Genomic DNA, 131,975 nt, shown 5'->3' with positions numbered 1-131,975 from the left:
GCATTATCTTATATAGAGAAAACCCTAAAGAATCCATTGGGAAACTATGAGAAATAATTAGCAACTACAGTAAAGCTGCAGGGTACAAAATCAACTTACAGGGGCTGGCCCGGTGGCACAGTACTTAAGTTCGTACCTTTTGCTTCAGCAGCCCGGGTTTCACCAGTTGGGCTCTGAGTGCGGACCTATGCACCACTAGTCAAGCCATGCTGTGGCAGGCATCCCACATATAAAGCAGAGGAAGATCGGCATGGATGTTAGCTCAGGGCCAGTCTCCCTCAGCAAAAAGAGGAGGATTGGCAGCAGATGTTAGCTCAGAGCTAATCTTCCTCAAAAAAAAAAAATCAACTTACAAAACTCAGTTGCATTTCTATACTCTAATAAAGAACTTACAGAAAGAGAACTCAAGAATACAATTCCATTCACAATTGCAACAAAAAGAATAAAATATCAGGGAATAAATTTAACCAAGGAGGTGAAGGACTTAGATAATGAAAACTACAAGACATTATTGAAAGAAATAGATGATGACGTAAAGAGATTCCGTGCACATGGATTGGAAGAATAAACATAGTTATGAGTGATGTCCGCAGCATGGCAGAGTGAACTTGCCCGGGACTCTCTCTCCTCCAACATACAACAAAAAGTAGCAACCATATTCCAACAGAAAATACCCTTACAGCACAAAAGTCCTTGGAGAGACACACAGCCACATGATGGAGGGCGGAGAGGCTGGAGCCCCCCTTGGAGGAGCTGGAACGGGGTAAGAGAGAACTTTGTTCCCTCCCCTAAAGACTGGGATCACTGCCATGGGTTAGGGAAGGAGTCGGGGAGGGGTTGCGTGTCCACAGGATCACCCACAACTCCCTAGGGCCCTTGCACCCTAGAGGGAAGTCCTCTAACAGGCAAAAGCTTTCATGTGGGATTACCTCATCAAGCCAAGACCCCAGGAGACCAGATAGCAAGAGCTGATTGGGAAACTGGGGACTGCCACGCTAGAGAAAATGCCCGCTCCACCCTCACTGGGCTGTGCCATCTCAGCTGAAGGCAGAGAGCTCAGAATATGCGACTCTCGACCCCCACCCAGTGGCGATAGGCTGTAATTGCAACCAAATAATAGAATGAGAAAGTCCCTACCTTCCAACATCAGGCACTACATCAAATTTCCACACCAGAGAGAAAACGATGAAGTACCCAGAATTCAGTCCTGAGGAGAGAGAACTATGTAAACTAAACAACAATGAATTCAAAATAGCTATCAAAAAACTCAGTGGGGTAAAAGAGAATATAGAGAAATAATTCAACAAGTTCAGGAGCTACTTCACAAAAGAGATTGAAACTATAAAGAAGAGTCAATCAGAAATATTAGACATGAAAGACACAATGAAAGAGATAAAACAAAATACAGATTCCCTGAATGCTCGTGTGAACACCATAGAGGAGCGAATCAGCATAATCGAAGATAGACATGTTGAATTGCTCCACACAGAGGAGGAGATAGAACTGAGACCCAAAAGAAATGAAGAAAATCTCCAAGAAATATCCAACTCAATGAGGAAATGCGACATAAGAATTATAGGTATTTAAGAGGGAGAATGGAGCAGAAAGCATGTTCAAAGAAATAATAGCAGAGTACTTCCCAAATCTAGGGAATGAAAGGGAAATGTGTGTGGAGGAAGCTTCCAGATTGACTAGATTTGTCAATGTAAAAAGACCTACTGCAAGGCATACAGTAGTAAAACTGGCAAAAATGAATGACAAAGAATACTCAGGGCAGCAAGGCAGAAGAAAATAACCTACAAAGGAAGCCCATCAGACTCCCAGCAGATTGCTCTGCAGAAACCTTACAGGCTAGGAGAGAATGGAATGACATATTCAAAACTTTAAAAGATAAAAATCTTCAGCCAAGAATACTCTATCCAGCAAAAATATCCTTCAGATATGAGGGAGAAATTAAATTTTTCCCAAACAGACAAAAGCTAAGGGACTTTGTCGCCATGAGACCCCCCACTACAAGAAATCCTCAAGAAGGCCCTCATGCCTGAAAAAAAGGAAAAAAGGGAGAAAGGGGTCACAAAACACAGAGGAAGGAGACAAATAGGTAGACAGAATCAGAATAAGATAGCAAATATTCAATGATAGCATTAGGCTAAAGGGAAGGAAAACACCAAAAACAAAGACAATCTTGTCACTTTAACCACAAACTCACAACACAAGTTGGAATAAGATATGAAAAAATAACTTAGGAGGGGAAAAGGAAAGGGACTGAATCAGTTTAGACTAAGGAAATAAGAGGCCATCAGAAAATGGACTATGTTATGCACGAGATTCTCAATAGAGACTTCAAGGTAGCCACTAAACTGAAAAGCAGGACAGAGACACAAAAAATAAATAAGGAAAAAACAAAGAAACACATCATTAAAAAACTACATAATTCAATGGGTAGAACAAAACACACAGGATGAGAAACAAAGGAAATGCAGGAAAACCAGAAAATGAGTGATATAATGACAGCATTAAGCCCTCATACATCAATAATCACCCTCAATGTAAAGGAATTGAATTCTTCAATTAAAAGACACAGAGTGGCAAGATGGATTAAAGAACAAGATCCAACAATTTGTTGCCTCCAGGAAACACATCTCAGCTCCAATGACAAACACAGGTTCAGAGTGAAGGGGTGGAAGACAATACTCCAAGCTAATGGCAAACAAAAGAAAGCAGATGTTGCAATACTTATATCAGACAAAGTAGATTTCAAGATAAGGAAGGTAAAGAGAGACAAAGAGGGGCAATATATAATGACCAAAGGGACACTCCATCAAGAAGAAATAATGCTTATAAATATCTATGCACCCAACACAGGAGCACCAAAGTTCATAAAGCAACTATTAACAAACCTAAAAGAAGACACTAAAAATAACACAATAATAGTAGGGGACCTCAACACCCCACTCACATCATTGGACAGATCATCCAGACAGAAAATCAACAAGGAAACAGTGGAATTAAACGAAAAGCTAAACCAGTTGGACTTAATGGACATATACAGAACATTCCATCCAAAAACAGCAGAATACACTTACTTCTCCAGCGCACATGGAACATTCTCAAGGATAGAGGATATGCTGGGAAACAAGGGAAGCCTCTACAAGTTTAAAAAATTGAAATAATAACAAGCATCTTCTCCGATCGTAATGCTATAAAGCTAGAAATTAACTGCAAGAAAAAAGCTGAGAAAGGCACAAGGATGTGGAGACTAAACAATATGCTATTGAACAAGCAATGGATCATTGAAGAAATTAAAGGAAAAATCAAAAAATATCTGGAGACAAATGAAAATGATAACACGCCATACCAACTCATATGGGATGCATCAAAAGCTGTATTAAGAGGAAAATTCATCGTAATACAGGCACACCTTAACAAACAAGAAAAATCCCAAATAAGCAATCTCAAATTACACCTAACTGAATTAGAGAAAGAAGAACAAACAAAGCCCAAAGTCAGCAGAAGGAGAGATGATAAAAATAAGAGCAGAAATAAATGCTATTGAAACCAAAAAGGCAGTAGAAAGGATCAATGAAACAAAGAGCTGGTCCTTTGAGAAGATAAATAAAATTGACAAACCCCTAGCCAGACTTACAAAGAAAAAAGAGAGAAAGCTCAAATAAAATCAGAAATGAAAGAGAAGAAATAACAACAGACTCCACAGAAATACAACAGATTATAAGAGAATACTATGAAAAACTATATGCCAACAAAATGGATAACCAAGAGGAAATGGATAAATTCTTGGACTCTTACAATCTCCCAAAGCTGAGTCAAGAAGAAACAGACAATCTGAACAGACCAATCACAAGGAAAGAGACTGAAACAGCAATCAAAAGCATCCCAAAGAATAAAATCCCAGGACCAGATGGCTTTCCTGGGGAATTCTACCAAACTTTCAGAGAGGATTTAATACCTATCCTTTTCAAGCTATTCCAAAAAATTAGGGAGGATGGAACACTTCCTAACACATTCTACGAGGCCAACATCACGCTGATACCAAAGCCTGACAAGGACAGTGCGAAAAAGGAGAACTATAGGCCAATACCACTGATGAACATAGAGGCAAAAATTCTCAACAAAATTTTGGCAACCCGAATTCACCAATTCATCAAAAGGATCATACAGCATGATCAAGTGCGATTCATACCAGGGACACAGGGATGGTTCAACATCCACAAATCAATCAATGTGATACACCACATCAACAAATTGAGGAATAAAAACCACATGATCATCTCAATAGATGCAGAGAAAGCATTTGACAAGATCCAACAGCCATTTATGATAAAAAATCTTAAGAAATGAGGATATACGGAAATTACCTCAATAAAGGCCATATATGACAAACCCACAGCCAACATCCTACTCAATGGGCAAAAACTGAGCGCCATCCCCCTGAGAACCGGAATGAGACAAGGATGCCCTCTATCACCACACTTATTCTACATAGTACTGGAGGTTTTGGCCAGAGCAATTAGGCAAGAGAAAGGAATAAAAGGAATCCAAGTAGGGAGTGAAGAAGTGACACTCTCGCTGTTTGCAGATGACATGATCTTATATATAGAAAACCCAAAAAAATCCATTGGAAAACTAATAGAAATAATTAACAACTACAGTAAAGTTGCAGGGTACAGAATCAACTTACAAAAATCAGTTGCTTTTCTATACTCCAATAGTGAACTTACAGAAAGAGAACTCAAGAATATAATTCCATTTGCAATCACTACTAAAAAGATAAAGTACCTAGCAATAAATTTAACCAAGGAAGTGAAGGACTTATACAATGAAAACTATAAGACATTACTGAAAGAAATTGATAATGACTTAAAGAGATGGAAAAAGATTCCTTGCTTGTGGTTTGAAAGAATAAACATAGTTAAAATGTCCATACTACCCAAAGCAATCTACAGCTTTAATGCAATCCCTATCAGAATCCCAATGACATTCTTCACAGAAATAGAGCAAAGAATCCTAAAATTCATATGGGGCAACTAAAGACCCCAAATTAATAAGACAATCCTGAGGAAAAAGAACAAAGCTGGAGGTGTCAAAATCCCTGACTTCAAAATGTACTACAAAGCCATAGTGACCAAAACAGCATGGTACTGGTACAGGCACACAGATCAATGGAACACAACTGAAAGCCCAGAAATAAAACCACACATCTACAGACAGCTAATCTTTGACAAAGGTGCCAGGAACATACAATGGAGAAAAGATAGTCTCTTCAATAATGGTGTTGGGAAAACTGGACAGCCACATGCAAAAGAATGAAAGTAGACCGCTATCTCATGCCATACACAAAAATAAACTCAAAATGGATCAAAGACTTGAAGATAAGTCCTTAAACCATAAAATTCCGGGAAGATAATATAGGTGGTACACTTTTTGACATCAAACTTAAAAGGATCTTTTCAAATACCATGTCCTCTCAGACAAGGGAAACAAAAGAAAAAGTAAACAAGTGGGACTTCATCAGACTAAAGAGCTTCTGCAAGGCAAAACAAACTAGAATCAAAACCAAAAGACAACCCATCAACTGGGAGAAAATATTTGCAAATCATATATCTGACAAGGGGTTAATCTCCATAATATATAAGGAACTCACACAACTGAACAACAAAAAAACAAACAGCCCAATCAAAAGATGGGCAGAGGATATGAACAGACATTTTTCCAAAGAAGATATACAGACAGCCAATAAATACATGAAAAGATGTTCAACATCACTAATCATCATGGAAATGCAAATCAAAACTATACCAAGATACCACCTTATGCCTGTTGAAATGATTATAATCACTAAGACTAAAAATAACAAATGTTGGAGAGGGTGTGGAGAGAAGGGAGCCTTCATACACTGCTAGTGGGAATGCAAACTGGTACAGCCACTATGGAAAACAGTATGGAGATTCCTCAAAAAACTAAAAATAGAAATACCATATGACCCAGCTATCCCACTACTGGGTATCTATCCAAAGAACTTGAAATCAACAATCCAAAGTAACATATGCACCCCTATGTTCATTGCAGCACTATTCTCAATAGCCAAGACATGGAAACAACCCAAGTGCCCATCAACTAATGATTTAATAAAGAAGATGTGGTATGTATATATATATATATACAGTGGAATACAATTAAGCCATAAAAAAGACAAAATCATCCCACTTGCAACAACATGGATGGACCTGGAGGATATTATGCTAAGCGAAATAAGGCAGACTGAGAAAGGCAAACACCATATGATTTCACTCATATGTGGAATATAAATAAACACATGGACAAAGAGAACAGTTCAGTGGTTACCAGGGGAATGAGGGTGAGTGGTGGGCACAGGGGGTGAAGGAGAGCACTTATGTGGTGACAGTCAAGAAACAATGTACAACTGAAATTTCACATTGATGTAAACTATTATGAACTCAGTAAGAAAAAATCAACTGTATTTCAATCGAAAAAGGAAATTAAGAAAAATCCATTTACAATAGCATGAAAAAGAATATAATACTTAGAAATAAATTTTTTAAAGTAGTACAAAAAATACTTTGAAAACTACAAACCATTGTTGAAAGAATTTAATAAAGATCTAAATAAATAGGAAAACATCCCATGTTCATAGATCAGAAGACATGACATTGTTCATGGAATACCACCCAAAATGATCTACAGATTCAATACATTTCCTACCAAAATCCCCCTGCCTCCTTTATAGAAATTGGCAAGCTCTTTTATGCATTCATATGAAATTGTAAGGGAGCCAGGGTAGCTAAACTAATCTTGATAAAGAAAAAGGAGGAGACTTCACATTTCCTTTTTTTAAAACTTACTACTAATCAATAGTAGTCAAGACAGCATGGTACTGACACAAAGACAGACATACATCTCAATGGAATAGAATTGAGATTTCAGAAATAAACCCATACATCTATGGTCAACTGATTTTGAAACAGTGCCAATAATGGGAGAAGAATATCATTTTTATGAATTGTTGCTGGGACAACTGCATATAGGCATATGCAAAAGAATGAATACACTATATATAAAAATTTACCAGAATGGATCAAAGACCTAAATATAAGAGGTAAAATTATGAAATTCTTAGAAAAAAACATAGGGAAAAATATTCATGCCCTTGGATTTGGCAAAGAATCCTTAGATATGAAACCAAAATAAAAAATAGCAAAAGAAAAAATAGATAACTTGGACTTCAACAAAATTAATAACTTTTGTGCTTCAAAGGACAGCGTAAAAAAACTGAAAACATCAATTGGAACTCTTGTGCACTTTTTTTTGTTTGAGGAAGATTAGCCCTGAGCTAACATCTGCTGCCAATCCTCCTCTTTTTTCTGAGGAAGACTTGCCCTGAGCTAACATCCGTGCCCACCTTCCTCTACTGTATATGTGGGACACCTACCACAGCATGACTTGCCAAGCAGTGCCATGTCCGCACCCAGGATCCGAACCGGTGAACCCCAGACTGCCGAAGTGGAATGTGCGAACCTAACCGCTGCACCACCAGGCCAGCCCCTCTTGTGCATTCTTGATGGAAATGTAAAATGTTGCAGCTGGAATGGAAAACAGTATGATTGTTCCTCAAAAAAATTATAAACAGACTAACTATATGATCCAGCAATTCCATTTCTGGATGTATATGCAAAAGAATTAATGCAGTGACTTGAACAGATTTTCATACACCCATATTCTTAGGAGCATTATTCTCAATAGCCAAAAGGTGGAAGCAATCTTAGTGACCCTAAATGGAGGAATGGATCAATAAAATGTGATATATACATACAATTAAATATTATCCAGCTTTACACAATGCTCTTAAAGATACTCAACAAAATGAAGACATGGCAAAAGTCAAGAAAATGATGTATGAACGAAATGGAAATATGAAAAAAGAGATAGAAAACATAGAAATCAAAAAGAAATTCTGGAGGTGAAAAGTACATTAACTGAAATGAAAAAATTCACTAGAGGGATTCAAAGGCAGATTTGAGCAGACAGAAGAAAGAATTAGTGAACTTGAAGATAGGACCATGGAAATTACTGAGTCTCAGGAACAGAAAGAAAAAAGATTGAAGAAAAGTGAACAAAGCATAAGGAACCTGTGGGAGACCATCAAGGGGACCAACATACACATTTTGGAAGTCCCAGAGAAGGAAAAGAGAGAGACAAAGGGAGAGAAAATATTTGAAGAAATAATGGTTGAAAACTTACCAAGTTTGATGAAACACATGAATATAAACATCCAAGAAGCTCAACAAACATCAAGTAGGGTAAACTCAAAGAGACCCACACCAAAACACATTACAATCCAACTGTCAACAGCCAACAAGAAAGAGAGAATCTTGAAAGCAGCAAGAGAAAAACAACTCATCACACACAAAGGATCATCAATAAGCTAGTGAGCAAATTGCTCATCAGAAACGATGGGAGCCAGAAGTCAGTGGGCTGATATAGTCAAAGTGCTAAAAGAAAAAAAAACCTAAAAAATTGTCAACCAAGAATCCTATATTGGGCAAAACTGTCCTTCAAAAGTGAGGGAGAGGGGCCAGCTGGTGGCATAGTGGTTAAGTTTGCACACTCCACTTCAGTAGCCCCGGGTTCACAGGTTTGGATCCTGGGTGTGGACCTACACAGTGCTCAGAAAACCATGCTGTGGTGGTGTCCCACATACAAAATAGAGGAAGATTGGCACAGACGTTAGTTCAGCCACAATCTCTCTCAAGCAAAAAGAGGAAGATTGGCAACAGATATTAGCTTAGGGGCAATCTTCCTCACCAAAAAAAAAAAAAAAAAAGTGAGGGAGAAATTAAGACATTCTCAGGCAAATAAAAGCTGAGGGGTTTGTTGCCACTAGACCTACCCTGCAAGAAATGCTAAAAAGAACCCTACAGGTTTCGGGCTGGCCCTGTGGCCCAGTCGTTAAGTTTGCGCACTCTGCTGCAGCAGCCCTGGGTTTCACCAGTTCAGATCCTGGGCGTGGACATGGCACCGCTCTTCAGGCCATGTTGAGGCGGCATCCCACATGCCACAACTAGAAGGACCCACAACTAAAAATATACAACTATGTACTAGGGGGCTTTGGGGAGAAAAAGGAAAAATTAAAAAATCTTAAAAAAGAATCCTACAGGTTGAAATGAAAGGACACTAGAACATAAAGCGACACAAAGAAATAAAGGTCTCAGTAAATGTAAATGCACAATTATAAAAGCTAGTATTATAACAATCTGTAACTAGACTTTTTATTTTCTACATGACTTATGAGACTAATTTTTTTTAATTATTAGTGTAAAAGCTAGTAGTGTAACTTTTGTTTTTAACTCCACATGTTGTTTTCTACATAATTTAAGGGACTGATGCATTTTTTTAAATTATTAGTTTATATTTTGGGACACAAAATGTATAAGGCTGTAATTTGGGGACAGCAACAACTGAAAGGAGTGAGGATGGAGATTTTGAGGAAAGGAGTTTTTGTATATTATTAAACTGGTATAAATTCAAATTAGAGTATTATAACTTTAGGATTTTAAATGTCATCTCCGTGGTAATCACAGTGAAAATAGCTATAGAATATACACAAAAGGCAATGAGATAGGGACTTCAACTTTACTACCAAAAATAACAACACAAAGGAAGACAGTAATGCAGTAAATGCAGGACAAAAAAGCTGTAAGGCATATAGAAGTCAAATAGCAAAATGACAGAAGTAAGTCCCTCTTCATCAGTAAACCTTACAAAGTAAGGAAATTCTGACGTATCTACAGTGGATGAACCTTGAGGATATTGGCTAAGTGAAATAAGCCAGTCACAAAAGGACAAAGACTGTATGATTCCGCTTATAGGCGGTATCTAGAGTAGTCAGAACCGGAGAGACAGAAAGTAGAATAGGGCTCACGAGGGTGGAGGAAGAGGGAGATGGGGTTTACTGTTTGATGGATGCGGAGTTCCAGACTTGCGAGATGAAGAGCTCTGTGGATGGACAGGTAGTGGTGGCTGCACAGCAATGTAAATGGACACAATACTGTACACTTAAAAATGGTTAAGACTGTAAATTTTATACACATATTTTGCCACAATACAGTTTTAAAAAGAACAAGTCAGTTATTGAGATTTGCTACAACATGGCTATCCCTTAAAATATTTATAAGTGACTTACGTTAATCACAAAGACCACGTATTATATAACCCATTCACATGAAAGTCCGGAATAGGGAAATCTGTAGAAACAAAGTAGATTAGTGATTGCCTGGGCGGGAGCTGGGAGGAGGAGGATGGAAGCTAGCAGAGTGATAGCTAAATGGGAGAGAAGTTTCTTTTGAGGTGATGGAAATGTTCTAGAATTGCCTGTGGTGATGATTGCATGTATCTGTAAATGTACTGCAACCATTGAATTGTAAACTTTAAAGGGGTCCATCGTGTAACGTGCATTGTATCTCAGTAAAGCTGTTCAAATAAATAAATAAATGCAATAGGAGTTTTGATACATCTGTTAAGCATATTAAGAGTTTCCAGGTACATCCCAAATTTACATAGCCTTTTATTATTTTTTTATATCAGTAAAAATAAGAATCCAGTTGCCTTGGGGCTATCATAGCTTTTTGTTTTTAATTGAGGTTATGATAGTTTCCATCATAGCTGTTTTTGCATTTCACAGTTCTCTTAGGGAAACATTCAAAAACTGATGTAAAATAAATTTCCATCCAGTGTAAAATGTACACCTAAGAGTTTTACTGAACACATCTGGTCGCTTGTGGTTGGCTTGAGAAGAGTCCTGCTCTCGAGGGCTGTGTGTTCAAATTTCTCACCAGAGCCAAGCTCTCTCAAGACCGTGGGATCTTTCTGGAAAGTACCAAGTGTGTGGGAGTGGGGAAGGGACGGGTGGAAGGCTCAAGCTGTCGAGAGTCAAGGATGAAAACGGAGCCAGGCTCTTTATTACGTATGGTGAGGTCATTGATCAGTGTCATTGTAAACAAGGGTCACGGTTCCATGAGCGGCCTCGCAGCGTGATCCCAAGACCCTGACCCCGGTCCGGCCTGACCTGGACGCTCCTCTTGCTCTGGACAAGGGCTTAGTTCTATCTGGAAACTGACTCCGGAATTCCCTGTACACACTTGTCCCCCGAGTTCAGAAAGAGCTGCAGGGTCCAACCAGGTGTCGAGACCCAGTTCCGTTTACATGCGACTGCCGCTGGCGGGGACAGATTCACGACGGGGGCGGGGCCTTGCGAACTGTCCAATCAGGGGCGCTGCTGAGGTAGGTGGGTGGAGCGACGCATGAGCTGCCTGCACGTCTCTGCTCGCTCCGGGCTGCTTCGGCCTCCCGACTGCCAGGTGACGGTCTGGCGGCTCTCCCTCTGCCCCGCTCGCGCTGCCACCGGCGCCGCCGCGGGAGCCAAAGAGACGACGCCGGGGACGCCGGAAGCCGGGAAATGGTGAGCGTGCGGCCCCGGGGTGAGGACGCGGGAGGAGCGGCTGGTGGAAAGCGGCGGGGCGGGCCCGGCCTCCCGCGGTCCCCTCCGGGGTCTGCAGCCCCGAGTCCGCGGTGGCGCCGCTCGGCCCTCAGGCCCCTCCGGCCGTAGCGTGGGGGCGGGGCTGGCAGCCGGGCCCCGGGCGTCCTGTGGTCCCTGCGCGCGGCGACTTGGGCCGGAGCGTCTCTGGGCCGCTGTGCGCCCGCAGCCCCGCGTGTCCCAGACGGTGCGGGGCCCGCGGGAGGGCCCGCAGGACAGTCGGGCCTCGGTCTCCGGGGTCCGTGCCCGGAGGGGCTGCGGTCTGTGGGTCCCCAGGGCCTCCTTTCTCCTCGGAGGGGACCTGTTTTCTCCTGAGTTTTACAAATGTCTGGGGAGCAGGATCTCAAATCCACTACCCTGTCCCCCCAGGTCTTCCAGGACCGACAGTAAATCCCTGAATTTCCAGATCCCTCCCGCACTCCCCTCCCCGATTCACAGCATCGTTATCAACTATTCGTTCTCTGTGGTGCGTTTCAAGCAGACGCAGTATTTTGTTCATCATTTTTCCACAGAGCCATGAATGGCTCTTTTTAAATATTTGTTTTGTGTGTGTGGATATTTTACACGAGAGAAAAGCAGCCTATAACTGCCTGGAACCACGTTGTATGAAATCCTCGTGCGTCTCCCCCAGGATCTTCCTGGGCACAGACATCCTGTGGGAAATCCTCTGGGTGCAGGTTCCTCTTGAGAAATTTTCCTGGGTGATCTGTCCTGTCAGCACTGTCCCCACCTGGTTTGTCAGCCTGAAAAGATTTGTTCACTTCTTTGAGCCTGTTTTTCAATAAATGTAAAATTTGGTCCATCAATAGAGTTTGAAAGACAGTATAAAATATTTTCAAAGACGCAGAAAGAGGTGAATTTCAGAGAAAGTAAAATATTCCAGTATTACTTTGCATTTGTTAAAAATCTTTTCCTTTTTTTCCATCCCTGAGCTTGTGTAGTTCTTTTCTGAGGTTTGTTCTTTCCTGAGCTTGTGTAGTTCGTTTCTGAGGTCTGTTCTTTGCTTTTGGATGTTTTCAAGTGAAACTCTGGGGCTTGGACTTACAACACCTAGAATTGTTCAAATATGATAAATTGTTTGCAAAACAACTTCTTGCCATGGAAATAGTAATTAACTGACATCTTCATTTTGTGAAAGAACAGATGTTTGTGAGTTTTCTGGTTGAACTAGAAAAGGTGCCTTACGATTTTCTTCCATGCTTTCCACATAAAAACTGGGTTTGAGTGAATTTGCTGGTTCTTCAAACACTGGGTTTGTGTATTTAAAATATCAGATCGTGGGGTGGGCCGGGTGGTGCACCTGTTAAGTTCACACGTTCTACTTCGGCGGCCGGGGGTTCGCTGGTTCGGATCCTGGTGCGGACATGGCACCGCTTGGCAAGCCATACTGTGGTAGGCGTCCCACGTATAAAGTAGAGGAAGGTGGGCACGGATGTTAGCTCAGGGCCAATCAGCAGAAGGAGGATTGGCAGCAGTTAGCTCAGGGCTAATATTCCTAAAAAAGTAAATAAATAAATAAAAATTAAAAAAAATTAAATATCAGATCACCTCCAGTGAGGAGCAGAGCCTGAGGGCAGTGAGTCTAAGCTAAGGCCCCCTTGAGCCTGCAGAGGGAAGGCCTTGAAGGCCCAGTTGTCCTTCCTGGGGAGCCTCCCCTGCAGGTGTCCTACTGCTCACACCCCCATGGAAGGAGCCTTTATCCTGAGAGGAGCTGCAGAGCCCTGGACAGCTGGGGGTGCACGTGCTCATGGGGTGGGGAGTCACGCCCTTTCTGAGCTTGTCGCTGTGGTTCCCTTGGGCTTGTTTCTAGACATAACTGGAGTTTTGCATGCACAGTGTAGGTGCACTCAGAGAGTAATACGTTTACACTGAGAAAGTCTGTGAGAGTCAGGAGCTCTGTGTCCTGGATTAGGGCCCATTAATCTGGGGGTCCATTTGGGTCAGAACCTTAAACTGGATCCAGCCAAGTTTCCTCACCGTGAGAATGGAGCCTGAGAGAGGGAGCATGTACACTGTTCCCTGGGGAGAGGAGGGTGTGTGGGGCTCCCAGAGCTCCTTCCTGTGGCTACTCAGGTGCCCTCCCCTCACTTCTTGGGGAGAGTCTGGACCCTGAGCTTAGGAAGGTGTTTAGCTTTCTAAATGTGGTTTTTCCTTCCTAACTCTGGGGAAACAGGCTGCTTGTCTGATCTGATTCGAATATTCATGTTTTTTTCCTTTGGATTCCTTGACCAATTGAATACAGGGGCCCTGTCACTGTAGTTTCCCTTAGCATTTTGTAATTTTATTCCCCATGTGAGGATGTAACATTTTTAGTTTCTTCTGCTTTCAAAATGTTACGTTGATTGAGGGATATGATGTGAGTAAGGCAAGAAAATTGTGGAACCAAATAGAATTTTGGTTACATTGAGGCACGAGAACCTCACGATGTGAGATGGGTGTTTTTAAGTTCTCAGGTGAATTTTCTTTTTTGGTGAGGAAGACTGGCCCTGAGCTAATATCTGTTGCCATTCTTCCTCTTTTTGGTGAGGAAGATTGGCCCTGAGCTAACATCTTTGCCCATCTTCCTCTATTTTGTATGTGGGATGCTGCCACGTCATGGCTTGATGAGCGGTGTGCAGGTCCACACCTGGGATCCTGCGAACCCTGGGCCACCAAAGCGGAGTGCACAAACTTAACTAGTACGCCACTAGGCGGCCCCACGTTTTCCAGTTTTTGATCATTTTGTGTGTGTCCATGTCCCTAGGGAACTTTGACATTTAAAAGGCTGTACTATTCCTAAGGCAAATGAATTCCTATTTTAATGGATGTGAGGAATGTAGTTGAATTTTTATCTTAATTAATATGAGGAAAATTACTCATATTATGTAAATCTTTGAGAATTCTACTACATTTAAGTGGTCCTTAGTTTTTAGGGAGAGATGCTTTTCCTTAGGGGAATGCCGATGGGGGAAGATACACCTTCTCTTTAAGGGCATCGTTCTTGTCTTTGAGGCATTGTGAATGTTTAAAGCAGATGTACAGTGCATGCTCAACAGGCCACGTCAGGCCCTCTTGGAAAAACAAGGTCAGGCCGAATTAGTTTTTAACCAAATGGCTTCCTCAGATACCCCAATATATGCTATTGCTTGTCATTTATTTATCACTTTGGGGGACAAAAAGGATCTATCAGGGGATTACTTCATTGGTGCTGACCAGAAAATTCCAGACTGACCAGTTAAGACTGCGTTCCTGGGGGAGGTTGAAGCCGAAGCTAGGTGAGGTGTTAAGTCTTGGTGGGCTTAGGTCAGGTGACTCCATGTGCAGCCTGTCATTTCTTTTTAACAGTGGCAGGCCCAAGGAGAAGAGAGCGAGAGCATGAGCAGACCAGGGGCCTCTGCCTTTATTGGGGTCCAAGGGTGGGGTGGCTAGGGTTTCACGGGTTCACTCTTTAATGGCAAACTTATAGGAACAGGAATAAAAGCGCAGGATGGGAAAAGCAGGGTCACTCAAGTCGTTGGTTATCTAGGTCACCCAGGGCTTTCTAAATAGGGAGCTTCTTGGGTGGGGCAGCATGGCTCTTTATCTGGCAGTGTAGCTGCCAGCGGATGTCTTTGAAACAGGTGCCTCCACAGTCAAAAGCTTAATGTCAGGCACTTACATTACAATCAAAAAGTGCCGTATTGTCAGGCACTTACGCTGCACACCGTGCCATGCAGGGCCACCTGGGAAAGACACCAGGGTTGTCAGGAGGCAGAAGACCCCGTTGGATAGTGTTTAGGCTACAGACTTTATTGGGGTTTCTCCAGGACAGGCAAAGCACAGCTGAGCGAGCAGTTTAGGACTGGCTGTTTGAATAATTTTGGTGGGCTTTGGGCTATAGGGGTGATCCCTAGTTGCCTGGCTCCTGGCCCTGAGACTATTAAGGAGGGAGGTTATTGCTCCCCGGGGGTGCACAGCCAGAGAAAGGAGGGTGAGGTCCGCTCTGGGCTCTGGATTGGTTTGTTTGCATGTTAAAGACGTGTGCCCAGCTGGGCCCTTTGCTGTCTCTAAAAATCAGCTCCCCCAGGGAAGGGCAGTCTCTCCCCAGCCAGAAAGGTTTTTTAAGATGTCATAACATTACAATATACAGAAAATTAAAAATATTTACAGTACAATCAGTCCTCTGATGTTTTGTCATCATATTAAGGAAAGATTTGGGTGATTATAGTGGAGATTTCTAGAGAGTTAGGCGTAAGTTTCCCTGAACAGCATAGAAAATATTTTATTATGAGAATAAAGGAGGAAGACAAGTAGAAATACAAGGAGTCTGCAGGCCAGCCCGTAGCTAAGCTCCCCATTATATGGCATTAGCCAAAATCAATCTGAAATTCTGGGCGTCTCTAACATTATCTTGGTGGAGTTGTGAAGTGTGTTGGGATGTACTCAGGTCAAGGTGGCGGTTCTGTTGTGGGAGGGTATGAAATGATAAGTTAGTAAAGTATGTGTGATACCAGCTCAACACAAGGTTGACATAAGGGAAGCCATATTGTAGAAAAGAAACCATATTGTAACTTTGAATGACCTGTGACTGACTAACCCAGCTGGAGTTGCACCCTCCAGGAGATCCACCTGCTCTGTAGATTTTATGACCCCAACTTGTGTATGTACCTCCCAGCTGCAATAAGACAGGAACTTTGTTCTTTGAGTTCCTTAGGAATGTGCTGACCCCAAACAGAGAGTCTATGCTGACAGCCATCATCAATGGAGACTGGAAGACTCCATAACATCAGAGGGTCAACATTCCTAACCCCTCCCCTATAACCCACTGGCCTATATAACTGCTTCAAGATTCTGTGTCCCCTTAACATGGTTCTTTAGGATGCTAGTCCACCATCTTCTGATTTGCCAGCTTCTCTCTTAATAAATGCCCTTTCTCTGCCACCATCTTGCCTCTTGAAGATTGGCTTTTGTCTTGCAGCAAGCAGATCATGCCCCTTTGCTCGGTAACATCTGTAAAGATGAGTGGTGTTTGAGTGTAATTAAAGGGAAGGAGTGGTCATGGCAGTCATGGTGGAAAGCAGGAAGAGATGGGAGAAGGCACTGGGGAGTGAGTGGTCCTCTTACCAGGAGTCAAGGAGTTGACTGATAAGAGGCAGGTGCCTCCTGGGGCTTATGAGTTGTTAGAATGGTGCAGACAGTAGTAAGCTCTGCCAGATTTCCCTTTAGGCCTGGGATTGTAGGGGTGTCCATTTTAGCAGAGAGCCAGGAATATACCAAGATCATGGGCTAAGCAGACAACGAGCTCAGAAACATAGAATCCCTATATTAAAGGAAGAGAAGCAATAGTCCTGTGTCCACTTCATGCCGTAGGAGAGGCAGTCCATAAGGTCACTGGGGAGGAGGTTTTAGTATTAAGATGAAGTTGTCTCCAGCACAGGTGGTGAAGACATCTCCAAAGGTGAACCTTGGGCTGAGGTGATGTCGTCTGAGGCGACGTCCTCTCCAGCAGTTACTTCCTGGGCTGGGGTGATGTCATCTGGGATGTGGGACTGGAGTATCCCTTCCAAGTGGGTACCTACCCCAGTAGATTTGGGTCTTGGTGTTTGCCATGTTTGGTTGAAACCATGGCTTACTTGCAGGCTTTTTGGCCTTCAGACTGTAAACCAGTGAAAGCACCCAGACCAGGAGTAGTTAGTCAGCAGAATGGTATGCAGCTGCACCTGACGGGGCTTCTTGTTTTGTTGTGAAGTCTAGGCTCAGATGGTTCCTGTATCAAAGGAATAACTGTCTGACCCGTGGACAGTTTATGGTGGATGGGTCCCAGGAGAGAGTGAGCCCTGGATCTGACCTCTAGCCTTATGGGATGGGGGCAAGACTGAAAACTTGGAAAGATGGGTTAAGGCCAGGTAGAGAAGGTCTAGCTCTGGGTTATTTAGTTTGCTTATCAAAGGCTTGCTTCAAGTTGGACCCTTTGCTATCTCAAGAACTGGCGAGCCCAGGCAGGGGCAGTCTCCCCAGCCAAAAAGATTTTCTAAGCTGTCAAACATCATAATATACAGAAATTCAAAAATATTTACAAAAACAAAACCATTATACAAAACCTCTTTAGTGAAGGGGTAATTCTCCTCAGTGCTTCTCCTTTGAACAGCTGGATTTGGCCTCTTCTTAAGTCTGGAAGAATGAACGACACCTCACAGTGGATTGCCACAACCTGGAGGCTGTGGTCACACCAAATAAGCCCCGTACCCAGTCCCCAACATCATGGAAATTACTGACTCCACCCAATCAGCAACTGGTAAACACTCTGCCTCTGCTCTCACAGATTCGGCTAAGTCTGTTCTGTCCAGTCCTGTGTCCACAGCCTCTCAGCTGCATTGGGCATTCCCCTCTGAAGGGACGTGGTGCCCCTTTACTGGGTTACCCTCAGGGAACCTCACCACCATTGCCAGTGCACACAGCCTCTGCAGGCAGGGTCTGAACTGCATTGCCCTTGCTCCAGGAGCACAGGGATGACATTACATTAACGACATCCTCTTCTGAGGAAGTTCATTTCATATTCAGGACATACAAGTATTGAACAGAGGAGCTCACAAAAAGCAGATGGGCCATAACCCACACATAAAGGGAGATGCCTGACACCTTGGTTAATTTCCTCAAACTTATTTGATAAACAAGGGGCCACTCTGTCCCTGACACCATGAAGAAATAGCTATTGTCCCTCTCAGCACCCACAAGGTTGGCTAGATTATTTTGGTCTTCTGGAGATAACATATTCCTTGCTTTTACTTAAGCCCATTTATGCTGTTACTTGCAAATTGGCCCACCTTGAAGGCACTCCTATCACAGAAGGCTCTAGACTGTGTTTAAATTGCATCCAACAGGGACTCTGGCTAGCGCCCTCGGTGTCTCCTTCAGTATAGAGGCCTCAGACCTTCCAGCGTGCCTCCTGGAGTTCCCATGATGGCCTTAAGTTGTCCGTGGGCTTCTGATGCAAGACCCTGCCCTCCTCAGCCCACACTATATGTCATTAGAGCTGCAATTACCACCAAGTACTGGGCTCTCCTGTAAATAGGGGTTCTCCTGGGCCCTGAGCATGTCACCCTCCCCCCAGCTGCCCATTATGACTCAGGACCTGGAAACAGCACCCCAGGAGCTCAGCACGGCTACCAAGACCTTGCAGTCATTGCTAGATTCTGTGGTAAGACTTGGAGCCAAACCTGCACCCTCCAGCATATCCCACCTGCAGGAGGAGGTGGCCTCTCCTCCCCCCAGTCCCCTGCCAAATGCCATGGTGCTAAAGGAGGTCACTCCTCTCCCAGACCCCTTGGCTCCCTGAGGAGTCCCTTGGGTTTAACTGAGTGAGCAGCAATGGAGAGTTCATGGACTTCAGGTGACATCGTCACAATCTTACATGATGGAGCTCAGGACAAGTCATTGCTTTTCATCCCTTAATCGGGGACATCCTTGATGAAGGATGGGACCCAGGTTGGACAACTGACCAAACATCAGGCAGTCATCTGAGCTATGACCAACAGTTAGCTCCATCTGTACATGGAAAACTGGACATCCACATGCAAAAAAAAAAAAAAAAAAAAAAAAGAATCTAGACATAGACCTTACACATTTCACAAAAATCAACTCATCTGTACATATCTTAGAGAAAGACTCTTAGGTCTGTCTCTGAGAGTTCCCCTTTGTGGTAAAAGGACTCTGAGAATCTCTTGCCTGACAGGTACCCAAGATAGAAATAAAAGGAACACTTATCTCCACATATGCTAAATCCACAGTACAAGGCCTCACCAGGACACTCCTTATCCAAGTCAAACTTGCAGCCACTACTGTTAGGAACCAAGGCACTCTTTCCCTTCTCAGTTATATGGTGCTGGGCTCGTGTCATCAAATGGATGTACCATGGATTGCTTATCCATTCGCCTATTGGAGGATATCTTGGTTAACTAGGTTTTGGCAATTATTGATAAAACCCCTGTAAACATGCAGCTTTTTGTGTGAATATAAGCTTTCAACTTATTTGGGTAAAGAGTGTGATTGCTAGATTTTGTGGTAAGAGTACGTTTAGTTTTTTTAAAAAACTACCTGGCTTCCAAAGAAGGCACAGCATTCTCCATTCCCACCAGCAGTTATTGAGGATTCCTCTTGCTCCAGATCATTGCCATCGTTTGATGTTCTTAGTGTTTTGAAATTTTAGCTATTCCACTAAGAGTGTAGTGGTTACCTCCTTGTTTTATTTGCAATTCCCTGATGACCTATTATGATGAGCATCTTTTCATGTGCTTATTTCCCATCTGTATATTTCCTTTGGCAAGTTGCGTGTTCACATCTTTAGCTCATTTTTACTTAGGTTCTTCTTATTGTTGAGTTTTAAGAGTTTTCTCCCAGGCTACAGTTTGTCTTTTCAATCTCTCTACACTGTCTTCTGCAGAGCAGCAATTTTTTGTTTCAGTGAAGTCAAACTTACCATTCTTTTCTTTCATGAATCTTGCTTTTCGTATTGTATCTAGATTTCCTCCTATGTTATTTCCTAGAAGTTTGATAGTTTTGTATTACATTTTAGATCTATGTTCCATTTTGAGTTAATTTTTGTGAAATGTGTAAGGTCTATGTCTAGATTGTTTTTGTTTTTTGGCATGTGGATGTCCAGTTTTCCAGCACTATTTGTTGAAAAGACTCTTTTTCTCCATTGAATTGCCTTTGGTCCTTTGTCAGAGATCAGTTGACTAAATTTCTGTGGCTCTATGGGAAATCATTGACTTCTGTATATTACCATTGTATCTTTCAACCTGTCTATACTTTTATTAGTTCTAGGAATTTTCTTTGTGTGGGTTCTTTGAAATTTTCTTCATAGACAATCATCATATGCAGTAAAGACAGTTTTATTTCTTACTTTCCATTATGTATACTGTTTCTTTCTTTTTCTTGTCTTATTTAATTAACTATGACTTTTTGTACTAGGAATTGATCTCACAGGAAAATATCTAGTTTTTCATCACTAAGTATGATTTTAGCTGCAGATTTCTTGTAGATGTTCTTTCCCAAGAAGAGGAGGTTCCCTTCTTTTCTTAGTATCATAAATGGATGTTGGGTTTGGTCAAATGCTTTTTCATTTTCATTTACGGGCATACCTTGGAGATATTGTGCGTTCAGTTCCAGACCACTGCAATAAAGCAAGTGACATGAATTTTTTGGTCTCCCAGTGCATATAAAAGTTGTGTTTATACTATGTTGCAGTCTTTTAAGTGTGCAGTAGCATTATGTCTAAAAAATAACGTATATACCTTAATTAAAAAATTTTTTGTTGCTAAAACGTGCCGACCATCATCTGAGCCTTCACTGAGTCATAATCTTTGATGGAGGGTCTTGTAAAAAGTGCAAAATATGTGAAGCAGATTAAAGTGAGGTACGCCTGTACCCTCCTTTGATTTCTGGGATTAATAATTTCTGTCTTCCCTCTTTTTTTCTTGCTTTTCTTGGTTATCTTGATGTTTATCAATTTTATTAATCTTTTCAAAGAACCAGCTTTTGGTTTTGTTAATTTTCTCTATTGATTTCCCACAATTGCATTGATTTCTAATTTTTATTATTTCTTTTCTTGTACTTTGGGTTTAATTCACTTTTCCTTTTGTAATTTCCTAAGGTAGATATTTACATATTGATTATCAGTCTTTCTTCTTTTCTTTTGTATGCATTCAGTAGTATAAATTTCCCTCTGGACGCTGTTCTTGCTGTATCCCACAAACTCTGATAAATTGTATTTTCACTTCAAAATAATTTTTTATTGCTCTTAAGACTTCTTTTATTCATGTATTATTTAGAAGTGTGGTGTTTAATCTCCAATATTTGGAGGTTTCCCAACTTCTGTTATTGATTTCTAGATTAATACCATTTTGCTCTGAGAGTATATTTTTTATGATTTCTATACTTTCAAATCTGTTAAGGTGTGTTTTAGGTACCAGAATGTTTCCTGTGACCTGGAGAAGAATGTGTGTTCTGCTGCTGTTACATGAAGTATTTCAAATGGATTTCAGTTAAATCTAGTTGTTTGGTGATGCTATTCAATTCAAATATGTCCTTCCTGATTTTCTGCCTGCTGGAACTCTTATTAATTCCTAACAGGGAGGTGTCGAAGTCACCAATTATGATAGTGGGTTCATATATTTCTCCCTTAGTCATATCAATTTTGCCTCATGGATTTTGCCACACTGTTGTTATGTACATACACATGAAGAATTGCTGTGTCTTCTTGGACTCTTCACCCCTCATCATTATTGTAATGTCGCTCTTTATCCCTGCAAGTTTTCCTTGCTCTGAAGTCTGCTTTGTCTGAAGTTAATATAGCGATGCCAGCTTTCCTTTGTTTAGTGTTAGCATGGTATGTCTTTCTCCATCCTTTTGTCTGTGTGTTTATATTTAAAGTGTGTTTCTTGTGAATAACATATAATTAGATATCTTTTTATCTGCTGTGACAGTTTCTTTCACTTGTATTTAGAGCATTGACTTTTAAAGTGATTATTGATATAGTTGGATTAATAGCTCCCATAATTTTTTGTTTTTTCTATTTGTTGCCCTTGTTCTTTGTTTCTTTTTTGTCTTCTACCTTTTGTCTGCCTTTTCTGGCTTTAATTGAGCATTTTGCCTGATTCCATTTTTCTCCTTTCTTAGTATATCAGTTACACATTTTTAAAACTTTTTGAGTGGTTGCCCTTGATTTTTCAGTAGATGTTTACTACTAACCTGAGTCCTCTCTCAGGTAGCACTGTACCACTTCACTGGATGTGCAGGTACCTCATAACAAAGCGTTGCAATTTCTCCTTTCCTGTCCCTTGTAACATTGCCGTCGTTCATTTCACTTATCCAAAAGTTATAATTACTGAATTATGTTGTTACTATTATTATTTTGAACAAACTGTTACATGTCAGGTTAATTAAGAAGAAGAAGAACAAGTGATTTTATTTTACCATCATGCATTCCTTCTGTAGTGCTGTACCTTTTCTTACCATTTTCTTCCTTTCTCATGAATTTCTTTAAACATTTCTTGCAGAGCAGGGTACCATGACAGATTCTCTCCATTTTTGTTTGTCTCAGAAAATCTTTATTTCTCCATCAGTTTTGAAGGCTAATTTTTGCTCAATACAGGATTTTAGTTGGGTGGCTTTTTTTCTTTCAACACTTTATTTCACAAAGCTCCCTTCTTGCATGCGTGGTTTATGAAAAGAGGCCCAATTTAATTCTTATCCTTGTTGCTCTATAAATAAGATGTTTTTCTTCTCTGGCTTCTTTCACTATATTTTTTGTCTTAGATTTTTCTCCATTTTGAATATGATAAACATGGTTGTGCATTTCTTGGTATTTATCCTTCTTAGTGTTCTCTCAGCTTCTTGAATCTGTGCTTTTGGTGTATTTCATTAATTTTAGGAAAATCTCAGTCACTATTGCTTGACTCATTTTTTTTTCCTGTTCCTTCCTTTTTTACTTATTCTTTAGGTATTCCCATTATGTATATGTTATGCTTTTTGTAATTGTCCCACAGTTCTTAGATATTCTGTTTTGTCATTTTTGTTCTTTTTTTTAGTCTGTGCATTTCAGATTGGAAGGTTCTGTTGATACTTCTTTAAGCTCCCTGATTCTTTTCTCAGGCGTTTCCAGTGCATTGTTGCGCCCCTCAAAGTCATTCTTCATTTCTGTTACAATGTTTTTCTTTCATTCCTTTATGATTTTTTTCTTAGTGTTCCATCTCTGCTTACATTACCCATCTCTTCCTGCGTGTTGTCCACTCTTTCCATTAGAGCCCTTAGCATATCAATCATGGTTACTTTCAGTGTCTGGTCTGGTAATTCTTAGCATGTGTTGGTGTCATCCATCTCTACATCTTGCCTGGGGTTCATCTGCCTCTGCTAAGTGACCATAATGGTTATAGAAAAGATAACATGGTATATACATTGCAGTACTTTGTTTAATTGTTTGGTTGGTAGGACTTGCAGGTCTCTACATAGCAATATATGCCACCCTTGGTTATTTCTAAAGGTGCTTGTGATGATGTAACCAATTCTTTCCAAATGGACACTTGGCTTGTTACCAATTTTTGCTGCCAAAACTGTGAATTAAAACTCAGACTGCCATGTTATGGGGCAAACAAAGATATACAAATCATGTTCTTCTCCAAATTTAGTTAATTCTTTAAATTTTTATCACCAAGTATATTCAGAAAAGAATGTAGAAAATAGTTTTTGACAGTATTTAATAATAACTGTAGGGGCCGGCTCCATGGCTGAGTGGTTAAGTTCACGTGCTCTGCTTCAGCAGCCCAGGGTTTCACCGATTCGGATCCTGGGCGCGAACATGGCACTGCTCATCAGGCCACGGTGAGGTGGCATCCAACATGCCACAACAAGAAGGACCCACAACTAAAATATACAGCTATATACTGGGGGTATCTGGGGAGAAAAAAAGCAGGAAAAAAAAAAAGATTGGCAATGGTTGTTAGTTCAGGTGCCAATCTTTAAAAAAGAAAAAATAATAATAATAACTATAAATATCCTTGGAATAGTTATCAAAATTCATAAGCGAGAGGCTGGCCCCCTGGCAGAGTGGTTAAAGTTACACGCTCTCCACTTTGACAGCACAGGGTTTGCAGGTTCAGAACCCAGGTGCAGACCTACTGCACTCATCAGCCGTGCTGTGGAAGCATCCCACATACAAAGCAGAGGAAAATTGGCATGGATGTTAGCTCAAGGTGAATCTTCCTCACACACACACATACACACACACACACACTCACACTAAGTTCATAAATGGGCCTTGGGTAGTTGTTAGAATCTCCTTATGTTCCCTTCTCTGACTCATCTCCATCTTGCCCTTTTGATGATCAGTGTCCTGGTTCTGTGGTTATTCTTCATACCTTTAGCATCTTTTATTTTTCACTAAGTAATATTTTTTTAGTTTTGCCTCCTTTGAACTTTGCATAAAAGAGTATTAATGAAATTACATTGAAAAGATTTTTCAGTGGTTTCTTTGCCTTGGTATGTTTCACACATGCTAGTACCTGAGACTGTGGGGCATCCAGTTTACTCCCCATTTCAGTGCTTTTGGTGTTTGTGCTTTTTCAAGTTTATTTTTTACTCTAGTGAAAAATACTGCTCCTGTCATGCTTATATCAGTCTCCAAGTGCAGGTCCACAATAACTTTTCTGACATTGGAGAAAAATTGCTGCGCTGTAGATTGTGGTCAAGTTCAAATTTACAGAAAATGGCAATGCACTGTATCAGCTGACCCTTCCTACGTTTGAGCATAACTGTTTATTTGTTTACTATGATCAGCACTTGAGAGTATCAGATAGACTGATTTTTGTCCTAATCAGCATGTGGTGGAATCTACTTAATGTTTTATTTGGATATTTCCTCATTACTGAGGAAATGGACCTGTTTTCATATATGGTGTTTCATCTTCTGTTAAATATATTTTGGTTATTTTCCCATTTTTTCCATCATATGTGCATTCATTTTTCCTCTGTACACTAATCCTTTTATATTGCCTGTGTTGCAGATATTTTTCTCCCACTTTATTGTTTAACTCTCTTAATTTTAATGTATTTGAAGTTGTCAATCTCTTCCTTTATGGCTCTCTCTTTTTCCTGTATGAGAAAATTCTCCCTATAGTTGCATCAAAAATACAATTGCCCTACTTCTGAAAGTGTTCTAGTTTTATCTTTCACATTTAAATCTACAGTAAATTTATTATTGTCCTTGGACTAGAGAGGAATACAATGCATTTTCCGATTAGAAAACAGTTTGTCCCTGCCCCACATGTATATTCAAGTGTTTATGATGTCTGCCACTGGTCTGCACTGCCCACTCTGTCCCTGACCAGCTTTCCATATACTTGCTGGCCTGTGGAAGACTCTTGCTTTCCCTCGGTCTGTTTGTTAGCTTTCTGCTAATCCTATGCTGACTGGAATAGTATACTTAGAAAGTCTTTGATGCATGTTAGGCAAGTCTTTATTACCTTGTTCTTCAGAAGACTGACCATTGTTCTGCCACTTTGGAGAAGTGCTTTCTGTTGACTCCTAAAAAGTCTGTTTGGGGATTTATGAAATTTTATAAAGATATAATTTGGGATCAATGACATTGAGTTCTTTTTAAGAACATGTGCCCTTTTTCCACTTATTTCATTCTGCTTTGACATTACCAAATTTTTTTTTCAATTTTTGTATTAGGATAGTTAATCATCCTTCATTAGTCTATTTAGTACCTAGTTTGATTGGGCTGAAACTAGATGAAAGCTTCTAAATGTTCTCTCTTAGTGTAATCACGTAAGGTGAGCTCAGTTTCCCAAGCAAAAGTTGTGACAACACTTGTGTCATATTTTCTACCATGGAAGTTCATTAGAGATTCAGTGTGCAGAGTGTTTTCTGAGGTCTGATTATGTAGGCACTCTCTCCTGTAACAAAAGTCCAGACTCAGAAGGAGAACAAGAGTTCAGGATGTACCATATTGTTTCCATAAACAGTTTAAGCACACGGAACCACTCCTACCCGTTAGGTTGGTGGGATCTTTCCCAAATTCGGATACCTTTGAAGGATGAACTTAGTGAGCAAGCATTTCTAAGGATCAGCAGTCTCAGGCCTGCTAATGTTCGTTCTCTTCTGCACACAAGGTAGTAGGACTTGGTTATGAGCAAGCGCTACAGAGCCACTCTACAAAGAGTAATTAGGGCTGGCCCCAGCAGTTCGTTTTACACCCTGGGCCCACAAGAGAGGTGTTCCACTTCTGCTGTTGCTTTACTGAATGGGTAAATTCTAGCACCAAAGTTGCTGTCTGGGAGCCTTTTCTGTCCCTTGCACATGGACATCAGTCGGTTAATGATCTTTTTTCAGAGACCAGTGGCTAGAGGGATTATTCAGCTTAAGATTTCCTAGTTAGGGGTTGGGTGTCATGTTCCTGTGCCCCACATGAGGGCACAGAAATGAGAGAAGCGCAAAGGCAGCCTCTAGAGTGGCTTATTGGAAATCACTTCCTCTGAAATTGGAAAAAGGAGATTTTACTTTTTTTGGAGGAGAGCACTGCTGAACCCTTCGTGTATTTTATAATGATGGGCATATTCACCAGTAAACCATTGTGGACTTCGGTGAACTCACTTGCAAACTGCAACTCTTATCTGGTTCCTTAAGATCAGCAAGGCCCAGGGTCCACTGTTACAGTTCTGTTGGAAAGAGCTTTTCTGTTATCCTGTCGTCTCAGTATGTGTGTGTATGTGTGTTAACAATTGATAGGAAGCAGCCCTAAGGCCTGTGAGTGTATGCCTTCTTCCTCATGCCTGAGCTCTAACTTCTGATTAAATTGCCAGGTCCATGAAATGGGACAGTTGGGACGAATGTTGTGGTAAATATTAAACAAACAAGTTAAAGTTAATAATTCTTCACAAGAATATGTTTATTCATCTTGCTGGAACTGAATCTTTATAGTGACCTGAAGTATTTCAGGAAGGTATGGCCAGCTGGACCTTGTTGAAGTTGGATTTCCATAAGCCTCCTGGCTTCTCATGTTTGGTGATGGGAATAAAAGAAAAAGCTTGCAGTTTGTCGGTGTGTTTTATTCATTAAAACTTTATCCAGATTTGACCATGTGTCTTGTGGCATGCCGAGTGATATGCTGGATGAGAAGGAAGGAGATAAAAGTGTTTTTCTCACAAGGAATCGACGGTCTTAAAATGGAAACTCTTTTTATTTTTATAGCATTATGGTCATGTGCCACATAATGGCACTTTGGTCAACAACAGACCTCATATATGACTGTGGTCTCATGAGATAAGTACTGTATCTTATCTTACCTAGGTGTGTAGTAGGCTACACCATCTAGCTTTGTGTAAGTACACTCTATGAAGTTCACACAATGATGAAATGGCCTAACGCGTTTCTCAGAATGTATCCCTGTTGTTAAGTGACATATGACTTTCATTTCTTCAAGGTGTTCTCAACTGCCATTAGAAAGCAATAAGACTCGAAGCGATCAGAGTTAAACTGTGGGAATAATTTCTATGTGCTCCTGAGAGTTACGTTTATGAGGAATTGAGTGTGTACAGAGAGTAAGAGTTTTGACAACCAAGTCATAGAATAAGTGTTTTGAGGTCATATATGAACTTCTTATGATTTACATATAGATCCCCAGTGCTGTCAGTCTCATCCATTCTCTACACATATGTGGGATGGTGTAGGACCCAGTGGCCTTTGAAGATGTGGCTGTGAAGTTCACTCTGGAGGAGTGGACTCTGCTGAATCCTTTGCAGAAGAAACTCTGCAGAGATGTGATGCAGGAAACCTTCAGGAACCTGGCCTCAGTGGGTAAGAATAAAGACATTCCTTCACTTAGTCAATTAGAAAACAGGTATTTCTTGCTTATCAACACTGTCATAAGATGTGGAAGGTGGAAAGGGACTAGTTTCATAAATAAAGCAGGCATGGTCACAGCTCATCATGGACCTAGAATCTATTAATTTTTCTGTAATTTCTAATAATCATAGTGATTTTTCTGGGTCTGCATTTTAGGAAAAAAATGGGAATATCGTGACATTGAAGATCAATCCAAAAACCAGGGGAGAAATTTAAGGTGAGTTGGCCTCACAAGAGGAAGCAGCGTCCCACAGGGAGTGTGAGTATATCATGAAATTTTTTTTAAGATTTTATTTTTCCTTTTTCCCCGAAGCCCCTGGCACATAGTTGCATATTTTTAGTTATGGGTCCTTCTAGTTGTGGCATGTGGGACTCCGCCTCAGCATGGCTTGACGAGCGGTGCCATGTCCAAGCCCAGGATCTGAACCAGTGAAACCCTGGGCCGCCGAAGCGGATCACGCAAACTTAACCACTCAGCCATGGGGCCGGCCCCGAAATTTTTTTAAAAAGCAAAATAAATGAGCCCAGCTTCTAATAAATTTATTTCTAGAAAATTTTCACCAAAAATGTTTTCTTAAATATGACAGATGTTCAGTGTTTACAAAATAGCTTACTTGGAAACAGTATTTTAAAGCCCACAGATGACTGTTGGTGTTTTGAAAATAACTGTGGTCAAGCCTTCTTGCAGCACGTTCAGTCTGTTCACTTTCAAACAATTCAGACAAGGCAGAAAACATAAACTTCCCCTGAAAATGATAAAGGTGTAATTCTAATACCTATTAATAAATGTAAACTCATTAACAGACCATTCATAATGTGCTTCTCATTTTTTATAGAAGTTCTATGGGAGAGAGATTCTGTGAAAGTAAAGAAGGTAGTCAGTGTGGAGAACCATCAGCCAGATTCTAAATCTTAATCTGAACAAGAAACCTCCTGTTGCAGTAAAATCATGTGAATGCAGTGTGTGTGGAAAAGTCTTCGTGTGTCATTCGTCCCTTAATAGGCACCTCAGATTTCACACCCAACACAAACCATGTGAGTATCAGGGATATGGAGAGAAGCCATATAAATGTAAAGAATGTGGAACAGCCTTCTGTTATCTCTAGTCTTTTCAAAAACATGAAAGAAATCACAATGGAGAGAAACCCTTTACATGTAATAAATGTGGGAAAGCTTTCAGTTATCGCCAGTCTCTTCAAAGACATGAAAGGACTCACCCTGAGAATCCTTATGAATGTAAAAGATGCAGGAAAATCTTTAGTTCATTTCTAGATTTGCAGAAACATGAAAGAACTCACACTGGTGAGAAACCCTATGCATGCAAGGTATGTGGGAAAACTTTCATTTACATCACAAGTATTCGAACACACATGATATTGCACATAGGAGATGGACCTTATAAATGTAAAGAATGTGGGAAAGCCTTCAATAATCCCAATACATTTCGAATACATGAAAGAACTCACACTGGAGAGAAACCCTATGAACGTGAGGAATGTGGGAAAGGCTTCAATTATCTCCAATCCTTTCAGGTACATGAAAGAACTCATACTGGAGAGAAACCATATGAATGTAAGGAATGTGGGAAAGCCTTTGTTTATCACACAGTCTTTCAAGGACACATGCGAGTGCACACTGGAGAGCAACCCTATAAATGTAAACAATGTGGGATAGCCTTCAGTCGTCCCAGTACATTTCAAATCCCTGGAAGAACTCACACTGGAGAGAGACCTCTTAAATGTAAGCATTGTGGGAAAGCTTTTAATTGGCCCTCATCCTTAAAAAGCCATGTGATGAGAAAGCACACTGGACAGAAACCCTATAAATGTGAAAAATAGGGGAAAGTTTTCCGTTTTAACAAATACTTTCAAAGTCATGTGAAAACTCCCAATGGAGGGAAATCCTCTAAATGTAAGTCACATGGGAAAGCCTGATGCAAGTTAATTCATATATAATAAGGCATAAGTTTCAGAACAAGAAAGAAATGCAAGATTATGTTAACCTTAAGCAAATAGCCATTTATTTCTCCAGCAAAAATAGGTTTATTCGGGATAGCAAAGCATTGCAAATCAGGGTCCACAACCATGGTGAACCACGTGCAAGTAATGAACAATAAGGGGAAGAGAAACTCATGTATAGAGGGGAAGAGGACGTTGGGAGGGCTGTTATAAACAGAGTCTGTTGGAGGAGACGAGGAGTTCAAAGTGTGGTGGCATTTCGTTGGCTGATTGTGGCCGTCTCTCATCAGCTGAGCTGTCGCTGGACTAGAAGAGGAAGCTTTTCTTCCTGTTGGGTCTGCAGTCATTCTAGGACATAAGAGCTCCCCCTTCTGGCCTCCTGACCACATTTTAGATGAGTTTTCTGTTTACTAATTTTCACAATTATAAATATATTGTCTTTATCACTGCCTCATTCTTAAAGTGGACCTGTGGATTATGGATTTATACTTCATAGTTTTGCAAATAAACATTGAGGTGAGATAATTCTGTAGGTATGTACTCTTTAAGCATTTATACATAAATCTAATACATAGTGTTTTTTTCTCTTAAATCAGTTAATAAAATTTTTGTCTTTCCATTTTTAAGTCTGTTGAATCCATGGGTGAACTAGAGTGTATATCTAATATGCCAGTGGATTTAATTTTCTATAATTTTATGTTATTTTATTTTATTTTATTTTAAAGATTGGCACCTGGGCTAACAACTGTTGCCAATCTTTTTTTTTTTTTCTTTTTTCTGCTGTATCTCCCCAACCCCCCCCCCCACCCGTACACAGTTGTATATCTTAGTTGCAGGTCCTTCTGGTTGCGGGATGTGGGATGCCGCCTCAACGTGGCCTGACGAGCGGTGCCATGTCCGTGCCCAGGATCCGAACCCTGGGCCACCGCAACAGAGCACGCGAACTTAACCACTTGGCCACGGAGCCGGCCCCTATGTTATTTTAATATATTTTAACTTTTCTGTCAGGGGCCATTGAAAAATGACGTCTTTATATTTGTTGGGATTTTCTTCTTGACCTCGTGTGCCAGGTACTGGATATTCCGTACCCTTTCTTATGAGAAAAACTTTCTTTTTCTTTCATCAGAAGAGCTTTATTCCTTTTTCCTTGCTAATAAATAGTTGGCATAAATTTGTAAGTATGCAAAGTTTATTATTGAGTATAATGTCACTTGAATTACTGTTTACATCTTTTCACTTTACTCTTTGTCATTCCTTATGACTATGCTTTGAATAATAGACTTTACATTAAGAAAAGAGACCTGTGATAGGACAATAAAATGCAGAATTGGAGATAGCTCTCCTGGAATGTATTATGTCAACATGGGGAATGTGTCCTACATTTTCTAGAAATTGTTCTTTTTATGGTTCCATGTTAGAATTCACTAGTAGCCTCACTTGCGTGAGGTTTGAAAGGCCAAAGTGAAGAAGGCCTTAGTCTTGGGAAGCATGGTACAGAGACAGACAGATGCCTGGGAGTTTCACATACACCATCTTCCAGCCCATTCTCCTGATTCTTTGCCCTGCCAGCTAAGAGTATTCTCAAAACCAACAGTAACTACCTGGTTTCCATTTTCTCAGAGCTGTGGGTTTCAACAGATACCTCCACAAGTCCCACAGTTTGAGAATGCTCTCTGAAGTACTGACTCCACTCTTTAGATTGTATTTGTATAACTTCTGATTTGTGTAGTAAACACCTTGTTCTGCTAACAGTGTAGTGACTGTGTGTTCCTGATTCCACCAAGGCAGCTACAGTGATGCAGTCAAAAGGAACCACATGGGCATCTGTTCCTCCACTGCCCTGTGCAGCGACTGCTCTGACCCAGGCCCTCCATGTGAGAATTAGCACCTTTCTCTTATCAGGCAGATTGTGGGTGTTTCCAATTACTCAGAGCCAAACAAGATTCCTCAGCACATTTTCAGTTATATTTGTATGTGATTTTATTAAAACAATGTGTATTTTTTGGTCAAGCAAATGCTTCTGTAGATGTTTCTTAGAAATATTTTATTAACTGTTCCAGACAACTTGTATACTAACAAGTATTTTTCCATTTCCTGATAGGATATATTAAAACATCCCATTGAAACTGTGGATTTTCAGACCAACTTGTAATTTTGTCAAATTAATCATTATACATTCTGAGTCACTACCACCATGTACATACAAGTTATTTTTTTCCTCAGATTTTATTTTTTATTCTATAGTTACAATTTTTGTCATGAAACTAATTTCTCATTTATTCATAATACCAAAAACTTATAACGTATTTTTGTCAGTGCCTTTTTGTGAAAGACTGCCAGGATGACATCTGTAGTCAAAGAGAAGGGTGTAATGAATGGTAGTAATAAGGATGACCATAAACCATAAATGACAATGGGCTGTATCAGTAAGAGAGTGCTCAAAAGATCTCCTTACACAATTTGGGCTTGTGAGACTCTTAGGGAAATTAATACATTTAGAAGCAGCCATGTATACAGGGGAATTGGGGGAAAAACACACACCTACACACCCAGGGAAGACTCACACCCAGAAAAGACCTGAGAAGACCCTAAACCTTCATGCCAGGCTGATAGTAGAGGTCTTCCCCTGCATGGAGTCAGTCTGTAAAAAGTAGGAGATGTGGTTCTTTTTTCAAATAGCTAATTTTCAACAAAAGATCACGAGACACAGAAGGAAACTGGGAAACATAGCCCACTCAGAGGAACAAATTAAAGCATAAATCTCCAGAAACCAACCCTAAAAAAACACAGGCTTCAGACTTAGTAGACAGTGACTTGAAAACAACAGTCTTAAATATCCTCAGAGCTTAAGGAAAAGCATATATAAACAAAATGGGAATATAAAAGAGAGAAATTATTTTTATAACCAGAGATATTCTGGAGCTGAAAACATGCAAGAACTGAATTGAAAAATTCACTAGAGGGTCAACAGCAGACTTGAACAGGCAGAAGAAAGAATCAGTGAACTTGAAAACAGGTCATTTGAAATTGTCAAGTCTGAGGAGCAAAGGAAAATAAAGGAAAGAGAACATAGCCAAGGGACTTAGGGGTCACCGTTAAACCAACGCATCATGGAAGTCCCAGAAAAAGAAGAGAGGCAGAGTTTATTTGAAGAAATAATGGCGGAATATTTTTTCTGATCCTTTCTCTGTTGTCTCCTGGTACTCCTGTCATGCATACGTTGGAGTACTTAGTGTTCCATATTTTATAAAAAGCTCTTTACATTTTTCTTCATTGTTTCTTCTCTATTTTCTTTAGGTTGCATAATCTCATCCACCTATATCCTCTCTGTCTTTATTGATATTCTTTCATGTGACACTGTTACCATACCTTTCCTCTTTAACATAGTCTCCCTTAGTTCTTTAAACATATTTATAATGGCTGCTCTGAAGTCTTTGTTAAATCCGTCATCTAGACCCTCTCACGGACAGTTTCTCTTGCCTACCTTTTTCCTGTTTGTGGGTCACTCCTTTGCTTCCTTTCATGTATCATAAACTTTCTGTTAAAAATTGACATTCTAGATCATGTTCTTGCCAGGGCTGCTGCTTGTTTGCTTCTTCATTTGCTTAGTGACCGGCTGACATTTCAGTGACGTCTATTTTCCCCACTTTAGCACACTCTTGGGCATGCTTACAGTCACATTGGGACGACAGTGGTTTTGACAGGACCCTCACTGACTCTCTCTTTCACTGACTTACACTGTTATTGTAGGCCGATTGTGCTATTGTTCTTCACAGTGCCCTGAGACAGTGCCCTTTGACAGTGCCCTGATAATTCCCACCCCTTTGTAGAGGTAGTTTTTGAGGCCAAGGTTTGTTCTGATCCCAAGAGGGCTTTCCTTATCTTTTTCCCTCGTTCTCTTTGAAACTAGTGGGCCTGCTTGTTGGGTTTGTTGCGCTCATGGAGATACTAGTCTTCTCTTCATTGCTGACCATCAGATCTTCCATTGTTTTTGAGGTACCTTTAGTCTCGAACTTGCACACATTTGTTTTGAATGAAGTCAGCTTCTTTGGAGAGAGCTTTGGAGCTGTGTGTTCTTAGAGACTGCCTCTGCCTATGAGCAAAACCTTTGAGTCACAACTTTAAGTGTGGATGGCAGCCTCAGGTGTTCTCGGCTTGCCTCTCCTGGCTTAGAACTTCCACACTATGAATGGGCTGGGGCAAGGGCAGTTGGGGGCTCCAGTATTCTCAATGTGCCATGCCTCAGGTAGAGTCTCTGCCCTGTCAGTGACAACCAGGTGGGAAAAATGACTCCCTGACCTACTTGCTTCACTCACTTGGAATGAGCCTCTGCAATGTGTAGCTAGGAGAGGTTGAGAAATGCTGGTGACTGCCCTTCCCAGAAAGACACCATAGCCCTTGACTGAGAGCAGGGGATAGAGGAAATCTTGTGTTCTTGGCTGCCCCTGTCTGGAGTGGAATTTCTATCACATTGAACTGGGAGGGGCAGAAAGCAAGTTGTGGTTCAGGTGTCACAGACTGTCGCTGTTCTTAGTCTCACGTAGCAAATTTCATTGACTAAATGTTTGTCCATTTGCTGTATGCCCTTATGACACATTCCAGAGCCTTTAGATGATTGGATTTTTAAAATAATTGTTATCATTTATACTCATTTTGCTGGGGAGAGGGTCGGGAGATTTCCTCGTGCAGCCAATCCAGTATTTTGCTTTTGATGCATGGCGAATGGAATTTTCTTCGTTTCAGTTTTGGAGTTTTCATTGGTGGTATATAGCAGTTCAGTTGGTTCTTACATATTGAATCAGTGACCTTGAGCCTAGGACCTTGCTGTTAGTTCTAGTGGTGTTTCCCCCCCTTAGATTCAATAAGAATTTCTACAAACAAGATCGTACCATCTGCAAATAAACAGAGTTTTACTTCTTTCTCATCTTTGTTCCTTTAAGTTTTCTTTCTTGCCGTGCACTGGCTAGGTGTTCCAGGACAATTTTGACTAGAAGTACTAGAAAAGAACACTTGCTTTGTTTCCAGTCTGAGGGACAATGCGTTCAGTCTCACACCACAAAGTAGGATGTTCCCTCTAGGTTCTTCATATGCATCATCAGATTGGGGTGGTTTCCTTCCAGATATAATTGGATGAGAATTTTTATCATGAATGCATGCTGGATTTTTCTCACATGTTTTTTCTGTGTTTGTGGAGATTATCATATGCTTTTTCTTGAGTCTTTTTAAGATAGTATCTTACATTGATTTTCAGATGTTAAATCCACCTTTGCATTCCTTGACAAACTCCATCACCATATACAAACCTTTTTATGTATTACTGTATTTTGTTTGCCAATATCTTGTTAAAAGTTTTTGTTTATGAGGATCATTCATCTGGTTCTTGGTGGGGTTTTTTTTCTTTTTACTTTTTTCTCACAGTCAACCCAAACACACTTCTTTTCTAATGTTTTTTTTGTAGCTTTCTTTTTTTTTCCTAAAGATTGGTGCCTGAGCTAACATCTGTTGCCAATCTTCTTTTTTTTCTTCTTCTTCTTCTCCCCAAAGCCCCCCAGTACATCGTTGTGTATTCTAGTTGTGAGTGCCTCTGGTTCTGCTGTGTGGGACGCTGCCTCAGCGTGGCCTGATGAGTGGTGCCATGTCCGTGCCCAGGATCCGAACCAGCAAAACCCTGGGCTGCCAAAGTGGAGTGCGCGAACTTAACCACTCAGCCACGGGGCTGGCCCCCTTTTGTAGCTTTATTGAGGTATAATTGACAAAATTGTAAAGCATTTTAAGAATACATCGTGGTGATTTGACACAAGTATACAGTGCAGGAGGACTCCATCTTTTTTTTCCTTGTGATGTCTTTGTCTAGCTTTGGTTAGATGACTTATAATGTAGTTCCTCCTCTCTTATTGGTATTGTATTGGCATTATTTCTTCTTTAAATGTATGTTAGAATTCCAACAGTGAAGCTGTCTGGGCCATGGCTTTTCTTTGTGGGAAGATTTTTAACTACTACTTAAATTTCTTTACTTGATAGAGGCCTATTCAGGTCTTTTGGGTTTTGTGTGTGTGTGTGTGTGAGGATGTTGGCCCTGAGCTAATATCTGTGACAGTCTTCCTCTGTTTTATGTGGGATGCCACCACAGCGTGATTTGACAAGCGGGGCTAGGTCTGCGCCCGGGATCCGGGCCTGTGAACCCCAGGCCACTGATGTGGAATGTGCAAACTTAACCACTACACCACCAGGCCAGCCCCTATTCAGAATTTTTATCTCTATTTCCTCTTGAGTCTAGTTTGATAAGAATTGTCCATTTCAAATAAATTATCTAGTCTATTGGCATAAAGTAGTTCATATGATTCCCTTATAGCTTTTAAGATCTCAGGTATATTTGCAGTGATGCCTTCCTCCTTTTTTTTTCCTATTTTGGTAATTTGTGTTTTCTTTTCTTTCCCCTTGGTTATTGGTTAGTCCTGCTTTGATTTTATCAATTTTTTTTTGGTCTTGTCAGAGAACCAACTTTTGGTTTTATTGATTTTCTGGTTTTCTGTTTCATTGACTTGTGCTTCTATTTTTAGTATTTACCTTTTTCTAAGCTTTGAATTGATATGCTTTTCTTTTTCTAGTTTCTTTCACTTGAAACTTAAACTATTGATTTCAGATCTTTTTCCTTTCTACTGTATTTGAAACTATATATTTGACCCTGAAACCTCTTTGTGTGTATTCCATAAATTTTGATTTTCTGTTTTCATACTCATTTATTTCACGGTATTTTTCCAGTTTTTCTTTCGATTACTTCTTTGATTTCTTTTAATTCCTTTTTTGAGATTTGAATTATGATTTCTTCTATGACTCAAGGCAATTTTCTGAGGTTAAATTCTTTTCTTCCTATATAGTTAACATGTCTTCCCATTAAAATGACTTATTATTCATTCATATTAGTAAACACTGATATCTTGCTTTCATCAGTGCCCCGCAGCCAAAGGTCACCAGGAACACAGTCGTAGTAGAACCAAGTTGAGTTATTGACTCATTGTGATAGCGAAGACCATACACCGTGAGGAACCATGATGCATCTCCACAGAGGGTTATAGGGTGGGCTCTACACAAGTGGGGCTTGCATTAGGTGTTTGGGGTTCAAGGTATCAGGGCTTTGATTAATGATCTCAGAAAGTAAATGTAATTCTATGATTTGGTATCCCAATCATTCTTATCTAGAAAGCAGAAGAATGGAATGGGGCTATAACTAATAGATCAAGAAGCAACAGTCACCTGTGCCAGAGTAGTGAGATGTTTGGTAATTTCTGTAGTTTTGACAATTTTCTTGTATAATCCAGGTACAGACGTGGTAGTGGTCTCATGTTGGTCTTATTCCATCACAACAAATAAACCCATGTGATGTTGGTTGTCTGTAAGATAATTTACATTCGACGGCAAAACAACATAGCCTTTGATGTGATGGCCATGCCAGTACTGTCTGTCCAGCTCCTACCTTGCAGAGTGTGCTTTCTCTCTCCGGCACCATTTCTAGTCTTTTATGGAAATTAGCTTGGTACACAAAGATTAATTCAGTAAAACCCCAGCAAATTCTATAAAGTAGATATATTTCCTATCTTATTAAAAAAGCAAGTGAGGGCAGTAATTTCAGTAAACTTCCGGTGGTCACAAAAACTAGTAAATGACAAATAAGAGATTGAATTAAAACCCATTGGCTCAGAGATCATGCTCTTGATGCAATTCCACTTTTGGAGCATCTCATCTCTGCCCAGTGTTTTAAGCCAGAAGTTGGCAAAGCTTTTCTACAAAAGAGCCAGATAGTAAATTTGCTCATTTTGGCAGTCTGTATGATCTCTGTCACAGCTACTCAGTTCTGCCATTGTCCCACTAATAAGCAGCCATGAATGTGTAAACATACAGGCATGGATGTGTTGCAATTCAACTTAATTTACAAATACTGGATGTGTTGCAATTCAACTTAATTTACAAATACTGGTGGAGGACCAGATTTGGCATGTGGGTCATGGGATACTGACCCTGGCTCTAGTCTGTAAACTAATTCATTACACACAAAAGTAACCAAGGCACTCTAGGCTTTTGCTGTAGATGCTTGAAAAAGCAAGACCAAGGGGAGTTCTCCTGTCTCATCCTCTGCTTGAGATCTGATTTCTCGGTGCGTTGTATGTCTCCATGAATGGGACACAGGCCGGAGATAGAGTAGCAAGATGTTCCACATAGAATGATGTCAGCACAGTGGTGGGCTAGGAAGCTCCAAGCTCCTGTTCACCCACAGAAACACTGAGGGCAAGAAAACAGCAGAAACTTCTTTTTTTCTTTTAAAGATTGGCACCTGGGCTAACAAGTGTTGCCAATCTTCCTTTTTTTTTTTTTTCCTGCTTTATTTCCCAAACCCCCCCGGTACATAGTTGTATATCTTAGTTGCAGGTCCTTCTAGTTATGGGATGTGGGATGCCGCCTCAACGTGGCCTGACGAGCAGTGCCATGTCGGGGCCCAGGATCTGAACCCTGGGCCGCCACAGCAGAGCGCGCAAACTTAACCACTTGGCCACGGAGCCAGCCCCAGCAGAAACTTCTGAAGCAACTTTGCAGAGTCTGGAAAACAGTCAGAGGTTTACAGCAGCCAGGTGAATGCCTAATCAAGAAAAAGCCATCTTCGGGGGCAGCCCATGGCCGAGTGGTTGAGTTTGCGCACTCCGCTTCAGCAGCCAAGGGTTTTACCGGTTCGGCTCCTAGGCACAGACATGGCACCGCTCATCAGGCCATGCTGAGGTGCGTCCCATGTAGCACAACCAGAGGCACTCACAACTGGAATATACAAGTATGTACTGGGGGTCTTTGGGGAGAAGAAGGAAAAAAAATTAAATCTTTAAAAAAAAGTCATCTTCAAATGGTAGGAAAGCTTAGTGGTTTTTTGTGGGTTTTTTTAAAGATTTTTTTTCCTTTTTCTCCCCAAAGCCCCTCGGTACATAGTTGTATATTCTTCATTGTGGGTCCTTCTAGTTGTGGTATGTGGGACGCTGCCTCAGCGTGGCTTGATGAGTAGTGCCATGTCTGCACCCAGGATTCGAACTGACGAAACACGGGGCTGCTTGCAGCGGAGCGCATGAGCTTAACCACTCGGCCACGGGGCCAGCCCCAAGCTTAGTGGTTTTTACTCATCCCACCTGACCCTCTCCCCAGCACAGCAGTGGCCTTGGTCTGGAAGCAGTGGCAGCCTGGTTCCCACTTTTCCTCCCCTGAACCCAAGGGAGAAGAGCAGACCTTATTTGTAAATTAGTCTGTATGTTTCTTCCGACACGAGGCACTTGGCTCTGTTTCACCTGGCTAGGAACTCAGGTGGGAAGAGCAGCCTGAACGGCTTGTAAAAGCTGTGCGAGGACTGAGATGCCTGGGGCAGGGGTTTGTGGGTGGAGACCTGCAGTATAGCAGCTGAGGGGAAGCTAGAGTGGCGCTCCTTGGGAAGTTAGGACATTTCACAGCAGCTGTGTGCAGGGGAATTCAGAAGGCCGCTGCGTGCCCAAGCAAGACGCGTGTTCAAAAAGCTAAGGAGAGGGCCGGCCCGGTGGCGCCCCGGTTAAGTTCGCACGTTCCGCTTCTCGGCGGCCCAGGGTTCGCCAGCCCGGATCCCGGGTGCGGACATGGCACCGCTTGGCACACCATGCTGTGGTAGGCGTCCCACAGGTAAAGTAGAGAAAGATGGGCACGATGAGGAAGACTCAGGGCCAGTCTTCCTCAGCAAAAAAGAGGACTGGCGTTAGCTCAGGGCTAATCTTCCTCAAAAAAAAAAAGCTAAGGAGAGCTTAAGCTTTCACTTCAGGCTCAGAACAAGCCTAGCTAAGTGTTGAAGGAGTGGCCCAGAGCAGAGGTAACCGGCAAAGACTGGGAGAGCTCCTGACATTCAGGAGGCTCTCAAAACATTAGCTAAACACCAGCTAGAGGAGCAGAGGCTTTGCTGATCGCACACAAGGAATGGTGCCTGCAAAAATAATTTGGAAAAGGCTACTGCAGCTTTCAACAATTTATAGGATTGCGGGGCCGGCCCCATGGCCGAGTGATTAAATTCGCTGGCTCCGCTTCAGCGGCACAGGGTTTCATCGGTTCAGATCCTGGGCGCGGACATGGCACTGCTCATCAGGCCATGTTGAGCCAGTGTCCCACATGCCACAACTAGAAGGACCCACAACTAAAAATACACAACTATGTACCAGGGGGCTTTGGGGAGAAAAAGGAAAATTTTTTTTAAAAAAATCTTAAAAAAAATAAAGGATTGCAAACCCTGGGGAAGGGAAAGAATCTGATTTTCAGAGTTACCACATTAAAATAGTCAAATGCCCAATTTTTAACAAAAATATCACAGGACATACAAAGAAACAGAAAAACACAGCCCATTCGAAAAAACAAAATAAATTGACAGACACTGAAGAAGCCAGACTTCAGACTTACTAGACAAGGAGATTTTTTTTAAAAAAAGCATAGAAAACAATAAAGAAGATCAACAAAATTGACAAACCTTTAGCTAAATTGACTAAGAAAAAATGAGAGGAGGTGCAAATTATTAAAATAAGAAACAAAAGTGGTGACGTCATTACCAATTTTACAGATAGACAGGAGTATAGGAGAATACCATGAACAATTAAACACAAATAAATTGGATAATCTAGGTGAAATGGACAAATTCCTAGAAGCACACAACACACAAAAACTGAATCATGAAGACAGAGAAAATCTGAATAGACTTACAACCAGTAAGAAGCTTAATCAAAAACCTCACAAGGGACCAGATGGCTTCAGTGGTGAATTGCACGACACATTTAAAAAAGAATGAACACCAATCCTCAAATTCTCCAAAAAATAATTAAGAGGAGGAACAATTCCTAACTCAAGAGGCCAGTGTTGCCCTGATAACCAAAGTCAGACAAAAGCACTGCAAGAAAAGAAAACTACAGACGAATATCCCTGATGGATACCAATGCAAAAATCCTGAAAAAGAAAAGAAAATAGCAAACCAATTCAGCAACATATTAAAAGCATTATACGCCATGACAAGTGGGGTTTATCCACAAATGCAGGGATGGTTCACCATGAAATCGGTGTAATACACAACAGAGTGAAGGGGGGGATTATATGATCATCTCAATTGCTGCAGAAAAGGCATTGACAAAATTCACCACCCTTTCATGATTAAAAAAACATTAACTAGGAATAGAAGTAAACTACCTCAACATAATAAGGGGCACATAAGAAAAGACCACAGCTAGCATCATACTTGATGCAACACTGAAAGCTTTTCCTCTAAGATCAAGAACAAGACAAGGAAGCCCACTTTCATAACTTCTATTCAGCATAGTCTAGCCAGAGCTATTAGACAGAAGAAAGAAAGAAAAGTCACCCAAATTAGAATGGAAAAAGTAAAATTATCTGTGTTCACAGACAGCATGATCTTATATGTAGAAAACTCTAAAGATTCCACAAAAAACTGTTAGAACTAGTAAATTCAAATTTGCAGGATACAAAATCAACATGCAAAAATCATTTGTGTTTCTGTACACTAACAACAAACAATTCAAAAGGGAAATTAAGAAAACAATTCCATTTACAATAGCATCAAGAAGAAGAAAATATTTAGGAATAAACTTAACCAAGGAGGCAAAAGACTTGTGCGCGGGAAACTACAAATGTTGCTGAAAGAAATTGAAGACACCAATAAGTGGAAAAATATCCTGTGTTCCTGGATTGAGAGACTTAAAATTAAGCTGTCAGTACTACCCTAAGTTATCTACAGCTTCTGCAGTCCAACAGTGTTTTTAGCAGAAATAGAAAAAAATCTATTCTAAAATTCATATGGAATCTCTAGGTACCCCAAATAGCCAAAACAGTCTTAAAAAAGAAAAAGTTGGAGACCTCGCACTTCCTGATCCCAAAACTCACTCAAAGCTTCAGTGATCAAAACAGTGTGACACTGGCATAAGGATAGACAAACAGAGCAATGGAATAGAATTAAGGGTCCAGAAATTAAACCATACGTCTATGGTTAATTGATTTTCAGTAAGGGTGCCAAGACCATTCAATGGAGAAAGGACAGTCTTTTCAACAAGTAGTCTTGGCACAACTGGATATCTACATGCAAAAGAATGAAGTTAGACCTTTATCTTGTGCCATATACAAAAATTAACTCAAAATGGATCAAAGACCTAAATGTAAGAGCTAAAATATGAAACAGAAGAAAACATGGGAAATCATAACATTGGACTTGGCAGTGATTTCTTGGATATGACACCAAAAACACAGGCAGCAAAAGCGAAAATAGACAATTGAAACTATATCACTGAAGGAGAGTGATGGGAACCCTCGTTGATAGCCGGTCAATCAGAAGTACCAGTGGCAACCTAAGACTTGCGACCAGCATCTGAAGTGAGGGCAGGCTTGTGGGGCTGAGCCCACAAACCTGTGGGGTCTGATGCTAAGTCCAGGTAGTATCTGAATTAGAGAGAATTGGTGGTTAGTGTCAAACTTGGGTGGTGGAGGGGAAAAAACAGGTCAGCTGGGCAGGGAGGTCCATCGTGGTCTCAGGTAGTAGGGACCAGTCTGGGTTGGCCAGGCCAATCTAGGACACAACGAAGTCTCATATAGGGGTGATCACACATGACCAGCCAGAAGGGTTCTGGACAGACAGGATACTCTGGATAGGCCGTGGTCTGAAGTAGGAGGGACCAGCCCAGGCCAGCTACAGAGGGCCAGTACAGGCGCCACAACTCCAGGTAGCAGGGACAAGACCAGGCAGGCCAGGCCATGGCCTCATAGGGGGAGGACTACTCTGGGCCATCTGAGGAGGTCCAAGGCTGACACCATTGTGAAGTCATGTTCTCATATAGAGGACACCAGGCCATGCTGGCTGCGAATGTCCAAGACAGGTACCCCAGGCCAAGTACCAGTCTCATGTAGACAGAACCAAGGCAGGCCAGCCCAGAGTTCTAAGATAGACACCCTGGCCAAGCCGAGCTCCCATATTTGGAGGGACCAGGTCAGGCCAGCCAGGGTGGTGAATACGGGCACTGCGGCCAAACCAAGGTCTCATGTAGGAGCCACCAGTCCCAGGTGGCCAACTAGATCCAGGGCAGACACCCTATCTGGCCCTGATCACATAGGGGGCCTCAGGCTGGGCCACCCGTGGAGGTCCAGATGGACATTGGTGGAGCCATGGGCTCATGAAAGAGAGACTGATAACAAAATACCATAGCCTGGCTGGCTTAAACCACCTTCCTCATAGTTGTGGCTGGGAGTCCGAGATCAGGGGGCCAACATGGTTGGGTTCAGGTGGGAGCTCTCTGCCTGGCTTGCGTTCGGCCCTGTTTTCAGAGTCCTCGCATGGCAGGCGCGGAGGGAGCAAGGGAGTCCTGGAGAGAGAGCTCTCTTGTCTCTTCCCCTTCTCATCTGGGTGTTAGTCCCAACATGAGGGTGGCACCCCAGGCCTTCATCTCACCGAATCACCTCCCAAGGGCCCCGCCTCCAAATACTATCACTTAAGGACTGGGGGTACTCACATGAGGGTTCACATCACATGTGAATCTGGGGGACACAAATATTCAGTCCGTAGCAGAGACCCTGCTGGTCTGCCAGGGAGGTCCAGGATGGACACCACTGCAGAGCCACTGTCTCCTGTGGGAGAGACCAGTCCAGGCTGGCCAGGGGGGAGCAGTTGGGTCTCTTGTAGGAGCCACCAAGCCAGTCCCCTGCTCAGGAGGAAGACTTAGGAAAATCCTCTGCAGGCATATCCGGTAACCAGGGAGTTTTGGGGGGAGGGTGCTGTGAGCTCAGCCATGGCCGCAAGAAGGGCCTGGTAGTTGGGGGCACCCCCACACCACCAAGGGGGAGTTAGAAATATTTGGGGGGCTGCTTTCTACAACCAAGCACCAGTCAGTACTGCGTCTGCTGCTCAGACGCCCTCCCTGGGCCTCTTGCATGGCCTGGATGGGCCTCCCCTTCAGAGGGGAACTCAAAACATTTGGGGAAGGCCCATCCTAAAAGCAGGATCCCCAAGACATGGGGTGGCCAGAGGGCTCCACACAGCCTCCCCGGCCCCCGCCAGGCCCAGTTTCTCGTAGGGGACTAAGAAAGCTTTAAGGGGTACTTCCACTGCTTGGGATCTGTTATGGATTGAACTGTGTCCCCCAAAACTCGCATCTTGAAGTCCTACCCCCAGCACCTCAGAATGTGATACTTGGAAATAGGGTCACTGCAGATCTAATTAGCTAAGATGAGGTCATCGGGGTCGGTCCTCGTGCATCATAACTGGGGTCCTTATGAAAAGGGGACGTTTGGACACACACATACACACAAGGAGAATGCCATGTGAGGGTGAAGGCCACCTGCGACGGCCGGAGGGGACCTCCGTGTGCCTGCCAGCCCGCCGCTGCAATGTCCAGATGCCGCTCTCCCCTGGACTGCAGTGACAAGTTCAGGGAGCCCTCCCGGAGGCGGCGTGGGTCGCAGCCGCGACGACATCCCTACGGGCCTCCTGGAACTCGGCCCTGGGCCCCGCGGGGTCCGGACCCCAGCCCGCGCCCGCGGCAGCCGAGCTACGGGGCCGATGCGAAAGCGGCCGCCAGGTGGCGCCGACAGCCTGCGCGTCCCGCACGGACCTGGACACCCCCCCCCCCCCCGCCGCCCCCAACCCCGGCGCCACCTGTCTGGGTGTCATTCTAACCGTGCTTCTGGGCCCGCAGCGGCCAGGGGGTGGCCTGGGGGGTCCGGGGCACCGTCCACGGCACTCCCTGGGTGGCCGGGGCTGACCTCAGCCTCAAGAGAGGGACTTGGACATTTTTCAGGGGGCGCCCCCAGGACGGGGCCCCCCGCAGGACTGTGGCCCGCTGTGGGCGCCCTCTCCGGGCCTCCCTGCCATCCTGGCTCAGTGTCCCTCCCGCAAGAGGATTTGAGAATACTTTGGGGAAGCCTGTCCGGTGACTCAGCCCCACACGGGAGGGACTTCGGCTGGGCCCAGGACACCTTCCAAGGTGGTCCCTAGCCCACCCGGCGGATGCCTTCCTCTAAAAGGGCGGTTGCAAACCTTTTCCAGAGGCCTATGTGATGAATAGGCCCCACGGTGACGATGGCTGTGCCCAGAACACCCCCCGGGCCTCCCTGGATGGCTAGAGCCAGTTAGCCTCCTCCAGAGGGAGACTTAGAAAAATGGGAAGGGGGAGGCATCCAGCAACTAGACCCCCTGTGGGTCTGTGGGTAGGACTGGGGGGCACCCTAAGCCGGGCTGATGGCCCTCATCCCTGGGGCAACTTGGAAACCTTTTTGAGAGTCACAACACCAACACAGGACTGTGGCCATGTCCACACGCCTGCCCTTGGCTGACTCCCTGGCCCAGGCTGGTTCCCACCCACAAAGGGGGCGCCTCGGAAAACAAGGCCGTAAACAGGACCACAGCCCGCCTCTGGCTGCCCACCTTGGCCTCCGTAGCTGGCCAGACTGATCCAGCCTTCTCAAGGGGACCTAGAAATGTGTTGTTGGAGAGCCTCCAGTGACCAGGCCTTAAGTGGACATTGGGCGGACCTGGGGCACCCTCACTGGGCCTTCCCGGTTCGCCCACACACATCCTCAATCCTGGCCCCACACAGGCCGTGGGCAGGCCCAGGCCCTCCCTCTGTGGGTATTCCTACCCAAGGCCCTGTGCTGGGCAGTGGCCAGGCTGAGGTGCCATTGGGCCTCCCAATTGCTGGGACGCAAGGGTGACAGCACCTGAGCCCATGGCACCGGGTCAACTTTTCCAGCCCAGGGCAGTGCCTCCCCTTCGGTTGGGGACGTGGGTGTGTTTTCAGGAGGCACCACCAGGTGCCATGGGCTAATACCAGGCCCTGGCGCCCACCCTGCATGTCTCTGGCTAGCCTGTGGCTGTCCCCACTTCCAAGGACACCTTAGGTTTGCGGGGATGCATCCAGTGATTGGGCCCCATGTGGGACTGAGGGAGGATGCAGGGTGACCTCCATGGGTCTCCTTGGACAGCCCAGGACAATGCCCTGGGTTTGGATACATTTTCAGGAGGCGCGTGGATGACTGGACCCAAGATGCCATCCCTGGGCTGCACTGCGTGGCCCAGCCCCATCCCTGCCCCAGAAGAAGGCTTATATGCAATTGTGGTGGGCGCCTCCTAAGACTGGGCCGATGCAGGACACAGACGGCCCTGGGGCACATGCCCCATAGCACCCTGGCCGGCTCCCCTGACTTCCCCTCCTGGAGGGAAACTGTAAAGTTTTCAAGAGGGGCATCCAGCAAACGGAGCCCATGTGCGATGGCAGATAGATTGGGGGGCCCTCCTTGGGCCTCTCGGGTCCATCTCTTTATAGGGAGAGACTTAGAAGACTTTTCAGGAGGCACATCTGGAGCGCCTGCCCTGATGGCCTAGTGGTTAAAGTTCGGTGCACTCCACTTTGGTGGCCTGGGTTCAGTTCCCTGGTGCAGAACCACACCTCTCATCTGTCAGTAGCCACGCTGTGGTGGCGGCTCACATCGAAGAACTAAAAGAACTTAGAACTATGTACTGGGGCTTTGGGGGTGGAGGGGTGGAGAAAAGGAGGAAGATTGGCCACAGATGTTAGCATAGGGCAAATCTTCCACAGGAAAAAAAAAAAAAAAAAGGGCTCATCCAGCCCTAAGCCCCATTTGTGACCTCATCCAGGGCCAGGGTGTCCTCCCCCGGGGTCGTCACCAGCCCAGGCTCATGTCTGTCTTTCCCTAAGAGGGACTTAGGAATATTTTCCAGAGGCTCATTGACAGTCAGGGGTCCACACATCCGAACACTGGTCTCCACCTGGGCCTCCCCAGCCTCCATGGGCCTCAAGGGACCTGCACAGGGCTCTGCTGACTGGAGGCAAGCCACTTCCTTGACTTTAACCTCATCCCAAGGTCTCCTTCCTCTATCACAGAGCCCAGGGCACAGCAGCACCAGAGGGTGCCGGCTGTCCGCCTGGCTCCTGGGAGGCCCACAGCTATAGCCCCCCTGTCCAAGGCCTGGTGCTGGAACCTGCCTGTGGATCCACTTCGTCCCCCAGGCCATCCCAGATTCCTTGCCCTCAGGGTCCCAAGGCTGGGTGTGGGAGGCCGGGGCGACAGTCTGGTTCTCTGGGCCCAGCTCCAGCGCAGGCCTGCCCTCAGTGGCTGCTCAGGACAGCTGTGCCGTGGCCTGAGTGGACGGAGGAGCGAAGCAGGAGTGGAGGGCAGAGTGTGGTGTGAGGCGAGGTGTGAACCATCTAGGGTCTGGTGTGAGGGTTCACCTCCCTGCAAGGCCTCAGGTCAAGGGTCAGCTAGAGTTTACTGACCTTTCTGGGTCATAAGTTCTATCACCCTCCAAAGAAAACCCCACTCAGTCACACCTTGACCCAAGTCTTGGTAGTGGCATTTTAATGGCTTTTGGTGGCAGCAGCAGCACCAAGAGGAGGCGGAGGCTCAGGCTCAGAAGGGGGCACCCTGCCCCCAGGGTGTCTGGTCTAGCTGTCCTCTTCCCATTGGACCTCGGCCAGGAAGGTGCGGATTTCCATGGGCTGCAGCTCGATGGTAGAAGAGTCCAGCCGGGAGGGAGAGAGATGAGGTGTGGGGCCGGGGCGGGGGCCTGGGGAGGTGCAGGGAAGGAGGAGTGAGGGGCGCAGACTTCCTCTGCCTCGTCCCACCTGGTGCTCCCTCCCCTGGCCCTGGACGTGGCTATCTGTCCTCAAGTCTGAACCCGGGGCCTCACTCCTAGACCCCTCAACTGCTTCTCAGGGCCTGGACACCACCCCTAGATCCCCGAATTCCCTCCCCAGTGCCTGGCCACTGCCCGCACACCCTCCAGCCCCACCGCAAGGACCGTCAAGCCAACCCCAGGGGTAATGGACACCCCCCCCAGAACTAGGCACTGACGGAATTCTCAAATCGTGTTCCCGGCCCTGAACTCCATCCTCAAACCGTCAAGACCCACCGCTAGTTTGCTGGACTCACTTCAGACCCTTAAACCCCTAACCCCCTAACCTGGATCTGAACACCATTCCAGAGCCTCAAGCTATACCTGGGTCCCGTTCCCACGCCTCCCACACCCTCCCCAGCTCCCGGGCAGGCCCCCACCCGTGTTCGGTGTCCACTGGAGCCTGGAGGCGCGGGCCGAGAGCTGGTTGGCCGCCAGCGTGGTCTCCTGCAGGTGGGTGATGGTGAAGGCGGAGAACAGGTCCTGCGGGCAGTGGATGGGCCAGGCTGAGTGGGGACAAAGCGGGGTTTTCCCCCTCCCCTCTTGCCTCTCCTGTCTGCTTCCCCGCTCTGCCCTCCTCACCCTCAAGTCCAAGGTCACTGGGGAGCTCAGGTTGCCGCCCGGGTCCTCCCCTACGGCGAACTGGTGCTCGAAGCGCAGCAGCAGCGTTGTCGGGCCCCAGCGGGCCAGCGTGAGCAGGTGCACGACGGGCGGCAGCTCCCTGCGCAGCCCTGAGAACTGCAGGACGGGGACGGGGTGGGGCTGAGCAGAGGGGCGGGGCTCTGGCGCAGGGGGCGGGGTTTAGGGAGGGACTCAGCCAGGAAGGGGAGAGCCGAGCCAATGAGGGGATGGGGCGGACCCAGAGAAGGGGCGGTGCCAGTTGGGGGGGTGCTGTAGCGCCGAGGGGCGGGGCCGAGGCGGGGAGGGGCGGGCCGAGCCTGGGGAGGGGCGGGGCAGAGCGGAGTCCGCGTGGGACCAAGTCCAGGCGGGATGGGGCTGGGCCAGGCCTGCCCAGGTGATTCAGCCGAGCTGAGGGCGCGGGCCTAGTTCGTGGCCTCCCCGGCACAAGTTGGGGCGGGTGAGTTGGGTCCTGGCTATTCCTGGGAAAATCCGCCGCCAACCCTGCCCCCGCAGGCTTCATCCAAGTCCTCTCTTTCTGCCGGCCCGCCGCCCCTCACCTGCGTGCGCGGGGCCACCCCGAGGTGGTAGGGGGCGCCGCCACCCCGCGCCAGCACCACCTGCGGGGCCAGGAGCTCTTTCTCTGCCTGCAACCGGTGCCCGGCGGCCGCGGTGCGGGCCTTGTCCAGCAGCACGAGGTGGCGCCCTCGCACCCACACCCCCAAGCCGTTCTCCAGCAGCGGCTCCCCTACTCCGCGCGCATCATCCTTTAGCAGCCGTCGGTGCACCTGCGGGGTGTGGCCAGGACAGCATGAGGGTCCCTCTGGCCAATTTCTGTGGCAGAACTGGATAAGCGCTTGCGGGAATTTCAAGAGTTATCGAAGAGTGGGGGGAATGGATGAGGAGGAATGTCTGGTAAGGGGGGGGACCCCAATAGAAAGGGGGATCCGACGTAGCAAGGGACTAGGACAGAGGGAGGTAAGGATCTAAGCAGGGCGCGAATGGGGCAAGCCAGGGCCTGGAGTGGGGACTGGGTAGTGACTGGGTAAGAGCGTGGAGTAAAAGTCTCACATAGGAATGGAGGTCTCAGCTTAGTGGGGACCACAAAGGAGGGGTGCACCTCGAGAGAAGGGGGCCAGAAACCGGTTTCAGGGTCCAGCAGGGCCAGGTCAGGACTCAGCAGGAGGCCCCTGGCTTAGATGGGGCTGGGGCCACTCACCATGAGCTCCAGGGAGCCATCGCTCAGGCTGCTGCCGCCCTGGGAGCGGTCAGTGAGCACGGTCAGCTGCACGTTCCCATCCTGGGGGGCCGGGGTGAGAGTGAGGGGCCGCAGTGCCGGCCAGCCCCGGCCCCAGGCATGCCCCACAAGGGATGGTGGCGAGGACAGCGGGAGAGGCTAGGAAGGAAAGGTGACCCCCATGCTGTGGAGGGAAGAGGTGGGGAGCAGGATGGGGGAGGGGTACCGTGATGTAGATGCGGCTGTTGACTGGATAGTAGTTTCCGGCCACTGGCTCGGTCTGGTTCAGCTTCCAGGTGGGTCGATAATCCCGCCTGGGGAGGGGGGGGTTGTTCAGGCCCCCTTTCCCTGGCTCCCCCACTCCTCACTCCCCCTCCATCCTCTCCCTCCCACACTCATATGGTCAGCAGATGCCCCCCCCCCACCCCTGGGCCCCAACACACCACGGACCAGCCCTGGGGCCCATCACCCCACCTCCTCTCCAGGATCTCCCGGCCATTGCTGTCTGTATAGAAGAGTCCGTTTGTCTTCAGCGCAGTGTCAAAGCGACTGATGATCTCCTTCCCCCAGTCATCACTACACCCAATGGGACAGCAGGCTGTGAGCCTCGCCTGCCTCCGCTCTGCCCCACCCTCACCACCCAGGCCCAGCCTGTGCCACTCACCCCACAGGTATGGGGCCCACTGTCCACTCCAGCTCCAGGTGCCGCCGTCCCGGGTACAGGCGCACCACCTGGGAACACCAGGCTGAGAAGTTCTGGTGCACCTCCTGCACCAAGGCCGTCTGTGGGCACACAGGAGTGGAGGCAGGTGTGAGCCCACACCTGAGCAGAGGTGAGCCTGGAAACACCCACCCCTGCTGTGAACCGTGCAAAGGCTGACAGCAGGGTCAGCCCCGCGGATAGACAGTGTGGGAACCCACCTCCCCACCTGCCTGGGGGAAGCCTACACTCCCACCTTGGTCATTGCCACACTTCTTGAGTGTGGCATACAGGCTTGCTCCCCACCACTACCCCATCTCCCCTCCTTAGAATTGGATTCCAGTTCGGCACGTGGCTACCTGGAATAAAGACTATAGGGTCCAGTGTTCCCTGAGGCTATGAGTAGCTGTGTGACTATGGTCTGCCCAATGGAAAGTGGTCAAAGGGGTGTGAACAACGTTCCTTGCCCCTTTCTCTCTCCCACTGGCTCAAAAGCAAATATGATGGCTGGAGCGTCAGCAGCCATTTTGGCCCATGAGGTAGAAAGTGAATGTTGAGGAAGGCAGAGCAATGAGATAGAAGGGGCCTGGATGAATGTGGAACAACTCCACCTGCCCTGAATGGCCCAGCCAGACTTTCTGCTAGATGGAAAGAAGCTTCTTTCTTGTTTCAGGCACAGTTAATTTTGGTAACTATTACTACAGACAAAACTAAATTCTGATACAGTGACCCAGCTGTGCAGAAGTTCCCGTCAAACGAATCATTGTCAAATGTGAATCTTGCCATTACCTGCCCCATTCCCACCCTAAGAGGAACGTCACTGAGAGGCCCTGGGAAACCCCACAAGCATGAGCCCCTGTTCCCAGCCAGATGCACCCGCAGGTCCTCAGATATCCACCGCCAGTGAGATTCACGCAAGCCCCATCCAAGCATGAACTCTCACCTGCCCACCCTCCTACCACAGGTCCTGAGAGAACTCTTCAAGCAGCGACGCCTGGCCTTCCCTATCATGGGCCAAGTGGGAACACCCACCCCCAATTTCAAAAGCTGAGTGTAACCCTGACACACGCAGCAGACATGAATGCCTTTGTCTGCGCTTCCTGGGCGTGACTGCTGCACAGCCAGCCGTGAGGGTCAGCCCTGTGGGCGCATCTTCAAGTGGTCCCCTCAGGCCCTAGCCCTCTCATCTGAGGGAGACCTAAGTCCTTCCCTGACCCCCACCCCGAATGGGGCGCCCCACCCTCCCGGCCCCCACATCCCCCCCAACACACCCACTCCTGATTCCCGGCCGGACCTTCACCAGGTGGGTCTGAGCCCAGCGTCCCACGGGCAGCGGCTCCTGTCGGCTGGGTCTGAAGATGTAGGCGCCTGAGACCTGAGTGCTCAGGTTGTCGCCCTCGCTCGCATTGTACCTGGGCCAGGGCAGGTGAGAGTCAGGTAAGGCACCCAGCTCCCTCGGTCCCCTCCCCCTCCCACCTCCCCCCACTCCCCACTCCCCGCCCATGGTCCTCTCTCACCAGTAGAAGCCTTGGCGGACAGGCAGCAGGAGCTTCTCGTCCAGGTTCTCCAGCTCCACCAGGAGCCCCGTGTAAGGGTCAAACCTAGCCCGGAGGTACTGGGCAGAAAAGGGGGCAAACATTAATGGCCATCCCTTCAGCCTTCCTGGGGCTCAGGCGAAAACCCTGGAGTCACCCTTCCCTCTTCTCCCTCTCTGTCCCTCCTCACACCTGACGCTATCAGCAAATCCTCACAGCTCCACCTTCTACCTTATCCTCCATCTGAGCACTTGTCCCCACCTCCACCGCCTCCCCGACCTGGGGCAGCCCACCCCTTCCTGGGCTCCTGTTCCGCACCCCCGGGCCTGTTCCTCCCGCAGTCGCCACAGGGCGGCGGTGACACCCTAAGTCCCATCCTAGTCCGCCCACTAGGCCCAGGGCTGGCTCGTGCATTTGACACGGGAACCACAGTGCCATCAGCCAGGAGATGTTTAGGGGCCCACAGAAATGTATAAACCTACATTTCTTTTAGAATCAGAAGAAAACTCGAAGGTAATAATAATGAATATATTATGATGAGGACTGCCTGGTTGATATTCATCTTTACACCCACGCCATCATAAAATTTATTTTTTAACATTTTTTTATGGGAGAAGGGACCCCCAAAGGCAAAAGTGCTAAGCCCCACGACAGTCTTAATGCAGCCCTGCGGCTCCCAGTCCTCCCCTGGGGCCTCAAGGCGGCATGGCCTGACCTGTCCCCTCCCCATCACACCCGACTTCAGACACACAGAGTTCCCTGAACACCCAACACCCTCCTGCCTGAGGGCTTCTGTGTCGCCTGCTGCTCCCTGCCTGCTTGGATCCCTCTTCCCCAAACGGCAGCACGGCCCCCTCCCCCAAGCCTCTGACACGCCTCATTTAATTTGCAAACGCCAACACCATCAGCTCTGACATAGCTGCCGAGTGTCACCCATGATCACAGTGGGTCCTCCCAACAGCCCCGAGAGGACACTGAGACTCAAAGGGAGGCAGTCACTCACTCGAGGACACACAAGGGGGACTGGTGATGCTAGAGCAGGAACCCAAGACCCGCTGACCCAGAGTCCATGCAGCTCACCGTGACGCCTCAAACTTGTCACCGGGGCAGGGAAGGGCGTCTGAATGGGGTCTCACCTCATTTTGGATGGCCAAGACACGGGACGCGGGCTTCTGGATTCTGACCCGGAGGGTGTGGGCCTGCGGCCTCCGGACACTCTGCCCGCTCACTGAGTAGATGCTGAAGCCCAGGGCAGGCACTGAGGCTGAGAAAAGCAGCTCCTGGCTGTCTGAGTCGGGAAGTGTCACCACCTCGGGGAAGGAAGGAAGGAAACCGAGTCAAGGGGCTGTGAGAACACATACAGAGCCGAACATACAGGGAGGGTCAAACTCCGGGAGGGGAAGGAGGCGGGGGGGGGGGGCGGGTGTCAGGAGTGCCAAATGAATTAAAGATGGCAGAGAAGACTCATGAGGCAGAAGCCAACCTACTGGGAGGGGAGGAGCGAGGGAGTAAGTGGGGAGATTCTTGAGGCAGGGGAGTGAGGGAAAGACAGATTTTGGGGGGAGGAAGAAGTTCGTGGGAACAGGCCTTCTAGGATGAGGAGACTATTCACACACAGGACAAATTTCACAGAGAGAGATCAAAAAAGGGGAGATACTCACTGGACGGGCTATTCCCAAGGGGGTGCGATGTTAAGGGGCGGAGGGGGAGGTATTCAGAGGAGGAAGAGTGATGGACAGGAGGCATTCATAGAGGGAGAGGGGGCCATGGAGGAGGTAATAATGGGGGAGGCGTCCACGCGGGGAAGGGAGAAATGCCCACAGGGGAAAGTGTCCAAGGGGAGAGGTGATCATAACGGGTCGTATTCATGGGGGAATATTCGTCGAGTGGGCTCACATTGCTGGGCACAACGGTGCCACTGGGGTCCCTCACGAGGAAAACGTGTTTGCTGACCGGCAGCCGCACCATCCAATCCACTTTCCGCCCCAGGGGGTTATAAATGGTCACCTGGAACTGGGGTGGGAGGGTCTGAGTGGGCACGGATCACAGCAGGCCTTCTGCGAACCCACCCACCGTGTGCAGCAACGTCCCTAGGTGATCTGAGCCCCCAGGTGGTGCATTGGTCTCCGTCTTGCCCCAGCTTCACTGCGCCCCAAGTGATCTCGCCCCAGCGCCATCCTCCAAAGGAAGTCAGCAACTGCCCTTCAAGAGCCCATCAGGCCCATCTGGTGGCGCAGAGGTTAAGTTCGCCTGCTCGGCTTCAGCAGCCTGGGTTCGCCGGTTTGGATCTGGGCGCAGATCTATGTACAGCTTATCAAGCCATGCTGTGGCAGGTGTCCCCCATATCAAGTAGAGGAAGATGGGCACAGATGTTAGCTCAGGGCCAATCTTCCTCAGCAAAAAGAAGAGGATTGGCAGCGGATGTTAGCTCAGAGCTAATCTGCCTCAAAAAAAAAAGGACCTCATTGCCCGGCCCGCCTCCTCTTTGCCCCTGTGTTGGCGGGGTTCCGCCCGCTCTCGTCCCACTGAAGGGACCTGCCTCCCGGCCCCCACCCTCGGGCCGGCCAGCTCACGCTCTCCGCCGTCTGGCTGAGTGGACAAACACTGATGTTGAGGTCGCGGCAGAACTCGAAGTCCTCCTTGGAGCCGCTGAGCCGCGCCAACGCATTGCTCAGGAGAACCTGGGGAGGAGCAGGGATGGGTTCGCTCAGGACGTGCACCCTGAGGTCGCCTCCTTGCCCCCTTTAGGCCCCGCCTCATTCCTGTCTCCGCCCCTTTCCCAGGCCCCGCCCCTCCCTTACGGTCCCCGCCCCTTCTCTCCAGGCCCCTCCCCTCCCTCCAGGCCCCGCCCCTTCGCCCAGGCCCCGCCCCTCCGGCCCCGCCCCGCGCACCTCGCAGGGCCCCCAGCCGGCGGCGAGCTGGCGTGCGTAGTCGTCGGCCACGTGCTGCCGGGAGGTGCCGCTGACGGCGTCGTGGTGCTGGAGCACTGCCATCGCCTCATCTGCCAGCAGACAGTGAGCCCTGTGGGGTCCCCGCAGGACTCTCGTCCCAACCCCGAGGAGATGCGAAAGGTCACATCGAGCGGGCGGGCAGGGTTTTTTAAGAAAGGACTGGAGGGGCGGTCGAGGGCTAGTGTCCAGCTTCAGCCCCGCCCCCATCCCCTCTCCGGACACCTACTGAGGGGTGCACTGTCTCCGGAGCCATAGGGTCCCACGTTGGCCGCTGGACCCGCCAGCGCCTCCAGCTGGTTGCACACCTGGGGGCGGGGGGTATGTTGGGGACGGGGCCTGTCGGGACCCCGGGCCGCCCCCTCAATCCCGGCGCCCACTCACCTGCAGGAAGTTGTAGCTGAGGCGCTCGTAGCGTTTGAGGGCTGGCCGGCTGGAAAAGTAGCCGGTCCAGAACATGTGGGGGCCGTCGGCGTAGGGAAAGAAGTCATCCTGCTTCACTGACCTGCAGGGGCAGAGCCATCGAGGGCAGGGTCAGCACCCACAGGGCACGCCCACCCCCCCAGGCTCCCCAGTCCCCCCAAATACCAGCTGAGGTTGGCCTTGTTCAGCTCCCAGAGGTAACAGGCGGGAGTGGAGTAGAGAACATTGACGCGGCTGCCGTTGGCCTGCTGCTGCGGGGAGATGTGCATGTGAGCCCTTGGGAGTCCGCGCCTTCCCGGGGGCCCACAGCTGTGCAGCACACTCACACGCGTGCACACGTTCATGCATCTGGCAGGTTCAGATTCTCTGAATACGCAGTTTGAACACAAACCAATGGCCAAGTGTGAAAGGGAATTTTGGCCAAAGCTTAATATTACCATCCTGGAAAGAATTTCAGGGATGCAAAAATAAACCTGAAATTTTACTAAACTTTTTAAATAATTTCAATTTTATTTTTAAAGATTTTATTTTCCTTTTTCTCCCCAAAGCCCCCCGGATACATAGTTGTATATTTTTTGTTGTGGGTCCTTCCAATTGTGGCATGTGGGATGCTGCCTCAACGTGGCCTGATGAGTGCTTTGAACATTTTGCAATTAAAAAGAAAATAGAGAGATAGAGACTTTTCTCAAATCAAGGAGGAACACTGTCTGCTACCCGTCGTTCCAAAATGCGTGTCTGTGCCCAGGATGGGAACCAGCGAAACCCTGGGCCACCAAAGCGGAGCGTGCAAACCCAACCACTCGGCCACGGGGCCAGCCCTCAATTTTATTATTAAAAACTTTCGTGGAAAATCTGTGTGACATTATAAGGCAGGAATAATCATTTCTCAGCACTGTCAGGTTATTGCCAAATGACACAATTGTTTTAAGGAGTGGAGGCTCATTTTCACCTGCCGAAGGTGGAGGAACAAGAAGGTGACCTCCTCTGTGAGGAAAAGGGTGTCTTCTCTGCTCATGTTGTGTCCCCAGTGCCCAATGCAGTCAATGCTCAATAAACACTTGAGCAAATGAGTGGAAGCGTGTGGGACTGTATGCCTTTATGTGCATGCACACGTCTGCAGCCCTGCACACACAGTCACACAGACAGTTGCAGACACACACACGGTGTTCACTCAGCCAAAAGATCGCTCAGTGTAAAAAGCTCGGGATTGCAGACACAGTCTAGAAGCAGAAGCCAGCCCTGCCCTCACAGAATTCACAGCCCAGCGGAGGAGAGATTCTGAACAGAGGGTCGGCTGGTCAGCTGGTCACAGTCAGCCTGGATGTGGCATCCCAGGTATTTGTGGGGACAGGTGTGAGCACAGAGGACAGAACAAGCACTCTGCCTGGGGTTTGCTGAAGGCTTCCTGGAAGAGGAGGTGTTGCAGCTGGTGCCTTAAAGGAGAAGCAGCAGGTTTGCAGCCCCAGATACCATAATACTTATTATTTGCCTGGCACCGTCCTACTGGGTCTATGCAGAGAAACTCGTTAAACTCATTAACAGCCCTATCGGGTGAGAACCACCTTTGTGCCCATTTTCTAGATAAAAAAACTAAAGCATTGAGTGCTTAAGAACATTTCTCAAGGGGCCGGCCCTGTGGCCGAGTGGTTTGCGCACTCCACTTTGGTGGCCCAGGGTTTCACCGGTTCGGATCCTGGGCGCAGACCTAGCACCGCTCATCAGGCCATGGAAGCAGGGTCAGAGAGCTGCTATGTTGCTGGCTTTGAAGATGGAGGAAGGGGGCCAGGAGCCATGGAATGCGGGCGGCCTCTAGAAGCTGACAAGGCAAGGCAACTTTCCCCTGGAGCTTCCAGAAGGAACACAGCCCTGCCAACATCCTGATTTTAGCCATGAGACCCGTGTCGGACTTCTCACCTCCAGAACTGTCAGACAATATATTTCTGTTGTTTTAAGCCACTAAGTTTGTGGTAATTTGTTACAGTAGCCAGAGAAAACTAAGCCAGCACCCACAGCTATGCCCGTGACCCAGGCCCAGCCATCCAACCACACACGTGCACCCGGGGCGGGCATGCTCACCTGGGCGTTGACTAGCTTGATGAGCTTGTCAAGGTTCTTGAACCACATGTTTGCATTCTCGTACTGGAAGTCCGAGCCCATGGTCATCACGGTGTGGTTGGCGCGGTAGTGCCCGCCCTGCAAGCAGGAGTCGGGTCTTCAGGCCAGGGTGTCCTGGGCCACCCCCGTGTACGGCTGAGTCTTGGTAAATATGTGGTGAAGAGTGTGCACACAGAGGTGGGGGGGCGGAAGTGTGTCCCGTGGGAGCATAAGGACACACATAAAAATAGCCGCAAGTTGTTGAGTAATTCTCCTGGGCCGCGCGTGCTCCCAGTCAGGAATGCACACGAATCCAGGAGGAGGGCAGGTGATGGGGAATGGAGTATTACCCTGCCCCAGGGTTATGAGGTGGTGACAGGGAATGCTGGCCATAGGAAGGGCACGTTCCGGACCCCGGGGTTACCTGGGCAGTGGCCACCTGCAGGAAGTAATCAACCAGCTTCTGAGCGTTGTACTCGGGGCTGCGCGGGTCGTCCACGACTGGCTTGTCGGCGCACAGCGTGTCCCAGCACAGATACTCCGGCGGGTTGTACATGTTAGGGAGGACGCCTGCGGGCCGTACCAGGCTCAGGGGGCGGCCCGGCGCCCCAGGCCCGCCCTGGGGTCAAAACCTGCCAGGCCCCACCCCAGAGGGACTTCAGAATTTGGGGGGGCCCCTTGCAAAGTGCAAATGCTGGGCACTTGTTCCTAAGTTATTGAGTTTCAAGGCGATGACAGCAGAGTATGAAACCAAGCCCAGGACGCTTCTGAGCATGGGGCCCCGTGTGACTGCACATGTCACTGCGCAAGTCACATGCCCCTTCGGGCCAGCCCTGCCCCCACTCCATCCCCTTACTGGTGAAGAGGTCGGCGGCGGGGGGCTTCAGGCTGGCGCTGGCCCGCCACACCTGCTCCATCTCCAGCTTCTCCATCCGCACCTTCTTGTCTTGATAATCCAGGCGCCCGAAGAAGAAGCCGTCGAAACCCATCTGGGGACCAGGATGAGGAGGGGTCGGAGGACAGGACAAATCAGTGCCCGGCTCTCAACACCAAGGGGAGCCCCTCAGAGCACGGGGGGAAAGCAGGTCTCAAACCAGGGGGCCTCCAGCTCATTGCGGAGCTTGGGGAAGGGTCAGATGGCCCCCTCGGAGAGCCGGCAGGGGAGGGTCCCACGCAAGGCCTCCCCTCCACCTCCCCCAGCTCGGACAGGGGCCCGTCTCAAGGAGAGCTTCCCCCTTCCGCAGCCCGCAGGTAGAAGGGGTCGGAGCGTGGAAAGGGGGCGCGGTCACGGCGCAGGCCGGGAAGCCGGGTGAAAAGCAGGGCAGGCCCCCTGCCCCCCCCCCCCCCCCCCCCCCCCGCCTCGGGAGCAGCCCGAACCCTAGCGAAAGGGGCGGGGCCAGGGGAGGGGGCGGAGCCAGCCGGAGCGCACCAGCCGGGGCAGAGGCAGGGGGGGGCCAAGGCCAGAGCGGAAGAGGAATGGGATCCGCAGCTCCCCAGAGGGGACAGGGCCTCGTCCCCGGGAGCTTGCATGGGGCGGGGCTTGAGTGGCCCAGGGAGGAGTCAGAGCGGGTAAAGGGGCGGGTCCAAGAGGGTCAGGAGAGCACCTGAGCGAACAGCGAGGCCTGCTCCCGGGAATGCCCAAAGGGGTCAATGTGCCAGGCGACACGGGGGCGCCCGTCGCTGCCAAACGTGTCCTCCAGGAAGCGCAGCCCAAGGGTCATCTGGTCTATGATGGCTCCGTAGTGGGTGGCTGCCTCATCGTTCATCACCCAGCCACCGTTGGCAAACTCCAGACGCCCTGCGTGGGGAGGGGCAAAGGCTGGGTGAGTTGTCAAGGCCAGGAATGGGGTCTGGGTTGGTGATGCAGGGGATGAGAAGACCTGCAGCCAGACATGGGACAGAGGGCTCCCTGAACGGCAGGCTTCCCAGAGGAGCCACTGGAAATGGAGGCCTTGCAGGATGCATAAGAGTTCTCCAAATAAAAGGAAATTCCAGGCAGGCGGAGCCACGGACACGTAACAGGCTGCACATGGCATGATAACATCTAAGAGGGGAGAGTGGCAGAAACAGAAGTTGGGCTGGGCTTCCTGTTTTCACTTCCTCGGGGTTAGGCTCACCCTGGCGCACCAAGTCGCGCACTATTTCCTGGGTTCTGTTTGTCTGCTGATGCCACCAGCGGGAGAAGAAGGCGATCTCCACGTAGATGAAGCGGCGGATGGGCTCCTCCAGCAGGGAAGAGATGACCGAGTCTAGGATGTACTGCACGCCTGCGTGCTGGATGTCATTCTGGACTGTGGGCACAGGGGTCAGGCAGTCTGGGACCAGCGAGCCAAGGGGGACACTCCCAGACACACGAGCCCAAGCTTGGCATTGCCCCCACCCTGATGTCCAGGGCCCAGGAAGGATCTGAAGGGCTCAGACGGGCCCTGGGAGTCCCAGGGGTCAGTCCCCACCCTCTACTCACTGCCGTAGAAGTACTGGTCCACCGTCTTGAGCCAGCCCACGTCATCATGTGTGTGGGCCAGAAGGTGCACGTTGAGCATATCCGGCTGCACCTTGGGGCATGTCTGTACAGAGACCCCAAACACACACTCACCCACCCTGTCAGTAACCCCTAGGATAAGAGGCAGGCTGGGGTGGGAGGTGAGGGGGCACAAGATAAGTCTTCATCTAGAGGGAAGTGACTCAGAGAGGTGGGACCAGGCCCTCCCAGGGAGGAGACACATAGTTGTGCTCACAGATACAACTGCCACTTGGCACAACCCCTCAGAACAGCTCTCATTCACTCCCCCGGGGAAATAATAATAGTAGTAGCTAATATTTATTAAGCATCTGCAGACACAAGCAGCCACCCTGGGGTGGGAGCAGTATTATGTCCAGTTTTCAGATGAGAGCACTGAGGATCAGAGAGGTGAAGTGACTTGCCCACGGTCGCACAGCCAGGAAGTGGAGCAGCCAGGCTGGAACTCCAGGCAGGCTGACTCCAGGGTCCCAGCTCTCAACCAGTGTCCCCCCGACCCCGACACACACACACACAGCTGCTCACACACAAATCCGGGCGCCCAATCACACGGTTAAGTGCATGGAGTCCAGGCACGGCGACCCACAGGGAGGCGGGTAGAGACAGCCCCATTCTCCGACGCGCGCAAGCAGACCTGCGCGCGCTCAGACCGCTCAGTCACGGCAGCCACCATTCACCAGGCGCCCAGGGAACAGGCCCACCCGCACCGCGGGACCCCCCGGGGGCTGCGCGCCGGCTCGTGGACATTTCCGCTCGCGGGCCCCGCTCACCTCGTATCCCGCGGCCCGAGCGCCGGGAGCCGCCTGCAACGACAGAACAAGGAGGGAGAGAGGCAGGAGCGGTGGCCGCAGCGCGCGGGAGCTCATCCAGGGCCCCGCCGCGCCCCGCCCGCCGCCGGCGCGGACCCCCGAAGGCCTCGCCCCAGCGCCCATGGCTCCGCCGCCGCCGCCGCCTCCGCCGCCTCGGGCGGGCTCCCGGCTCCGCTAGGGTGGGCCAGCGCCCCGCCCCCAGAACCCGGCCTGGCCAATGGGCGCCGGCGGGGGCGGGGCCTGGGCGGGGCCCGGCGCGTCACGCGACCCAGGCCGCAGCTCCGGCTGCCCCCCGGCGCTGGGAGCGCGGGGAGCTGCCGGGCGCGTCCCACCCTCGGGGGGCTGGTTTGGCCGGACGAGTCTTTAGCGTCTTGCCGCCTTCGTGTGGCCTCGGAGTGACCTTTGGTCCCCGTGGGCGAAGAGATCTCAAACTTCCCTGCGGGTACTCAGTTTGCCTAGGAGGTGGAGTGTGTCCTAGGGTATCCCGTTGACCCGCAGGGCTGGGGGCCCGGAGGGACCTAGCGTGGCTAGGAGCGGGGCTCGATGGCAAGCCTGTTCTGTCCTGTGCAGATTGAGACGTTGGGTAAAGGAACTGCCCTTGGAGTGCTGGGGATGGCAGGCACCCAGCCCGGCTGGAGGAGACACCTGGAGGAGACACCAGGGTCCTTCGGGGAGGAGGGAGCCTGACAGGTGGGGGAAGATTCCATCTTTCGTGCCTTTCCCAGTCTCTACCAGTCCATCCAGTTCGCTAACATGACCCCATTTCTCTGAAAAGAAAACCAAAGCCCAGATTCCTCAGGTCAGCAGGGCCACGCGCTGAGTTGCCAGAGGGCGGGGGTCACTGTCCTGTACCTGGCAGCTGACTTAAGCACGAGGCTTGTGAAATAAGCAAGTTAACCACGAGAAAGCTCCAGCCTGGGGCCCCACCCCAGGCCTGACCGAGTGGAGGAACTGGAGCCCTGCCCCCCTAGGAGGACCACCCGCAACACACAGAAGGAAAGAGGTCACAGAGAACAGCCAAAATGCAAAACTTTATTATTAACTGGTTTCAACAAGAAAATGAGTGGATACGTCTAGAAACATGGACAGCATCGCCTCCAGCAGCAGGCAGGGTGGGAGAGGAAGGCAGGAGGGGTGGGCCTAGGGTATCCCCTCTCTGCCCCAGTGGAAGTGGGGTCCCAGGGAAAGGGCCAGGCTCCCTCCAGCCAGCTGCGGGCCTGAGGCTGCCTTCCCCAGGGAAGCCCAGGACAGCAGCCGAGGGCAGGAGGCTGAGCAGCCAAGGGCCAGGCCTGGGGGAAGTTGGATGGAGGGGTCCAGGATGTAACCCCTCAAGGCTGACATCACCAGGGGGGCGTCATGGGCTGAGGGTTCTGCAGATACGACATCACCACGGCAGAGATGGACAGCCTGAGACGAGAGAGAGGTGTCAGTCCAGGATGGGCAGGCTTGGGTCCCCCTCCCCTCACTCAGGAGCCCCTCCTCCTCTAGGCCCAGCCTCACATGAAGCTACTCATCATCTGCTTAGTGTCCTCAGAGCTCCGCGAGTTGGCAAAGCTGATGAAGGAGCAGTAGACGGCGACCCAAGCGCACCACTTCAGCTGGGGAAAGGCAGGCGGATGGGTGAGTTAGCTCAGTGAGGGCAGGCCAATGAGCCTCCCCAGGCGGCATTCCACTGATTCCACCGGGTGCAGCTCGGACCCGGCCCCCCCTCCCCGGAGGCTCTCAATCCCATCCCCCCAGAGCTTACTCCAGGTACCCAGTTTCTGGATCTACTCCCCGGCCTGTGTCTCTGACTACCCCACGTCCCCTCGTCTAAGACGAGTGGCCTCTTACATACCCCAACATGCTAAGGTCCCCACCCTTTCTCCACAAGTCCCTTCCAAGCAGCTTTAAAGCCTGGCCCCACCCTTAGGCCGACCTCCCTCGTACCCACCCTGACCCGGACCCCTGGCTGCCCCCAGGCTCGGTCCTTCTCCATCCCGCATCACTCGGCCCCGCCCCCTCGGCGCCGGCCCCGCCCCCTTCCGAGCCCGTCCCTCGGCCCGGCGGTCAGACCGCGCTACGCCGGGGGACACTCAAGCCCGCCCACCTTGAGCATGAGGCCGCACATGCTGAAGATCATGCCCAGCAGGTTCATGTAGTCGGGCGTCGGGTCGTCCAAGGCCGGGTTACACTCGCTCGGCGGCGGCTTGTACCTGCAGCGAGCGCAAGGGTCAAGGGGTGCAAGTCCCGCCCCTGGGGTTGACAGGCGCGTCCCTGGGCCCCGACCCACAACCCGAGGCCCGTTCCCATGACGCCGAGGTCCTCACCTCAGCACTTTGTTCGGTCTCCGTGGGTCCGACATACTGTTCGTGGACATAGCGAGTCCGAGGTCGCGCCTCTTCCGTTGCGAGAGGGCAACTTCCGGCGTGGAGCCGGAGGGTGGCTTTTAGAGTAACACCCGCAGCCCTCGCACTTCCGTTCCTAGCGGCGGGGGCCAGGACTCCCCGGAACCAAAAAACAGAAAATTAAAAGAGGCAAAAATGTTCCCTAAAAACAGGAAGTGGAGAAAAGAAGCTGGAAGCAGGTTTCAATACTCCCAACACTCGAAAAAGCGGAAAATTTGAACCCGGAAGTGGGAAGCCGGAAGTAGACCGCGGAGTACAATAATAAGGTTACACCCAAGCGTGGGTTCCGAGGGCTCGGCAACCTCCAGACAGACGGATTGAAGGCGGCGAGGACGGGGTCCTGGAGCAATGGCTTTCCCTGAGCCGAAGCCGCGGGGCCCGGAGCTGCCGCAGAAGCGGCTGAAGACGCTGGACTGCGGGCAGGGGGCGGTGCGAGCCGTGCGGTTCAATGGTGAGCGCCCTCCTCCGCGTTCCGGGGCCGCCCGCACCCTGGGGTCGGCGGCGCGCTAACCCCGGCCGGTGTTCCCCAGTGGATGGCAACTACTGCCTGACGTGCGGCAGCGACAAGACGCTGAAGCTGTGGAACCCGCTGCGGGGCACGCTGCTGCGGACCTACAGCGGCCACGGCTACGAGGTGCTGGACGCGGCCGGGTGAGCGGAGGCCGGGCTGCGGCGGGCGCCGGGCCGGGGCGGCGGGCGGCGCTGACCCTCCTGCCGCCGCCCTCCAGCTCCTTTGACAACAGCAGTCTCTGCTCCGGCGGCGGGGACAAGGCGGTGGTGCTGTGGGATGTGGCGTCGGGGCAGGTCGTGCGCAAGTTCCGGGGCCACGCGGGGGTGAGTGCAAGAGAGCGTGGGTGGCGGAAGGGCTCGGCTTTATGTGTGGGAGGTGACAGGGACCCCCCCTTTACAGTGCACGGATCTTTCCCCCATGGCCCGGCATTCACGAAGCCCCGTCCTTGCAGTTCGCCCCCAAACCTTGCATTCCGAACCCCTAGCCTCTGCCCTTGCCTTAACCGGCACTGGGACCCCTGCCCTTGTCCCCATCCTCCAAAGACCAGCCTCCTCTGAGTGGCAGTTCCTGTTTCTCAGAAGGTGAACACGGTGCAGTTTAATGAAGAGGCCACGGTGATCCTGTCCGGTGAGTCTGAGGCCAAGGCAGGGGGTCCCGAGGTGCCGCCCCTGCCCCCCAAATCCGACCTCCCCTTCCTGCCGGCCCCCCCAGGCTCTATCGATTCCAGCATCCGCTGCTGGGACTGCCGCTCTCGGAGGCCTGAGCCAGTGCAGACGCTGGACGAAGCCAGGGACGGCGTCTCCAGCGTGAAGGTGTCGGACCACGAGGTCCTGGCGGGGTGAGTGGAGCCAGGACCCGCCCTCCCCAGGCGCCACTGGGGACCATGGCTGCCTCTGTGCTTAGATTAAAATCTTTCCTCACCGCCGCTCCCAAGGCCCCACATGGTCGGTCCTTGCTGACCTCTCAGCTTTGATCTATTCTGGGTGTCGCTTCTGTTAAATATGCTCCCTCTGCCGGGACTGCCCTTCTGCTACTCACTCAGGCTATCCCAGCATCTCCCACAAGCCACTTTTTAGCCAACGAGCATACAGCAGTGAACAAGACAGAGAAATAAGGAAAATTCTCTGCCCACACAGGGTTGGTATTCCAGCTGCAGGACACAAACAAACAAAAATTGCCATGCAGGGCTGCCTGAGTGTTGCCACAACTGGAGGGACTGCCATTCCCACCACGGAGGGAGTTCGGGCTGCTCAGCCTGGTGGCTGGCCCTGTTCCCACACATCTCCCCTGGGGCAGCACATGGTTGGCTCCTTCGCCTCCTTCAAGTCCCAGTGCAGATGTCACCTCCTCGGGGAGGCCTTCCTAGATTGCCCTCAGTCATTGAGGCTCCATGTTGGCAGAACGTGCTCCTGGCTGGGTTGAGGCTGTGTTCCCAGCGCCCGCACAGGGTCCGGCCTGGAGAGGGTGTTCAGTACATGTCAGAAGCCGATGGAGTGGGATCCGCCCTGGGTCTGAGTCTCGAACCCAGTGGCTTGGAACTCCCCTCGTGAATTCACTTCCGTGCATTTTCCCTGGCCGGCCCTGAGCCGGAGCATGACAGTAAGGGGGCACAGGAAGGGCAGGCCCAGCTGTGCCCTCGGGGCCCTGGCAGGGTCAGAGGGTACCTGGAGCCATGGACCTACTGGCCCCAGTCCCCACTCCAGCCGCATCCACCCTCTCCTGCAGCTCAGTGGATGGCCGGGTGAGGCGCTATGACCTGAGGAAGGGGCAGCTCTTCTCAGACTACGTGGGCAGTGAGTGTGGCCGGGGCTGTGGGGCAGGCAGGGAAGGTGGGGACAGGAAAGGGGGCCCCAGCCTCACCCGTCTGCCCACCCCTCCCCTCCCCCCAGGCCCCATCACCTGCACCTGCTTCAGCCGGGACGGCCAGTGCACCCTGGTGTCCAGCCTGGACTCCACATTGCGGCTTCTAGACAAAGACACGGGGGAGCTGCTGGGCGAGTGAGTCCTCGGGGTCATGGGGTCCCTCCCCGCGCCCCAACTCCTGGTGAGACCCAAGACCCCCTGGTCCCACTCACTCCCCCCCAGGTACACGGGCCATAAGAACCGGGAATACAAGCTGGACTGCTGCCTGAGTGAGCGCGACACGCATGTGGTCAGCTGCTCAGAGGACGGGAAGGTGTTCTTCTGGGACCTGGTGGAGGTGAGCTTCCCCACCCCTACTCTGCACTGAGCGCCTGCCGTGTCCCCGCCCTGTCCTTACCTCCGTCACTCGCAGGCCGAAGAAGGGAGTGCTGTTAGAGCCAGGGGCTTAAAGGAGGGGTGGATGAGAGGACGAGGCAGGAAGGGCTTTCCTGGCAAAGGAACAGCGTACGTGGAGGCTCGGAGCTGTGGCAGGCACGCGTTGGTGAGGAAATAGATGCGCTTTGGGATGGCAGCAGTGGCAGCAGGATCCAGAGCAGGCAGGGCCATGAAGGCCAGGCTGAGCCCTTGGGACTGACCCTGGCGGGGAGGGGGGGGGGGCGCCCAGCCTCTGACCCCAGGTCTCACCCGCAGGAAACCTCACTTACCTCAGACCATCCCCATGCTTTTCCAGCCCCCAGTCCTGTCCTGATGTGTCCCAGCCTGGGCGGCGTCAGGCTGGAAACATACTGGCCAGGCCTAGTGGAGGCAGGGCGGGGGAGCCTCAGGGCAGGAGACCTGGGCGCTGGGGCTGGGCCAGGGGAAGTAGGCCCCTTAAGAAGATGGAGGGAACTGGGGGGCCCTGGAGACTCGAGGGGCCGGCTCTCGCTCGCTCTGGGAACAAAGAAGGGGTGCATGTTCTCCTCCTTCTGGAGGGTCCAGGAGATGGGAAGTCACCCTGGAAGGGAGGGCACGTGAAGGGACGTTTCGAGGTGGAAAGAGGAACCGCGGCTGCTTGAGGAACCGTATGTGTTGAGTTGTGACTGCGAGGTGATGAGGGAAGTGAGAGCGTTGAGTGGGCCGGTGGAGGTACCATGCGCCAAGGGAGAGGGAAGCTGGGAGCAAGACGTGACGGATTGGAGCAGGGGGGCAGCCTGAGGGGCAGAGAACCGGGGTCTCTGGACCCAGTCGAAAGGCAGAATGGAGAGGACCTGCTGATAAAGGGATGTGAGGTGAGAGAGAGGGACTCCTGAGATGCTGGCCTGAGCCCCTGGACGGATGGAGCGACTGAGGGGTACAGGGAGGCAGATGAGGTTCGCAGTGTCTGGGAGGTGGCTGAAGGTCAGGGAGAGGGGACGCATTGATAACTGCTCCCCACTCTGTTGCCCCACAGGGTGCCCTGGCGCTGGCCCTGCCTGTGGGCCCAGGCGTGGTCCAGTCACTGGCCTACCACCCCACGGAGCCCTGCCTGCTGACCGCCATGGGGGGCAGCGTCCAGTGCTGGCGGGAAGAGGCCTATGAGGCCGAGGATGGCCCAGGCTGAAGCCAGGGACCCGCCCTGACCGCGGAGATAGACACAGACTCAGGAGAACCGCTGAGCCCATTTATTCTAGACACTTCAGACCAAGGAGTGGGGGAGGGGCTGGGGCTGCAAACTAATAAATAGACTGGGGGGGCCTCCCTGGCACAGCAACCATTCAGTCCTCGTTCTTCTCAGGCATGAAGGCATCTGCCTTCTGGGCAAAGGTCTCAGCCACGAGCAGGGGAAAGACCAGGGAGGCATCGGCATAGACCTGCAGAGGGGACAGGGGTGAGCCGTGGGACACCGGACTACAGGCCGGGAGGCCCTGCGCCCCAGCCCCCGTGGCTCTCACCTTGACGGGCTGTGCGTCCACCCGGATCTTGCCCCAGGAGACCGCTTCGTCCGGCCGGGCACCTGAGTCAGAGCCATCAAACTCCTGGGCCGTGTTGATGTAGACAGCGTAGTCGGCCCCATTCCGCTGTGGGGAGGGCCGGGGCCCCAGACAGACACAAACAGGCCATGTAGCCGGATGCTGCGGGCTGTGTCCTGGATGCAGGAAGCCCTTGGCAGCCCCTCGCTCCAAGGGAGAGGCCCCATGTCAACACTGGGCAGTTGCTGGGCAGACAGTGGCCAGTGCTGCCCCAGACCCACCTCCTGCATAGCAACAAGCATCCCCCATCTGCTCAGCAGGAGCTGCCACCAACTCTATCTTCAGACCTCCAAACTTAGCCTCCTCTCCCCACCATGGGCTCACCATTTATTCCCCCCACAGCCACCAGGGAGGGCCTGTGAGCAACTGAGTAGCCCTCAAGGCCCCACATTCTGCCTGTCACCTCCTGCCTGTCACCTCCTGCCTGACCTCCTCCCACTCTCCACTGGTCCCTTGGCTGTTGTTCCTTGACTGACTTTGGGCACCTCAAAGCTTTTGCACTGGCTGTTCCCTCTGCTGGGAACTTGTCCCCGAGATAACCACAGGGCTTGTGAGAGGCACCTGTCAAAAACCTCCACTCCTAGGTCACATTTCCCAGAAAGGCCTCCCTTTTTTCAAAAGCACCCCTTTCTCTTGCCAGCTCATCGTCCCTCATTTTTTCCATAGCAGTTCCCGCCACCTGACATGCATGTCACTTGTTTACTGTCTGTCTCCCCGAGTGGAACCTCAGTCCCAGGAGGGCAGGGATCCTGGCCGGTCTGGCCCATGGCTGTCTCCCCGTGGAGACCTGGCATGGACCTAACACACAGGCACGTCTGCAGGCCGGCCCAAGCGCTGCACCCACTGGGGACCAGGCGCACGCTGTGTCCCCGCTCACCATGAGGTTGGCGTTGGCGATGTGGTGCTTGACCACGCCCCCACCCAGGATGATCATGCCAGAGCGCTTGGCAAAGATGGCCTGTGTGTTGATGAGCCGCAGGTCTGGGGGAAGAAGGCTGTGGTCAGTCTCTGGGCCCAGCCAGCCCTCCTCCCCTGCTCCTCTGTGGCCCCAGCGCCTCACCCTCAACGATGTCCAGGACCAAGCCCGGGTTCTTGTAGGAATGGAAGAAGATCATGTCGCCCAGCGAGCCATCTGTGAGCGCCGGGCTCAACACGGGGATGTGGTTCTGGCGGAGGGAGGACAAGACAGGGACTGGAGTTCAGAGCCTTGTGGTGGCAGCCTGGTCCCCACCCCAGCTGCTCCCAGGTGGTCTAGGAGTAGAGCCAGGATACCAGGACCACACTCAAGAGCTGTGTGACCCAGACAAAGTGCCTAACCTCTCTGTGTCTGAGGTTCCTCATCTAAGAGTGAGGATGATGAGACTAGTACTGACTCCCCATGTGGCTGTGAAGACGAAACAACACGTGCCAAGGCCTGGCATCTTTACCCCCACCCAGCCCCTCACCTTTTGGGCCCAGTAATACACTGATTCTGGGTTGTTGATCTCCTTGCCGAGCCGGGCAATCATCTTGGAAGGCGTCCACTTCACGCCCTAGAAGGGGACATCAGCTTCAGCCAGCTGTGCCTCCCCTGACTCCCACCACACCGGCCCCCCAGGTTGCTCCCGCCCCACCTCTGTGTTCTGCTCCAGCACCATCTGGTCCAGAATGGGCATCAGCCAGTCCTCAAACTTGCAGTAATTGTCATTGGGCACCAGCAGGTTTCCGATCCTGGGGACAGGAGCATGTGGGCATCAGGTCCCGGGACCCTCTGCCCAGCTCCCCTGCCCAGCACCACTCAGGGCCCCCTACCTGTTGATCCCGTTCTCACGTAGCTCCTTCCCCCTGAGGCTGAACTCGCCCAGGTACGTGGGCGCCAGACACTTGATGAGATCCTCCTCGATGCCCCCGGCCGTGGTCACTAAGACGTCCACCTGCGGCCACAAGGCAGCGAGGTTGGCCCAGGTGGGGGAGCCCTGCCCTCATCTGGGGCAGGACTCCTAACTCCCAACCCTCCAGTGACCTTTGGGGGGCGGTCTGCTGCAAAGCAAAACTCCATCCTGTCCCTCTGCTTAAAACTGACCCATATCTCTCTATTTCACTTAAATGACCAATCTTATTGCCCATTAAGACCCAGAAGAGGCCAAGGCCAGAGCCCCACCGGTCCCTACCATGTTGTGCTGCACGAGGTAACGGATGGTCTCACGGATGCCAGAACTGATGAGGTTAGACGTGTAGCCCAGGAAAATGGTGCAGCCGGTGAGTGGGCGGCGGCTCTGGGTCAGGTCTGCATGCTGGTCCTCATCCTGTGACAGCGGCTCCAGCTTCTTCTCTATCTAGGTGTAAGAGCAGGTCGAGTGAACGCCAAAATCCCCAGGCGAGTTTCAGAATCAGATTCTGCTCCCAAGCGCTGCCCACTCGGGGATACGGGACCACTTCTGCCCGGAACCAGGGAACGAACACCCCTGTGCAGGTTCCGCCTCGATCACAGCCCGAATCTCAGGGCACAAGCTCAGGCTTTGCCCAAGTCAGGCTCCTCCCCCAACTCCTCCCTCAACTGCACAGTCCTGCCCCAGGCTCCGTCCACTCCAGAACCCTTTCACACTTTGCCTGAAATCTGCCCGATGCTAGAATCAAGCCCCAGCCCACCCCCGCATACTAGGATATCGCTACTTGGGGGGACTGCCCTTCCCAGCACAGAAACTCCCGCCCAGGATAGGCCCCGCCCCTCTCCAGCTATTGGACCGCCCAACGACGGGCACGCATCCTTTCGGGAAGCTCCGCCCCCTCCAAGCACTGCATTGGTGCTACTGGAGGCCACGCCCCCAAGCCAGGCAGTCCCGCCCCGGGTCTCACCATGGCGTTGACTTGCTGCACTGCGCGCCCGAAGTTGGTGGCCTGGAAGCCAGTGGTGCCGAAGGCCTGCAGCAGCGCGCGGTAGTCCACGCCGCGGTTGAAGTCGTAGCCCCGGACCTGGGCGCTCTCGGACGGCAACGCCGAGCTGTGCTTCAGCACAGCGGCCAGCGCCGCCGCGGGCGCCTTCCCCTCCGGGGGACCCTCCATGCTACTGCGGTCGCACTCTCAGATCAGAGCCGCCCCAGGCCAGGCCTCCGGCGGCCTTGAAAGGCACTAAGCCCCGGCACGCCCTTCTCTACGAGAGAGCAGGAAGTCGTGCTCGGGAAAACCGGAGGGGAAAGATCGGAAGTTGCCCAGTCACATGACCCTCTTGACACCCGCGGCCCGGGGCGCGGCCATCTTTGCGCGCGCGGTCCGTACTACGGAGGCCGCGAGGAGCCGTTGTTCCCTGTTTCGCGTGTCCTCAGCCTCAGATGCATGACGATTCCTACTCTTACTGCCGCCTGCTGGAGACCCACCGTGTTGCGCGGCGCTTGCCCGTTGGTTTCTGTCACCTCCGGGAGAGAGGATGGCTTCTTAGACATCGCCCTTGGACAGGATTGGAGTCGTCAGGCAGTGTCAGACAGCTGCTGCCTCTGAGCGCCTCTTGTCAAATGAGATAGTGACCCCTGTTCGTGCCTCGCGTCTCCAGAGCCTCCACATGCTGCAGAGCCCTCTGGTCTTCCTTCTTCCGGCAGCTGTCACCTCCTCTGGGAAGCCTTCCCTGACCTTCCTCTGGGTAAGGGACCTCCTCTGGGATCCAGGGCTGACATCTCTTTCCCTCCAGCAAGACTGAGATCCTGGAGGGTGAGGTCTGTATCCCATGGATCCTCCCCATGGTGCCCGGGGTCTGCTCCACAGGGGACCCCTTTAATCACTCAGTCTACATTTATGGCGTCCGTCCTGTACGTTGGGCTCTGTGCTGGGTGCTGCAGGTTTAGTGGTGAACAAGCTGCGGACCCTGCCTTGCTGGAGCCCCCATTTGGGGAAGTAGAAAGTTAACAACCGTGGTAAGTGATAGTCAGGATTTAAACAGGATGATGCAAGAGCCTTTAGGGTGGGGGTGAATGGAGGGACAGGTGGTTGGGGAAGGACACCAAGGAGGTGACATTTGAGCCAAGGCTGGAAGTCCAAGAAAGGCCCCATATGTGAAGATCTGGGGGAGGCCATTCCCCCGCCATCTCCCACTGGGAGAGATAGGGCCAGCAGCCAGTGCAAAGGCCCTGAGGCTGGAAATGAGCCGACTTAGTTAGAGGAGCAGAACATCCTCCTTGACAGTCGGCCCTTGGATTTGAAACTCACCACCTCAGTTCCCTCTCCACCTAACCCTGCTCTCCCCGGAGCCTTCACGTCTCAGCAGATCGCCCTTCCCTCCACTCATCTACTGGGCTAAAAACTGGGGCTTGAGCTTGGTGTCTCCCCTTCTACACCCCACACCCCTCCCTCAGCACGTCCGCCAAGTTCTACCTACAAAATAGGTCCCGAATCTAAATGTTTTTTAAATCTCTTTTTAAAATTGAGATAGAATTGACATAACATTAGTTTCCAGCGTACAACATACTGAGTCTGTATTTGTGTCCAGGTGCTTGTCTTCATCCTCATGGCCTCCGCGCTGGCCAGAGAGCTCGTGGAACAGAAATCAGATGCATGGCTCCTTGTCAAAACCCTCTAAGGGAGGCTGCCCCCTGGGAGTAGAATCCGGGCTCTTCACTGTGGCTTGCGAGGGCGCTGACCTTCCTGCCCTCATCTCCTGCCATTTGCCCTCGCTCACAGGCCCCCTCACTGTCCTAGAACCCACCAGGCTGCTTCCTGACCAAGGGACCAGGCACCTGCTGCTCTCTGTGCCTGGAACACCCGCTCCCCGCTCCCCAGCTCCTTCTCCTCCTCCTCTGCGCCTCAGTCCAAATGTCACCGCCTCCAGGAGGCCTGCCCTGAGCACTCACGCTCGCCCTTACCTTGCTTTTCTTGTCTCACGGCACTTCTGGAGCTGTGTTGCTGTTGTCTGTCCACCCTGACGGACGGCTGCCCCACAAGGGCAGGACCACGTCCAGCTTCACTGCTGTTCCTTTCACTCCGCAGTGCCCTGCATGTGTGGAATCTTGGCAAACATGCTGAATGAATGAATGAATGCACACTAGGGCCTCAGGGTGATCCAGGAGGCACGAAGGAGGGACAGGTTGATTAGAAATGAATTGAGAGGGGCCAGCCCAGTGCCACAGCGGTTCAGTTTGCACGTTCCGCTTCGGCAGCCTGGGGTTCACTGGTTCAGATACTGGGTGTGGACCTATGCACTGCTTGGTAAGCCATGCTGTGGCAGGCATCACATGTATAAAGTAGAGGAAGATGGGCATGGATGCTAGCTCAGGACCAGTCTTCCTCAGCAAAAAGAGGAGGATTGGCAGCAGATGTTAGCTCAGGGCTAATCTTCCTCAAAAAAAAAAAAGAAAAGAAAAGAAAAAGAAATGAAATGAGAGCAGGCAGAAGGTGCCAGACCACGCAGGACCCCGCAGCTGTAGAAAGGAGGGTGGGCTTTATTCTTTTTTTTTTTATTTTGAGGAAGATCAGCCCTGAGCTAACTACTGCCAATCCTCCTCTTTTTGCTGAGGAAGGCTGGCCCTGAGCTAACATCCGTGCCCATCTTCCTCTACTTTATATGTGGGACGCCTGCCACAGCATGGTGTGCCAAGCGGTGCCATGCCCGCACCCAGGATCTCAACCTGCAAACCCTGGGCCACCAGGAAGCGGAACGTGGGAACTTAACCGCTGTGCCACCGGGCCAGGTCGGCTTTATTCTAAGTGGCTGGGAGACCACTGGAGAGTTTTAAAAAGGGACTGAGAGACTCTCCTTTATTTTTCTTCCTATTTTTTTTATTGTGGCAAAATGGACATAACATAAAATTCACCACCAGAACCATTTTGAAGTGTGCAGTTCAGTGGTATGAAGAACATTCACAATGAGCCCAGCCCAGTGGCGCAGCAGTTATGTTCGCACATTCCGCTTCGACGGCCCGGGTTTCGCCGGTTCAGATCCTGGGTGTGGACATGGCATCGCTTGGCACGCCTTGCTGTGGTGGGCGTCCCACCTCTAAAGTAGAGGAAGATGGGCACGGATGTTAGCTCAGGGCCAGGCTTCCTCAGCAAGAAGAGGAGGATTGGCAGCAGTTAGCTCAGGCCTAATCTTCCTCAAAAAAAAAAAAAAAGTTCACAATGTTGTGCACCTGTCACCGTCATCCATCTGCAGAACTTCTTCATCACCCCAGACAGAAACTGTGTCGCCAACAACGTTAATGTCTCATTCCCCTACCCCGGCGCCTGCCATTCTACTGTCACTGTGAACTTGACTCCTCGAGGGCCCTCATATAAGTGGACTGGAACATTATCTGTCATTTTGTGTCTGGCTTATTTCACTGCACAGTGTCCGCAAGGTGCATCCATGTCGTAATGTGATTTATTTTCTAACAGACCCCGCTGGCTGCGTGGAGGAGAACGGGGAGGGGCGGGCAGGGCAGGGGAGGCCAGGGCGGAGGCGACTGCACTGGTCCAGCAAGCGGAGGTGGGCGCGGCCCGGGGGGCCCTAGCAGGTGGGGAGAAGTGGTCAGCTTGAGAGCCTGATTTGAATGTTGATCTGACGGCCCCTTTTTTTTTTTTTTTACTGAGGTCACAGTGGTTTAGAACATTATGGAAATTTCAGGTATATGTTATTACATTTCAGCTTCTGTATAGACTGCATCGTGTTCACCACCAACAGTCTGGTTTCCCTTGATGGCTCTTGAGAAAAGATTAGATGTGGGGATAGCGGAGAGAGGAAGGAGGGAGCAGAGAGTCACTCCAGGGCAGTTGGGTGGATGGTGGCGTATTTGGGGCAGAACATCATCTGGAGTCCAGCTTTAGTGGCCCAAGAGAGGAGTGTGATGGACCAAGGAGGGAGGAGGGTTCTCGACTGGGTCTGAGGTCAGGGACGGGGCTGGGAGGGGCAGAGGCCATGAGCATAAGCGAGTGGATGGGCCATCTGCAGATGAGATCCCAGGGTGGCGAGGGGAGAGGCAGGGCTGCGCCCAAGGCGGGATACACTCTGCATGCTGGGGCGGGGGGGACAGAGGCTGGCAAAGGAGGAATGGTGGGGCTGGTTAGCAGGGGACCAAGCAGGTCAGTGAGAGGCCAGGCGCCGCACTGCCCTGGCCAGGGTGGCATGTGACACCAGGACAGCCGCCAGGCCTCCTGGGGTGGAGACCCCCTTGGCTGAGGCAGCTGCTGCTGCTGCCACTGGTGACATTTCACTCCACGAGCGTCCCGGCTTCAAAGTCTCTGCGGGGGGGGGGGGGGTGCGGTTGGAGAGGCCAGGCCAGTAGGGGAGGGAGCTAGAGCAGGGCGCTGGAGGAGGACTGAGCACCCAGCAGTCAGCCAGAGTCCTCAGCTGAGGTACGTGGTCCTGACTGGGGTTGGGGAGCAGCCACCCTCATCCCGTCCCCAGGGGACACAGGAGGAGGTGCGGGGACTCTCAGGCGGCCCTAGGGCTCTGGGTCTGGAGGTGAGCCCGCCACCTACAGCCCTGCTCACCCTCCCCTAGATGTCCAGCAAGGTGGCCATTGGCAGCGACATTGGGCAGGCCCGCCAGGCTGTGGAACAGCTGCGGATGGAGGCCGGCATCGACCGCGTCAAGGTGAGGGCCGGGAGACGGGGGGCATGTCGGGCAGAGGGGCAGGCGACAGCTCGGGTCTGGCTGACCAGGCTGACCTGCAGGTGTCCAAGGCAGCCACCGACCTGCTACAGTTCTGCATGGAGCAAGCCAAGAGTGACCCCTTCCTCGTGGGCATCCCGGCTGCCACCAACCCCTTCAAGGAGAAGAAGCCCTGCGCCATCCTATGACCCAGTGGCCCAACAACCCAGGGGGCGTCAATAAACATGAAGTGAATGACCCTCAGGGCGTGGCTTGGCGGGCTGAGATGGGGGCAAAAGGGGGCTTCGGGCTGGCAGGGGTCACGCTGGCCCAGCCTCCCTCCCCCGCCCACTCCAGGGTCCCAGCCACTGTGGCGTGCACGTGCACACACGAGCACCCTGGATGGAAGAGCATGCGCCTTCCTGGCCCCTCCCTGGCACAGCACCTGCAGGGTGGCCTGAGCAGACCCCTCTCCCACCTCACACGCACATCCAGGGTTAGAGTCCCCATCTCCACACCAGCACATGACACACACATATACACACACACACACACACACACACACACACACACAGAGGGGCCACCACACAGACAGGCGCCCACACCCTCCAGAGTCTCCCTCTTCCTCAAGAGCGCATGTGGATGTAGACAGACAGGGTGACCGGAACATCACACACGCCAGGCCCGCCCTCCCAGGGCCACACAAACACACACGATCCTGGAAAGGCCTTGGGGCAGGTGTGTGTGCACCCGGGCACACTCGGCAGCGGCCATCGCTGAGGCTTCATGCACCTTCTTGCAGACACGCACACCCGGTCCCAGCCCCGGGAGACACAGACAGAGCCCTGGGGGAGCCAGGCTCAGCCTCCAGGCTGGAGCACCAGGACGTCAGGTTTATTTCTCCTTCACTCTCAAGGGAGAGCAAGCATCCAAATCACAACGATAACGGGGCCCGAGGGTGGGGAGCAGCCCCCTGGGGGGACCGAAACACCAACCTCACCTCCCCCGACCCGAGGCCCAGCCCAGGGACCCTGCCAACCATGGCCCGGGGCTCCTCGTGCCCTCGGCCTGCAGGGCAGGGCAGAGACAGCACCAGCATGGGGGAAGGTCCCCAAGAAGAGGGGCCGCGGCCCAGCCTGCCGGCCAGCACATCCACATCCACGTCAGCCTGCTCAGGCCTGCAGCCTCCAGACCTCCAGCGACAGGCCCCCGGAGGCGGCCACCACCAGGTTGCCCTCGGCACAGATCTGGGCGGGCAGGGACAAGAGGTGTCAGCAGTGCTCGCGGCAGCTGGGCAGGGTGCAAGGGGCCGGGTCTTACCCCATTCAGCACATTGTGGTGGTTTCGGATGCAGATGGTCCTGGGTGGGTCTGTGGGCACGTGCACCTGGTGAGGGGCAACAGGCAAAGGTTAAGAGCTGTGGGCCTGGCTGGTGGCAATGGCAGAGGGAGGGAGAGTGTCTGGGCCTCACCCGGATGGTCTTGTCGGTGGACGTGGTGTACAAGGACCCCAGCGAGTGCTTGATCCCTGTGATCTGGGACCTGTGGCCCACGTCAAAGGACTGCAGGAGGGAAGACAGGTTACACTCAGGCGTGGCTCTCCCAGGGCCAGTCCCCCACCGCCCCCCAGGGGTCAAGCCATGTGGAGGAGGCCCGGGAGGGCTGGGCAGGGGCAAGGGCCTTGGCAGACCCGGACGAGCTGGAAGCAGCCGTTGCGGTTGGCGAAGACATGCAGCAGGCCCTGGTTGTCGCCTGCCCAGAGCTGGGGCTCCTGGTAGGACATGCAGAGCAGGTAGGAGTCCAGCTGTGGGAGGGACAGAGCAGCTCAGGCCAGGTCAGGCTGCGCCCAGCCCTGGTCCCTCCAGGCCCCTGGGGAGGGCCCACCTGCAGCCGCTGCAGGACACTGTTGGCCCGGCGGTCGAACACCACAAGCGTGTGGTCCTCGCTGCCAGAGATGATATGCCGGTCGTCGGCCAGCACGGCCAGCACTGCGCTCGAATGCAGCCGCCGGCTCTTCAGCAGGGCCGGGCCGACTTCGTGGGTGACAGGCCGGGGAGGAGAGGGACATCAGAGCCCCTCGGAGGCCCCCGGGCCACCTGAGGATCCTGGGCCTCCGTCCTCCCCACCAAAACCCTCGGTCTGCTCCCACGCCCCTCCCGCAGGTGACCCTGTCCCTCCTCTCCCGCCTCAGCTGGATCCAGGGCCCCCAGGCCCCTGCCCACATCTCCCTCCTCCAGGCCCGTCTGCTCTCAGTACAGAGCGGACAGCAAGTCCCAGCGTGAGCCGCCCCTCCTGCAGGCCGACCCCAGCCTGCCCCGACCCCCGCTCCGGCTGTGCCTGGAAAAGGCACGCTGGCCCTTCAGTTAAAATAAGAACGAATAAACAAATAACGGAACAGGCTCCTGTGCCGGGCAGTGCTCATTCTAGGCATTTTATGTAAAGGGACTTCTTTAATCCACAATGTTCTTATTAACAGCTCCTCCCATTAACCCTCTGGGGCTGGGGTGGTTATTATCCGGATTTTACACATGGAGAAACTGAGGTTCAAGCTTGACTGGGGTCACACAGCTAGGAAGTTGGGGAGCCAGGATTCTTGGGAGCTGTCCTGCCTCCCACAGGACTCAGGCTCAGAAGCCCCTCTTGGGGAGCCCTCCAGTCCTTTGCCCCACCCCAGGTGGAGGCAGGGCTTCCTCTGGAACCCCCTCCCCCACCAGGTGCCTTTGTGTCCCCCGGCACAGCACAGGCCACTCAGAGTGGTGAGCATCTGCCTATGTGATGTCATGCCAGCCAGGCTGTGATGCCCAAGTGTGTCCTTCCCCAGCAAGACCCTGGACACCCCAGGCAGCCCTGCTCTCCCCAGTTAGGGCCCCCGGCCCACCTCTGGGGTCGTAGACTGTCACCTTCTTGTCATAGGTGCCAGTCACCAGGATGTCAGGCCGGTAGGACAGGCACAGCACAGCTGCCTTGCCCCTGGAGACACATGGACATGGGGCTGCAGGTGGGGCCAGGCAGGGCCCTGACCCCCAGGCCCCCTCCCCAGGACCCCTCACACTTTATCTCGCCGAACTGCTGCCCATCGGCTGCCATGTCCCAGAGCTTCACCGTGCTGTCCCAGGAACCGGAGCACACGCGGTGGTCCAGCGCTGCCAGCGACCACACCCAGCCCTGCAGGAGCGGACCCGTGTGATTGTCCCCACCTCACAGACAAAACTGCGGATCAGAGCAGGGAGACAACTGGCCCAAGAACCCAGAGCGGTCGGTGCGAGCGGAGACTGGAGCTGAGGTCTGCGGGTCTGTCTGACTGCGGAGCCCGCCCAGGAGCATCCCGAGGTCAGGCTGTGGAGGGAGACTCAGCAGCAGCGGCGCTGCGAGGCCACAGGGCACGGTGGTGCGGAAGGGGCCTCCACCCTGTGGCCGGGCCCACCAAGAACCGTCCTTCAGTCTCTTCACTGGGAAAATGGGCACAGACACAGTCCCTATCTCCGGAGCTACCGTGCACAGAGCACTGGCTGGTGGCTGACTTACTCCTCACCAGACCCTCTGAGGAGGATACTGTAACGTGTCCCGTTCTACAAAGGAGGAAACTGGGGCACAGAGAGATTGAGCCCCTTGCCCAAGGTCACACAGCCAAGAAGTAGCAGAGTGGGGATTTGAACCCAGTGGCCCGGTGCCAAGACCCAGCTCTTGGCCCCCAGCCTAGACCACCTCGATGACTGGTGGAGGTGCCCCTCCACAGCCACTTCTCACGAGATGACATCACACTCAGAGCTGTCTGATCCCCAGGGGCAGCCTCATAACTGCCCTGCCCTGGGCCTCTCAAGGTATAGCTAACAACTATTGAGCACGGACTGTGTACCCGAGCCTGAGCAAAGCTCATAAGGCATATTCATCTTCTTCATCCTCATCCTAACTGACTTCTGACCCATGGACAGAAGTAGACACTGAGGCCCAGAGAAGTCATACAGCTCACCCAGAGTCACACTAACAATAGCAGAGCCAGAGTTCAGTTGAGGAAGCCTCACGCCTCCTCCCCCTCACCTTGTGGGTGCTGTTCCTCTGGGTGCCCAGGGCCTTGACCAGAACCCGGCTGGGCTCCACCCCCAGCTGCCGCAGGTCCCACAGGTTGACATTGCGATCTCGGGAGCCTGACAGACAGAGCGTCCCACCCTGAGAGGGGAGTGAGGTGATGTGGTCAGGGTCACCCTGGCCCACCCCTACCTGACCCCCACCGACTCCTGCCTCACCTGAAGCAGCAGCACCGAGTCGATGGAAGCAAAGTGCCCATCGGCCAGGCAGAAGTACTCAGCCCAGCGTCCGTCCTCCGCCCAGCGTGACAGGTGCTGCTCCAGCTCAATGCAGGCTGCCGGCCAGTCAAAGTCCTCCTCTGTGGGCACCAGGAGCAGGGTCCCCAGTGGGCAGGAACCCTGCTGCCCACACTAGCTGTCCAAGCCCACCCCTGGCTTCCAGGAAGCCCAACCAGCATCAGACTGAGAGAGAACCCCACCTGGATCCCTCACCCCACCCCAAGGAGGCCCAGGCTCTGGCGTTGGGACCACCAGTCCACTCACCTTCCAGGCAGGTCTAGAACTCCTCACCTCACTTTCCACAAATTAGGGAACTCGGGCTGAGAACCACCTTCCAGGCCTCACCCCCTAACCCAGGCCTGGAGGATAGCAGCCTCAGGACATTCAGGTTTTGCCTCACCCCTCACTGAGGTCCGACTTCAGCCCCTCAACTCTCAGGCTGGGCACAACAGCCAGGACTTCCTGCCATAACCGTCTGAACCAGGCCCAGGGAAGCATTTCTCAAACTACTATCTGTAAATGGGGAGCCTTGTCAAGACGCAAACGCCAAGCCCTGGTGCAGAGACTCAGTGGACTGGATGGGGCCCAAGTATCCGTTTATCAAGCTGTTTGGGAGAGTCTGATCAATTCAAGGTCACTGAGCTGTCTCATCCCCCAGGGACCAATGCCCCAGGGGCAGGGGAAATGACCACCAGCCCCTGCACTGAATCCCAGGATAGACTGGGCTTGAGGTTCTGTGACTGCTGGTATAAGGGGATCCCAACCTCGAAATCCTAGCTTGGGTTCAAGGGTTGCAGGCTCTGGCTCGAGTCCTTGCCTCATCCCCACCTAGGTCAAGACTCTAGGGCTGAGGGGCTTTGGCATCAGTAGCTGCTGCTTCAACATCTAGACTCAGAACCTGAAGATTCTTGGGCTTACCCCGAGCCCAAGCAGATTTTGATAACCTGAAACCTCACGGCCCTGTGTCAACCCCCAGCCAGGAGTCAGGGCCATGGTACCATGGGACCCTGGGGCTCCTTAGCTCCTCACTTCAGGGACCTTAGCTCCCCAGGTAGATTTCCACAGCCTCAGGACCCCCGTGTCTGCCTCATGGTCCACCCAGAGGTCAGGGGCTTTGACATCACCAGTAACCACCTTAGCTTCCACCCGAGCCAGGAAGCCTGCTCCAGGGGCTGTGCTCACAACACCCCAAGTGCCCTCTCCCTCGCCCCAAGCCTGACCTCCCCGGGCGTGCGCACCTTCCACCACTGGGTAGGCCGCGCGTACGCGGCGCTGCGCGCGTAGCCTCCAGGTGACCTGGTCACGCACGAGGTCGCGCAGCGCGTGGCACACGCGCGGCAGGACGTGGAGCACGAGGCGCGCGTCCAGGTAGGCGCAGATCTCGAGCAGCAGCTCCGGGGGCAGGCTCAGCAGGCCCGGGGCGCCCACGGTCGGGCCCTTGGACGCAGCCCGCGGCTCCAGGGCGCCAGGGGACGTGGCGGGCGCGGGCAGCGGAGGGGCGCGCCGGGGCGCCAGCCCGAGTTTCGGCGGGCTGAGTACGCGGGCCACATAAGCCTCGGCCTGCGCGTCGGGATCGGGCTCCGGCTCCGGGTCCGAGTCATCGTCCCAGGCGCGGGGATCGTCGCGCGGCCCCGGGGGCAGCTCCATGGCGACCGAGTGGGCGCGGCCGGCCCGGCCCCGTCAGCTGCGGGCCGCGCGTCCTGTCTCCTAGGCAGCGCGGGGGCACTTCCGGCGCCTCCTGATGACGTTACGGCGCCGGCCGGAACACTGGCGCGTGAGTGGAAGCTTGCTCGCTCGTGGGGTCTCGTTGTGCAGCTGCGTGGGCCTTGGGCTGGAAAACGCAGATTCCTGGTTCCTGCGTTTTTCAAACAAGCATCTCTGGTGGTGCTGGTGCAGACGGCCAGCGAACTCTGGTTTGAAAAACGGGGCCCTGCCGAAGACACCCTTCACAGGTGACACCGAGCTTAAAAGTGCAAAGTCCCTTTTCCGGGTTCGCATCTGGGACATACTAGCGATTCTCGAACTCAAGTGTCTCCTTCTGGAGCCAGAAACATGCAGTTACACTGCGTAGGCCTCGGCTAAAGTTACTCTGAATTACCTAAAGCCACACTGGTAAGGAACAGCATCTTAGTTACCGAAAGCCTCTTTTGAGCCACAGTGTTCACATGATTACCTCTAAGCAGCATTTGCTATTCCGCCCGACTCTTCTGACATCCACGCGCCTCTCTGCTCAAACGTCACCTCCCCGCAGTAGCCTACTGTGATAGCGACCTCTGTCCCCAGCGTTCTCTCCCCCGTCCCCGCTGTTATTTTTCTCTGTGGGGCACATCACTGTTTCGCTTCTGTTCCCTCTCACTGAAATGCACATCTTGGTTGAAGGAATGCTGGACGCGTGTCTGCATTTTTAGTGTTCCCAGCTTGACACAGGTGATCCTTGGAATGCAGAGGTTGCAACAAGATTTAATCCTGAGGCTTGTGTCCCCAGGGCTGAGCAACTTCTCATTTGCTTCCGTAAACATATTTACATATTTCCCACAGGCCTGGTGCTGGGCTGAGCCTTCTAGGAAAAATCTAAACTGCCCAGCGATCCGGAGTTGTAAAGTCAGCCAAAGATGAGAGGCCGTAAGGCCTTACCACTCAGTTTAGTCTGTGGCAGACAGGGACCTGGGCCACAACGCTAATGATTCCTTTACTGAACTCTAATCATGTCCCAGAAAACGCACTGCACGTGTGTTATCACATTTAATCTTCATCTTTCACACTCACTTTCCCACTTTACAGGGAAGAAAACAGACGCTTGGGATCCCAAGAAGTGTACCTGGTTAGTGCTTACTGCATACCTTCCCAGTCCCCCTATTATTTCCTGAGTTCTGTGCATCCCCATTTCAAAAGCTTCCCAGGCTCCCCTCCATATCGCTTCTCTGCTGCCAAAGCCAAGGACAAGGGAGACCAGATGGAGACCAAGGGTTTCACAAGAAACTGATCTTTACTCAACAAAGTTCTACACAAGTGGAATCTCACGCCACCTCGGCGCCAATCCCCAGCACAGCACAGTAACAAATGGACAGACCCTGGAGCCCGCAGGAGGAAGAGGAGGAGGGGGAAGGAGGGACATCGGCATGAGGGGGGCTGCAGATCGAGGCCAGTCAGGGTCCGCAGCCCTGGGCAGAGGAGAAGGTTGAGAAGCTGAAACTTCGTTGTGCAAAAATCAACCAAAAATAAATTAAAAAATTAAATAGTTTTCTTAAAAAAAAAAAAAGGAAAGAAAGAAAACTAGAACCAGGCTCCCCTTCCCTGAAGGTGATTGGAGCCCCCATCCTGGGTGGAGAAGGGGTTACCAATCCCATCAGCCAATCCATCCACACACCCCAAGACCCAGCAGAGAGAGGGTGCTCCAAGGAACTGGAATTACCAGAAAATTAAATGTTTTTTTTTTAAAAAAAAACTTTTTTTCCTTTTTCTTTTTTTTTCCTTTTTTTTTTTTTTTTACAAATGGCTTCCAGAGACCTGCTGGAGTTTCATATGGGGGAGAGGGGACACGACCAGCTGAGTTTATGGAATGTGCACCAAGTGCCCCTCGGAATAGAGGCAGGGCCTGACCCTGTCAGAAAGAAGACACAGGGATGTGATGGGGGTGGGGTCCAGGGCCCCGGACGGATGGATGGAGCAGGCCCCAGGATGCAGGAATCTAGTCAAAGCCCCCCAAAACCCCAACAGGCACCCCCAAAGAAGTAGAAAGTGGGAGAAGAGAAAAAGGAAAACAACATTAAGGGGGCTGCAGGGCCCGGTTTCAGTTTCAAGGCCAACTTGCAAATAACCACGCTCCCTCCCTCTCCAGGGGAACCCTCCCACGGTGACCACATCCCCAGCCAATCTCAGAAGGTACCCTAGAATCATGCCCCAATCTGGTGGGTTTCGGGGCCCACTGGGTGCTGGGAAGAGCGGGAAGCCCGAGGGCCACAGACTGGGGTCAGGGGGTCCGTCACCTTTCCCCTCTTCCAGGCCCGGAGCTTCCTTCTTGCTGGCAAAACGTAAACCTTCATCCTCTGTCACCATCGATTAAATGCCCCGGCCGCAGCCCTTGTCTTAAAACTCAGGCCTAGAACTTGGGAAGAGGGCTCTTGCGAGCACGGAGAAATGGACTGTCCTTGACACGGGCTTGTTTATGGAGAGATGCGGGGGGCAGGCGGCAGCAGCTGTGGCCGCCCCCAGCTCTCTTTGGGGGAAAAAAATCCCAGCCCAGCATCTTCAAGTCGCTGGGGCCCAGGGCAAGGAGAAAGGACAACTTCTGGCCAGCCCCAGCTGCTCTGGTGGTCCCCAGTCTTCTGGCTGGGACAAGACAAGGAGGGGGACACACTGGCCGAGGCTGCCTCAGAGCCGGCAGGAAGTGTGCGGAGCAGGTCCGAAGTGTGCGCGTGCTGACGGGGTGGCCCCAAGGTGGCCATCCTCTTCCCCCCGCCCAGGGTCCCCGCGGAGGCCCCCAACCCCCCCAGCCCTCCCCGATCACCGCCAATTCCGGCAAAACAGCAGAAGCTTCTTAAACTCTAGATGCAGGTTACACGGAAGGCCTTACGGGTTAACTCAGGGGTTCACTAATTCTACTGTCTCCATGCAGTCGGGGAAATGGTGGGCGGCTGGCCCAGCCTGGCTGGCTGCAGCACCGCACATGCGCGTGGCCACGTGTGTACGTGTGAGTGTACGTGTCTCTACAAGGACCCCCCTCCCTGCCTGCTTTCCCCTCGCCTCATCCTAAGCCGGATCCCGTCGGCCGTGTTGATTCTTCCCTCCCACGTGGCCGGCCCAAGTGGGCCACCGGAGGTGACCCCGATTGAGCAAAGGGGCCCTTGCCGCCAAGAAGTCCCACCCCACCCCCCCGTTTGTAGGATGAGCGTGGAGGCCCCACCCACCTGCCCGCCCGCCGCCGGCCCCACAGGTAGATGGACGGGGAAGGCATCTGGATTTGGGTCCCACTCACTCCTCCCTAACCCCCCTCGACCAGGGCACGGCGACTTCTGGACGCAGCGCGCTCCCCAGCAACCCCTGCGATGATGACGCAGACAGAGACCTGCGGGAGAGGGGGCGGTCAGGGCCCGTGCCCCTGTGGCCCCCATGACAGTGCCACCCCCCCCCACCCCCTCCGCAAGCCGCCTCCTTACCTGGCTGTCACGATGCTCGTCTAGACCCCGTAGAAGGCAGCCAGCCTCTCCTTGAGCAGCGGCGGGAACTGCTCCGAGAACTGCTGCCAGTTCTCCTCCCCGACTTGGTCTTTGAAGCCATGGAGGATCTGCGGGGAGGCAGGGGGTGAGGGGCGCCCCACCGCCTCCCAGGACCCTGGCAGGGCCAGGGGAGCCTCACCTTATAAAACATGTCCCGGAGGTCGTCCTTCGGGCTCACCCAGGAGGCTACAGCGTCGCAGAAGAAAATAAAGTCCTGAAACAGACAGGACAGGGCGTGTGAGGGGCCGCCCAGCCCAGCCCAGGGCCCACCCTCTGCGCCCAGCGCCCACCTGCACGACACCCCCGGGGTTGACGCCTATCATCATGCAGATGCCGCGGAAGGCCGAGTCCTTCTCCTCGTTGTCCCGGATGTTCCTGAGCGACGTGCACCTGTGTGGAAGGTGAGCGGCGGGGAGTCAGCAGGCGGGATGGGGCAGGCTGGGCATCTGTGTTGTGGGCAGGGGGCTGGATGGGCCACGTATCGAGGGGACAGGGGCAGCAGGGATCAGCGGGCAGTGGGGCTGGGACATGCAGCCATGGGCTGGCACAGGCGAGGGACGGATCGGGCCTGCCCCAGACACCCCACCAGCCCGCCCACCGTCAGGCAGGCCTCACACGGGGGGGCACACACCAGGGCCGGATGAACTGCTGCAGCATGGGCGCCACCTCCTGCGGGCACACGTAGCCCAGGCGGCCGATGGTGATGGCTGGAATGGCAGAGGGACTCGTCAGGCGACCTGCAACCCCGAGCGGCCCCCGGTACGTGGCGGGGCCTCTGGCAGGAGGCACCAGCCCCACTCCGCCCCACAGGCCCCAAGGGAATAGCTCCTGCTGGCTGCCTGGGCAAGCCTAGTCCAGCCAGAGTCTCCTCCCCACCGTACTTGGGTCTCTCCCAGGACCACCTTCCCAGTCCCTCCAGATACCCTCCCCGGTTCTTTCCCAAGGCCTCTTCTAACTAACCCTCCCAGACGGAAACCCCAACTCCAGGAGGCAGGCAAGGGGGGCGGCAGTGGCCCAGGCCTAGCGCACACCTGTGTTTTCCAGCAGCGTCTTGGGTGTGTTAGGCCGGTTAATGATCTCCACCAGGTTGTTGAGGACCATCTGCACGTAGGGCTGCATCTCTGCCCCTGGGGGACCAGCCAGTCAGAGCCCATATGACCCACGCCAGCCATGCTGACCGCAGCTGCATCCAGACACTAGCTAACGACAGCCAGTGAAGGAACGATACCCCTCCCCCTGCCCCCACCCGGGGCCTGTGCCGCCACACAGGCTCCCCCCACACCCAACACTTCCCCAGGCACCCTGGGCACCAGGATAAGACCACACCACCAAGGGGGGTGGAGCAGCGCCAGTCTCCCCACCAGTCCCAGTGGGCCTTTCAGCCAATGGCCTTGGGCACGGGGAGGTGGCAGACAGTCCAGTCAGAACAGGCCTCCTGTCCTGCCTCTTTGCAGAAGCCAACCACAGACGGTCTTTCAGGCTCAGGCCCCATCTCTGATGACACCACTCAGAGGTGTCCTTTTGCCCCTGACCAATGGCTACCTTCTTCAAGGAGAGCCAGGGCCCGCTTGAGGGGACCTGTCAGTCAAGCTGGGCTCCCGCCCCCAGGCCAGGATCAGGCCAATAGGGAGAGGCAGGGCTGGCCCACTTGCAGGCACTCACCCATCTGCATGCAGATCTCGCCGATGGCCCAGGTGGCATTGTTGCAGACAGAGATGAACTCGGGGTTCAGGTTGGTGCCCAGGATGGGCATGAACTCAGCTGATGGGGAGAAAGGGGTGCTGAGCAGGGGGCCGGCCAGGGTGAGCTCCCAGACCTGGCCATGCGGGCCCCATCAGCCAGTACGAATACATCCCACTTCGGTCACAGTCTTCCCCGGTCACTTCTCCATCACCTGAGGCCCAGGGTGGGGTGGTGGGGTGGGGAAAAAACAGGTGTCATACCGATACAGGGCTTGACATGGATGAAGCAGGCTTTGGTGAGGTCTCCCAGGAGGGCGAAGGAGCTCTGCCGGACCTCGGGCATTGAGTCCTGGGGGTCACAGCAGGGTCAGCGGGGCAAGGCTCCCCTCCCCACACCAGCCACAGGCAGCTAGCCAACAGTCCCCAGGGCCCGGCCTGACCCTGCCACTTGCCAGCGCCCAGGATGCAGGCCGCACTGTGCATCCTGCACTCAGGACGTGTGAATGAGAGCCTGGCTCAGGGTTCCCCTGCTGGGGGGACAGCGGCCAGTCCACATACACTGGGGGGGGACGCTGCGGGAGCTTGTACATTCACATTTCCTGTTTCTACTTCCTCATTTTCTACAGTTTGCTTTTTCAATGAGGTTTCACTTGTGTCTCATTGAAATAGCTTTTTAAACAATTACACTCTTTTCTGTTTTTACGGACCCCTTTTCCCTGATGTCCTTTGGGCACAACCAAGGCCCCAAGTGCCCCCAGCGCGGCCCACACAGGCTGCTGGGTGTCTCGCTGTCCAGTGAGAGGCCTGGGAGGGGCGTGCACCCACCTGCATGCACTGGAAGAGCAGGGTCATGATGTTGCTGCGGGCCACCAGCTGTTCCACGTGGCCACCCAGGCCCTCGGCCAGGCCACTGAGCAGGTCCAGCGCCACAATCATGAAGTCCTTGTCGGGTGCCTCGTACTGCTCGGGGTGCTGGGTGTACATCTGGGCACAGTTGGGGCAGGCTGGCGGGTGAGGGGACAGGGCCGCGCTGGGGCAACAACAGAAGAGCAGGCGGGGGCATTGGGGGGGCGCTCACCATGGCCTGGGCCAACGTCTTCTGCACCAGGGTGACACAGCGCTGGTAGACAGGCTCGCAGTAGGGCAGGAAGCCGCTCTGCAGGGCGGTGGCCACTGAGGACAGGCACTGGCAGGGAGAAGGCAGGGGGTGAGCTCAGGTGGGCGGGGCCGTGGGGGAGGGCCTGTGGCCGCGGGGGAGGGCCTGGAGCCGCTCACCTCCAGCAGAGGGAAGAGGTCCTTGTCTTCGTCCTTGAGCTCATTCCACTTCTGGATCAGTGGAGGCATCAGCTTCTGGATGTACTCCTGGAGGGGGAGGGGAAGTTGGGGCTCCCTGGCTTGGGGTGGCAACCTGGGAATCAGCAGGGCTCCCTGGGATTCAGAGGCGCCCATCACCTGAGCCATGAGGTCTGGGTTCCTCGTTGTGGCTCATGGGGCCCCTGCAAGGCCTCGCCATCCAGCCAGACATCCAGGCCCTTCTCAGCCGTCCTGGGGCCTGCCCTCCCTCCCACCTCGGAGCCCGGGTCGGCACCCCCTGGTTCCCCGCAGGCCCCTGAGCTGCCCCGGCACAGCACTTACCACGCTGTCTCATAACTGTCTGTCTCCCCCACTAGACTGGGAGCAGGGCGAGGGCAGGGGCTGGGTCTGTCTGTCTGCCTGTTGAGGTCACGGCCACGTCCCTGGCATGTGACACGGGGTCGCCGCCAGGTCACCGGATGCCGAGGGGCCCGGGATCGGGAAGAAGGAGCCGCTGTGGGGTCTCACCGGCTGGTTGAGGTGGTGGCCCACAGAGTCGGCCAGAGTGCCGATGGCATCGTAGAGGATCAGCAGGTTCTTGTGCTGGTACTTGCCGAAGGCGAAGACGAGGGTATCGAGGATGTAGCTAAGGTATGGCACCAGCTCCGTGCAGGCCTCCTCCTCCAGGGTGGCGAAGGCGCTGGAGGAGAGGAGGGCTCAGGGGGTGGCTGCAAGCGGGGCAGAACCACGGGCGGGATGGGGAGGGCGTGCTTGGGATCAGCCAGTACGAATACGCGAGAAATCAGCTTGATGTCAGGGGTCATGCATATCATCACTTCCCGGAGGGGCAGGGGTAGGGGCTGTGGGACCAGGGGCAGAAGGTCACCTGCAGGCCGCCTCCTGCACCCTCTTGTTGCCATCCAGGATGCGCTTGAGCAGCTCCGTCATCAGGGGCTTAAGGTGCATATCAGGCGGCTGGCTGACCACCCAGTGGGCATAGCGGCTCAGCGTCCAGCAGGCGATGGAGCGGACCAGGGCCTTCTTGTCCGACAGGCACTGGATGAGGTGCGGGATCAGCTCAGGCAGGTAGGGCACCATGCCCTGCATGCAGCCTGCAAGGACAGGGACAGGGGTGAGGCTGAGCCCAGCTGGGCCGGGCCACACCCACCCTTCTGGGGAGAGGCGGAGAAACTGAGGCTCGGAGGTTAAATAAGTGGCCCAGCGTCACAGAGCAGGTAAAGGCAGGGTCAGGACGGAAGACAGCTCAGAGCGAGCCTGTCCCCTCCAGTGGCCCCAGCCCGTCCTGGTGACCCGTGAATGCACCGACAGCTGGGCTGCACAGTGACTCAGGCTTTGTGGGCAGCAGTGACCCAGATGGACGGAGTTTCTTCCTTTGAAAACTTTCTTGATGTTTGTGATTTTTCTTTTTCTATTTTTCTTCTTTTTTTAAAAAACCATGAACGCATCTCTCTGTTAATCAGAGATCTCAGCTAATAGCACACCCCTAATAATCCACGACACGAGACCTATTTTTACTGGTTTCGGGTCAGTTCTTCTAGATCTGTTCCCATTAACACACAGAAGACAAAATGTAGTCTGTTAATACATATACACATATTAACATAAGCTACGTTACACTTAGCATACAAGGAAACCTTTATGACAAGCTTTAAAAGCTCCCAGGCTGGGGCTGGCCCCGTGGCGTAGTGGTTAAGTTCACACGTTCTGTTTCTCGGCGGCCCGGGGTTCGCCAGTTCGGATCCTGGGTGCGGACATGGCACTGCGTGGCAAAAGCCATGCTGCGGTAGGCATCCCAGGTATAAAGGAGAGGAAGATGGGCATGGATGTGAGCTCAGGGCCAGTCTTCCTCAGCAAAAAAGAGGAGGATTGGCAGTAGTTAGCTCAGGGCTAATCTTCCTCAAAAAAAAAAAAAAAAAGCTCTCGGGGAAAGGTGTCCCCGCCGAGTTGTGGCCTGTTTCTGACAGGCCTGGAGGCCAAGGCAGTCACCAGGGATGCCTGCAACAGATGCACAGAGCAGTCTGGGAATTCAGCTGTTCACCCTGTTGGGACAAAGGGAGCCGGAGGAACACGCCACTAAGAGCACTCTGAGCAGAAGTGGAGGAAACAGCACCGCTGCACCCTTGTCGTTCTGCAGGCAGCCTGGCGGCCAGCTGCACCCAGACCGCCCAGGGAAGTGGCATCAATCTCTCTGCTCCTCTGTATCCCCATCTAGAACACCCAGCTCACTGGGGTGGTGAGCCGGTGGCCCCCGGCTGCCTGCCGCAGGGCAAACCCTGCAGAAGTCCCTTGATGTCGGGTTGCTGTAATGATGCTCCCAACCTCACGAAACTGCCGGCCCGTGAGGATTGGGGAGAGCCTGCATTTGTGGGGCTGGGGTTCCTTTCAGGCCCACAGGCTGAGGGGAAGATTCAAATCCCGGAGCTGTCTGGAGGGGGGTGAGCAGGCCTCTGGAGAGCTCACCCCAGACACAGCCCTGCGTGGGCCAGCCCCAGACAGTCTGAGCCAGCACGGGGCTCAGAGGTCAGGCGAAGCCGGGCGGGCAGGACTCACCCTCAGCGATGGCACCCAGCACCAGGATGCCTGACTCCTTGACCACCCACTCAGGGTGGAAGAGGAGGCCCTTGAGGAGGGGGAGGAGGTGGGGCAGCAGCTCCTCCCGGAAGACGTTGGCCAGGACGTCCAGCGCAGCCGCCGAGCACTTCCCTGGGGTGGGAGGAGAAACTGTGGGGTAGGCTCAGGGAGGCCCATCGGGCACGCCGCAGGCCCTCGCCGCCTGTACCCCCAGGGTCAGAGATCATGATCAGAATCTGCACGATCTGCTCTGCGGAGGCTTCCAATCACCTCTCGAGAGACAGCCCAGGGCTTGCCCCCCACGATCCCCCCTTGCCCCAGGCCAGGCCACGCACTCAGATTCCAGTCGGACAAAGCATCGTCATCATCATCATCCTCTGCGTCCTCGGAGCCGTCAGGCCGCTCGGCCTCATGGGGCAGCGTGACCGTGCGTGACTTGTGGAAGCGTGGCTTGATGTCCTGCTCGCTGTCGGGGACCGCCTCATCCTCCTCCACGTCCCCCTGTGGGGCCAGGCACAGCACTAAGTACCCCCAGGGCCCCCAGGCCTACGCCTCGCCCGCTGGCCCACACCCAGCAGTTGGCCTGACCGACCTTGAGCAGGATGATGTCAATTTCCGAGTACTTCATCCCGTTCACCAGGATGGGGATCAACCTGCCGGGAGAGAAGCTGTTCATCGGGCTGCAGGGCCCCAGGGAGGCTGACAGCCCCGGGAAGAGGAAAGCAGAAGGGCCAAGGGGCCGCCTGTCCCAAGCCTGCTGATTCTGCTTCTCCGTGTCCATTCACTTCCCGCAGGGGGTGCCAAGCCAGCCTAGTCTCAGCCCGTGACTGGGACAGAGGTGACACGACTCCTGGCTCCACAGGAGGGCTCCTGACCCACACTTGGCCCCTCAGTGAATTCCAGATCCCTGAATACACTGAAAAGCTGAGAACAATGCCAGACCCCTAGCACCCCACAAGGCAGGGAGATGGGACCCTACCATCAGGCACTTCCATGGGATGGGGCCAGGTTAGGGGAGCAAACAGGAGGCAGGGCAGCCAGCCCCCTCAGCCGGAGCCCATGCACCTCGGGACTGGAAACTGTGATTACACCTCCACTGACTTGGGGACAGGTGAGTGATCCCTGTTGGTCAAGGAAGGTCAGCCCTAGGACTTTTGCTGGAAAAACTGGTCAAGAGAGAAACTCTTTACTCTGAGGTTCCTAAGCTGGAAGGTTGCACAAGGCCACAACACTACCACGAGGGAAGGTCATGCCTGAGAACGAAGCTGGCACAGATGAAGTAGATGTGAGACTAGATAGATATCTTTCACATCCTTTGAGCACCTGGATCCAGCTATACCTGAAGCTTTTGTTGACATTTCATTTTTTCTACCTATAATTTACCTAATTTTTAAGTCATTAAAAGCTACATTCTTATCACTTTCAATACTAATGTCTGCAGGGATAGAAGGTAAACTGAGACAGAAGACATGAACTGAGGCTCGGGTGGGACGGAGGGCAGGAGCAGCACTCACTGGACCAGGTGGGAGGCCAGGACTTCCTTGCAGATGGGCTGCTCGGCCAGTGTCAGCCAGAACTCGCAGGCCTCAAGGGCCACGTTCTCATCGTGGTCCTGGGTCCTCTGCAGCATATACTGGGGCAGGTGGGAGAAGGTGTGAGGCCCGGCCGGCTGGTGGTGGGGGCTCCCCCACTGCCTCCCACCCCATGGCACTGGCCTAGGCCATGCACACCTGGATGATGCTGTGCATGTGGGGGATAAGCCTGTCGATTCGCACTTCCAGCAGCATCACCAGAGCGCGGCACACATTCTTCCGCACCTCGGGGTCGTCGTCCACGGCCAGGGCGAACAGGTGCTGCGGGGCAGGCGGGGTCAGCTGTGGCGGGGCCCTCAGCCCTCGGCCTGCTCACCCCCAGCCCGGCAGCCCACCTCGATGAAGGTGTCGATGTTGTCCATCAGCGCCTGGGCCCGGTCCATGATGAACTGGTTCACGCAGGCGATGGCGTGGGACCTGCCAGGGGGCGAGCACACGGTCAGCCTCGAGCCTGCCTGCCCAGGACCCGCAGACCCCGGGGCTACACCCACCGGATCTTGGGGCTGCAGTGCTTGAAGAACTGGAGGAACTTGGGGATCATGACGTTGAGGGGCCTGTTGAGGGCGTCGCTGTCCAGAAGCTCAGAAGAGTCTTCGCAGATCTTCTGCAGGGCTCCGAAGGCTCCCTGAGTGGAGGGGGGCGGCCAGACGGGCGTGGGTCCCGGTCAGGCTCCCGCGCCCATGCCCGCTCGGGGGCCACGGCTTGTTGCCTACCTCGCAAGTGTTGTAATCCTCTGAGTTGAGCAGGTTGCACAGCTGGGGCAGCAGCTCGGGCCACATCTGCAGCTCGCCCTTGGAAGCGATGGTGGTGATGAGAATGCCTGGGGCGGCCGGGAAAGGACGCTGCCTCAGGCGGGGTGCGGGCCCGCTCGGCAGCCCGGCCCTCACCGCCCCCAGAAGCACCACACGCCCCTTTGAGATGCTCCGAGCCTCACTGTGAGCCAGCTCCGCTCCCGGCTCTGAGGCAGCCCAGCACTAAACACCAAATCCCCGCCCCTGGGATCTGACCGTCTGGTGAGGTAAAGAGAAAGCAGCAAAGACCTGGGAAGTGAGACACCAAGAGCTAAGTGGGGAAACAAAGCAGAGAAGGTGGCCGGCAAGGGCTGAGGGTGAAGGCAGCCATTTTAAACTGGGTGTCCAGAGCAGGCTTCAGCCAGGTGCCATCTTGATATCTGAGCAAAGACCTGCAGGTGAGGGAGAAGCCGTCCAGGTCCCTGGGCAAGGAGCAGCCAAGACAGAAGGAAGGGCAGGTGCAAAGGGCTGGCAGCAGGAGGCCTGGTGTGCTCACAGATGGGTGAGGAGTAAGTGGGGCTGACGGAGAGAGCGAGAGGAGGTGACGGCTGGGTCGGGAGCGGGGCAGGTCGTGCAGGGCCACGTGGCCTTGGGGAAGCCCTGTACTGCGTATTAGAAACCCAAGTGCGACCTGCAGGAGGCTTCTAAAGTGAGAGGGCAGTGGAGCGGTCTGGCGGCTGACTGAACTCATGATGTCAGTGCAGATGGTAACTAAAGCCAGGAGATGGCAGTGTTTCCCAGAGGGGAAGCTGCCACTGCCCACACTCCAGATGACCCCAGCTCCCTGATCAGGTAGACTGAGTGCAGCCTTAGGCCCGTCCTTGTATGACCTGGGCCACATCACCCAACCTCTCTGTGCCTCAACGGAGATAAAGAACACAACGTCCTAGGACTACCAGGAAGCGTCAACGACTTAAGTACTTGGAGCAGAACCTGGCCCTAGAATAAGCTTTACATCCAGGTCCTTCTGCTAGCCTCAAAGTGGGGGCTGTCCAGGCTAAGGGTCACTTTTAACAGAGGCGGCAGGCCCCAAGACCAGCCCTTCTGGCAGGCCCCCCATCTACTTCAAATTTAAGACTATTTTTTCTGTCTTTACTGCATTTGTTTTTAAGGTTACCTGCCCTTTAGGACAAGCAAATATCTCTTCATTTACAAGTTATGTACCACACTCTTTCAACAGCACCTTTTAAAAGTTGACATAAATTTAAATTAAAAGAGTATAAGTCAGTTACGTGTCCGTTATATCTCAAGACAGCTGGGAATAAAATCAAGCTGGTAATACAGAGTAGCATCGGTATTTATCAGTAGTGAAAAGCTTAAGGGAAAATTGCTAGAAAATTCTTGGTCCTTCCCCAGGCAGCCTCCCAGGAGTCAGGACGCTCCAATGCCACCTGGCTCACGCTTCACCTAAATAGTCATGGGTGAGAGCTGGCTAATGACACTGAGCTCCACGAGGGCAGGGAGCCCCGACCTAACACCAAATTCTGCACGTTGAGTGACTGCCTCAGAAGGAAGCGCGGCTGTTTCAGGAGGGAGCGGTCCAGAGCGTGGGCCTGCGCTGCTCGCTTCCGAGTTCCTCCTCACCAGGCAAGCCCCCTAACATCCCTGTGCCTCAGTTTCCTCATCTGTGAAACGGCCACAGTAATAGTACCACCGTCCACAGTGCTGGAGCATTCAGTGAGTCAACCCCCTTAACGTGCTCAGAAGCTTCTGGTCATCACAGGCTGACCCCTACTGCCCCCTCACCTATGGTGGCTCGGATGAGCGAGGAGGCGTCCCCGATGTTGTTGAGACACTCTTGCTTGATGAAGTCAGCCACAGGCGGTGGAAAGCTCTGGTAATGCGCCTTCACGTTGTTCTTGAGGATGAGGCCACTGAGAGAGCGAGTTGGCTCATCTGGGGAAAGAGGACTGAGGCTCAAGGGACCACGGGGGAGAAGGCAGGGTCCAGCCTGCGTGGAGGGGCCCCGAAGGCGTACCTTCCGACTTGAGTCTGGTCAGAACGAAGATCAGGTAGTTGTTGAAGTCGGGAAACTGGTTCAGTTGTTTGAGTTTCTGCCGGTTGTTAAGGGACTTGGGAGAGAGGGGCCTTCCCCAGGCAGGGCCCCCTTACTGTCACATAGCTGATGGTACCTCTGACCACTGGGACCATGCAGCCAGCTCCTGACCCCACCTGTCAACCCCCGTGCCCCAAACACAGCACTTCAGCCCCATCAAATCCATGCAGGGGGCTGCGGGAGCACGCCTGAGCTTTCGGCCCAGTCCTGCAGCCCTGGCCAGAGCAGGAGAGGGCTGGCAGCCCCCCCGCTCCGTCTGAAGGCAGCTGTTGCCACTCAGGCGCTCACCAGCAGTTCAATGTTGCCTGCTTTTCTCAAAAAGAAGGAAATCCACATTTTCAAGCAAAACTTACTAATGGTTAAACATTTTAAAAGTCTAACATAGTATTTTAAACCAATTAAAAAAGAAATTTTAACCATGAACCTAAACAAAAACTGAGAGCCAGCAAAAGGTGTCCTCCTCCAGCCCTGCACCTCCCCCCACCCCGGCCCCCAGGACCACATTTCCTCTGGGAATGGGACCCAAGAATTCTAATCCTTCATTCTCAGCCAAGGCTAGCTCCTCCCCACAGGAGAAAGAGTCTGGGGATCCGGGAGGCGGCCCCTTCCTCTCTGGCCTTTAGGGGCTGCAGATGTCTGCCAGGTTCCCCCAGGCCCGGAAGGAAGGAAGGAAGGATACATCCTGCACGATGCGCTGCGTGGCTGTGTTGGGCGACTGAGAGTCTTTGAGCAGCTGCAGGACCTGCTGCAGGCCCTGCTCATCTGGCTGCCAGTCCATGGCGCAAGGCGAGCTGTGGGGGCAGGGGCCAGGGTCAGCCCTGGGTCCCCGGGGCTCCGTGTGAGACAGAGGCTGAGGCCCCTCGGAGGCAGCACGACTGGAGTACACCCGGCAGACAAGTCCGCCCATCCACAGTAGCCCAAGCGCGGGGTCGCAGCCAGCCGCGCCCACCATCCACGGCCGCGCAGGCGGGGGATGTGGAAGCGGGCTATGGGAGGAGGTGGCAGGGCCGGCGGATCCTCATCCGGCCCAGCGCGGAGCCTTCGTCCCACGGCAGCCCGTGCTGCTACCCGGGCTGTGGGCCCTAACGCTTCTGTCTCCCTCGCAGCAGCCACCTCCCCGTCTAGGGACCCTGCCCCAGACTGTGATAGCGCCCCGGCCCCATGCAGGCGTGGTCCCCAAAGACCCCCGCTTCTCCTCCCAAAATCCAGCCCTCGAGCTCCGCCAGATCCCAGCCACCTCCTCTGCCCCTGAGCAGTCCCTGAGCCTCCCCAGGTGCACCGTCCCAAGGTGCTCCGATTGTCCTGATCCCTGCCGCGTCCCATAATCCGGCCCTCCGAGTTCAACCGGATGCCAGACGCCCCGCTTTCTGGCCTAGCAGGACCCCGTCCAGAGAGTCCTCCTAATCGGGCGCGAAGCAATCCCCAAACAGGTCCCCAGTGCCTCTCAGAGAATGAAAGCGAGCCAAGCCCGCCCACACCGTGACAGAAGCCCCTTGGGCCGTCCCTGTCACTTTCCCCAATCAGATGCGGCCAAGCCCTCCCCCCGACCCACCCACCCCCCGGCCCCGTCCCCCAAGGCAGCAGTAACTGCTGCTGATGGATCTCAGCTGCTTCCCCCAACCAAGTTCGGCCAAGCCCTCCACCGCCTAGAGCCGGAAACCCCCTTGGTCCATCCCTGCAGCTTCCCCCGATTAGGCCTGGCCGAACACCCCTCGGAGCATTCCCCCCAACGGATCCCAGCGACGCCTCGCAGCCAGACCCAGCAAAGCCCTCTAGGCCGAAGTATGACGCCCCTCCCTATCAGGGCCCAAGAAGCCCCCCCAACTTTTCCGTGCGGCCTCCCCCAATCAGACCCAACCAAGCCCCGCCGAAACAGCCCCACACACACACACCCGATCCTCGCGACGTGCCCCAATCAGGCCCTAAGCAGTCCCCAAACGCTTCCCCCAATCAGATCTCCTCCAACCCGACCCCAGCCGCCCCACTGGCCCGATTCTCCCGGCACTGGGACCTGGCCCGGCTCCGAGGCCCCACCCCCTAGGCCTGGCTCGGTTCCCCCCTCCCCCGCCCCGGCCCGTTCTCGCTGCCTAGCGAATCGGGCCCAACTGGGTTCCCGGCCTTTCCCGGTCAGGCGCGGCCCCGATGCCCGGGCCGCGCGCAGCGCAAGCCCGGAGCCCGACAGGGCTCGACGCAAGCCGGAGCAGAGCCGGTCGGCCTCGGGGTGAGGCCCACTTACCGGGCCCCGGGCGGAAGCAGCGGCGCCTTGCGCTGCGGCTTCTCCTGAGACTCGCGCGGAAGGAGGGAGGCAAAGAGAGGGAATAAAAAAAACGCGGCCGTAGATGAGCCGCCGCGGCTTCCGTACGTCGTTCAAACTGGCCCAGACGAGCCAATCACAAGGAGCAGACGTCGCACGTGGCCTGGCTCCGGGGAAACCCAGGCCCCGCCGAGGCCGGGTCACGTGACCGAAGAGGTGGAGGTTCTTTTGGCCTTTCTGGCCGGCCGGTCCTCCCACCGTCTCGTTTTCTCAGCGTCTCTCGAGCCCGCCTGACGGCAGCTCTGCGCTGGGAGCTGAGTTTGGTGGCGAGTGGGGACTTTCGGTGTGGTGGACTTGCGAATGCCTCGGCCAGAGCCACCTGCGCCTTTGTCACCCCCCTCCTGTAAGAACTGAACTGTGCTTCTTTCCCCCATCCAGAAGGTATTGGGAGGAGTACAGTCTGCGCGCGCAAGGAAAGAGCGGAGGGACTGAGCCTGGCGTGGACTTTATATCCCAGAGAGAAAGAAAGAAAAGCCAGACAAAGGGAGTGCCTGAGACAGACTGGGTTCCTACAGAAACATTTGCTACACTTTGCGTTATTTTCCAGTACTCTTTGACAATTTTTACGAGGATGGGAGGGGGCCAAGAATATAACATTTTAAACGAAATGAACTAATAAAATAAATGCTGGAGCAGAAGTCCTAATTTCTTTCCCTACCTGAACCTGAATGAGGTGGAACAATCCAGGAAATTTAGGCAAGGGCAGGGAAAAACATCTTCGTGATCCTTGCGCCACCTGAGGACAAAGTAGGACACCTCTTGTCTTCTTGCTTGTAAGAACAGAGCAGAGTAGACAGAAGCTGGAGACCCTGGAGCGTCCCGGTTTCCCCTCCTCACCCTACTGATAACAAGGTGGGCGATCTCTTGCCACTGGGAGTCTTAGTTTCCCCCATTTGTCAAATGGGCCTAAGAATAGGTTGTTGGGTTAGAGATAATCCAAGTTAAGCATTACCAGGCATGCCGTAAATTGTTCTTCAAAAATGTGGCTTTTACCCCACTAGGCTCAAAGCTGTCCTTTCACTGCATTCAGCCCTACCCTAAACCAATTTACTGAATCAACTACGGCTCTAATCCTAAAGGACTACCTAGCCGTGCCGTAAGGGACATTTTGGCTTCGGGAGAGGCACAAGGTCAATATTTGCCCCAGCTGGAGGAGGGCGACAGGTTCCTCGGCCCACTTCCCCTTGGCAGTCAGTCCCCGTTCCGTTCATTCATGAAATGTAGGTACCCAAGATCACTCTTGCCAAGCGCTGGGGCCTCCCAGGCTTGGGAAGGGTCGGCTGCCACCTCATTCCACTCGAAGACTCCCTAAACGAGCAGCTAGATCTCCACGTCGGTCGGCTCTGCCGGACACAAACCCGGGTTGAGACACACGTGCTAAGAGTCGCCGCCTACACATGCGCAATAGCCTTCCCTCGCTCACTCTGAGGTCCTGGAACTACAAATCCCGTCTTGCTGCGCGCCGCCTGGCGGCGCTTACCGGCCCTGGCTGAGACTCAAAAGCTGGGGGTCTGGGAGCTCCCGCTCCCACCGCGGAGGTGGGCGTTGTGCCGAAGGTAGGAGATTTAGGGGCTGGGACTGGGCTTGGAGGTTTCGGGAGGGGCTGCGAAAGGTAGGAGTTTTCTGTTCAGGGTTGGGGATTACCCCAGGTATGGGTCAGGTGGGGAGCGAGTAGACGCAGGAAAGTTATTTGTTAATGCTCACCCCCTTCTTTTAATGTGTCAAGTTTCCAGCGGCCCTGCGCAACCCTCTGTGGAGAGGGAGTCAGGCAGAATACAGTGGCCCGTGCTGCCTGAATGGTCCACTGGATGGGCCCTCGCGTGATGGCGGAAGTCTTTCTTCCTCTCCCCAACTGGTGGATTTGAGTCCCGAATCCAGACTTTCCCCTCGTATTTCGTAAGCACCTACTGCCTGTCAGGATGTTTCCAAATGTAATTCTCACAACAGCCCTGTGTAGGGCAAGCTTACTTCAATGCAACCAGAAGCGCTCAGTGCAAAAAAGAAACTCAAGCAGCTGATGCCCAACTGTGAATCTGAGATGGGAGACAAACACCTCTCAGTTTACAACAGCCTCCCTGCCTGAGCATCTCCTCCCGCTGTGCCCGCGTTTAAAGGTCAGCCTGTCTCAAACACAGCCCCCAAATACAGGCCAACTGCTTCACCCGGAAAAGCAATGACAGCTGTTTTAAATAATGTCAGGGTTAACGTTCACTGTATGAACATTGCCCTTGCTTTAGAACTTGACTCTAGAGATGCTTCTGTAATTCACCCCTATTTTATAGATGAGGAACCTGAACCACAGAAAGGCTAAGTGACTTACCCAAGATCACACAGCTAACAGGCACCAGAATAGTTTGAAGCCAGGGCTGTGTGACTCACCAAAACCTGAATTTGATTCTCCTCCAGCTTCAGACTTTCCCCAGGTCAGGGCTGGTGAGCGCCATGAAGTGGGGCACCTGGACTCCATCGGCTCCTCCTGCCTAACAGTCGCAAATAGAGGCTGAGCTGCAGCAGGGGTGACCTACTTCTCCCACTTGTGTTTCTTTTTAAAGATCCAGCGGCTGCCGGAGGCTTTGAGAGGGAGGAGGTGGCTCCATTGGCTTGTCTGTGCCCTCCCCCACACTACATCCCAAGGCTAGTCGCACCTAGGCCAGCTCAGCATCCCCAAAATAGGAGGGAGAGATCTTTGAACTGATGTGGAAAATAAACCAGCCCAGCCTTACTGTGTGTTGGCAGGAAGTGAGAGGGGCAGGTCTCCTGTTCTGAAGCCTGCTTGCTCGCTCTCCGATGAGCCAGGCACGGTTTTGGTGTGGGGGCTTTGTACCTGCTGTTCCTTCGGCCTGGAACACTTCCAAGGACCATCTTCACTGCCTGTCCCACCTCCTTCAGGACTTGGCATAAATGTCCCCTTCTCAGGGAGGCCATCCCTGACCAATTTAAAATCACCATCTCTCCAATGTCATCTTGGTCCCCCTTTCATGTTTTATTTCCTCCCCATAGAATGTATAACCATCTGATGTGTTCTGTTCTATTTCCTTTCCTGTCTGTCTCCCCCGACTAGAACGTTAGCTCCCCCAGGACAGGGAGTTTTGTGCCTTTGGGTGCTTGGTATTGGGAACACCCCACCCCAACCCACAGACTGGAGCCAGCAGTCTGAGGCCCAGTGGGTGCTACTTCAGCCCTCCACACGTCCCAGGTGCCCTGGGGTGACCGCTGTGATCCTCCGCATCGTGGTCCTCCCCTGATTGAAGGGGACACGGGAGCCTGGCTCTGGGATGGCCAGGAGTGCTGAGCTGCTTGGCATTCACGCCTGACAAGTCCTGGGAGGTGGGCCCAGATGTTGCTCCAGGTGGAGCAGGTTTGAGAAGGGGTCAGGAGGCAGGGACATCTTAAAATATTTGTGGGCTCGGTGGAGAGCAGCAGGTTCCGGCTCCACCGGGATGAGCAGTGGGGCCAGGAGGGCACAGAAATGCAAGGCGCATGAGAAAGGACATTAGGGGAGTCACTTTCCTTAGGACACCCTATCCCTTGACACATCAACCATCACGTTTGCAAGGTGAGACAAACAGGCCCCTTTGTGCTCCTTCTCCTGATCACATATACAACCCCAGACTCCCTGGAAGGGCTGAACGTAGCTGGCAGGACAGACAGCCCTTCCCCGGTGTGGAGCAGCCCACCAGAAGCCAGATCCCAGACCTGCTCACCTCCTCTGCTGCCAACAGCCCATAACCTCCCCTCCCCTGATGATGCTGGGGCCTCCTCTGTCCTTCAGGTTCCACCCCAGCCTCCCTTCAGCCAGGAGATCCTGTTAAGATATCAAGCACACTATGTTGCTCCTTAGCTCAAAACCCCTCAAAGGCTTCTTCTCGCTAAGAATGGAGTCCCACATTCTCACCCAGCACACAAGGCTCTGTAGGTAATCCACACACCTCCTCCCTCACTCGGCTCCATTGGATGGGTCTCCTCGAAGCTCGCCCCCAGGCCAGGCACTCTCCAGCCTGTCGTTACACTGGCTGGCCCCTCACCCTGGGACATACTCCTTCGCCTTCCTCAGGTCTCTGATCAGATGTCAACAAAAACAGACACCCTCCCAGCAGCCTCTACCCTGTACTTCTTTGCAGTCACCTCCCAAAATGGCTTCCCCTTTTTGTGTTTCTGTTTCCTTCGCAGAAGGGGGCACAGGGGGCATGCGTGGTCTGTTCTGTTCGCTGCCATGGCCCCAGGGCCCAGAGAGCACAGCAGGGGCTCAGTAAGGGTCTGCTCAACGAACAGACGAACAGCTCTCTGTGAAGACACCGCACACGAGGAGCAACAGTGGGGGTGCAGTCCGGGGATATGGGTCCTGAGGAGAGGCTAGGCCTACAGAAGGGGACGCGCCCCTGTCCTCCCCATGCCCCCACAGCCCCGTCGCTGGGGCAGACCCAGGCTTTGGTGGGTGCAGTGGCAGCCAACGGGGGAGGGCTTACGTTGGAGAGAGCAAAGAAGGCAGACCCAGCACACAGCTCCAGCACTAAGTCAAGTTCTTTACTTCCCAGAAGTGATGGCTAAGGGGAGGAAGGGGAGGGAGGGGAGGGCGAGAAGAGGAAGACAGAAGGAGCCAGAGAGAGCGAGGAGGTGGGGAGAGAGGGGAGAGTAAACCACTGGTCTATGAAGTCTCAGGAGGCAAGTGCTCAAGGTAAAAAAGAGTCCTGGAGAACGGTGCGCGGCTGCGGGAAGCATCTCGGTTTCCTTCTGTGTATAAGTCCTTGGGGGAGGCTGCCGCCGCTGCCGCCGCATTAAATAGTTATGTACATCGCAGAGAGTCCCAGGCCGTGGGCAGGCGGGGAGGGGTCATTTCACCAGGGGCCGAGTTTTATCATCATCGCCGCACTGGTGGGCTTTGTACTTTTTCACCTCTGCCATGTACTTGGCCCACGCGTCCCCTTTACTTGTTAATACCTGTGGGGGTTGGGGGGACACAGAGGGGGTTGGGAAGGGGATGCCAGGGAGGCCCAGAACCACAGGCAGGACTGTCCTGAGACAGCTGATCCACCCCCAGTGTCACCCCGGAGGTCCTGGGTTTGAGGTAAAGATCTGCCGAGTCGAATCATCTGGGAGTGTGTTGAAAGCCCTCCTCCCCGACCCAGGACGCCCATCCAAGGCCCAGAGGCCGGCCAGGGAAGGACAGGGCTCCTCAGCCAGGTGCGAGGCTGGAAGGGCAAGGCAATGTGGGCGGCCCCCACCCCAGCCTGCTCACCTCGTCCTCCGTCTTCTGCTTCTTGGCTACTATTCCCGTCTTGAGGGCTAGTTTGTTCCCGCCTCTGCGCTTGCCCACCTGGGTGAAGGGACAGAAGACTGCTACGGTTACAGGAGCCGGGCCCGCGCTTGGCGGCGCTGAGGCCCACTACACCTTCCTAGCCCGGCCCGGTGGCCCGTCCCGACGCCGCGCCCAGCTCCGCCAGCCGGCCGACCTGCGCAGCAATCAGAGAGGAGCACACGCGACTCTTAGCGCCTGCCCTGGGCCCGTGATGCCCAGGCAGTCCTGGACCCCAGGCTGCCCTCCCGGGGAGCGAGAAGAACCCCCACATTGGCAGGGATGGGCTCTGTCCTCACTCTCCAGGCTGAAGCCTCCCCCTCCCTTAGCAGGGACCACACAGACAGTAACAGCTCCCTTTATTGAGCACTTACTGTATGCCAAGCCCTGTGCCAACTGCTTTGGATGGATTATCACCTTTCACTTTTACAGTTACCCTAAGATGAAACTTACAACCATTCCCATTTTACAGGGGAGGAAAGTCTTTGAGAGGGAGAGGCCTGTACCCTCGTCATGCTGGCATCAAACAATGAAGCTGGATTCAGGTCAGGCTGGTCTACGCCACAGAGCAGCATCCTTACCCATCAAGCGACACTGTCCCTCCTCTGCATCTAACCTGGCCTGGCCTCGCCTCCTGGAGGGTACTCCCACAACGGCCCCTCCATGGACAAATGAAAGGGGCAGTGACAACGAATGCCACTCCCACTCGCGAAAGGGCACTCGGCCTCCACCTAGTTCTCACACCATCCCAGGTCCTGACACTTCCCCTTCCTTCGACACAAGTCCTAACTCTGGACTTTAATCCTGGTCCTCCATATTCTCCCACCCACCGAGGGCGTCCGCGCCCCCAGGGCTGCAACAGGTTTCCAGGTGTCATACCATCTCTGCCCTCAACCAGGCATCAAGGGACTGCTTCATTCTTGGCAGATGAAGACACTTGACCCCCCCAGTCCGTAATTCTCAAGTCAACACTTTTGCCCCCACACCACAGGGACTTGATCTGAACATTAGAGACAAAACAAGTTCAGAGCTGACAGTCAATACGGGTGCCATTTATTTAGCCTAGAGTTTCTCAACCTCCAATCAATGACATTTCGAGTGGCATCATTTTTGTTCGAGGGGCAGGGTGGTTCTGTGCATCGTCGGATGCAGAGCAGCATCCCTGGCCTCTACTCATAGATGTCAGTAGCACCCCCTCCCCCAGTTCTGACAACCAAAAATGTCTCCAGACTTTGCCAAAGGTGGGGGGAGGGGGATCATCCCCAACTGAGAACCACTGGTTTAGCCCTTCCTATGACAGCCCCGTACTAACCACTTTTCCAGGATGGCCTCACTGAACCCTCATCACATCAGAAAATGCGATGGGGTCCATTTTTGCAAACAGGGAAAAGGCGCGTGAGCCAGCCTAGACGCTCTACGAAGGCAGCGACCTTGTCTGTCACGTTCACCACGGCATAGCCAGTACCTAGCACAATGCCCAGCACAAGCTAAGGTGCTCAATAAATGGACACTGGACGAATGAGACTCAGGGAGATCATGCAAATTTCCTAAGGTCACACAGTAAGCGGTCTGAGTCTCTAATCACAAAGCTCGGACTCCAGATTTGAATTTCCCCCCCCTTCCCCAGAATGGGAGATGGTCCCCAAATCCAAAGTTTGGGTACCATTCAAAGAGGAATCCTGGTATCCTGGTTTCCCCATTCCCGGAGCGCTGTTTCCAATGCAATTCCCCCCAGCTCCTGGTTCTTGCGGGGAGGCTCCGGGGGTCCCCACCTCCGCCCCCAGACCTCTCTCGTTGGGAATCCAGGTTCCGCATCCTCAGCGGGTGACCCAGAAGGGCCCCTCATCGGGGCCGGAGGGTGGAGCTGGGTCCTGATCCCCTTTCTCGGGCCCCGACTCCCCCTGCCAAGGCAGGCCCCGGCGCCCGCCCCCACCCCCGCGGCTCCTTACGAAGCTGAGCGTGGGGCCCGGGCCGCCCTTCCTCTTCGGATCCCCGGGGCCCGCGGCGGCGCCCGGCTGGTCGGGTCGCGGCGGGCCCGGGGGCGGCTCCTCCTGCCGCTGCCGCTGCTCCTCCTCCATCTTCCGCTTGAACAGTTCCAGGAAGCTGCCGTCGTTGGCGAACAAGTTCACGCCGCCCGACACCGGGCTCGAACCCGCGCCCGACACGTCATCGTCCCCGCTCTCGGGCGACGTCCCGGGCCCGGACTCAGCCCATCGGCTCCCGCCGCCGCCGCCGCTCGCAGGGCCCGGCGCCTCCCGGCCCGGAGGCTCCGCCCGTCTCCCTCGGGCAGCCATTTTGTCGCCAGGTGCCGCGCAAAGGACTCCGGGAAGACCGCTTGGGCCCCGCGCTTGGCGCCCGACTTGTCTCATCCCAGGCAATGCATGCCGGGAACAGTAGCCTGGCCGCCCCTCCCCAGCGTCTGCAGTGGGGGCGGGGCGAACGAGGGATAGGAGGACCCCAAGGTGCTGGCTGGCTCCGGGATGCTCCGCCCCGCGGATGTTAATAATCCAGCTAGGTTTGGCAGGGCGTTACGCAGACGAGGTCTCCCCGGGAATGGGACCATCGAGAGGGACTGGGGCTGTAGCTGGCTCTCGGAGTGAGATTCCTGCTTGGGACTGGGGGCGCATTAGCTTTCCGGGGCTAGAATCCCCTTCTGGCACCAGGGATAATCTCGGTGAGGGAAGGGACCCCGTCTGAGGTTGTGTGTTCAGCTGACATCTCGGAACCTATGTCTGTTAACTAGAGGGCATATCTAGCCTGAGCCCCACAAATAGAAATGGGAGTATCTCTGGAATAGGTACCTGACTTTGGGATGGAGCTCTCATTTGGGAGTAGGGACACAGCTGGCTCCGTGAAGCTGGGGTCCTCATCTGAGAATCAGGGTATTAGTTTATGGGCTGGAGTACTCAAAGGAAGCCGGCGAAATTTCTAGGCTGGAATCCCCATCTAAGGTTGAGTGTCCGCCAAGGGCCTGGGACTCAGCTTGTATTCCTGCCCAGGGCAGAGGTTCAAACAGGGAATTCGCTGAACGGGAGTCTCCCCTCGAACAGGGAGCCCAGTGCAAGGAGGTTTTCGGGAACAGTGTTCCTCCGACGACAAGGAGCGCAGTTGCAGGTGTGGTCCCTGCCCTGGCTGCCCAGCATGGGGGTTCAGGGAGCACTGGACGAGGATGCCCACAACTGGAGTCCTTCTCCCTCTAACCTCCTCGCGGCCCCGGGACCTGTCTCCAACCAGCTAATCAGTTCGTCTAGGATTGGTTTGCGGCAGGAACCAGGTGGCAGCCAGCCAATTGGGTAACAGAGGAGACGGACCTGAGGCGATGTCGGGACCCAATTTGGAGACTAGGGAGGAAATGATGGACAGGAAGTGAAGCCTACGGAGTTAGGCCATGGCGGACCTCGGCTCTAACTTCACGGAAAGGGCTTGGACCGGGTGTTTGGCTGGTTGCTAAGGAGAGGTTGGCGGCTACCGAGACGTGAGAGTGATTGGTGAAAGTAAGAAAAGATGTAGCCAATAAAAGGAGGGCTGCGAGACTTAGTGGCCAATCAGGGGAGGGGTGTAGCCTGGAATGTACCAATATGTTAACTCGGCAGGGGGAGTCTTTGAAAAAATATAGACAGGAAGTCGACAAGGCGGACCCTGGAAGCGGAGAACATAGGAACCATACCTTCTATTAGCTCCTAAAAGCCAGGCCATGAGGAAATTAATTCAGATTCCTAGCCTCGATGGGCATGTGATAAGGAGTTTCCCTTGTAGGGGGCTCTTCATGGTGCGCTCCGTTTGATCACGTGAGCCGGTTCCAAGATGGCGGCAGGGGTGGCCGGGTGGGGGGTTGAGGCAGAGGAGTTCGAGGATGCGCCTGATGTGGAGCCGCTGGAGCCCACGCTTAGCAACATCATCGAGCAGCGCAGCCTTAAGTGGATCTTCGTCGGGGGCAAGGGTGGCGTTGGCAAGACCACCTGCAGGTAGAGAAGCTGCGGCGGGGGCCGGGAAGACGGGTAGGATGTACCACCGGGCGAAGGGGAGGCCAGGGACCGGCTCTTCCACCCCGAGCCGGGCAAGGTGGCTGGGCCGGGGTCTTCCGGGTTGTACTCTCCGGAAGTTCCGTGGAGCAAATGGAAGATACCTCCTGAGTGCAGGCCTGGCACCCTCTGAGTTGGACCATCCCCGTTGGGGCTCAAGGGCTGAACCACAGTGAACCCAACACACGTGGGCGGGAGAGCCATCATCTGGACCGTACCAGAGTGAGCTCAGAGTAGGGGGAGGGGCACCGGGGCCAACTATCCTAGTCTGGTAAACCATGCTGTTCTGTGCCCACGTGGGGGTGGGGGCGGAAGGCGGGGATTAGCGCACGCGTTAAGACTATCCCAGTCTGCTGGGAGTAGGGGGAGGGGTCCTTGGGGCAAATTATGCTGGATAAGTGGACTCAATCATCCTGAGTTTAGCAGGGGGTTCAAGGGACCCCTTAGATTAGCGTTGAGGGAGAAGGCACAGGGTCAAACTATGCTGGCTGGACCCCTGGACCATGCCACTCCGTGCCAGCAAAGAAGCAACAGGCATCAGGCCAGAGCGATTCAGCTGAACCTTATAGCGCTCTAGGCAGCTGGTGGGGACAGTGCTGAGGTCTGAGAGGGTCCCTCTGCGGGGACTGAGGCTTGACCCCACAATTACCATACTCTCCTCCCAAGGCCGCTTCTGTTCCGGGTTCTCTGCTCCTGGGAACCTCCATCTCCGCTTGTGAATCTAGGGAGCAGAGCCTGACCTCTTGCTCCTTGCCTTTTGACCTTTCCCCTGTCCAGCTGTAGCCTAGCGGTCCAGCTCTCCAAGGGGCGGGAGAGTGTTCTTATCATCTCCACCGACCCAGCCCACAACATCTCCGATGCGTTTGACCAGAAGTTCTCCAAGGTGCCAACGAAGGTCAAAGGCTACGACAACCTCTTTGCCATGGTGAGTGGAGCAGGGCTCGGCTCCCCACTCTGGCAGAGGCCCCTTCAGGGCTTTCCTGTGAATGCCCACTGTCAGCCGCCTTGTCCTGCCCGTGCCACAGCCTCTGTCTCTCCAGTTTCACCCCTTCCTGGACATACCCGCGGGGGAACGAGCGGGGAGCAGAAAGGAGGCCAGAGTGGCCTGAGCTGAGTGAGCGAGGGGAGGGAAGGAGATGAAGGAGAGGTCAGTCAGAGCCACATGGTATGGGACCTCGCAGGCCACTGGGAGCAGTTCAGCTCAGACTCTAAGTTTAATAAGAAGCTGTTCGTTTCAAGCAGGGCAATGTCACGGCCAAATTCATTTTTTGAAAAGTTCCCTGTGGTGCCATGCAGAGATTGGATTGTAAGTCAAGGATGGAAACAAGGGGACTGGGGCAGTGACCAGGCGGGAGAGGATGGCAGCCCGAACTCAGGTGGGGTCCGAACATTGAGGGAGAAGTGGTCACGTTTGAGATGTATTTTGGAAGCAAAGCAGTGTGCCTGCTTGGTTGTAAAGTGTGAGGGAAAGAAAGGAATTAAGTACATCTCTCAGTTGGCCCCCAGAGCGGCTGGGATGGGGAAGACTAGGCGAGGAGGAAGTTTAGAAGGGGCACATCAGGAATTGCGTTTGGGCCACAGTGGATCCGAGGTGCCCACTGGACATCCAAGTGGAGATGTCAGGACAGTAATTTAGTCATATGAGCCTGGAGCTTGGAGGCGGTTGGCATTAATTTGGGGCTCATTGTCCCAAGGGTGATATTTAAAGCTGTGTCAGTGGAGGAGAGCATGAGAGAACAGAGAGGCCCAGGAACAATGGGGCCCGGGGGCACATCAGCATTAGGGTCCCGCAGAGGAGAAGGGGGAGCCGCGGGTGATATGGGAGCAGAGGCAGAGGGTGTGAGCTCCTGCGCTCCAGCGGGCAGAGGGGCTCAGGCAGAAGAGGCTGGCGCAGGCACGGCAGTCTTAGAGAGCTCACCCCGCGAGTGGGGCAAGAGCCTGCCTGGAGGGGATGAGCTGAGGAGGTGAGACAGACTGCCATGATGGGAGCTGGGAAGTGAATGGGCCATCAGGGAGGGAGATGGGAGTAGAGGGTTAGGGAGGCGTTTTTGAGAAAGAAGATGCTCTAGAGTGTTTTGATGCCTTTGATGCCCATGCAAATACTCCCTCAGGGAGGGACAAGTGATGTTGCAGGAGGGAGCTGGCAGACTGCGGGCCTCAGGTGGGCGGGAGCTCCATCCAGCACACAGACTCAGGACTTGGGCTCCGCCAGGGCTAGAGGCACCAAGGCAGGGCAGAGGGCCTGGGGCACGTGCAGGGGGAGATGAGGCTGTTGGCAGCCTGTGGCTTCTGTTTCTCACTGAGGCCCAGGCAAGGCACAGGACTCAGCGGAGAGCGAGGGGTGAGTGGGACAGAAGGGGTTTGAGGAGGGAGAAGAGGCGACACCAACTCTGCGGGACGGATTGTCTGGATCACTGAGTGCCCGTTGCACATTTGGTAACGGGAAGAGGGAGCAGGGTGCAAGTTCCTCATTAGGTGTGTTCTCCTGGTGGTCACCTCGGTGCAGTGACATCAAAGAGCTGGGAGTCACCAGGTGGGGACTTTGTCAACCGCAGAGGGAAAAAGGGAGTGTTCACAGACGCAGCGTATGGAGCTGGGCCGGGTAAGGGTGCCAGCTGACAGGGACACTGACACTGAACAAGGGGCAGGGGTGAGGCGATAAGGAGGCCCAGAGAGGCTTAAATAACTGAGGCGGGAGGCGAGGAGACCCGGGTCAGAGAATGGCGTGTGGGAGCTCCAAGGTGGCCCAGTGACCAGGAACAACCCATCCAGAGTGTGACTGGGGGGGTGGTGGATGGGCAGTTTTCCTGCGCAGGAAGTGATCTCTGACTCCAGCAAGTTGGGGGCTTCACCACAGGACCTGTGCAGTCACCACAAAGAGGTGACGTGGGAGGAGACAAGAGAGGGAGACCCCAGGGACAGGACGGGCCTGGCACCGCAGGGATGGTCCTCCTTTCGTGGATTCCACATACATGTTGAGGACCTACTATGTGCCAGACACTTCCAGGGACTGGGGCCACAGGAGTGAACGGAACAGAAAAACCCTGCCTTCGTGGGGCTGACATTCAGGTTGGGGAGGCAGACGGTAAACATGGAAAATGAACCATGTGGGCTGTGAAGCGGGGCTGAGTGTTAAGGAGAAAGGAAGCGGGGCGGGGGGCCGGGACTGTGCTGTCAGATGGAGTGGTCAGGGAAGGCTCAAGTTAGAGGACCGATCTGGAGGCAGCCAGGGGCCCATGTGGGGGAACCGCCTGTGCAAAGGCCCTACAGCAGGCTTCAGCTTCCCTCTGGGGACCCTCAGCACAGTTTGCAGTTTTCCTCTGCTTGTGAAATGGTTTGACAATTTGTGCAACCACATGAGATCTTAAGTTCCTGAGGGAGGGCCGTGGCACCTCGGGGTGTCCCCAGCCATGACCTGATGTAGGGCCTGAGGTCAGGGCCCTCCATGGGCTCCCCATGGCCTGGCGCCCGGCAGGGAAGGCCCTGGCAGTAGCAGCAGCCTGAGTCTCGATCCCTCGGCCCCCAGGAGATTGACCCCAGCCTGGGCGTGGCCGAGCTGCCTGATGAATTCTTCGAGGAGGACAACATGCTGAGCATGGGCAAGAAGATGATGCAGGAGGCCATGAGCGCCTTCCCGGGCATCGACGAGGCCATGAGCTATGCAGAGGTCATGAGGTCAGGCCCGTCCTGTGGGGCTGGGAGCTGCCCGGGCTGGGGCGGGAGAGGGGCGGAGCGGGCCTGACCCCCCTCTCCCCGCAGGCTGGTGAAGGGCATGAATTTCTCGGTGGTGGTGTTTGACACGGCACCCACAGGCCACACGCTGAGGCTGCTGAACTTCCCCACCATCGTGGAGCGGGGCCTAGGCCGCCTCATGCAGATCAAGAACCAGATCAGCCCCTTCATCTCTCAGGCAGGCAGCGCCCCAGGGCATCCAGCAGTCCCCGAGTCCAAGGGGGCCCCCAGACGCTCGGATGCGCAGTAACAAAGGCCTTTCCCACCCACCCCTCTCTGTCGGCGCTTCCCACTGGGTGGGATGGATCTTCCCCGTGGGAGGACTGTTCCCCCTGCTCCATAGCACTCGGTGTCCCCATGCCTGCCCGCGGAGTGCCCCAGACAGAGCTTGAAAGCATGTATTCCAGAGCCCGGTGGCCCAGGTCTCAATGCTCTGCACTCTGGTGACACAGCTGTGTGACCCCAAGCAAGTCACTTCACCCCTCTGGGCCTCACCTTCCTTGTCTGTCAAATGGAGATCACGCGAGTGCCACTGTGGGTTGTTCACAGCATGACAACCCCGATGCTCCCACACTTCTGCACAGCACCCCAACACCCACGGTCCACACATGGGGAAACTGAGGCTCCAGGAGGTGAAGCCCTCTGGCCACAGTCCCCCAGAAATGGCAGAGCTGGGATTTGACTACTGTGGTGTGCTCGAGGGCCCACGCCCTTAACTGCTGGGAGGTGTCAGGAGTCATCCCGCGAGTGGTTAGAGACCCTAATCCGGGGATGTGAGGGGCCCCAGGTGAGCCATGAGTCCCACATGCCTTCCCCACAGATGTGCAACATGCTGGGCCTGGGGGACATGAATGCAGACCAGCTGGCCTCCAAGCTGGAGGAGACACTGCCCGTCATCCGCTCCGTCAGCGAGCAGTTCAAGGACCCTGTGAGTTGAGGTCCAGGCGGGCGGTGAGGGGCTCAGCAGACAGGGACAGGGGACAGGGCCGGAAAGTGCCCCTCACTGCCCCCTCTCACGCCCTGCAGGAGCAGACGACCTTCATCTGCGTGTGCATCGCCGAGTTCCTGTCCCTGTACGAGACGGAGCGGCTGATCCAGGAGCTGGCCAAGTGCAAGATCGACACGCACAACATCATCGTCAACCAGCTCGTCTTCCCCGACCCCGAGAAGCCCTGTAGGATGTGCGAGGCCCGCCACAAGATCCAGGCCAAGTACCTGGACCAGGTGTGCATGCCCGCCCCTCCGACCCAGGAGCCGGGCCTGGCCGCCCAGCCCATCTCCTCTCTGACCTTTCGCTCCACCCTACCCTCTGGTCCTCTTCCCAGCCTCCTACCGTCTCCCCTACTTCATCTCTTTCACCCTAATTCTGGCTCAAGGACTGTGGCTGGCCTGGGTCCCTGTGACCCTGGGGAGTGGGAGATCCAGCCCAGTGCTCTCCATCCTCACTGGTGCCACCCCCACCTGTGACCCTGGGAAGCCTCTGCCCCTTATTCTCTCCCTGACCCCGGGAGGTCCCCAGCCTGACCTCTTCTGTTGTCCCACACTCTGTCCCTGTCCTGTGGCCCCCTGACCGCTGCCTTCTGCCCTCTGCCCTGGCTGTAGATGGAGGACCTGTATGAAGACTTCCACATTGTGAAGCTGCCGCTGCTGCCCCATGAGGTTCGGGGGGCGGACAAGGTCAACACCTTCTCTGCCCTCCTCCTGGAGCCCTACAAGCCCCCCTGCGCCCAGTAGCACTGCTGCCAGCCCTAGCTGCTGCCGTTTTACACCCACCCTCCACCCCCACCGGGGCAGAGTTTGCACAAAGTCCCCCCATAGTACAGGGGGAGCAACTTGGGGGGCAGGAGGCGGGGAGGGGGTCTGTTCCCCCTGGTGGGGTCAGGGGGGCTGTAGCTGCCCCCCACCTCTCCCTGCCTCTTGCCCCTCAATAAAATGATCTTAAACCACTGTGGATGTTGATCTAGGGGTGAGCACCTCCATGTACAGTTGCACAGGTTGTTCACTACACAAAGATGTCACATCCAGAGGGGTGCAGTCACAACTGAGACCTAATAGAGATGTATATTTATTATGGCAGTTTTGGAAGGAGGGCATTCTTCAGTAAGGAGGTACTTTTTCTAGCTCTGTATGGGTAGGGGTGTTCTGCTGGGGCTGTAAAGCCTGGAGTGGAAGAGAGGAGCATCTGCCCACTTCCTTCGAGGCTCAGAGCATGGGAACCAGGAGGCCCCTTGGACAGCCCCAGGCTGGTGGGGAGCGGATTAGGCCGGCAGCGGGCCCAGCACTGCCTGCTGTTTGGTTTGGGAATTAGTGGGCGCCCTGGGCAGAGGCTGGTCCTGCCAGACTGGGGATTAACAGTCTCCGCCCCCCCAGTTCCTGTCTCCGTGGGATGGCATCAGCTCCTCCCAGCACCCGGCTGCCACAGGGGGACTGGTTAGGGGGCAGGGTGGCAGAGGACTCAGGCCCGAGCGACCCCCGGAGCCCTGGCCGGGAGTGAGTGGCCGTCAGTGTGAGCTTCCGTGCCCTGTCCCTAAGCCGGAGACGTAGTGTGGCCATTCACAGAGCCGTGGCACAAGTTCACCTGACCTGGGAAGGTCAGCACAGCCTGGAGGGCACCTAGCGGGTCCCCATCTCCCGCCCACTCTCCCGGCACTGCCTAGACAGCCACTGTCATTCCCGCTGGAGAGACCAGGACTGGACGTGACCTCGGGCCTTTGCCAGGGCCAAGTCAGAGCTGGGGGGTGGACCGAAAGGGGGTGCCTGAGGAACCCTCAGGAGTCAGGAAGTGTGAGTCAGGAAGGGATGTTCACACTGCGCACACCCAGGGTCTGGGCGTGCCAGGATGTGTGTGTAAGGGGGACCCAGCCACGAGCCTAGACGTGTCTCCCCACTTGACCGCTGGGTGTGCATAAGCGGGTGTGGGCTCGTGGGAGTGGCGCTTGTAAACAAACAGTGGTACAGCCATGGCAAAGACCCCAGGCTCCGAGGCAAATGGCCTGGGGTTCACATCCCAGCCGTGCCGCCAGCAGGCTGTGTGACATCTGAGCCTCAGTTTCCCTATCTGGATAGTGGGAATAAGGAGCACCAATTTCACAGTCCTGCGTGTAAGGACTCAATGAGATGCGACGAGTAACGCCTTTACGGCGGCTCGAGGCATTGCACCTGCCAAGCAGCGTTTATTCTCACTAGCTGCTACAATTATTAAGCATGTGAACTAACCTGGGCAACCTGCCCCAGCCCAGCGGGGGTCCAGCAGCCAGAAACGAGTGGGGACACTGAGCTGGGGGAGGGAGCATGCCCACGGTGCGGGGGCAGGGGCAGGGGCGGGCGGGGTGGTGGCGGGAAGGGAGGGAGAGGGGGCCGGCTGCGGTGGGTGTGAGGATATGTCCTAGGGAGTGGGGCCTCTTTCTGGTCGGGAACACGGAGCCCATCAACTCGAAGCCTGTCCCCTCCCCACGTCCCGCAGCCAGCAGCGCCACCGCTCGCCCCCTTTTATGGGCTGTCCGGCAGCTGGACAGCGGAGGTGCAGGTCCGAGGGTGGCCAGCCCGGGCTGGTTCCTAATTACCCCGGGTGGGGCGGACATCTGCCAAGCTGGGAACACGGCGTCCTTGCTGGCAGGGCTTCGGGTGGGGCCTTCCAGAGCCATCCGCACTCCTAGCGCAAGGGGCAGACTCGGGGGCTCAGGGCAGCCCCAGGCGCCCCTCTTGGGGCTGGAACTCTGAGCCTCCGCTCCTCCCACACTGGGCTACGCATTCAAGCATTCGAGGTGGGGGCTGGGAGGCCCATTTGTGCCCGGTTGGGAACGCCCCCTTTGTAGGTTTCTGTGAGGGGGAAACATCTGTCCCACATCAGTGCCAAATGTGGAGACAAGGTTGTCTGTCCCGAAGCTTGCGTGTTCATGGCGATGCAGAGAGTGTGAGACCTGAGGTGTGTGTCTGGGTGTGTGCGCCTGCACACCTCAGTGAGGGAGGAGGGAGCGCTTTATGTATTGATGAGCAAAGGCAGGTGCATTTCATGAGGGGTAATGGGGAGGACCGTACTGGGCGTGACCCTCAGGGTCTGTTGGAGAGGGGTCGCTGTTGCATGAGTGTGTATTTGCAACATTGGTGAACCTAAGGGACCGCTGGGACCCCGCTCTGACCCCCAGGACCTCGTGCTACTGTGTTGAGAACAGGAGTTCCTCCATCTGGTGTGTGACCATGGGTGTGTCCTTGCCAGGGAGGTCAGGAATGCGTGTGGGCTACCTCCCTGTGTGGGGCTTGTGGCTGTGTGTGAAGGCATTTTGGGGTCTGCGCTTAGCTGGTTGTGCGACCTTGCATATGTCTTTGTTACGTGGAGTGCTCATGAAGGCACACAGGGCCTCTGGTCCCTGCCCATGTGCTTCTGAGCGGCTGTTTGGAGCACCGCGTAGGTGCCCGAGAGCTAAGCTGAATTTGTCTCTGGGTCTGTGGTGGGTGTTTCCATGTGTGTCTTTGTGATAGTGTGATTACAGGTGGCTGCAGGGTGACCCAGCCTCACTGAGCACTGTGTGTGTCTCTGGGACTGGAAGGGAGACGGTCCCTGCCCCCTCCCCCAGCTCTAGGTCCAAGATTCCTTGGATCTGCCAGTGACTAACAGAGAGAGAGACAGGGAGGAGCAAAGGAGGACAGGGCCATTTCAACCCCCCGCCCCCCCCCCCACACACACCAGGTAACAAACTGGCGGGACTTCTCCAAACAAAGTTCCCAGGCTGCAGCTGAGGGGGGCGGGCCGGGGAGGGGCCGCCCACACTCACTCCCCAGCCCCCTCCCGCCCAGGGTCTGGCTTCAGCCTCACCCACCGCTGAAGCCACCCGCCCATCCTGTCCCTGTCCCCGTGTGTCCCTGCACCCGCCACCAGGTGAGAAGGGCCCAGGCTTGGGGGAATAGAGGACCCTGAGGACACATGGTCTGTGGGCAAGAATCCATGGAGTCCTCAGGGTGGGGCGTGGAGGCCTGGGAAGGCTGGAGGGGCACGCACAGAGGAAAGGTCAAGGTGGGTCCCGGAGGAGGGAAGGAGCAGAGCCAGGGCAGTGAAGTGCGGGGCGGATAGGCAGGGGCAGCCGCACAGGAGACGGGGCAGCCTGAGACAGGGGGCTGCGGATGGGACCAGGGGGCTGGAGGCTTGGGGACAGGGCTTCAAAAGAGAGTGCAGGGGCACAGAATGGGCCGAGACTGGTAGCTGGGGGCTGGGGGGGCAGAGGAGGGACCTGAGGGAGGGGAATCGGGGTGGGGAGGTGGGGGGGTCAGAGCCCTGAGAATCTAGAAACTGAGGCGCTGGGGACTCTAGGAGTGAGGGAGGCTGTAGATGGCGTCCACGTAAGGGGGATGGGATCGGATGAAGGGCACTTGGGGGCAACTCGGTGGACCCAAGGCTCTTGGGGCTGAGGGATGGAGGAAGGCCTGGTAGGCGCAAGGCGCTGGGACCAGGAGTCCAGGGAACGGGTGACCTGTGAGAGGGGCCTTGGGGAGGAGGACCGGGGACCAGGGCAGGACTGAGCAGGGCTGGGCAGAGACAGGAACCTGGGACCGAGGAGGTGGCCCTGGCGCGGAGGGGTCGCGCTGAGTCGGCCGCGCACCTCTCCACCCCCGACTCCCTAGCCCGGGGTCCGCTGCAGCCCCCTCTCCTCCGGCCCGACCACCCGGCGGCGCGATGACCGTCACGTACACCGCCCGCGTGGCCAACGCGCGCTTCGGCGGCTTCTCGCAGCTGCTGCTACTGTGGCGCGGGAGCATCTACAAACTGCTGTGGCGCGAGCTGGTCTGTTTCCTCGGGCTCTACATGGCGCTGAGCGCCACCTATCGGTGAGGCGGCCCCGGGGCGGCGGCCGGCCCGCGCCCGCGCTCCGCTGGGACCCGCGCGCCCTGGGGAAGGGGGCCCGCCCGAGGGGGCTGGGGAGGGGCCGCGGGAAAAGGGATCCGCGGCTGGGGAGGGGGGGCTCGCCCGTGACCCCGCGGCCCCCTACTTCACAGCTTCGTGCTGACCGACGAGCAAAAGCGCTACTTTGAGAAGCTCGTCATTTACTGCGACCAGTACGCCAGTCTCATCCCCGTCTCTTTCGTGCTCGGTGCGTTCGCGCTCCTGAGTCCCCAGACCCCCCGATCCTGAGAAACCCATTTCCATTCATGCCTTTTGGAGACCTCCGTTCCTGCCCCTCTGAGACCCCCCCAAATCCAACCTCACAGACCCCCATTTCTGCGTCCTTCACGCCAGATGTGGCCCCAATTCCCAAGACCTTGGATGTCACCTGGTCACAGGGCCCCCATGAGAACTCCGTGTCACCCATAGGCTTATCCTTGGTCACCGCGGGGATTCCCACCTGGGTCTGCATGAGATTACTAGTGCCCCTCCGCATGTCCTGGGCCCAGGGATCCCATATGACTCCATCCTCTCAGGCGCAGCCTGAGGGGCATTTCTTTATCAAGTCCTGCCCCCCAGTGCTCGGTGACTTCCCACGACCCCAGCCTCCTGTTTCCGGTCCCCATGCCCCCAGCTGAGTGGCTCCCCATGGCATAAACAACCCGCCCATGTGCCCCTAACATGGGCCCTGTGTCTCCACCTCCATGCGGGGTCCCAATCCCACATCCCAGACGACATTCAAGTAGCCCAGGGTGACCCAGCTTGCTCCCGCCTCTCTGAGCTTAGGGCTTGACCCCCTAGTTCCCAGCCCAGGTGGTCCCGTGTGGTCAGGGTGCCCAGCCTGCCCGGTGTCCCTGCGGCAGGCCCTATGTTAACCCTCTTACCACCACCCCCTTGGCTCTAGTGTCCCCACTGAACCGCCCATTTCTGGCTCCCCTGCAGGCTTCTACGTGACGCTGGTGTTGCACCGCTGGTGGGACCAGTACCTATGCATGCCGCTGCCGGACGCGCTCATGTGCGTGGTGGCGGGCACCGTGCACGGGCGCGACGAGCGCGGCCGCCTCTACCGGCGCACGCTCATGCGCTATGCAGGGCTCTCGGCCGTGCTGATCCTGCGCTCCGTCAGCACCGCGGTCTTCAAACGCTTCCCCACCATAGACCACGTGGTGGAGGCGGGTGAGGCTCCGGCTAGAAGCGGGGCGGGGGCGGGACGAGCACCCGGGCGGGGCGAGTAACCCCCAACCTCGCCCCTCCAGGATTTATGACCCGCGAAGAGCGCAAGAAGTTCGAGAACTTGAACTCGCCCTACAACAAGTATTGGGTCCCCTTCGTCTGGTTTTCCAACCTGGCTGCACAGGCCAGGCGTGAGGGCAGAATCCGCGACAACAGCGCCCTTAAGCTGCTGCTGGAGGTGAGCTCTCCAGGTGGTCGTTCACATAACATTGCAGGGAAATTGTACCCCACCCCGAGTTGTGCCACACAGCAGCCTGCCACGCACCTCCCAGGAGGCAGACACCAAACACCATTACTTAGCAGCCCCCAGATGCACATTTATCTTTATGGGGCCGACTCCTAGGTGCACGGTTCCCCCGACCCCAGGTGACCACTCAACTCCATCCCAGGTACCCACACTTAATCCCCACGTGTGAGCTCACAATTCAGGCCCCCTCATGACCTGTATCGCCCCCAGGAGCTGACTGCGTTTCGGGGCAAGTGTGGGATGCTCTTTCACTACGACTGGATCAGCGTACCCCTCGTCTACACCCAGGTAACCCTGCTGCGTCTCAGTTTACATCTCGTGTCAGAGGCCCTGACGCACTCGTCTCCAGGGGAAACTGAGAGCCAGCTAAGACCCCATCACGGTGACGCCCGATCCTAGCCCTGGTCTCTCCGTGACCCCCCAGAGGCCGGGGAGAACCCTGACCTAGGGGCCCGCCCCGCCCCCAGGTGGTGACTATCGCAGTGTACAGCTACTTCCTGGCCTGCCTCATCGGGCGCCAGTTCCTGGACCCTGCGCAGGGCTACAAAGACCACAACCTGGACCTGTGCGTGCCCATCTTCACCCTGCTGCAGTTCTTCTTCTACGCTGGCTGGCTCAAGGTGAGTGGGGCCTCGAGGCCGGCGCTCCGGGGGTGGGTTGAGCAAGCGGTTCTCAGGGCTCTGCCTCCCCTTCCCCTTCAGGTAGCCGAACAGCTCATCAACCCCTTCGGAGAGGATGATGACGACTTTGAGACCAACTTTCTGATCGACCGCAACTTCCAGGTGAGGCTCTCTCCGTGGTGCCAAGCCTCCCACAGCCGCCCCCCGCCCCCTCCCCTCGCCAAGACTGGCCCGGGACTCGCCCCGAGCCCCCCTTCTCTATTTGATGCCCGCGCTTTGCCACGCCCCACACCGCCCCGCGTGTCCGGCCCGCAGGTGTCGATGCTGGCCGTGGATGAGATGTACGACGACCTGGCCATGCTAGAGAAAGACCTGTACTGGGATGCGGCCGAGGCTCGCGCCCCCTACACAGCGGCCACCGCCTTCCTGCTGCAGCAGCCCTCCTTCCAGGGCTCCACCTTCGACATCACGTGAGCCGGCGGGGGGGGGGGGGGGCGGGGCCTCGGGGGCGGGGCTTATGGCTCTAGCGGGTGTAACTGATCGAAGGGGCTATGGCGGGGGCCAGGACAGGGCTAAGAGCTAAACTCCGGAGATTCGGGGCTAAGACTGGGATGGGGCAGGGGGCAGAGGTGGGGTCAAGGTCTGGCACCCGGCCATTAATCGGGGGCCGAGCTAAGGGCTAAGGTCTATGAGGATTGGACGGGCCAGAGGCGGTCCCAAAGGAGACGCCGCAGAGCCACAGCTGCGGCTTTGAGGCCTAAGTCTGAGGGCAGTTAAGGCCAGGCTCCCGGGCGAGGGCCAAAGTCTTTGGGGATAAGCGGGACAAGGGAGGGGGTGGAGCCGGGAGGAGCAGCAGCAGCCTGCCTCGGCCGCAGCTCTGTTAATGAAGAAGAGGGGCGAGGCCGCAGCGCTGACCCACCGTCCGTCCCGCAGGCTGGCCAAGGAGGACATGCAGTTCCAGCGGCTGGATGGCGTGGACGGGCCGCTGGGCGAGGCGCACGGCGACTTCCTGCAGCGCCTCCTGCCGGTGGGTGCGGGCATGGCCTCAGGGGGCCTGCTGGGCCGGCGCCTGTCCCTGCTGCGCCGCAAGAACAGCTGCGTGTCCGAGGCATCCACCGCCCCCAGCTGCGCGTGCGCCGGCGCCCCCGAGGGCGCGGCCCCGGAGTGCGGCTGCGGGGACCCGCTGCTCGACTCCGGCCTGCGGGAGCCCGAGGCCGAACCCCCCGCCGGCCCCGAGCCGCCCGCCGCCGAGCCCTTCACCACGGTGCCCATGCCCGCGCCCCGGGGGCCGGCTCCGCCCTGGCTGCCCAGCCCCATTGGCGAGGAGGAAGAGAGTCTAGCGTGAGACCCTCGAGCCCGGGATCCCCAAGGACAGGGACCCAAGCCCCCACACCGCCCGCAGGCAGCGCTCCGCGTCTACGTGAGCCGCGTGGACCCCACCGGCCTGCTTTTGACCCGTTCCGGCTCCCTGCGCGCCGCCCTCCTGTTTGGCGCAGGGGCGTGGAGCGCCCCCTCTGGCCCGGGCACTGTGCTAGGGGCGGGGGATTTTCCCAGTAGCCTCCAACAGCCGGTCCTCACCGCCAGCTCCACTCCTCATCGCCCGCTGCCTGAGAGGCTTTTATCAGTGTGCTCTGCCTTCATTCTTTCCTTGACGTGGAGCTGTGAGCGCCTACCTCATTGAGTTGTGAGATGAAATGAAATGACGGCTTTACAGTGTTTGGGACATAAAGGTGCTCAATAAAACGTTAGTGGTTATTCTGACTTTTCTTGCCAGGCATTATGCTAAGAAGACTGGAGAGTTCTCCTGGATTATTTGATGATGCCCTGCCCACTTCTTTCCAAACTCTGCTCTCTGAAATGCCCCCAGCGGTGCCCATGGCTTTACTCACTCGTCAGTGTGCCAGCCGCGTCCTGGAACCACAGCTTCCTCCCGCCAGCTTTGCTTTATGATTCTGCAAATGACACCTCCGCCCCCAGTCCCTGCATTCTCCCATGTCTCCTTCAGCACTCCAGGTCTTAATGCCACCATACTCGGACCACTCCTGAGTTAAGTCCAGCCAGGATCTCTCTCCTGGCTCTAGACCTGAGAGCCAACTGCCTTTTTGATGTCTCCATGTGGGGATCTCACGGGCACCTCGAACATCACATGCTCCCAAACCAGCTCCCTGTGGGCTCCCCTGCCTGCCCCCACCTCTGCCTGTCAGCTCTGTCCTTCCAGATGATATAGCCAAACCCTTGGAGTCATCTCAGCTTCTCTCTTTCCCTCACCCCCTCCACATCAACCCAGCAGCAAACCCTATCCACTGGGTATTCACACTGTATCCAGAATCCAGCCACTTCCCATTCTACCAGGGCCGCCACCCTGGCCAGAGCCCCTAGCGTCACCCATCCGCCAGGAAGTGACCTCTGCCCCGGGCTCCCAGCCCCAGTCCTAACGCCCTACAGTCTGCTCCTGCCAGGGCAGCTAATGAGAGCCTAGGAACACTTGAATCAGGTTCCAGCCCTCTTTTGCTTAGAACCCTCCATGGCTCCCACCTCGTTTAGAATAAAAGCTAAGTACTGCATGCAGCCCATGAGGCCCTGAACCATCTCCCTGCCCTCGTCTCCTCTTATTCTTCCCCTCACTCACTCTGCTGCAGCCACACTGGCTTCATTATCCCTCTAACCCACCAAGCAAGGTCCCACCTCACGTTTGCAGAACAGAGGCCTGTTCCCTCTGACTGGGTCGCTCTCCCCCAGATACCTACACAGCCCCTCCCTCACTTCCTTTAGGTCTCTGCTTAAATTATATCACTTCCTTGGTGAGGCCTTTCTTGGCCTTTTGTTAAAAATTACCATCTCCCAAATCCACCCCCTGCATCCTCATTACTTTTGTCTGCTTCACTTTTCTCTGTAGCATTTCTTGTATCAAACTTTGATTTTTTTTCTATTTTGCTTATTGTCTGCCTCCCTTCATTGGAATTGACTGCCTCATAAGGTAGGGATGTCTGTCTTCAAAAACCACCACACACACACACAGTTACACAGACAAACACGATTCTCACCTCCTACTGGGTGCTATCAGTCACTCACACTTTAGTAAGAATACAAATCAGGCCCTTCTTAAAAGCTATCATCTGAGTCCCTGGCCCATTTTCTCTCCCTCCCCTCAGTGCCCAGAGTCCAGCCAGGACAGATTGAAAGTCTCTATTATTTTTCTTCTCAAATATAAAATCACTCTCTCCCCTGGCAGTTCATTGACCCCAGGGAGAAAATCAAAAATAAGAATCACATTGCTAAAAGAACAGGCCCATCTCTGCCTCCCACCCTGTCCTGAACTTTTGTCCTATCTGGGAGAGCAAAGAGCAGAGGTCATGACCTCGAGGCTCTCAAGCAGCTGGCCCAGGCATGATGCCAGGCCCCATGTGAGTCGGGAAATCCAGGGTGGAGTATGCCATGACTGGCCGTACAGCCGGCAGCATCCGAGGTCTCTCAGTGTTTGTCAGAGGGGCGCATGTTTAGGGATGCTAGGCGTCCCAGGGGTCCACGGCGAGCATTGGTGGCCAGTCGCTGCTGTGCCAGGAAGGACTGGGCATGCACGGGCGACCGTTCTTCACCAGTGCGCTGCTGCAGGGCCATGCCCTGGAAGGAGGGGGCATGACAGGGTCAGGCGAGCCCACCGGCACCCCGGATACTCCAGCCATGGTGACGGGGCACTCACCATGTTATACCAGGCGCTGATGAGCAGCTTTTCCTCCTGTTCCCGCTGACTTCGGCTCTTCTCAAAGTCCATCTGCCAAGAAGGCGACAGTCAGGGCCTGCACATGCTCAGGGCAGCAGGGAGGGAGGGGGACACCCACCTCCAGGTGCCGGATGCGGACGTCCCGCTCCCGGAGCTGTGTCCTCAGGGAGTAGAGTTCTGGGGGCGCACCCCCTGGTGGCCGCTGCTTGGGTTCCAGGGTCTGTATGACCTAGGGGTCGGGGAAGACACAGCCAAGGTGACCTTGACCTCGCAGGCCCCTTGACTCATGGGGTGTGGAGAGTGTGACGGCTCGTGGCAGTGGTGCAGAAGCCTGTGACAGGATGGGGTATTACAACTGCAGGGGTGGGGGCAGAGACGTGCAAACTGGTGGCAGGCGTGAACCGAGGGGAGGCACAGGCAGGTGGCCGCCTGGGCTGGAGGCCTGGGGGGCGCCAGCGTCCTCACCGTGCGCGCCTTGTCCACGTAGCGGCGGTACCGCTCCTCCATGGCCCGCAAGTCGGCCTCCTTCTTCCGCAGGCTGTGCTGCAGCTCCTCGATGCGCTGGGCTGCTGGGGGAACGAGGTGGCCCCTCAGCTCCCTGCCCGACTCGAGGCTCCCCCACCCGTCTGGCCACGCACGGAGTCCCGCTCACTGCTGCCGTCCACGGGGGGCTCCAGCTCCTCGATATACTCGCGCTTCCGCTGCAGCTCCAGGTCCGCCTCGTGCAGCTTCTGCCTGCAGCCAGGAGACAGGCGGCGGCAGGCTGACCTCCTGGCCCACTTTCTCTCCCTCCCAGCAGTGGCCACCGCCTTCCCGGCTGGCCAGAAGTGTCCCTGCACAGCTGCAGAGGCCTCTCGCCTGCCCCTCAAGCCCAGGGACTATGTGCCCTGGCCTCACCATCTCCTCAGCCATCAGAGCCACAACCCTCCACACCACTAGTCAGGTGGCTGTCCCCTGTCCCCTCTGTCCACCTCCTCCATTCCACAGCCCACTCGCTGGTCCAGCCACCACCATCCCTCACCAGCCTCTCCTACTCCCAACCCCTCAGTTCCATTCTCTACCCAGCAGCCAGGGATCTTTCTAGAATGCAAATCTCTTACAACAAAAGGACATGCCAGCTAAAACTTTACAGTTCTGCCACCTGTGGGAAAATGCCAAAGATGTGATAACACTCCCTGGAGGTGAGACTACTATTGTGCATTGATGCAGAACGTGGTAGAACACGTAAGAGCAAACCTTTAGCTCTGTCTACTAAAATTACAAAGGCACGTGCCCTCTGAGCTGCCAATTCCACTTTTTCGATATATTTTCACACAAGTGAAATGATGCAGACAAGGTTTTACTTTGTTGCATTGTTTGAAATTGCAAATACCTAAAAAGAATGAGTTATATACATTATGATATTCACAAAAAATGCTACAGGCCAGCCCTTCCGGACCAGAATTTTACAGGAGAATTTAGCCCTAATCCTCCGGGTAGCCATCTTCTGTGAGGAAATAACTTTTTCTGGGCTCTGGGGCGGCACAAGCTACATTCCATCCTTGGTAGAACTCAGAAAACAGTCTCACGAATCCTTTTCTGTAAGGGCCAGTTTCCCCATGGAAGCCTGGTTGATAAATGCTGCTATGTTTATAAAAAATAATGACTTTTTTTCCTTATATGGAGAAATTTCCGGTCCGCTTGTTAAGTGGGAAAAGCAAAGTGCAGACGAGCACAGAGTACACTACCTTTACTGTAAGTAAGCAATGAGAATAAAAATCTATATTCATACTCACTTAGATTTGCTTAAAATATTCCAGAAGGATTTGCATAATAAACTAATAGGAACGGGGATGGGGTGGGGTAGAAACTGAGTCGATGGGGGCACTGGGTGGTATACTCCTCTCTCTATACATTTTCCTTTTTTTTTTTTTAAGGATTGGCACCTGGGCTAACAACTGTTGCCAATCTTTTTTTTTTTCTTTCTGCTTTTTCTCCCCAACCCCCCCCTGTACACAGTTGTATATCTTAGTTGCCGGTCCTTCTAGTTGTGCGATGCGGGACGCCGCCTCAACGTGGCCTGACAAGCGGTGCCATGTCCGCACCCAGGATCCGAACCCTGGGCCCCCACAGCAGAGCGCGCGAACTTAACCACTCGGCCACGGAGCCGGACCCTACATTTTGCTTTTTAAACCATAAATGGGGTAACTATTTACAATAGTTTCTTTGTTTAACAGGAAAAAAAGTAAAAGGTGACTGTCACCTTGTCACACTACCTAGCTAGAATTTCCCTCCGTGGCTCCCCATTGTTCCCCCCGAACAGCCCATACTCCTCTTCTTGGTCTATAAGACCCCACTTGCTCCGAGCCTTCAGCCTGTGTTCGGGGGCCTGGCTCTCCCCATCGACACCAAATCCACCCCACCCCCGGGAGTGCCCTCCCTCTGGGACTCACAGATGTTCCTCCAGCTTCCTCTTCAGCAGGGTGGACTGGGGGAGAAAAGAGGCACCGGGTGACTGGGGGTCCAGAGGTCCCAACCCCCTTCCAGGTGAGGGTAGGGGGTGCCACCCTGGGCCCACGGTACTTACAATGGGCTGCACGGGGCGTCGGGCAGCAGGGGGAGAGAGAGAAGGGTTAGCGGCGGGGCACGAGAGAGGGCCGGGCAGCGGGGAGGTGGGCACTCACGTCCTCAGTCTTGGCCCCCTGCTCCTGCAGGGCCTTCTGCAGGTCCTCCACCTGGGCCCGCAGCTCCGACAGCTGCTGCTGGTTGAGCCTGCGGGGGCGGGGGCCGCTCAGTGCCCGCGCCAGCCCTCGGCCCCCCTGCACGCGCCGCCGCGGCCGCCTCGCCGGCCCTCACCGGTGCTGCGTCTCCAGCCGGTGGCGCGCGCGGTTGGCGTCCTCCAGGTGGCGCTGCAGCTCCTCCTGCCGCTCCCTGTCGGCCGCCTCCCGCTGGCACAGCCGCTTGTTCTCCAGCTGAAGCCGCAGGAGCGTCTCCCTGCGACCGGGAAGGAAGGAGCAGGGCTGGGGACTGGTCACCGCGCAGGCCGGCCCGGGCTCCGGCAGGGAGACCCGGCGCACGGGGCCAGGAGAGGGACGGAGCCCTGGAGTGGGATTAGAGGGCTGGAGACCCGGGCCTGGGCGGGGGTGGGCGGAGCTATGAGCTAGGCTTAGGGGTGGAGCCAGGCAAGGGCGGGGCTACAGGAGCTGGTTAGGACCCTCGGGGTGGGGCTGCAAGAAAACAAGAGGCAGGAATGCGAAGAGCTGCGGTGGGAGAGTTAATCTGAGCAGGGCACAGGGCACTGAACCTAGCAGGGGCCACAATGACGACAGAGCTGTGCCCTGGCGGTGCAAGGCCCGATGTGGGCGGGGCTGGGCGCAGAATTTTTGCACCGTCGATGGAGCCAGAGGGTTGGGACCTAATTTGTGCACTGAGGACGGATCCTGGAGAGGCGAGCCACTAATAAGGCTAGTGCCCAGGGCAGGTAAGGGCAGAATTAGGAGTGCCTGGGCCTAGGAGCCCGGCAACGGAGCTGTGCAGGCAGAGTGGGGCCAGAGCTCCGAGTGACCACAGGATACCTGAGTTCCGCAGGTAGGATCTCCGCTGCTAAATTTTCCACAGCTGGTGAGGTGGGATCCAGTGAGGGGTCTGGAGAACGGGAGAAAGTCTTCGCTGCATAGCCCCCACCCCCGTCCCTAGGGTCCTCTTTCCAAGAATCATCTTTAGGGCTCAAGTTCCACCAAGAGCCCTGATGCTTGGCCCCCTTGCCCTGGCCCCACCCTGAGCCCAGGAGAACAGCCCCCGCCTTCTGTCGGCCCATGTCACCTGTTCCCACTCTAGCCTCCCTCCAGCCTGGCCTAGCTCTGCCCCTGGCCTAGACAATGCCTGGGACACTTGCCTTTTCTGCCCGCCCTAACAGCACCTGAGGTCACCCTTCCCCCAGGCCCCTGGATGGGCCTCCAACTCACCGGCCTGGGTCAGCCCCCGCGGCTGCAGCTGGGCGCAGCGCAGCTCCTCGTTGGCCTCGCGCAGGGAGTCCCGCTCTGCCAACAGCCGCTGGAAAGAAAGAGTGCGAGAGGCCACTTGAGACAGGAACGGCCTCCTGGGGAATGGGCTATGCCATGATGGACAGGGTGGGGCTTGGGCGGTGGGACCTCTGCCTCACCTCCTTCTCCTTTGTCACCGACTCATATTTTTCCTCCAGATTGCGGCACTCGAATTGCCATTTCTCGGTCTTCAAGGCCTCCTCCTGCCGCTGGCCCTGCAGTTCCTGAACCTGAACAGAGGAGGCGGGTAAAGACTGCAGGGTTGGAAGAAGGGGCAGGGACTGAGTACAAAGTGAAGGGGCGGGGCTAAAGGCCCCCAGCGGCGTAGAACTTGGGGAGGGGCTTACGAAAAGGGGCGTGGCTTGCAAATCCAGACAGGCAGAGCCCGTTGGGGCAAAGCCTAGAGGGCGTGGCCTACATATAAACGAGGGGAAGAACCCTGGTACCACCCTGGGGGTGGGCCAAAGGCAGGGGGCGCGCGGTGAGGTGCCTTGCTGCCCAGAGCACCCGGCTCTCCCGGGCCCAGGCCCTGGCCCTGCCGCACCTGCCGCCGCTGCGCCTCGAGCTGGGCGCGCAGCGAGCCGGCCCGGCGCAGCTCGTCCTCCAGCTGCCGCGTGCGCTCGGCGTGGCCGGCGTTGCGCTCCTCCAGCTGCCGCACCTGCCGCCGCAGCTCCCGCAGCTCGCCCAGGCGGCGCCGGCAGCTGTTCAGCGTGGCCTCCAGCTGCCCCGCGCGCTCCGAGGACTGCCTGGGGGATGAGGCAAGCGAGGAAGATGCCGGGGGCTGCCATCAGGGGGGCTGCCATCAGGGTTCGGCTTGGATGCGAGGCCCTCAGGGCGGGGGAGCATGTCGGCCTGGGGGCTTTTGGGTTCAAGGGGTTGGGTCATAAGGGTCAGGGAACACCGCCTGGTGCTGTTGGGGGTCATTAGAGGGCATAAAGGGAGCTAATCGATGATTAGCCCAGCGTTACAAACAGCAATTCTCAGGGGTGGGATTGTGGGGTTATGGGAGCTGGGTAATGATGGAGCCCAGAGGGTCAGAGCAGCCCCCAAGGACACTTTGGGGTCATGAAGTGGCTGTGGGATCAATGAGGGCATTGTGGGCACAGGGGCCATGGTGGGGTCATGGGGGAGCTTTGGGGCCAGAGCACTATGGGGTCCTTGAAGGTGCAGTCAGGGGTCACTAGGCAATACAACACTACAGGGGTGCCATGGGGTCTCAGGGGAGCTCTTTGAGGTTACAGAAAACACAGTAAGGTGAGTGGGCGGGTGCTGTGGGGGTCCTCCAAGCTCTTTGCGGTTGCAGGGGTGTTGTAGAGTCATCAGAAAGTACAGCTGTGTCATGGGGGGTGGGTCACAAGGGGCTGCAAGGTGACTGCACTGTGCCACCCTCAGGGCACCATAGGGTCCTGGGGCATGAGGGGACCCAGAATGGTGCAGTGGTGTCTGGGGAGCACTGGGGCTGGAGGCTGGGCTTGCTGGGGTCATAGGGATGCAGTAAGTTCTAGCGGATACAATATGAGATAAGAGTGACACAGTGGGGTCCTGGAAGACGACATGAGTCCAGGGGGCTTGATCATGTCCAGAGGACATGGTAGAGTTCAAGATAGCGCACTGGGGTTCAGGATAGCAAAGGGGCACTGTGAGGGTCCACTGGGCATTTTGGGGTGACAGAGATACTGTAGCATCAGAGGGGCACTCTGGCAATGAGTGCAGTGGGGACCCAGGGACCACCACTCACCGCAGCTCATCTATCTCATCCTTCAGGGCCTGAGCCTCCTGAGCCAGGCTGGTCAGCGCCTGATTTCGCTGTTGCAGCTCGGTGACCTCCCGCTCGAGCTCAGCACAACGCAGGCGCTCGTCCTCCCTGCCGCTCTCCAGCCTGGGGGGCAGCGGGGATGCGCACATGAGAGGGCTGCACCCGCCCCAACCCCCCGGCCTGCCTGGCCCGTTCCCCGCTGCCCACACCTGAAGTTCTCCTCTTGCAACTGCTCCAGCTGGGATTGCAGCAGCAGCAGCTTCTTGGCAGTGAGGCCGGTGGCGCCTTCACCCTCGGGCCGGCCCACCCGCTCGCGCAGCACCGCGTTCTCCTGCGCCAGGTTCTGCTTCTCCTCTGACAGGAGCACTAGCTGCGGGCAGAGGGTGCTGATGAGCTGGAGCCTGGAGGGGGGCTATGAAGGCAACCCTGCCCCAGGAGCACCTGTGGTCCCCCCATCTCAGCCCACCTGCCGCTCCAGGTCCAGACAGCGCTGCCGCAGCTCATCCCCCTCATCAGCCTCCTCACTCAGGAAGTAGTACCTTCGGGACTGAGGAGAGGGGTGGGGGAGGGGCAAGGAACTCAGGGATCCAGGGGAGGAGACTAGGGGATGGGAGACTGAGATCTCCAGGGGCAGAGAGGAGGGGGCCAAGAAACCCTCAGAATTCAGGAAGAGAGGTCTGGGACCCCAGGGGATTAGAGAAAGAGATGTGAGAACCCTGGGGACCTGACAAGAGAAGAAGCTAGGACCCTAAGGGATGGGGGTGGCTTAAAGGCTTAAGGACAGACCCTTCCTCCTTAGGCAGCCCTGAGAATCAGTAATAGGGTTAAATTTAACCAAGATCTCCCACCCCTTACCTGGCTATCAAAGTTCCCATAGGTCTCCGATGACAGGGAGTCAGGGGTGTCTTTGGTCATGAGCTGGAGGGGGTGGGGGACATTGAGATGAGCTGGGCCCCCTGAGGGCGGCCTTCAAGGCTGAGAACCTCTCCATGATCCCGTCCCCAAAGCCAGTTCTCCCCGATAACCCCTGCCATGGGTTATCGCAGCCACCCTCCTGCCATGTGTCCAGCACACAGGGAGGCCAGGTCCTTAGAGCATGCCAGACTGTGACTTAGAACTGGGAGAAGCTGGCAGACACATGAGACAGGAAATCTGGCCAACTGCGTTCCAGGCAGAGCCCAGACCTTACCAGAGCCTGTGCCCAGTTGCCTCTGCCCTGGAGATGTCCCCTCCCCTGAAGCTGCTTGCCACAGTGGGCACCCCCACCCACCTCCTGGATGGCTTCCATCACCACTTGCTGAACTGACTCCTCCAGGGTCATGATTCTCTGGATGTGCTCTAGGGATCAAGGTGCGGGAGACTGAGACGGAGATGTCGGAGATGTTGGGGTGGGGGAGGATTTCCTCGGATCTTCCCCCGGGGACCCCTAAGCCCCCATACCCTGCTTCTTCTCGCAACTGATGGCACAGCCCAGCACCAGCTGAAGCAGCTTGCCAAGCTCCTCTGGGTCTGAGAACTCGCCAATGAGGCTCACGTCTGGGAGGTGTTGCTCCGAAATGGGATGCCCCAGGACCTGAGGAGGGCACGGAGGTATCAGGGGCTCACAGACACCCCCCCTCCTCCCAACTCAACCCCCTAAAGCCTTTTACAGTTACTCACATCCTGGGAGTACTCCACCAAGCTCTGTAAGATTGTCTTCAGATTGCTGACCTGGGGAGGGCCAAGGAGTTGTGTCCAGGGTCCCAGAGCCCCCTCAAAAGGGGCCAGGCAGCCCCCACCCTGAATCTGCCTACCTCGTCCTTTTTTCTCTGCTTCCTCTCCCAATCCCTGGTCATCTCATCCTGTTTGGCCCCATTCTCTGTCAGAAACTCCCCTCTCCTAGGGGTGATCTGTCTGGCTGCCTGCTCTTCTTGTCCACCTGCCCATCTTGTTCATGTGTCCCCAGAACCCAGTCACTTCCTACCACCCGCCCTGCCACCCTTTGGCCCTAGCCACCATCATCCCTCACCTGGATTATTGCACCAACACCGTCTCAGCTTCTGCTCTTACTGCCTACCGTCCACTCCTCTCCGAGCAGCCTGGGGGAGCCTTTGAAAGCCCAAGCCAGGTTGCTTCCTTTGCTATAACCCTCCCTTGACTTTGCACAGAACTTAAAACAGAATCCACCTCCCTGCCCCGGCCTGCCAGTCCTCTAGTGACCTACCATTCCTGCTCCTTTGCTTTCTGCTCTGAGCTCCCTGACATTTCTCCATCACACCAAGTTTATTCTCAACTCAGGGCCTTTGCATTGGCTGTTCTGGTCCTGGAATACTGTTCCTCCAAATCTCCCATGGAGATCAGCCCATCTCGAGTAACCACCCACCAACCCCCAGTGGCTCTCGCTTATGGACCAGTTTTATTGTCCTCAAAGAAATTATCCCCATTGGAATTCAATGTCGACATTTGTGTATGCAGGTTTTTGTCTGTGTTATTCCTTGCTGCATGCCCAGGCCTGCTCCAATAGATGAAAGATAGTTGGCTCATCACCAGACATCTATCCCTCTTCCTGACTAGGTCTGTCTGTCCATCACCCAGGACATATCTAGCTGACCCTTCCTTGATCATCTCTTCACCAGTCTGTCCCCCAGTGGAGTCCACCTGTCACCTTCAGCCTCCAGTTGGGACCTGGGTCGTCTGAGATGCCCTGGAGCCAGGCTTCGTTGAACCATGAAGGGTCTCTGTGGGCGAGAAGGTGGGATGAGCTGCTGGGGGACTCTTTTGGGACCCTCTCCCTCAGCCTCACTCACATCTGGTTCAGCACAGAGGCTATGGCGAGGCCACTGCTCAGGTCCTGGGGGCTGGTACAGGGGGGCAGGACGTGGAACGTCTGCAACTGGGGGAGAGGAAAGCACACGGGCATAGTCAGGGCCTGGGACCACCGAACCACGCCCCTTTTGCAGACTTTTCCGGTCAGCAGGAGCCTCAAGAGGTGGGGCCCAGGCTGGCCTGTTGTTCCAGCAAACCAGCTCTGTGGGGGAGTGGCCTGCGCTCACCTGGGACCGGAGGGGGCGTGGCTTCACTTCACCTCTGCCCAACCAACCCGGCGCGACCCGGCCAGGGCAAAATCACGAGTCACCTGGTACCCACAGGCACCACGTGATCAGATCAGCTCACCTGTGCCCTTGCCCCACGTGACCCAGCCACGAAAGGGGGGGCCTCACCTGTTCTTTCCACGCAGACCTGCCACATGACGGAGGCGGGTGCTCAGGCCAGAATCCAACGGCCCCGCAGGCCGACGACCCCCACCTCCTCCCGGCCCCAGGGTGGTGGGGTGGACTAAGCTAAGGTTGGGGCTCCCGGGCGAGAAGAGCGGGCGCACACCTGTCCCTGGCCCCGCCCCCGACCTACCCAGGTGAGCAGAGACCCGCATAGCTCGGCCTTGTCCACGCTCATGGCTCCTGATCACATTCGACCCCGGCCGCGGAGCCCCGCCACCGCAGACGCCTCCAGATCCGCCACCAGCGAGCGCCCGCAGCCCCGACCTCCCGCTCGGCCTAGAGCGCCGCCCCGCCCCGCCCCCTCGGCGCAGGCCCCGCCCTGGGCACGTGACCTCCCCTCGGTGCCCGCTCAGGCCTCCGGTCCCGCCATCTTGGACCCGGGCAGCGTTCGGGCGCCGCCCTGCCGCTAGGCGTCAGCCTGGGCAGGCCTGGCGCATCCCAAGGGTGGCAGCGCCGCCCGTCCTCCCCAGCTCCTTTCTGGGTAGCGGAGACCTCACGATCACTCCTCAGCATCTGAGGCGGAGCTGCCCCACCCTGTTACACGGCCGCCTTCACGTCCCTTCCCTTCAGCTCAGGGAAATCCTGCTGTCTAACCACCTGATGATGCCCGGGGGAGGGGCGGGCCAGAACACGTTCTCTGGACTTGGAGGGGGGATCCCAAAGGGGTCTTCCCGGTGGAGGTGACTTGGGAGTCTTGCCCAAGGGGTAGACAAGGGGACACGAGTGAGGTCCCAGGTAGATGGAGGGCAGGATGGGTCAGCCAGACACATGTCCTGGGTGATGGGCAGATACACTTGCCCAGCTGGGATCCGTCCTACACTGAGCTTCCCCTGCGCCTTCCCTTCTCCAGACCCCGCGCCGGGGTCCTCTTCCCTCGGAACCCAGGACCGCGCCGCCTCGTCCCCGCGGCCCACCAGGGGGCGCGCAGACCGCAGGAACGCGGCCTACGGGGATGGGGATGTGCCCGCTCTGAGACCCCGCCCAGGCGGTGGAGGGGGCTCAAAGGAAAGTGATGATAGTAGTTAACAATAAAATCACAGTCGCCATATAGTGTGCCTACAGTATGCAGTCCCTGCACTAAGCGATTTAAATATATAGGCGGTTGAATCCTCCCACGACTCTAGGTGGAAGTGCGGCTTTAATTCCCAGTATACAGACGAGGAAACAGAGGTCCTGGGTAGACCCGGCTCTAGGTGGAGGGAGTAAAGCCCCGGCCCGCCCCCTTTGACGCCTGAGTCCCCTGGCAACCCCTCCCCGCGGGGCGGGCGAGGTAATAAGCAGTAATTAGAGGTTATTAGCTGTACCCGGAGGGAGGGGCGGGCTCTGCTTTGGGGGTGGGTCCAGATCCTAAGGGAGGGGCGCTGCTTTTCCAACCCGGAGCCTGGCTCCAGCGACCCTGCCCCGGAGCAGGTTGGGCAAGATGACAACAGCCCCCACGCCGCAACGCAGAAACAGTCACTCCACACCAGACACTCGGTGACTGCCCACTCAGACGCGCAGCCGCACGCACGCACGCCGGGGCCCGGAGGCTCGTCTACACCCCCACATCCCCTTCCCGCTTTGTTTTCATCCTCCAGCCCCTGGGAGCG

The 131,975-nt window shown here is 54.2% G+C and overlaps 13 protein-coding genes, 1 long non-coding RNA gene and 2 other non-coding genes across 43 annotated transcripts; 7 read left to right on the top strand and 9 right to left on the bottom strand.

The window, feature by feature from the left end:
- The first annotated feature begins 11,055 nt into the window (after positions 1-11,055).
- Positions 11,056-28,887, top strand: LOC103542100 (zinc finger protein 791-like). Of its 2 annotated transcripts, none has more exons than XR_542634.2 (4): positions 11,056-11,494; positions 27,699-27,879; positions 28,084-28,144; positions 28,764-28,887. XR_542634.2 is itself a non-coding variant. In XM_008509035.2 (4 exons), exons 1-4 carry the CDS (start codon positions 11,492-11,494, stop codon positions 28,834-28,836), a joined length of 264 nt encoding a protein of 87 aa, XP_008507257.2. In that variant the 5' UTR covers positions 11,067-11,491; the 3' UTR covers positions 28,837-28,887. The 2 variants fall into 2 exon arrangements, 1 of the variants encoding a protein (XP_008507257.2); XM_008509035.2 differs by having other exon boundaries at positions 11,067-11,494; positions 27,753-27,879.
- A 90-nt stretch (positions 28,888-28,977) lies between these two features.
- Positions 28,978-29,904, top strand: LOC139084244 (zinc finger protein 791-like). The gene is made up of 2 exons (XM_070626615.1): positions 28,978-28,998; positions 29,034-29,904. The coding sequence occupies exons 1-2, from the start codon at positions 28,978-28,980 to the stop codon at positions 29,763-29,765; spliced, it is 753 nt and encodes a 250-aa protein (XP_070482716.1). The 3' UTR covers positions 29,766-29,904.
- A 17,367-nt stretch (positions 29,905-47,271) lies between these two features.
- MAN2B1 (mannosidase alpha class 2B member 1) lies at positions 47,272-60,654 on the bottom strand. Of its 2 annotated transcripts, none has more exons than XM_070625353.1 (24): positions 60,451-60,654; positions 59,624-59,726; positions 59,277-59,450; positions 58,764-58,957; positions 58,016-58,148; positions 57,584-57,729; positions 57,142-57,258; positions 55,231-55,316; positions 55,027-55,147; positions 54,872-54,950; positions 54,586-54,695; positions 54,268-54,375; positions 53,591-53,707; positions 52,831-53,004; positions 51,677-51,774; positions 51,454-51,571; positions 50,124-50,242; positions 49,934-50,035; positions 49,686-49,773; positions 49,442-49,522; positions 48,783-49,010; positions 48,187-48,342; positions 47,985-48,087; positions 47,272-47,496 (listed from the first exon to the last, which is right to left on the bottom strand). In XM_070625353.1, the coding sequence occupies exons 1-24, from the start codon at positions 60,610-60,612 to the stop codon at positions 47,375-47,377; spliced, it is 3,039 nt and encodes a 1,012-aa protein (XP_070481454.1). In that variant the 5' UTR covers positions 60,613-60,654; the 3' UTR covers positions 47,272-47,374. The 2 variants fall into 2 exon arrangements, with proteins under 2 accessions (XP_070481454.1, XP_070481455.1); XM_070625354.1 differs by having other exon boundaries at positions 55,231-55,313.
- An 846-nt stretch (positions 60,655-61,500) lies between these two features.
- Positions 61,501-62,937, bottom strand: WDR83OS (WD repeat domain 83 opposite strand). The gene is made up of 4 exons (XM_008509697.2): positions 62,799-62,937; positions 62,579-62,684; positions 61,990-62,087; positions 61,501-61,896 (listed from the first exon to the last, which is right to left on the bottom strand). Exons 1-4 carry the CDS (start codon positions 62,846-62,848, stop codon positions 61,830-61,832), a joined length of 321 nt encoding a protein of 106 aa, XP_008507919.1. The 5' UTR covers positions 62,849-62,937; the 3' UTR covers positions 61,501-61,829.
- A 202-nt stretch (positions 62,938-63,139) lies between these two features.
- Positions 63,140-66,979, top strand: WDR83 (WD repeat domain 83). 2 transcript variants are annotated; one of them, XM_070625301.1, is made up of 9 exons: positions 63,140-63,327; positions 63,407-63,527; positions 63,605-63,710; positions 63,966-64,014; positions 64,099-64,225; positions 65,113-65,180; positions 65,277-65,385; positions 65,473-65,587; positions 66,680-66,979. In XM_070625301.1, exons 1-9 carry the CDS (start codon positions 63,225-63,227, stop codon positions 66,827-66,829), a joined length of 948 nt encoding a protein of 315 aa, XP_070481402.1. In that variant the 5' UTR covers positions 63,140-63,224; the 3' UTR covers positions 66,830-66,979. The 2 variants fall into 2 exon arrangements, with proteins under 2 accessions (XP_070481402.1, XP_070481401.1); XM_070625300.1 differs by having other exon boundaries at positions 63,187-63,327; positions 63,966-64,225.
- Positions 66,876-70,500, bottom strand: DHPS (deoxyhypusine synthase). 4 transcript variants are annotated; one of them, XM_008509696.2, is made up of 9 exons: positions 70,074-70,500; positions 69,389-69,553; positions 69,030-69,151; positions 68,852-68,948; positions 68,684-68,770; positions 68,299-68,404; positions 68,116-68,219; positions 67,161-67,286; positions 66,876-67,079 (listed from the first exon to the last, which is right to left on the bottom strand). In XM_008509696.2, the coding sequence occupies exons 1-9, from the start codon at positions 70,278-70,280 to the stop codon at positions 66,984-66,986; spliced, it is 1,110 nt and encodes a 369-aa protein (XP_008507918.1). In that variant the 5' UTR covers positions 70,281-70,500; the 3' UTR covers positions 66,876-66,983. The 4 variants fall into 4 exon arrangements, with proteins under 4 accessions (XP_008507918.1, XP_070481397.1, XP_070481400.1 ...); XM_070625296.1 differs by having other exon boundaries at positions 67,161-67,385; positions 70,074-70,280; XM_070625299.1 differs by having other exon boundaries at positions 67,161-67,222; positions 70,074-70,280.
- A 217-nt stretch (positions 70,501-70,717) lies between these two features.
- GNG14 (G protein subunit gamma 14) lies at positions 70,718-75,029 on the top strand. Of its 2 annotated transcripts, none has more exons than XM_008509695.2 (3): positions 70,718-70,851; positions 74,680-74,772; positions 74,853-75,029. In XM_008509695.2, the coding sequence occupies exons 1-3, from the start codon at positions 70,774-70,776 to the stop codon at positions 74,976-74,978; spliced, it is 297 nt and encodes a 98-aa protein (XP_008507917.1). In that variant the 5' UTR covers positions 70,718-70,773; the 3' UTR covers positions 74,979-75,029. The 2 variants fall into 2 exon arrangements, with proteins under 2 accessions (XP_008507917.1, XP_070481404.1); XM_070625303.1 differs by having other exon boundaries at positions 70,804-70,924.
- On the bottom strand, positions 72,959-80,812 carry FBXW9 (F-box and WD repeat domain containing 9). Of its 2 annotated transcripts, none has more exons than XM_070625295.1 (10): positions 80,311-80,790; positions 79,013-79,152; positions 78,807-78,935; positions 77,821-77,933; positions 77,647-77,738; positions 76,653-76,801; positions 76,459-76,572; positions 76,241-76,330; positions 76,090-76,155; positions 72,959-73,197 (listed from the first exon to the last, which is right to left on the bottom strand). In XM_070625295.1, the coding sequence occupies exons 1-10, from the start codon at positions 80,717-80,719 to the stop codon at positions 73,093-73,095; spliced, it is 1,407 nt and encodes a 468-aa protein (XP_070481396.1). In that variant the 5' UTR covers positions 80,720-80,790; the 3' UTR covers positions 72,959-73,092. The 2 variants fall into 2 exon arrangements, with proteins under 2 accessions (XP_070481396.1, XP_008507916.1); XM_008509694.2 differs by lacking the exon at positions 72,959-73,197 and adding an exon at positions 75,630-76,016 and having other exon boundaries at positions 80,311-80,812.
- Positions 80,813-81,045: 233 nt separating this feature from the next.
- Positions 81,046-82,345, top strand: LOC103542770 (uncharacterized). The gene is made up of 2 exons (XR_542767.2): positions 81,046-81,184; positions 81,854-82,345. It is a non-coding gene; the product is annotated as an uncharacterized lncRNA (long non-coding RNA).
- On the bottom strand, positions 82,040-99,144 carry TNPO2 (transportin 2). Of its 11 annotated transcripts, none has more exons than XM_070625288.1 (26): positions 98,988-99,144; positions 96,531-97,344; positions 94,974-95,085; positions 94,217-94,292; positions 93,985-94,134; positions 92,161-92,267; positions 91,939-92,072; positions 91,783-91,864; positions 91,586-91,708; positions 91,370-91,488; positions 90,448-90,508; positions 90,191-90,356; positions 89,835-89,987; positions 88,150-88,375; positions 87,792-87,963; positions 87,246-87,332; positions 87,049-87,156; positions 86,796-86,954; positions 86,232-86,319; positions 85,951-86,049; positions 85,320-85,415; positions 84,920-85,025; positions 84,579-84,678; positions 84,428-84,502; positions 84,229-84,356; positions 82,040-84,137 (listed from the first exon to the last, which is right to left on the bottom strand). In XM_070625288.1, exons 3-25 carry the CDS (start codon positions 95,070-95,072, stop codon positions 84,249-84,251), a joined length of 2,694 nt encoding a protein of 897 aa, XP_070481389.1. In that variant the 5' UTR covers positions 95,073-95,085; positions 96,531-97,344; positions 98,988-99,144; the 3' UTR covers positions 82,040-84,137; positions 84,229-84,248. The 11 variants fall into 11 exon arrangements, 8 of the variants coding, with proteins under 8 accessions (XP_070481389.1, XP_070481391.1, XP_070481394.1 ...); XM_070625290.1 differs by having other exon boundaries at positions 84,920-84,995; XM_070625293.1 differs by having other exon boundaries at positions 84,920-84,995; positions 97,267-97,344; positions 98,988-99,110.
- LOC139084350 (small nucleolar RNA ZL2) lies at positions 86,116-86,190 on the bottom strand. The gene has a single exon (XR_011541698.1). It is a non-coding gene; the product is annotated as a small nucleolar RNA ZL2 (small nucleolar RNA).
- On the bottom strand, positions 88,036-88,105 carry LOC139084396 (small nucleolar RNA SNORD41). The gene has a single exon (XR_011541739.1). It is a non-coding gene; the product is annotated as a small nucleolar RNA SNORD41 (small nucleolar RNA).
- Positions 99,145-101,111: 1,967 nt separating the features above from the next.
- TRIR (telomerase RNA component interacting RNase) lies at positions 101,112-104,283 on the bottom strand. 2 transcript variants are annotated; one of them, XR_011541435.1, is made up of 3 exons: positions 103,851-104,283; positions 101,845-102,058; positions 101,112-101,546 (listed from the first exon to the last, which is right to left on the bottom strand). XR_011541435.1 is itself a non-coding variant. In XM_008509698.2 (3 exons), exons 1-3 carry the CDS (start codon positions 104,193-104,195, stop codon positions 101,439-101,441), a joined length of 531 nt encoding a protein of 176 aa, XP_008507920.2. In that variant the 5' UTR covers positions 104,196-104,268; the 3' UTR covers positions 101,112-101,438. The 2 variants fall into 2 exon arrangements, 1 of the variants encoding a protein (XP_008507920.2); XM_008509698.2 differs by having other exon boundaries at positions 101,845-101,922; positions 103,851-104,268.
- A 32-nt stretch (positions 104,284-104,315) lies between these two features.
- Positions 104,316-111,602, top strand: GET3 (guided entry of tail-anchored proteins factor 3, ATPase). The gene is made up of 7 exons (XM_008509700.2): positions 104,316-105,866; positions 106,701-106,848; positions 109,450-109,598; positions 109,683-109,833; positions 110,476-110,583; positions 110,682-110,879; positions 111,258-111,602. The coding sequence occupies exons 1-7, from the start codon at positions 105,706-105,708 to the stop codon at positions 111,387-111,389; spliced, it is 1,047 nt and encodes a 348-aa protein (XP_008507922.1). The 5' UTR covers positions 104,316-105,705; the 3' UTR covers positions 111,390-111,602.
- Positions 111,603-115,192: 3,590 nt separating this feature from the next.
- On the top strand, positions 115,193-119,391 carry BEST2 (bestrophin 2). Its single transcript, XM_070625286.1, has 9 exons — positions 115,193-115,475; positions 115,644-115,738; positions 116,473-116,706; positions 116,787-116,941; positions 117,221-117,298; positions 117,478-117,630; positions 117,712-117,792; positions 117,946-118,100; positions 118,564-119,391. The coding sequence occupies exons 1-9, from the start codon at positions 115,324-115,326 to the stop codon at positions 118,973-118,975; spliced, it is 1,515 nt and encodes a 504-aa protein (XP_070481387.1). The 5' UTR covers positions 115,193-115,323; the 3' UTR covers positions 118,976-119,391.
- Positions 119,392-120,681: 1,290 nt separating this feature from the next.
- HOOK2 (hook microtubule tethering protein 2) lies at positions 120,682-130,711 on the bottom strand. 9 transcript variants are annotated; one of them, XM_070625279.1, is made up of 22 exons: positions 130,517-130,711; positions 129,916-130,001; positions 129,774-129,846; positions 128,789-128,839; positions 128,570-128,702; positions 128,400-128,467; positions 127,985-128,047; positions 127,596-127,676; positions 127,339-127,499; positions 127,112-127,252; positions 125,918-126,119; positions 125,493-125,603; positions 125,296-125,383; positions 124,906-124,975; positions 124,187-124,324; positions 124,015-124,102; positions 123,784-123,818; positions 122,004-122,086; positions 121,817-121,920; positions 121,470-121,580; positions 121,331-121,402; positions 120,682-121,251 (listed from the first exon to the last, which is right to left on the bottom strand). In XM_070625279.1, the coding sequence occupies exons 1-22, from the start codon at positions 130,559-130,561 to the stop codon at positions 121,102-121,104; spliced, it is 2,154 nt and encodes a 717-aa protein (XP_070481380.1). In that variant the 5' UTR covers positions 130,562-130,711; the 3' UTR covers positions 120,682-121,101. The 9 variants fall into 9 exon arrangements, 7 of the variants coding, with proteins under 7 accessions (XP_070481380.1, XP_070481381.1, XP_070481382.1 ...); XM_070625280.1 differs by having other exon boundaries at positions 121,817-121,917; XM_070625281.1 differs by having other exon boundaries at positions 129,767-129,846; positions 130,517-130,682.
- Between the last annotated feature and the right edge of the window lie 1,264 nt (positions 130,712-131,975).

Source organism: Equus przewalskii, chromosome 6 (genome assembly GCF_037783145.1).
Source record: "Equus przewalskii isolate Varuska chromosome 6, EquPr2, whole genome shotgun sequence".
Lineage (NCBI taxonomy): Eukaryota > Metazoa > Chordata > Mammalia > Perissodactyla > Equidae > Equus > Equus przewalskii.
Note: the sequence above shows the minus strand (reverse complement) of the source record. Positions and strands in the feature narration are given on the sequence as shown.

Excerpts from the sequence above, each read along its gene's own strand:
- LOC103542100 (XM_008509035.2), top strand. Across the intron at positions 27,880-28,083 it reads CAGGAACCTGGCCTCAGTGG|GAAAAAAATGGGAATATCGT; the intron begins GTAAGAATAAAG and ends TCTGCATTTTAG. Across the intron at positions 28,145-28,763 it reads AACCAGGGGAGAAATTTAAG|AAGTTCTATGGGAGAGAGAT; the intron begins GTGAGTTGGCCT and ends CATTTTTTATAG.
- LOC139084244 (XM_070626615.1), top strand. The coding sequence starts at position 28,978 with ATGGAGAGAAGCCATATAAAT. Across the intron at positions 28,999-29,033 it reads TGGAGAGAAGCCATATAAAT|TCTTTTCAAAAACATGAAAG; the intron begins GTAAAGAATGTG and ends TGTTATCTCTAG.
- MAN2B1 (XM_070625353.1), bottom strand. The coding sequence starts at position 60,612 with ATGGGCGCTGGGGCGAGGCCTTCGGGGGTCCGCGCCGGCGGCGGGCGG. Across the intron at positions 53,005-53,590 it reads GCACCGTTGTGCCCAGCAAT|GTGGTGACACTTCCCGACTC; the intron begins GTGAGCCCACTC and ends TCCTTCCCCGAG. Across the intron at positions 48,088-48,186 it reads CAGTGACCTTGGACTTGAGG|GACCTGTTCTCCGCCTTCAC; the intron begins GTGAGGAGGGCA and ends CACTGCCCGCAG.
- WDR83OS (XM_008509697.2), bottom strand. The coding sequence starts at position 62,848 with ATGTCCACGAACAGTATGTCGGACCCACGGAGACCGAACAAAGTGCTG. Across the intron at positions 62,685-62,798 it reads AGACCGAACAAAGTGCTGAG|GTACAAGCCGCCGCCGAGCG; the intron begins GTGAGGACCTCG and ends CGCTCGCTGCAG. Across the intron at positions 61,897-61,989 it reads CAGATGATGAGTAGCTTCAT|GCTGTCCATCTCTGCCGTGG; the intron begins GTGAGGCTGGGC and ends CTCTCGTCTCAG.
- WDR83 (XM_070625300.1), top strand. The coding sequence starts at position 63,225 with ATGGCTTTCCCTGAGCCGAAGCCGCGGGGCCCGGAGCTGCCGCAGAAG. Across the intron at positions 63,328-63,406 it reads GCGAGCCGTGCGGTTCAATG|TGGATGGCAACTACTGCCTG; the intron begins GTGAGCGCCCTC and ends GGTGTTCCCCAG. Across the intron at positions 63,528-63,604 it reads GAGGTGCTGGACGCGGCCGG|CTCCTTTGACAACAGCAGTC; the intron begins GTGAGCGGAGGC and ends GCCGCCCTCCAG.
- DHPS (XM_070625296.1), bottom strand. The coding sequence starts at position 70,280 with ATGGAGGGTCCCCCGGAGGGGAAGGCGCCCGCGGCGGCGCTGGCCGCT. Across the intron at positions 68,771-68,851 it reads TGCTGGAGCAGAACACAGAG|GGCGTGAAGTGGACGCCTTC; the intron begins GTGGGGCGGGAG and ends GTCCCCTTCTAG. Across the intron at positions 67,080-67,160 it reads TGGACGCACAGCCCGTCAAG|GTCTATGCCGATGCCTCCCT; the intron begins GTGAGAGCCACG and ends TCCCCTCTGCAG.
- GNG14 (XM_008509695.2), top strand. The coding sequence starts at position 70,774 with ATGCTGCAGAGCCCTCTGGTCTTCCTTCTTCCGGCAGCTGTCACCTCC. Across the intron at positions 70,852-74,679 it reads CTTCCCTGACCTTCCTCTGG|ATGTCCAGCAAGGTGGCCAT; the intron begins GTAAGGGACCTC and ends ACCCTCCCCTAG. Across the intron at positions 74,773-74,852 it reads CCGGCATCGACCGCGTCAAG|GTGTCCAAGGCAGCCACCGA; the intron begins GTGAGGGCCGGG and ends GCTGACCTGCAG.
- FBXW9 (XM_070625295.1), bottom strand. The coding sequence starts at position 80,719 with ATGGAGCTGCCCCCGGGGCCGCGCGACGATCCCCGCGCCTGGGACGAT. Across the intron at positions 77,739-77,820 it reads CAGCAGTTCGGCGAGATAAA|GGGCAAGGCAGCTGTGCTGT; the intron begins GTGTGAGGGGTC and ends ATGTGTCTCCAG. Across the intron at positions 76,573-76,652 it reads GTGTCCTGCAGCGGCTGCAG|CTGGACTCCTACCTGCTCTG; the intron begins GTGGGCCCTCCC and ends TCCCTCCCACAG.
- TNPO2 (XM_070625294.1), bottom strand. The coding sequence starts at position 95,072 with ATGGACTGGCAGCCAGATGAGCAGGGCCTGCAGCAGGTCCTGCAGCTG. Across the intron at positions 91,709-91,782 it reads ACATCGACACCTTCATCGAG|CACCTGTTCGCCCTGGCCGT; the intron begins GTGGGCTGCCGG and ends CCTGCCCCGCAG. Across the intron at positions 84,138-84,254 it reads GGCTGGCTGCCTTCTACGGG|GTCTCTGTCTGCGTCATCAT; the intron begins GTCTAGACGAGC and ends CCTCTCCCGCAG.
- TRIR (XM_008509698.2), bottom strand. The coding sequence starts at position 104,195 with ATGGCTGCCCGAGGGAGACGGGCGGAGCCTCCGGGCCGGGAGGCGCCG. Across the intron at positions 101,923-103,850 it reads CGGGCCCCACGCTCAGCTTC|GTGGGCAAGCGCAGAGGCGG; the intron begins GTAAGGAGCCGC and ends CCCTTCACCCAG. Across the intron at positions 101,547-101,844 it reads AGCAGAAGACGGAGGACGAG|GTATTAACAAGTAAAGGGGA; the intron begins GTGAGCAGGCTG and ends CAACCCCCACAG.
- GET3 (XM_008509700.2), top strand. The coding sequence starts at position 105,706 with ATGGCGGCAGGGGTGGCCGGGTGGGGGGTTGAGGCAGAGGAGTTCGAG. Across the intron at positions 106,849-109,449 it reads ACGACAACCTCTTTGCCATG|GAGATTGACCCCAGCCTGGG; the intron begins GTGAGTGGAGCA and ends CTCGGCCCCCAG. Across the intron at positions 109,599-109,682 it reads AGCTATGCAGAGGTCATGAG|GCTGGTGAAGGGCATGAATT; the intron begins GTCAGGCCCGTC and ends CTCTCCCCGCAG.
- BEST2 (XM_070625286.1), top strand. The coding sequence starts at position 115,324 with ATGACCGTCACGTACACCGCCCGCGTGGCCAACGCGCGCTTCGGCGGC. Across the intron at positions 116,707-116,786 it reads AGACCACGTGGTGGAGGCGG|GATTTATGACCCGCGAAGAG; the intron begins GTGAGGCTCCGG and ends TCGCCCCTCCAG. Across the intron at positions 117,631-117,711 it reads TCTACGCTGGCTGGCTCAAG|GTAGCCGAACAGCTCATCAA; the intron begins GTGAGTGGGGCC and ends CTTCCCCTTCAG.
- HOOK2 (XM_070625279.1), bottom strand. The coding sequence starts at position 130,561 with ATGAGCGTGGACAAGGCCGAGCTATGCGGGTCTCTGCTCACCTGG. Across the intron at positions 128,468-128,569 it reads CAGTTGCGAGAAGAAGCAGG|AGCACATCCAGAGAATCATG; the intron begins GTATGGGGGCTT and ends CTTGATCCCTAG. Across the intron at positions 124,976-125,295 it reads GCGGGGGCTGACCCAGGCCG|ACCCCTCACTGGATCCCACC; the intron begins GTGAGTTGGAGG and ends CCCGTTCTCCAG.